The sequence below is a fragment of the Pelodiscus sinensis genome, chromosome 5 (genome assembly GCF_052426305.1).
Source record: "Pelodiscus sinensis isolate ZL-2025 chromosome 5, ASM5242630v1, whole genome shotgun sequence".
Lineage (NCBI taxonomy): Eukaryota > Metazoa > Chordata > Testudines > Trionychidae > Pelodiscus > Pelodiscus sinensis.
Window position 1 is genome coordinate 57,978,762 of NC_143056.1, and position 121,896 is coordinate 58,100,657.

The 121,896-nt window shown below is 41.6% G+C and overlaps 1 protein-coding gene across 3 annotated transcripts; it reads left to right on the top strand.

Moving 5' to 3' along the window:
- The first annotated feature begins 1,787 nt into the window (after positions 1-1,787).
- Positions 1,788-120,440, top strand: SPRED1 (sprouty related EVH1 domain containing 1). Of its 3 annotated transcripts, none has more exons than XM_075927035.2 (6): positions 1,788-1,922; positions 60,382-60,556; positions 75,068-75,236; positions 82,426-82,475; positions 103,460-103,615; positions 115,518-120,440. In XM_075927035.2, exons 1-6 carry the CDS (start codon positions 1,891-1,893, stop codon positions 116,175-116,177), a joined length of 1,242 nt encoding a protein of 413 aa, XP_075783150.1. In that variant the 5' UTR covers positions 1,788-1,890; the 3' UTR covers positions 116,178-120,440. The 3 variants fall into 3 exon arrangements, with proteins under 3 accessions (XP_075783150.1, XP_075783151.1, XP_006132759.1); XM_075927036.2 differs by lacking the exon at positions 1,788-1,922 and adding an exon at positions 33,627-33,674; XM_006132697.5 differs by lacking the exon at positions 1,788-1,922 and adding an exon at positions 47,610-47,720.
- The last annotated feature ends 1,456 nt before the right edge of the window (positions 120,441-121,896 follow it).

The following is a 121,896-nucleotide window of genomic DNA, read 5'->3' on the forward strand; positions in this document are numbered from 1 at the left end:
GTTTGAAGTGTGTCAGGCCACGCTTCAACCTTTGACGGCAAACACTATCCCTTCTCACATTCCTCCATGTCTGCAATCTTACACCTCATGCTTATTAGCAACCCCCCTCCAAGCATGTCAGAAACAAATCCGTGCATTCCAAAAAAAAAATGATTGGACAGAAAAGCATTGGATCAGGCTTACAGAAGGTATATTGATTCCTTGTATTGGCAAATAGATTAATGCATGCAATGAGCAAGTTCTGCAGTTACTGGCATGGAACCGGAGCAGCATCCTGTTCCCACTGAACTCAATGGCAAAAAATCCCATTGCCTGCCATGGAAGCAGGCTCCTTACAGATTAACCATTCCCTCCTTCGTGAACAGAAGCAAATCCAGTGTAGCCCGGCAGCACTAGATGTATACCATTCAATGTTTTGTGGTGCAGCAATGCAACCTCAGCACTAGCGCTGCGTGCATTAACCCGATCCGCCCCCTTGCAGTGTGGCAGCACTTTACATGAAGAGTAACAGATGAGTGTGTGCCATGCACACGCTTTGTGCGGCACCAGAGCAGCCTCCCTGCCTGCAAACGACTCCAGCCCTGACAGGAAGAGACCAGAACTGTCCGATCCAACTTTGCAAGACTGGAAGCTAGTTGCCAGCACTGTGTGCAAGGGCTGCGTTGCAACCCTGCAACCTCCCTGGGCCTCCACCCTCCCAGATCTCGCAGGCAGGAGCTCCAGCTCTCTCGCTTACTCGCCTCCGTTCTCCCTCACATACACACACGCGCACATACACACACAGGCTCGCGCTCTCTCTCACACATGCACAGGGACGAAACGAAGGGGGGTGTCGAGTGCAGTGCTTTATAGATCCCTCCGCGAGTGTGTGCCGCTGACAACTCCTTGGGAAACGAGTGGAGGGGAAGGAACTACTTTCACGCCACTAAGCTGGCCCCGGAGGCGCCGAGCGGGGCCGCGCGGCAGGCCTCTCCAGCGGCTGGCGTGGAGGGGGCCGAAGGGATTATTTTCTCTGCCGCCCCCCACCCGCCCGTGGTTATTTGGAATCAAGCTGTGGCGGCGGAAGGAGCCTGAAGTCAACGCTTCCGCCCAGTTTTCCTGCGAGGCGGTGGGAGGCGAGCGCGGGGCTGCGGCTAATGGAGTTGCTGCCGCCGGGGATGGAGCGCGGCTGCTGAACTTCTCGCCGGCTCCGGCTGGGGGCTTCTCCCTTCCGCCCCTCCGCGGGGCGCCCGCTGGCCCCTGCGTCCCCCCATTCCTCACACAAGCAGCCGTGACGCATCCCGCCGCCCCCTCCCCCCTCGCAGCGCCTCCCCGCGCCGCCCCCACCCCCGGGCTTGTCCCCTGCTCGCGGGGCTGTGGCTGGCTGAGGGTGGGGTGCGTGACTTGCCCCCTCCCCCCGCGCGCCCCCTTCCCTTCCCTTCCCCCTCGGCTGGCGGACGCGGCTGTTTGGAGGAATTTCTTCTGTGGCTGCTCCCCCTCCCTGCTGCCCCGGGGCTGGCTGCGAGGGGCGAGCCCGCTCGGCGAGGAGGAGGAGGAGGAGGGCGCTGAAGGCAGCTGCAGCGGGAGATGAGCTGCAGCGGGAGGACAGCGGCGCGGAGTTCACTGCAGCTGGGAGCCTGCCTTTTCCACCAGCGCCAGCCTGTGCCCGTTCCGGACCAGAGGAGCTGCGGCCACCACCGTCGCTGAGGCAGGGGGCTGCGCTCCAGTGCCGGACAGCAGGGTCCCTGCGGCTCTGGGATAAAAGACTTGCCGCTGCCCCTCACTGTTGTTCTCGTTGGAGAGGCAGCTTCGGGGGTTAACAATGGTGAGGTTTCTGGTGAGTTCCTGCTGCGCCCTGGCTGCGTCGGTGCTGCTGCTCCATCTCGCTGTCGGATCACGGTGAGGAAAAAAATGAGCGAAGAGACGGCGACTTCTAACAACGAGTAAGCAAATATTTGTTACTCTTCTTCTGACCCCTCTGCTTCCTGCCTCCTCTGCTTCTACCGTTGGGCAGTTCCGTGCAGGACTGCTCTGGCTTGTCGGATGGTCTGTGGCCCTACCTATGTGTGTATTGCGCGTAGGGATTGTCCGTGTTATGGAAACGCTGGGGTCTCTTTTTGTGTCTTAGGGGTTTGTTCATAAAGCTCGGGAGCCAGTCTCCGTGTTTGTGTAGTGCAATTACAACATGACAGAAAGGTGGCCAGGTACTGGCGGCGGCGTGTGTTGAACTTGGGGAAAGGTGGGGGTTTAATGTCCGAACAGTGCACCTCCCTCCTCTACATGCCGCCTAGGGTCAAATCCTATCTCACAGATGTTTCACATGGAAATTAGTGTGTGGGAGCTTCATCCTGCAGGAAACTGCTGTTGAATTTTAATGGGATGAGTCAGTCAATGTAAATAAAGTTTAAACTTTTCCCTGAAGTTATGAGCTCTTGGGTAAAGGGAGGGCGAGTCTCTTACAGTTTTAATATATCGAGATTGGACGAAGTCAGGCCGCCTCTTGCGATTTTTAGATATTTATCCTACTGCTTTTAGTCTATGATATTTACATTTTGAGTGGAAGGGAAGAAATAATATTCTGTTAGTAAATAGTCCCTTTGTGGCGTTTAAAAACAAGTGCAAAGTATTTAGAGGTATGTTGATCTCAGTCTTTATCAGAAACGTGTAAAGGTATAAAGTTCATGAGGGTTACTACCAGTGCCTCTGTCTGCAAGAGGCTATGTAATCTTTTCCAGAATAATGATTTGCAATTCAGTCATTTGCTGGAATTCGTTTTACGAATGATGTGGCTTGTCATAGTGCAGACTCAACTCTTGGTGATGGAAAATAATCATCCTGTGCTTTCTAAAATGTATTTTAAATAGCGAGTTCATTTGTCATTTATATGACAAAACTGTGTCATTGGTAGTGCAGGTAGATTGCCATTTACAGGCATTCCGCTAAATAAAGCATTCCTTAAGATATAAGGAAGGAAAGGAAAATCGTTAAGGAAAATATTTTTTTCTTTTTAACACATTGATTAAATTTTCAAACTTGAATAACTAGTGTTTTGAGAAATCCTAAGCTACAGTAGATAAAGCACGAAATGTTACATTGCAGTGGTTTAGAAGGTGAATTGCTCCAGTATCAGTGTAACGAGGCAGAAGCAGTCGCCATGTTTTTTTTTTGTGAATCGTTCTAATTTGCATACCACAATTTCCATTCATAAAAAAAAATTAAAACACCACCGTTGACATTCAACAAGACCTGCCGTGTGAATTGTATAGGCCTTTCCTGCACGTCAACAGTCTGAGTATTGTAGGAAGTTTGAACATTAGGATTTCCAGGACTACTTGATTTAAAAAAATTGGTTGTTGACAGAGTTATGTGGGAAATATCAGCTCGGGGAGGTGCTGCGAGCACGTGATCTGCTCCATTCATAAAATTACCTGGCTGTCCATTCACACTGCAGTACACTGTCTGTTCTGAACAGAGTTGCAGATTAGATCTGGATAGAGAGAGACGAGGTTTGTCAGAATTCAAGGGAAGGAGAGACTGCTTATTTCTGAGGATCATGGATAAACTTACCTTTTCTTGTTGTGTTTTCTTTGGTTTTTTTTTAAATAAAAATTGCATTCAAAGAGAAGATAATCCAGAAATCACTTCATTACATTTCAAAATGTACTGTGGGAAGGCATGTTTAGAGTAATTTCATCTTTAGAAACAGCGAATCAGAAATGAAATACTGAAAAACCAAATTCACCAGTGCATTTTTCTTGCATTGCTTTCAAGACAAACTAATTTGCCAGTTCCCATAGCAATAATTCAAATTACTTTGTACTATATTCTTTCTGCAACATGGAATAACAGATACTAGTGTTTTTAATAAGTCAAACCTTAATATGATGTTGAAAACCACATTTCAGAAAATGGTGTAACTTCTGTTAAGTAATGTCTCGTCGTAAAAATAAAAAATCAGTGAGAAGGAAAGATTTTTCTTTTTATGAATTTTACAGGACTTATGTACAGTCACTTTCATATTTAGACTTTTTTCCTCTTGCTGAAAAGTCTTTTTAAATATCAGAGGAGCAGTACTCTTTTAAAAAAAATTAGAACCAATGTGAAGGATGCTGTTTTAAATTTTTAAATTAGTCCATTGAAACATTTTTTGAGTATCTCAATTTAAAAAAATCAAATATTCAAGGAAACTTAGTTGTTGGATTCAAGTTAACCAGCAGAAAACAATTTGCATTTGGTTACCTGAATCTTTTGTTAAAAAATACTAGGTAGGTTGCTGTGTTAAAATCTTTGTGATGATGATGATACATATATTATTGGGCTAGTTTAATTCCTAGTTGGCAGAGAGACATTTTGAAGGGATTGGGGGAATTTTCTTAAAAAGCCAGGAGAATGGTGTTTGAGTGATTTCAATACTTATGATATCTACAGTTTGAGACCATTTTTGGTTTTCTGAGGTGTTTGAATGTAAACAGATGACTAATCTAAAAACTTGTAAGGCACTGTCAATTCAAAAAATTTTCTATGTGAACAGGCTTTTTATCTACTATGGTTGCAGATAGTACTCAGACATTATTGTAACAGAAACATTTGAAAAAACTTCCAATTTGCTTTATGGTTTGACATTGCTTGGTTTCACTACTTCCCTGTTTGTGTATGTCTTTCACAGAGCAACGGAGGAGTGAACAAAATTATTGCCTTAATGTATTAATCTACAAATTTCTCATCACCTAAAAGCAAATACGGGTACTTGGAAAGACATTTTGTTACAGTGTAACTGAGAATTATGCTGAAAGCTGGGTCATTTATTTTTTTGGCATGCAAAACTCTGTATTAAAAAAAATTTTACAGAACGAGTAAAGGATTGGGTTATATACTTGTTTAACGTTTGATCTCATCTAAGGATATTTTGTATCACTGTAAATGATATCAGTGAAATAAAAGGCTGTGAAAATTAAAAGCGGTATCAGATGTCACTCCTTGCTTTTTTAAACGAATATGTAGAAGGTTAGCATTACAAAATTATGCTTACGAGGGACAGGAATTTTGTAGTTGGGCAAATAGTTTCCTTAGGTATGTCTTTTTGTTGTTGTTTTAATTTTCATCTTGTTGTAAAGCATGAACAAATACTTTGTGCGTGTGTGTATGTGCTGTGCTAGGCTGACACATTTTCATGACAATTTGACATGGGTGATGGACAATAAAAAGAACATGATTGTTTTTTGTCATTTGGTATAGTGGAAGAGTGAAGATTTTTCTTGATGCTCATGGGCATAAGCTAATTATGCATATCTCATACTAGCATTATGTGAACAGGTACCTTACAAAGTTTGATTCTTGCCTGTGTGTACATCTCTTCTTGACTAGAAGCACCCCCAATAATTCCACAATCAGGCCTTCATTGAACAGAACAAATTCACTACTAAGAGAAAGAGAAGGTGGGTGAGGTAATATATTTTATTGGGCCAATTCAACCCTCCTTATTGTGTTTATAATATCTGGAAGTCAACACTGCCTATGACAACTAAAATAGAGTTGTATTTTTAATGTGGATAAATAACCACTAAGCTTGGATGGAATTATTATACTAATTTTGTAATACAATTACATTTTGGGACCCATTCGTCCAAAAGTAAGCAACACCCTACTGGCAGATTTTTCACATTATTTCCTATTGTTGCATATGTTAGTTCCAGGTTGCCCTTAGTAAGAGAAGTGGTCCATGGTTCTGCAAGTCCTCTTTACTGTTTCTCCTGAACTCAGTTTTGGAGACCATTTGTGCATACGGTAGGCTTGCACATTTAGGCTCTGATTTGTAAGTTCTGGATGAAAGATGATCTTAAATTCATATAGCATTCTCATTTATTTTAACTATAGAGTCATGTATTTTTGCCTGTTAAATATTTCAGTTGAATTTTTTATAACAGAGATACGTTGCTGCCTGTAATTTGACAAGGAACAGCGATATCAATCATGTCATGGCAGAGCTGGCCGATCTATTAAGTGTGGAGGGGAAAATGTTGAGTCAAGTGTATCTCCCAAAACTAGAGTGGATATTTAAAAATACAATGAGGTCCTGCAAAATATTTTCCTAGAACTTCAAAATAAAACTGCAGTACTGTATCATCAATACATTTTAAGTATCTCCTTTTATTTCCAGCCAAAATATAGAATGATTGAACTAATATAAGACTTTGACCCTGGAATCGAAACTAACTAGTTCTTTTTCAGTGTTAGTTGTTAGATTTTTTTTAAATGCATTTTTGCAGCTTGAACAAACACCCTATATAGAAAAAATGAATTTAGATTTTTGAAATCTGTCACTTTTATACAAAAAACCTTAAATTAAGAGAAGTAAGTGTGTGTGTGTGTGTGTATATAATCTCACACACATACAGTATATGTATATATGAGAGAAACTGTAAAAAATGTAAATTGATAGTGTCCCTTCTGAGTTTGCTAATTAGATTGTCACTGCCATTTTATAATTTATTTATTTCTGGGGCATTGTTTGAAGTTGTGGAGATTCCATTCCAATTTTAATGGCTGTGTCATGGGCTTTACTTTGGTGTTATGTCCTACCTATTACTCTGAGGGGAAAATGAATTTCAGGTTACATAATTTGAAAAGTTAAGAGAAAAATATTGATAGGTCTGCTTTAATAGCGTTTCTTGGTTATGATATCCTAGAAACATTTATTCTAGGATGCACCATAGAACTAGAGCCAATGGCATTATTTGGAGAAACTAAAGAAAGTAGTTGTTGTGTGTTTTTTAAGGCGATAGTGTTACATTAGCACTTGACCTGAATAGTAGAGACATTCAGTATGTGTTTTGGAAGTTAATGACACTTCTTAATTTTGGCCCTGATCGTGTACACAGGAACTGTTAATGAGTAAAGGTATATGGTACATGCTTTGTGTCTGAAGGACATTTTTGTAGGTCATCTTTAATTTATCATTTAGACATTTTGTGCATATCTATACAGATGTATATGCTAGGGATGTAAAATATCATTAAATTGGTTAAATGCTTAAATGTTAACTTTAATGAGTTAACTGATTTATCAGGGAGGCAGGTTGGCCCCCACACCACAGCTGCGGGCTGTTCCCACTAGGCTGGAGTGCCTCTCCTTGCGGCGTCCCATGTCTGCCATGAACAAGGGCTGCTCTAGTTGGGCTGAAGCACCCCTTCTCGTGGTGGGCCCCATGTGGCTAAAGCAGCCCTCTGCCCACAGCAGGCAGAGGGCTGCTTCAGCTCTACCGTTAAATAGTTAACATCCTTAGTATATGCAGGTAAATTCTTCATTATAAGTATTTATGTATATGCTGTTTGTCTAATTGATATGTAATTACTGTCTATATCTGTTCATCTCAGTTTTGCTATAGATATTTATAGAGTTAAGTGTGTGGCGATGCATCAATTTACTTAAAATGAACCCTAAACTTACAATTTAATTTTAACAAACCTTAAATCTTTAATCTGAAAGAATATCAAGTATAATTAGAAATCCTAATTTCACTACAGATCATCATATGATTTTGTTACAATGTTGCTGGTTATGAAGCCAGCATAGACTTCTCTGTTTATATAGAGAAGGCAACCATAATTTATTGTGATAATCTACAATTGGACATGTTAGAGAAAATTCTCTAGAGAGAGCCAATAACAGCATAAATGGATTAACAGAATTCAAAAAAGGAAGTGTGAAAAGTGAATGCTAGAAATCGGGGAAAATGTCACAATATTGAAGTGGAAGGCAAAAAGGGCAGAGAATTAAAAGTGGTTTAAAAATTAATAGTTTTAAATTAATGGGCTATTTTTTTAAAAAAGTATTTATTTAAAAATTTAACAATGAACACCTATATTAAGGCCTAATTTTATTAAACTGTAATCTGTTTTAAATTAAGTACCAAAAATGATACTACCAAGTAACTGTGTTCTGTTAATTTTCAAAACAAGTCAAATCATTGAACTGTGCAAAGTTCTTCATGCTTTGGCCACCGTGAAGCCATACGTCTGTGCTGATGACAAATTCTGCCTGATAATAGTCCAAAGCAGTGCAGACTGACGCATGTTCACTTTCATCATCCAAATCAGATGCCACCAACAAAAGGTTGATTTCTTTTTTGTTAGTTTGGGTTCTGTTGTTTCTGCATGTGAATCTTATTCTTTTAAAACTACTGAAAGCATTTTCCACACCTTGTCCTCTCAGATGTTGGAAGACACTTCAAATATTCATACATCTTGCGGTGAGTGCTATAGATATTTTTAATAATCTCACATTGGTGCCTTCTTTGCATTTTGTCAGACCTACAATGAAAGTGTCTTAAATCAAACAACATTTCTGTAATGTGAAATATATGGCAGAATGTGGGTGAAACAACAGAGTAGGAAACAGACAATTCTACCTTATGGAGTTCAGTCAAAATGTAACACATTTTTTCACGGGCATCATGAGTATGGAAACGTTCCCTGGAATAGTGGCTGAAGCATTAAGGGGCATATGAATGTTAGCATATCTAGTATGTAAATACCTTGCAATGTCAGCTACAAAAGTGCTGTTCTTGCTTTCAGGTGAGATTTGTAAATAAGAACCAGGCAACATTATCTCCCATAAATGTAAACAAACCTGCTTTAGTGATTGGCAGAAAAAGTAGTAGGATTGAGTTGACTTGTAAGTGTATATAAAGTAAGACTTTATATTATTTTGTTTTCAAGTGTAGTTATATAACAAAAAAATCACTTTTGTAAGTAGCATTTTCACAAGAAAGAGACTGCACTACAATACTTGTATGAGATGAACTGAAAAATACTATTTTTACAGTGCACATTTGTAATATAGACTAATCAATGTGCACTTTGTGTTCTGTGTTGTAATTAAAATCAATATATTTGAAAACATAGAAAAACATCCAAAATATTTTAAAACAAATTGGTATTATATTATTTAAAATTATGATTAATTACAATTATTTTTAATCAAGTTCATTTGTTTTGAGTTAATTGTTTAACTGCCATTTATTAACAGCCCTAACAAAAACTATTTATAATAGGATGCAGGCTACTAGTTCTAAAACCTTTAAGGGTATGGTGACCAGAAAAGGTTCAATACACTAATAACAAGCAATCCCTCCCTTTGTTTAATCAGCATTATATGCAAAATATTTTGATAAACATTTTTCTTGTGTTTCCAGCATACCAAACATAGTTTTGTTTAATATAAATATGCTGGTTTTGTGCATTTGTAATTGAAACTGAATTCCCATTAAAGTACAGCTTAACATAAAGCAGAAGTAAAATATGAATTATAAAAATTAAAAAATGCATCTTTCACCATTTTCTGCCATAAAATATAAAAAATTGAAAAGCTGGATACATTAAAATATTTAATCACTTACATTTCATTTACAGATTTTTGTCCCTGGTTAGCGCCAAAAAAAGGCACTACATTTAGCATAAAGGATATGTTTAATTACACATTTTAATGATTATCAGCCAATAAGAATCAACTATTCTTAGGAGAAATAACTAAAAGCACACTTTCAAAACAAGATTAAAATTACTTAAAGGTTTCCTGTGTCCTCATTTAATGAAGATGGTGGTAATTTTATTGCTCTAAATGAATTATCCTCCAGAGAGGTGAAAGGGGACAGTATTTTATATAAATTAAATGCATTCAGAAGGAAATTACTGTATGTAATAGTTTTAATGTAAGTGGCATAAACAACATCACATAAATAGTATGAAATTTTGGGCTGGCCCAAACATGCAAATACTCTGCAGGTTTCCTCTTGGTTAAATATGTCTCAGGGAATTTGCACAGACCACATGAATTGCCTTATTGTATCAGACCTAAGATCATAGAATCATAGGACTGGAAGGGACCTCGAGAGGTCATCGAGTCCAGCCCCCCGCCCTCAAGGCAGGACCAAGCTCTGTCTACTCCATCCCTGACAGATGTCTATCTAACCTGTTCTTAAATATCTCCAGAGAGGGAGATTCCTCCACCACCTCCCTTGGCCATTTTTTCCAATATTTGACCACCCTGACAGTTAGGAATTTTTTCCTAATGTCCAATCTAAACCTCCCTTGCTGCACTTTAAGCCCATTACTCCTTGTCCTGTCCTCAGAAACCAAGAGGAACAAATTTTCTCCTTCCTCCTTGTGACACCTTTTTAGATATTTGAAAATCGCTATCATGTCCCCCCTTAATCTTCTTTTTTCCAAACTAAACAAGCCCAGTTCATGAAGCCTGGCTTCATAGGTCATGTTCTCCAGACTTTTAATCATTCTTGTCGCTCTTTTCTGTACCTTTTCCAATTTCTCCACATCTTTCTTGAAATGTGGCGCCCAGAACTGGACACAGTACTCCAGCTGAGGCCTAACTAGTGCAGAGTAGAGCGGCAGAATGACTTCACGAGTTTTGCTTACAACGCACCTGTTGATACAACCTAGAATCATATTTGCTTTTTTTGCAACAGCATCACACTGTTGACTCATATTCAACTTGTGGTCCACTATGACCCCTAGATCCCTTTCCGCCATGCTCCTTCCTAGACAGTCGCTTCCCATCTTGTATGTATGGAACTGATTGTTCCTTCCTAAGTGGAGTACTTTGCATTTCTCTTTATTAAACTTCATCCTGTTTACCTCTGACCATTTCTCTAACTTGCTAAGGTCATTTTGAATTATGTCCCTATCCTCCAAAGAAGTTGAAACCCCACCCAGTTTGGTATCATCTGCAAACTTAATAAGCGTACTCTCTATCCCAATATCTACATCATTGATGAAGATATTGAACAGTACGGGTCCCAAAACAGACCCTTGCGGAACTCCACTTGTTATCCCTCTCCAGCAGGATTTAGCACCGTTAACAACAACTTTCTGACTATGGTTATCCAGCCAATTATGCACCCACCTTATCGTGGCCCTATCTAAGTTATATTTGCCTAGATCCATCTAGTCTAGTACTCTCTCTTTGATAGTAGCCAGTACCTGGTTGTTTAAAGGTAAGTGTAAGAATCCACAGTAGGCAACTGTGGAGTATTCTGCCCCTGTAGTAGATCTCATCATAATTTTACCAGTTGATTTAAACTTTGAAGCACAATACCCCTTCCACACAATTTTTATCTTCAATTATGATAAATTCTGTATATTATTGATATTCACATCTTTTCTTGGTATCAACTTTTTGGGTCTGTGAGTTCCACTGTATTTCGTTAAATTGCATTTGAATTTTCCAGCTATTGATTTCATTGGGTGACTTGTGTTAAGAGACAGGGAGAATGGAAATTCTTGATCCACTTTTTATGCCATTTTTTATTTTACATATGTGACGTAGTGGGGGTACCTGGCTGGTTTCTATGCTGCTGGCTCTGGGGGAACCCCCACTGGCTGCTGTGGGTACCACGACCCAGCAAAACAGGATGAGTCACTATGCAAACCAGTGGCCAGACACCCCCATGGAGAGGAACAAAGGAAGGTGGAATGCTGCTTGGCTGGGGGGCAGGGCTGGAAGTGAGTGAGTTGGTTGCTGGCTGTCGGAGGGCATGGAGGAGAGCCTAGGGAGAGGAGCTGGAGTTTAGGGGCCCAGTCTCCCCCATCTCAAGGGGGCCTGAGGCATCCTAGCCCAGTTCCTGTGACCAGATTACATCTGTGCTGCGCTGTGCTGGAGGAGCAGTAAACCACCCTCAATTCCACTGGCTGGTGCAGTCTGTTTGCGCCATTTCGGGGTGCAGGAGACGGGGGACCCCAACGCGCCGTCACAACATACATTGTCTTGTCCTCTCTTAATCATTTCCTTTTCTAATATGAATCCTACAATTGACAAGTACTACTTCTGCTTTGTGATAAATAGAATATAATCTTGGTTTCTGTTAATTCCACTCCAGTTCATTTGATTAAATGGGTTTTGCCCACAGAAGCTCATGATTCTATGTATTTTGGTTAGTCTCTAAAGTTCCACAGGACCACTCATTGTTTTTAAAGTTATAGATTAACAGGGTTACCCCTCTGAGATCCTTTTCTGGGGTAAAGAGTACCAACTTTTCATCCTTACTTCATATGAAGAGTTTCCATATCCTTGACTCATATCGCTCTTTACCAAAATCCACTCTAGTTCTTCGGTATCCTTTGTGAAATAGAATGATGAGTAATATACACAGTGTTGTAGATGATTCTCAACCATTGAGTTAGAGAAAGCATGTTAATTATCATTCACCATTCCCATGAATATGGTGAAGCTATTTGTTTGCCAGTGCTGTCATCCCTCCCGCACCTTCAAAGTCAGAATCTAATCCAAGATCCCCAATTCCCTTTATTCCTCTGTCAAACAAGTACTTGTAAGCCAAAAGCAAAAATCCCCTTCTGGCCTCCAGAGGATAACTACTTTCTGCTTACCAGGTAATCTTATAGGCCAAATGCTAGAGGCCTGTGCTGTGGAATTTAAAGGGCTTGGGCTCTGGCCACACTGATGGCCCATGTAGGCAATTACTATGAGTCCACGTGTCAGTTTTGTATTTTCAGTTTGCTCTTTAAAAACACCTTCAAATGCCATACAAAAATAGTTCCTAGGAACATTAACATTGCAGAGTTAAGAACGCTGAAGTCTAAAAATGTGCTCATTTGTTTTGTTTTTTAATCTTAATGCACATGCATGAGCAGATAGCAACCATGTCAAAAAGTCCAAGTCAGGAATGGAACCCTCCAGCACAATGCCTTAAACACAAGGAAACATCTTTTCTCTTCTTGCAGCCCTCTGGCTAGTTTACTGTTTGTCCTGTGGACAGAATGAGGCAAGAGTAGAGCAAATAGCATGTGACCATGTAATTAAACTATCATGCTTATGGTCAAAGGGCAGAAATAAGGTTTCTAGCCTTAATTCTGACACGTACTTTGAAACGTTGACCTTGGCCTAATGAGTTTTTTGTGTGTAATATAGATAGAATTTTATTCTGATTCTTTTCTTCATCTGTGAGTTAAAGAATCTCTTGTTTACTGTAGTTTTCAGATATTAGTGGTATTATTCCTGTGCAAGTCTGTACAATACTCTATAATATTTCTAGCTAGCATTATTGTGAATTGCTTCTTAATACTCTTCAGCTTGATGGTACTTTTTTGTGCATAAAATTATGTTTTAATGTTTACCTGTGATCTTATTTAATACATATCAGTTTGGATGCTCCCTTCTCCCTCCCCTCAATCCTGTATTTGCCCGTTCCTAGCTCTTTCATTGAGGGGGGAGAAGTACATTTTACTCTTAAATATGCTTTAGTCATATTCTTTTCTTTAGAAAACTAAGACATTAGCATGATGAAGAAAATCACATAAACTTCTGAGCTTTGTCTTTCTGCCTAATTGATATTGCATGCCTTATAGAAGTACGCTTTACAAGTAAGGAGTAGGGACAGTGTCTTTTACATTTCACTAATTTGATCCTTCATTTATTGAGTTCTCATGTACTTCAGCTAGTTTTATAGAGAAGTCTGGTGGTTTAGTTCTAAAACTGATGAATAGATCTTTTAAAGAAGATCTTGAAAACTAGTGGACAGATTTCAAAAATTCTTGGAGAACCCCCTCCCTACACACCTTTTCATGCAGCGTTACTTTGCAACGGAAAAGAATTCTGCATGTTAACAAGCTCATGTTAGGTATTGGATGCATTTCACAAATTAGTTAAGTGCTTGCCTGCGAAGCTGAAGACTGAGGCTACAAAAAAAATAAAAAGCTATTTCCTAATTAGGGGTGGCAGAAATATTTTCGAGATTGGGGAATCCTGCTCTAGCACTTGAAGTAGAACTTGAGTGTTCTATACCATGATACTTTTCTGTTTGCATACCATGTCCAAAAAAGCTGGAACAGTATCAATGTTACCACATCACATTGTGGAAATATTTTATTGCCCTATATTTTGTATTATAGGCAAGCTGCACCAAGCATTGATGTGAAGGGAGTTGTTGGTATAAGTATTTTATGGGTATGTTTGTCTTGAATACAAAAAATGCATCTCCCTTTGTTTTTAAAATATACCTTGCCCTTTACTAAATTTTGGAGTTTTAAATTGTACAGGTATCACACTCTAGTTGTTTATCTTAATAGGTCTGCCTTCTAATGCAATGAAGATTGAATGAACCCATATTAGTTGTTGTGAAGTAAGGTGAAAATAATTACATTTTTACTTGCTAATTTACATCTTGAACAGAGGCTTTTGTACTGTATATGGAGAAGTTATTCCAGAATAAGGAAGGAGTGCTACCTTATTTCTGGTGGTGTTGCTATTACAGATTAACTCTGTGTGAATGCTCCCTCTCCTCTCCTCTCCCCCCCCCCCCAAAAAAAAGAGTCCTGTGGCACCTTAGACACTAACAGATTTATTAGGGCCTAAGCCTCTAAGGTGCCACAGGACTCCTGGTTGGTTTTGCAGATACAGGCTAACTCAGCTATCCCTCTGAGACTCTTACTCCACAGACATTAATGTTGGTCACTTTCACCAACCAAAAAGTTATTTTCTACCCTGTATCCTCTTCCTTTTTTTTTTTGAAGATTTGTAGATTCCAAGGTCATCTTGTCTTACCTTGTATAGCATATACTACTAAACTTTCCAAAAATACTCTCTAGACCAGTGGTTCTTAACCTGGGGTGCACGCGCTCCCTGGAGGTGCGAGACGCCCTTTCTGGGGGTGTGAGACATGCCAGATTTTTATGATATATCTTAGGTTTAAAACTGACCTACTTCAATGATTTTTTAATAAGGGGTGCGAGAACATATTTGAGAACCATATTTGCAGTACGGTTAAGAATCACTACTCTAGACCTTATATTTTAGAAAAATATCCAGTATTGATTTTAAAGGTGTAAGCAATTCAGAATCTATTGCAGCCCTTGGTAAATTGTTCTAGTGGTTAATTAATTACTCTCTTTTTATTAAAAATGTGTGCTTTGAAAGATGTCCTTGCTGTAAATTGCCCTAGTGTTCCCCACTAAAGTAATTGACGCTTGTAGGAATGGATGCATTATAAGTGCTCCCATTCCCAGCTCTTAAGTCGCATGCAAAAAAAAAAAAAAAATTGTGCAAATGGAAATCAGCTGTGGGGGGGGGGGGAAATCCCCGCTTTAAGTTGTTTCGCTATCAGTCCAAGTTTTTTGTAACGTATCTTGGACTTTTACCAAGGGCGGCCTTTCCTTCTAGTCTCAATTTGACTATTTTCAGCTGCCTGCCACTGGATCATGTTATATTTTTCTCCGCTAGATTGAAGATCTCATTATTAAGTATTTGTTTTCTATGTAGACACTTAGACCGTAATTGTCACACCTTAAAATTGTCTTTCTCAAGCTAAATAGATTGAGATTTTTTTAAGTCTGACACTGAGGTATGTTTTCTAATCCTTCAGTTATTTTTGTGTTTCTTCTATGAACTCTCTCCAACTTATCTATCTTTTGATGATTTTGTTTTTCTTTTAGGTTGTTAAATAGCTCAAGTCCAAAACCCAATAATTTTTGCAGGCCCCAACTGGAGAATAACATCCATTTGATGATGATTCCCCATTTATAATTACATTTTGAAACTTCAATCAGCCAGATTTTAATCTCATTTCATGTGTGCCATATTAATTTTGTCTTCTAGTTTTTAAACAAAATTTAATGCAGTACCAAGTAAAATATCTTATGGAAGTCTCTGTATATTACATCAACATAGTTATCTTTATCAATCAAACTTGTAATCTCAGTTTTAAAAAATGTTAGTTTAACTGGATCTGTTTTCCACAAACCCATGTGAATTGGCATTTGCAGAAAACTACTCACTGAGGGGCTGACAGCATCCAAGGTCCCCCAGGCAAGATGTGGAGCCATGCAGCCAGCCCTCATTCTGTGCCCCCTCTTATCTGTCCTATGTCCCAAGGGTGCCAGGTGCATCCATCGCCAAGCTTGTGTTGGGTGATCCACCCACACAGGCAGCAGCCGGACAGCAAACACCCACCACCCCAGGGATGAAGCTGGCTCCCCAACTAAAAAGGCAGGATATGGGGTGACCTAAAGGTAGGGAGATGGGGGTGGGCTCTAGAGTGGACAAAGGGATAGGGTCCCCCCCCCTCCAGTGCCCGGGACCCCACAACCTCCTTTAATTTCCCTCCTTTAATTCTGAGTCGTGCATAAGCCTCTTGATTTTTTTCTGGCCCCGGATCGATGTCAGACCTGTAATTACCCAGGTCATCCTGTTCATCCTTTTAAAATATTGCTATAAGATTAGCTTTCTTCTGGAATTTCTCCTGTGTTCCAAGACTTCTTATTGAAAATCAACATTAATGGTCTAGCAAGTTTCTTAGCCAGCTCTTTTAAAACTCATAGGTGCAAGTTATCAGGATCTCCCAATTTAAACATTTTTTTTACTTAGTAGCTGCTGTTTTACATTATCCTAAGATACTGGTAGAATGGAAAGAATGGCATGTCTACAACTATCTGGTTAAAAATAGAACAGAAGTATTTATTGAACACTTCTGCCTTTTTGCATTATTAGTGGTAATTTTAAACCTTCCATCTAGTAATGGACAAGTACTATTGTTAGGATTCTTTTTGTTCCTAATTGTTTTTAAAAACTCATGATGTTGAATTCTGGCGATAGATTTCTTCTTGTTTCCCTCTGCTTTCCTATCGATTTTCTACAAGTTCTAGCTTCTGATGTTATATATAAATGAATTACAATCTCTCTCTCTGTGTGTGTGTGTGTGTGTGTGTGTGTGTGTGTGTGTGTGTGTGTGTGTGTGTGTATAATATATAATTGTATAAATAACTGATGCTGTCACATACCCCTCTAAGCCAGGTCTTTTTGCTCTCTGACCCCAACAAACACAATCTTCCTCACTGAAACAAAAACAGAACTATGTAGCACTTTAAAGACTAACAAGATGGTTTAATAGGTGATGAGCTTTTGTGGGCCAGCCCCACTTCCTCAGATCAAATAGTGGAAGAAAATTGTCACAACCAAAATTGTGTTGACAATTTTCTTCTACTATTTGATCTGAGGAAGTGGGGCTGGCCCATAAAAGCTCATCACCTATTAAACCATCTTGTTAGTCTTTAAAATGCTACATAGTCCTGTTTTTTGTTTCAGCTACATCAGACTAACACGGCTACATTTCTATCAGTCTTCCTCCCTGTGGGTTTTGGGGGCATCTAGTAAAGGGTTTGGGTTTTTTCACATTTTTTTCAGATTAAATTTTTCCTCCCAGTCTTTAATACTAGTCTTTGGGTGCTAGAAGCTTGTTGGCCACTCTTAAGAAAAAATATAGAATGTGCATCCCTACACTTAAAGCCATTTTGTTGCTGCAGACATCTTACTGTATAATGACTTCAGAAAAGCCTTTTCTAAGCTTCTTTCCTTCTTAAGTAGACTAAACTAAGAAATTAAGACCGTGGCCAGGTTGTCCACAAGACAGGCTGCTTTAATGAAAACCTTTAGGACTTCTCTTGTAAAACTGTTGTCCTTGTGTATTATTATAAGATAGGGAAAATCTCTACCATTTGTCAGCATAAGACAACAGAAAAACGGTCCAGAGAGTAAAATTTAATTTCTTTGTTACGCTAGGTCGACACTGCAATTGTGCACCATATCTACTGTAATTTTCAAATGATCAATTCTAGGAATGTCAATGTGTAAACAACTACCATGATTAACTGATAAGCCTGGTCTTATTGGTTAATCCTGTTGACTACATTCATTCTCCCCCCTCCCCCCCTTCTTGCTGCCTCTGTGTCAGAGGCAGTAGAGAGGAGAACAAAGGGAGAGGCAGAAGCCATGGAGGGTGAGGGGAGCAGGTAGGAGCCGATATGAGCAGGAAGCCAGGTTTTAAGTTGGCTTTCCACATATGTTGGCTATGTGGACCTGCCTCCCTCTCCCCCTACAGAGGCAGCGGGGGGCACAAGCAGGAATTTGTGCTGGGGAACGCGGCTTAAAAGCTGGCTCCCCCTGGCTCTATGAAGCCACTTCTCCTCTCCCCCACAGCCAGGGCTCTCCGCATACAGAGGCTGCTCCACGATAACAGCCCCTTCCTCTGGGGGTCTGGATTCCCTGCAGACCAGGACTGCTCCAGCATCCCACAGAGCAGTCCCCATCTGCAGAGAGCTCGGGGCCCCCTGCAGATAGGGGCAGTAGGCAGGAGCCTATCTGCTTTTTAAAAAAAAAAAATCAGCTCCCCTTACAGACCGGCTCTCACCTGCTACCCCACACTGCTGCCTGTGATAGAGTGGCAGCAGCATGGAATGGAAGGAGACTCCTTGAGAGTGAGGCCAGGAGCGCACTGGCTGCCAGTCCCCTTTTGGGTGACTATCAAATAGTCATGTAACTGCCAAAATTTGGTGCGGTTACACGACTAACGAATTACATTCTATCTAATATCCCTAATCAGTTCCATTAACTTTTTTATTATTACAAACTCCTCAGTTGATAAAATAAAGGTTCTGTTGTATGCATTAGTGTAGTATAAAGTGAATAGTGTGCCTTGTTGAGTTAGTTAATTGTAATAAAATATGTAATGATAAATGCAAGTATATGTGGGGAAGTGGTGTTTTTTAATCTTATTCTGAGTCATAAGGGTTTCTTTGTACTAAAAAGATTCTTCAGCTCTTGTTTCTGATTTACCTGTGAATTGTTTTAAATCATGCCGCTTCTTCCTCCCCTCCCCCCCCCCCAAAAAAAGAATTTATTTTTCCTTTTAAAAATGTATTTCTTTTGGAAATCTTTGACTCCTAAATGTGGGTTTGTACTGTGCTGTAGATTTTCATCATTCTGCAATAGAAAATGAGTTCCCACATTAGAGGATGGTTTATAGTGTTGATCTCGGCTATTAACTAGAGTTGCTTTTCTGTTCACCTCACAGCTGCTAAATGTTTTGTTTTTGCATCTATTACAGGTGATGGGTAAGTACCGTCATCGTATGAAACATATATACAACTTGATTGGTCAGCTCATGTCAGTTATAACAGAAATATCAGTATTTTCTGCTGATAGAGAAAAATCTGTTGTGTTCTATTAATTTGCCTTTAACTGAGTATGAAGGAATCTACATATTCTGAATCTGTAACTGCCTTGTCGCCTTACATTGATGTCAGCCTACTTTAAAATTTGTAATTTAGTCATAATAATTATAAAATCATGTTACATGTATGGAGTTAAATCTATTTGACATAGTCCATATGAGAAAAGCCCATAGCAAATAATGGCACTTGCCATAATAATTAAAGATTTAGTTCATGTTGGTATTATAAAACCTGATTTTAAGGAGGACTTGCAGCAAGATCATCAGCTATAAGACAGAAGGAGAAGCATTGCCTTTCCTGGGTCTTAGTGCTCAACTGATCCTCTCTTTCTCTCCCTTTTCTGAATCTTCCTGCAGGCTCACACAACAGGCTGTTGCAGACTGGTGAGTTGTCCTCTAGATTACATCTAGAAACTTAAATTAAAAACTTAAACCACAAATAGTCTAGTAGCACTTTAAAGACTAACAAAATATGTAGATGGTATCATGAGCTTTCATGAGCACAGCCCATGTACAGAACCAACATCCAACACTCTGGCCATCTGAAGAAGTGGGCTGTGCTCATGATACCATGTACATATTTTGTTAGTCTTTAAAGTGCTACCAGACTATTGGTTGTTTAAGTTTTTCCTGTTACAGACAAACTTGGCCTACCCTCTGAATCTTTTAAAAGTAAAAAGCCTTCCAGCTTGCTACACCTATTTGCATAACATTTAATCTTTAAAAGAGCCATTAAGTAATACTGAATCTACTTAACAAACAAGCATCTACCAGGTATATACTAGTATTTTCTGAATTTATTGACAGAAATAGTTGTCGTCATCATCAACCACCATGGGCTCAACACTTGTTGGTGTCCAATGCCCCCCTCATTTCCTTTCATCTTTCCCTGTCCAGTGCAAAGTGGCTTAGTTTCTGTAGACTAGCTCTGCTCCAATCTGCTATATCAGAGTTTCCCAACTGATGCTCTGGGAAACCCTAGGGGCACCGCTAGGAGCTGGCACTCCCCCCGCCCCCTGTGAAAGAGAGAGAGCCGGCTAGCCAGCAGAGGCATGGGCAGCGAGTTGTATGGGCTCGTGGTGCCCATGCTCCACCAATATTTGGAACTGGAGTGGGCCCAGAGCATCTCTCCCCTGTCCCCGTCCCTGCTGTGGGCAACCTTCAGTGAGCTTCCCTTTGCTGGCTGCTGCTGCCCTGCACAGCGTGCTCAAACTGGTAGGCGGGGAGATGCCCGGGCATGACGTAATGTCACGGCCCGAGATTTTAAAGCTGCTGGGCGCTGCGTTGCGCTGTATGGCTGAGTTGCGGGTTTGGAGTCCGGGGACGGAGTGCAGACTCCAGCCCCAGAAGGTGGAAGGCAGAAGGTAGGGGAAGGAGAAGGGCTGGGAGAGGAGGGGGGGTTGTGCGGCGGGGGAGGGGAGAGGAAGGCACCAAAGGGACAGGGTAGAGGAGAGACAAATGCCAGGGGGCCAAGTGCAGACAATGAGGAAAAAGGCAGGAGGGGAGGTATCAGTGGTAGGGGGACAGGGTGATGCTGGGAGGGGAGAGGGTAAAGGCATTGGGGGCTAGAGGGGGGACGGGGAGGTGCTGGGAGAAGGCTTGAAAGATGGGGTGGGCATGAGGGAGGCCGGGATGGAGCAAGTCATGTGTGAGGGCACAGGGGCATGAGGGGAACGGGGGCAGAGGTTGGTGAGGGGGTGGGCATCAGGGAAAAAGAGGGCAAGGGAGGCAGGGGCAGTGAGGGAAGGGGGAGGCAACAGGAGGGTGCAGGAGTAAGAGAAGGTGCAAGTGCCAGGGGATTCTGGTGGTGAAGCAGAAGGGCAGACACCTGCAGGGGAGGAACCACCACCAGAAGGGAGAGACAGGGCAGGTTTGTAGAGGGAGGTGTTAGAAGAGGGGATGAGGAGGGGTAGCTCACATGATCAGAGTGGGGCTCCTGGAGGAGTGGGCATAGGGAGGAGAGAAGGGCTGGTGGAGAAGGGGCAGGTTGCAGGAGGACTGAGGGCTGTGAGAAGGGCAGGAGTCAGGACAGCAGAGGAGGGTGAGAAGTTGGGACACAGCAGGCACCAGGGGAGCTGATGGAACAAGGGGAGGAGACATGGCAGCAGAGAGAAAAGGTAAAGGTTTAGAAATATTTATTAATAACCTGTGCGCCACAGTGGCACATCCAAACCAGCCACATGAACACAGTACTGGTGCACAACACAATTTATTTTGCTCATGCGAGGAAACTCTTAGGCTATGTCTACACTGGCGGTTTCTTGTACAAGAACATCTTGCGCAAGAGTTCTTGTGCAAGAACACGTCCACACTGCCATGTGCGAGCTGTGCTTTTGCACAAGAGCATCTATGGCAGTGTGGATGCTCTCTTGCCCGAGAAAGTGCCGATGGCCATTTTAGCCATAGGGCTTTCTTGCGCAAGAAATTCACATTGCCTGTCTACACTGGCCTCTTGCGCAAGAACAGTTGCACAAAAGAGCTTATTCCTGAGCGGGAGCATCATAGTTCTTGCGCAAGAAGTCCTGATTTCATACATGAGAACTCTGTCCCCTGCTCCCACCAGCACATTTGTGACCATATTAGTGAGGCTTGGGGGTCTTTGGAGGGTTGTTGGGTTTTTTTTGCATCTCACTTGTGTTGCCCCAACAGACTTTTCTGTAGGTCAGTGACTTTTGACTCAAAACAGGTTCGTCACCCCTCTCATAAATAAAGACAATGCTAAAACCTTTTGAGTTTGACATAATATTTTATTTAAAAATGAAGCCAGGCCAACAAGCCCCCAATTGGGGCCAAACCCCCATCTCACTGCAGAATTATAACACTCCTGCACCACCTGACCCCAAATCTAAGCCTATCATACACTGGAACCCCCTGTCCTGAGCTTCTTACATCCCCAAACTCCTGCATCCCCACATCCTCAGTTTTCTGCCACAACTCTCCTGCACCATCCACACATGGCAAATCTGTGTCCTGAGCCCGTCATACTCACAACCTTCTTGCCCTGAGTTCCTCACATATCCAGCCCAAACTCCAGCACCCTCACATCCACAAGCCCATGGCTTGCTCAGCACCCCAACCTTCCACCTGAGCCCAACACTCCTGAGCCTGGAGCCCTCTCCCCGAGCCAGCATCCCCTTCTCCTGCATCCAAATACCCTCCCAGAGCTTCTACTTCTCACCCCTTCCCACATCCAAATCCCTCATTCCCACCCCACACCTCCTATCTCAACCTAGTGAGAGTGTATAAGGGCTGGGGATAGCAAGTGATGGAGAGGAGGGGAACAGAGCAGATGAGGCCTCAAGGAGGGGGGGGTGTGGGGGTCTTGGGGAAGGAATGTGATTTTCATGCATTTGTGGGGATTTTCATGAATTGGTGGGTCCTCCCCTCCCTCCCCCCCCCTTTTTTTTTCTTGACAAACCTAGGGGTTCCTTGAAATTCTGAAAAGGGTTCCTCGGCCAAATAAAATTGGGAAACACTGTAATGTATCATCTACCCATTCTCTGTGGGGTCTGCCTCAAAGGGGCAGCTGAATGAGCCTGGGGTCAGCCGAGGACTCCAGCTGTTCCCGGGCTCCCGCAATGCTGCCCTTTTGAAACACCGCTGCAGCATTTCAAAGGGGCACCGCACGCGATTAATCACGCAATTAACTGCAATTAATTTTTTAATCTCTTGACAGCACTAGTACAAAACTTGCTTTCAAAGTCTTCCTGTCCTTTTTGTCCTTTCATCTCTCCCTCCCCCCAACCGAATGGAAGAGAGACCTTAAACTAAGGAACAGCATCCCTTTTCTTTCCTATATCTGGTTGTAAGAGTACCCTCCACCAAAATCAATGCTTTAGTTAGATATAATATCCTTTGTTATGTTTAAAATCTTTGGAAACCTTTTTAGCATAAACTTAGTGTGATATTTCATAAACATGTCTATTGTTGTGGACATCACACAATAAATTAGTGTTCCCTTTTTCTAAAAGCACTGTACATTATGAGCGCACTAAACCACTTTGATCAGTTTAAAATAATATTTTTGTTTTGGTGCATTAAATATGTGGTAATTTGGAATGATTACTTTATGAAGACTTAAGAATACATTTAAAATAATGAATCCACTTAGAAATATTAAGAAAATGTAAGAGTAGAGCTGCATCATGTATTCTATAATATTTCATGTTGTATTCAGCAGGACAGCTGGCTTGCCCTTACTACAAAGTTTTTGGAAATAAATGTCTGACAAACTTCAGAGTATATCAAAAAACCCATGACTGACATTATTTATTCCTAGAATTTAAAAAAAAAAAATCTGGCATACAGTGGAAAAAATGCTCCAGGATGCCACTTAGGAATTAGAAGTATTCAGTAACAGCAATTGTGTTTAAATAATTTGCTTAAACCTTACAAGAAGGGTGAGGGGGGAAACAGGGAATATTAGGGGTTTTACATATAGTCAATTACACAATTAACCAATAAGCTTGGGATTACTGGTTAATCGTATTGTCTATACACAACTCCCCCCGGCCCCTTCCCGATCCCCCTTTATCAAAGGCAGCAAGCGGGAGAGGTGGGAGTTGGTGCCCATCCCCGTGTGTGCTGGCTCCCGTAGAGCCACCTACCCCCCTCTACTTCCACCCTACCACTGCTTCCCACAGAGGCAGCAGCATGGGGACAGACAAGAGACAAATATTAAGCCAGCTCTCTGTGCATGATGGCTTCTGCAGAGCCACCTGTCCCCTTTGCTGCCTCCCACAGAGGCAGAAGTGCGGGGAGGTGGGCTCCCATCTGTCCCCACGTCCCAGTGCTGCTGCCTCTGGGGGGGGGGGGGGGGGAGGAGTAGTACCACAGAAGCCAGCACATGCAAAAATCTGTCTTAAAAGCTGCTTTCTGCTTGCCCCCTGTGCTGCTGAGGGAAGCAGCAAGGGAGGAGGGATGGCGAGTCTCTGAGAGAGAGGCAACAGTGCAGAAGGTGAGGGCGGCAGGCGGGAGGCAGTACATGTGGGAAGCGGCTTTCAAGCTTGCTCCCCGTGTGTATCTGCTCCCACGGAGCCACCTTCTCATCTCCCTCCCCCCCCCACCATGCTGATGTCTCTTTGTTAGAGGCAGCAGGGAGGGACAGGCAGGAGTTAGTACTTGCGGGGACCCATCTTGAAAGCCAGCTCCCCCCAAGCACAGGTTCCTGCTTCCTTCCCTCCCTCCATGAAAATGTGTAATGACTAACATTTCCAGGGGTTACATATTTACACAAATAAATGATGGTGAACATCCCTGGTGAATGCTGAGCAAAGAGAGAGTAATAATTTCACTGCTGCCAGCTTGCATGTTACATTGGTATGTTGTGAAATTTTTAAGACTTTGTTTGAAGGTCTCATCACTAGCAAAATGTTGAATTCATTTTTAATCACTTAGTAATCCGATTCTCTAGGAATTCACAAGTATCATTTAAAAATACCCAAGTTAAGCTTTTCCTTTTGTTTTCCATAGACAGAAGTTTTTCTCTGAGACAACAGTAGGAATTGTATTACTTTTCCAATTATAGGAAAGGAATAAGGATTTGGTCCATGATGAATCTGTGTTCAGAGCACAGAGTTCTAACCATAATCTTTCCTGTTATGAAATTGCTTTACATATTTAAAGCTCTGATATGTCTTTACTGTCAAAACAAAGTCTTTAGAAGCAGCTACAGCAATTTGTTTTTCTGAAGGAAAAAAAAAAGTTAAATTGGATGCCAAATGCACATGTACTGAAATTTTTGTGGATCTCTGAATACGGTTTATTGGAGTACTGAGACATGCTGAAGTGACAGGATAGTATTATATGTGGGTCTTAAATGGCAAGTCAGTTTACATAGCACACAGCTGGTAATAAGTAGTTAATGCATAATGATTTAATAGCAGATTTTTAGCTTCCACTCTGAATTATGTTGCATTTGTGGTTTATGCAGAGTTATATTCCGCATTTTTAATATAATGGACTCAGTAGATGTTTGTGTGCTTTCCGGAGGGAATGTGCTGATGTTGAAGCTAGTACCGTTCACAAGTTTGTCTTTCTTACCAGGCCCACTATAACCGTATTCATGAATCACAATTGAGAATACCAAATTCAGGACACACTGCTGAGAAACAGGGCAAATATACCTCAAAACTGGTCGTTATCTTTCCATAAGATATACCAGACCAGCAATAAAAATGAACTTCTGTCTGACTCTGCTGGCTAACAAGTTATAAAAATAATCTCCTTGGTCATTCTAGTCCTTATATCATGCCCAAAATCAGTGGACTTAAAGATAAATGGTTCTTTAAAACCAATTTAATCAAAGAACAGGTTCTTCTGATCCCAAAGAACCAGCCATAAACCCAAGTCAATATATATCTTGGATCTTATCACAAATCACACTGATGCCAACCCTTTAGTATCTAAAAATCTAATGATTTATTCATTAAAATAAAGATGAGAGTTATATTTGATTATTTGAACCAATTTTATACAATAAATGTAAAGTTCTTAGTTCAGGCTTGTAATAGGGATAGAATAAACTGTTGGCTTAAGTCAAGTCTCTGGTTGCTTCCAAATCATTTGAAAAGTCCTCAAATCTTTTTGCTAGAACACTGCCATTAGTATAAGTCCATAGTCCAGAGGCTGGAGCAGGAAAGAGGCAAAATGGAGGCGTTTCCAGGGCCTTTTACAGCTTCTGCCATGTGGAGGGAATCCCTTTGTAATTTTCCACGGTAAGCACAGGTAAAAATGGAGTATGGAGTCACATGGACAAGTCCATGCTGTAGTTTATAGGGCTAACCTGCTTTAGATTTTATATACTTCTAGATGTTATCAAAACTATAAGCAAATAATACATGTTTATCATAATAGCCAAACTACTTAATATTAAACTTATAACTCAAGAGATTTATAGGCTGCATCTTGTATGTTGAGCTAAGACAAAGGTAGCATGCATATGCTTGGGAACTTCCTCCCAGATAGCAACATAGGTGTGTGTATATTCAGGTCCTTTCACCTAAATAAATAAATAAATAAATAAAGCCTTCAATAGTATAGGGGCTTCCAAGAATACCTTCAAACTTAGTGGATACATCATTACTTTGAAAAACCTGAAATAACTAGTTAAGACCAAACTAAATAATCGGGTAGGACAGAAATAACAAATGTGATACATAACTAAAAAAGGCTCGTGGTAACGAATTAATGTATATGTTAGTAATTTAAAATCAATGAAACACTGACCTATAGGAAAAAGACACTTCACTATTAGTCAGATGAGGAAACATCACCTATTGAATCAAACACAACATCAGTGTAACATATTATAAAAGAGGTATAGTCCTTGGGAAGTGCCAAGTCATGGCCACTAGTGATAATGGGGGAAGGTGTTTGTGATAAGGAAAACGATGGATAACAATGCAGGTTGTTCAAGAAGGAATGGTGTGAGTAGAAGGAAATATAAATGTACGTTACCTACCTATCTTGTGAAGCTGGGGTGTTTGTAACTGCACTAAATGTATTAAATATATTTGTAAATATACAATAGTTCCTATAGTGTAAGTGTTGCAACGATGCACATCAGGGTTCCCAACCATAAAATAATTTAAATATTGAGCCTAATCCTGGGACAAAAGACCTGTCAATCCTAAAGATGGTAACTGAAAATTAATAAGTAATCTATATAATTATGTTCAATCTATAGATCAGGCCAAAATTCATAATCTTGTTTAAGGTAATTAATTCAGTTATTGTATTATCACGCAACAAAATGAGTTTCATTACTTGTACTTGCAAAAATGATACAGGGTAAGAAACTTCTTTTTTAAAAAAAAGATTAAATAATGTGGGATTATGAGCATAGTGCCTTGTTTTTTGTTTCAAGTAAATTCACTTAAATTCACATTCACTTAAACAGTTTTAATTAACATCAAAGCAATAAAGATTTTAACTCTGTTACAAATTTGTCCTGCTATTAAAAACCAAATAATGTCTCTGCACTGGAATTGTACAGCAGGGAGATATCATTTGAAAAAGACTTAAAATAGGGACTTCTCAACATTTCTAGTTAAACTGTCAAGAAAAGTAACTAGCATAATTCTATTTTAGTGCATTTGATCACATTATCCTAGAGCAAAATTCTGCTGCTTTGACCTTACAAGTCATGGGGCTATGCCCTTCTAAGAAACTTATCCCCACCATGAGCCTTGTTTGGGGATTCTTTCATATCAGCTATTAAGGGAGAAAAATCTGAGTTTTAGACACCTATCAGCTTTGGAATGGAGAATCTTCTCCTTTCCCCCTCTGAGTCTAGAAGTAATTTTATTGCTCATTAGAAGGATTGGGGTGCAGGACAGAGTGCAGGGTCTGGGAGGGAGCTGTGACCTGAGAAAGGGGAGGTGCAGAAGGTTTGGGTGGTCACATGGGGCAGAGGGGATGGGGGCCAGGTACAGGCTGGAGTTGGGAGGTGCTTACCTAGGCAGCTTCCAGCCAGAAGCCCAGCAAGACCCTCAAGCAGGCTTTCTGCCTGCTACAGCCCCAGGTTCAAAGTGGCTGGCTGCTCCATGTGGCTCTACGCAGGGTGGGAAGGGCAGGCCTCTAGCCAGTTTGAGCTGAGAGATTTTGCTGGGAGCTGGGGCAACATGGAAGACACCATGGTAAGTTCTTGACTTCAGCTACTCTATTCGTGTAGCTGAAATTGTATAGCTTAGATTGTCAGGCAACAAGGAGGGTGTAGCACAGACTAGGTCAAAGTTTCAGAAGGAGGAAGTGGGATGGAGTACAGATTTCTAGATAGAAGTTTGGGCAATGGGATTAATTTTTAATCATTTTCCACCAGAAGTTTATTCTAGTGGAGATTAGTTTTTAACCATTTGACTACTGCTGATGTAATGTAAAGCATGCAGAATCTTGAATACAGCTGGAACCTATTCATCTAAAGGTAAATGTGTAAATAGGTTTATTGTTCTAACTTGAAATGAACTATGGTACTATAAAATGCAGTGTTTCGTAATGAACAGAGACTAGTTATTAAATGTGAAGCTATTGAGCTATATTCATTACCCAGATTTAAAACTTTATATTAAATTATAAATATGAACATAAGCAGACACGGATGCATACATCAGTTATACAGAAACATATGCTTTGAATATTAATATTTTAATAATACTATTCTAACTAGTGATAGAATATAACTATCCATCTTGATATAAATAGTCAAGTATTACAGATAGCTCTACGGGGCACAGTTAATTTTGAAGTAAAGCTAAGTGGTAAGTTAGGGCTTGTTTCAGTAGAGGAGTATGATTTGTAAAGCACTCTAATGCTTTGTGCTATAAATGTTCTACATAGACCCATCTGGCATGCTCGAAGATTTGCCTAGTTCACATCAATGTAGTTAATGGAGGAACATTCTAGAGTGCACCTGCAGGGTCTAGATGGGGTAGTTTGAGCCAGCATGAAATCACACTTTTCTCGTGTGCTTCTATTTCAGCGTCATGTATTCCAGATTTGCACATACTGTAATGCTGTACTGAAATGTGTTAATTTTGAGTAGCCTTTTTGTTATTAGACTAAATAGACATGATAGTTTGAGTTTTTCCAGCTTACACTAATGAGCATTATCTGAAATACAAAATTTAAATTAGCAAAATATGAGCTGCAAATAATTACTTGGAATACTTAAGTTACGGGGCAATGTATTGAATATAGAAGCTATATGATGCATGTGTGGAAATCCATGTATAGTAGATTTCCGATAATCCGGCATCTTTGGGACCTAGGTGGTGCCAGATTATCGGATATGCCGATAATAAGGAGTTACTATAAGGAGGCGCATACTCCTAACCCAATCCTCCTCCTCCTTATGTTTGGGTCCCGGAGCCGCCGGTACAGCCGCACGTCTCCCTCCAGGCACTGGGGCACATGTGCTGAGCGGACGGCTTTTCAATGAATTGGCTGGGATGCTGTACGCAACCCAATCCTTCTCTCCTCTTCCCTTCCCCAGAGCCAAACACCTCCCCTCCCTGCTGTCACCCAATCCCCTGTCTGGGTCTCAAAGCAGCTGCCTGTGCTCGGCGGTCGGCTGCTAGTACGTGCAGGCTGGACGCTGTGCACGCTGGTGACTGTGAGTGGCACAGCGGGCCGTCAGCACGCCTGCGTCTCACAGCGGCCTGGCCATCAGAGCAGCTGACCTGAGCAGTTCCGGGTTCCAGTTGATGCTGGACTATCAGGAGTGCCGGATAACTGGATGCCAGACTAGGAGTTTTACTGTACTTAGCCAGATTTCATATGTGAATATGCAGGTACTTTGCTGTTTGCAGGAGTATGGTCACAATTGATATTCATTACACTAGGCAGAGGAATTTCTACCATATGATTTCTTAATAGTGTCACTCTTGATGTTTTGGTAAAATGTTTGGATTATTCACGTAGAAATGCCTGCCTTTCAGGAATATGGAACATGTTTCTGCTCAAAAGATAGCATGACAGAACCCAGCCTTAAAACTTACAATTTGAGATGCCTGAGAGAAACTAGGAAACTTTCAGATCCCTGCATTTTTCTGTGTTCCAGAAAAATAGGGGTGGCCAACCCACAGCTCGCGAGCTGCATGCCGCTCTTCTCTCCCCCCCCCCCAAAAGTGGGGCTCGTGAAGCTGCCCCCACACCTCTCCAAACGGCCCCCGGCTCCCTGTGCTCACCGGCGCACAAGAGCTGTCTGGCAGCGATTCAAAATGGTGTCCACAAGATGGCGGCATCCAAAAGAAGCCTGATGTGGCCAAAAAGTCTAAGCCAGTGTTTTTTCAAGGGGCAGCTTCTCTTGTTTAATAGGTTGGCCACCCCTGAGAGAAATCATCAAGGATCTTCACCTTAAACAATGGAATCCTTGTAAAGGTGGAATTCCAGGAGCTCTTGTAGCGTTTAGGGATGTCAACATGTAGACGACTACATGATTAACTGATAAGGCTGGGTTTATCAGTTAATCTTGCCCACTATACTCATTTCCCCCACTCCTTCCAAGCAACAAGTGGAGAGGTGGCGAGCAGTAGATCTGCCTGCCCTCTTCCACCCTTGTGCTTCTGCCTCTGATAAAGAGGCAGCAGTGTGGAAGATGAGGGGGACAGGTGGGAGCCCACACGTACGGGGAGACAGCTTTGCAGTGCCGCCTCTCCCCTGCCATGGGTGGAGGCTGCCATGAAGCAGCCTCTGTCTGCAGTGGACCTGTGGACAGAGCCTGCTGCCTCCCCACACTGCTGTCTCTAATACAGAGGCAGCAATGCATGGAGGCAGGCAGGAGCCGGTCTGCATGGGAAGCCATTTTTTAAACTGTCTCCCCTCATGGACTGGCTCCTGCCTGCCACCCCACACTGCTGCCTCTGATAGAGAGGCAGCAGCGCAGGGTGGCAGGGGGCTCCCTGGGAATGGGACTGGGAGCACATTGGCTGCCGGCCCCACTCCCAGGGACTATCGAATAGTTCTGTAACCACTAAAATTTGATACAGTTACACAGCTATTCAATTACACGCTATCTAACATCCCTAGTAGTATTCCTGTATATATACAATATACTAGATGATTTACCTGGCATTGATCAGGTCTTTAACTCTCTCACTGCAGCAGCTTGGTGCCATCTGAGAAGTTCCTGTCCAGGACAGTTGCAGCTAAGCAGGCACATTCTGGGGATACCCCTCCCTTTCCATTTTATGAGACTTAATCAAATTCCTTGCACATTCCATTGTCTTGGCACAACCAAACCCTACCCTTGCTTGAAGTTATGATAAGGGGAAGCTACATACCAAATGTGGTAATCCTAGCTCTTACCGTTTATGGGAATTCTTGAACAAATGGATTCACAGATGGACAGATGCACATTTCTAAAATATATAGTGAGAAGAAGATATGTCTCTTTCCTACATAAAACGTATTTTAAATATGAAGTACTCTAAAAGAGCAGATAAATACAGATGGTATAGCTGAAGCAAATAGTAAAATTTATAGAAGGCTAGATAGGGTTCTCAGGACCATAGTACATACTTTTAAAATTATATAAGCTTTCATATTATTGTACAAGATGAATTAACAGACTTAATATAAGTGAAAGTACATAGAGTAGAAATATGGTTATAGTTAATAAAGAGGGTTTAAAGAACAATTCATTTCAGTACTCTTCACAGTGGATACTTTTCTATGCTGAAGTTTTTATCCTCACTTTGAGGCTGTGGTTGAAAATAAAATACCAGGTTGGCATTTCATTTTGTTAGCCCTTGATTTTGGTGATACAAACTAAATAATTCTTTTAGTGTAAGTGACAGAAAAATGTTAACCTGCGGGTTTCTTCAGACAGCGTTCATGCACCTGGTATATATTAAGTAATTTGAAAATAGTGGCTGTGGAAGTTTTGAATATTAAAACGAGAAGAACCAGATTGAATATTTATCTCTGTTGCAGAAAGCCATGAGTGTAAAGTGATAGCTTTGAGTCTTACAGCTGGATAAAATTGTGTTTAGGCCTCAGTAGTGAGGCGAGAACTTTGCTACTGTTTTCACTCCCCTAAATCATTGCAGGACAGCAAACTGAAACTTCAATATTTTGACAATAAAAATATAGCTTATAATGTGACTTTAATAGTCTATATATAATTTTGGTAGCTGCTAACATGTTAACATGAATATTATGTGGTACAGGCAGTCCCCGGGTTACGTATAAGATAGGGACTGTAGGTTTGTTCTTAAGTTGAATCTGTATGTAAGTCGGAACTGGCGTCCAGATTCAGCCGCTGCTGAAACTGACTGCCAGTTCTGACTTACATACAGATTCAACTTAAGAACCCCAAGCTTCCCCAAGTCAGCTGCTGCTGAAACTGATGAGCGCTGATTCCAGGAAGCCTGGGGCAGAGCAACTCTGCCTCTGGCTTCCTGTAGTCAGCGCTGGTCAGTTTCAGCAGCGGCTGACTTGGGGACGCCTGGGGCAGAGCAGCTGGGGTGCTGCTGGGTTGCTCCAGTAGCACCCCTCGGCGCTACTGGACCAACCCAGCAGCACCCCATCTGCTCTGCCCCAGGCGTCCTGATTCAGCCACTGCTGAAACTGACCAGCAGCGGCTGAATCAGGACCTGGGGCAGAGCAGCTGGGGTGCTGCCGGGTTGGTCCAGTAGTGCCCAGAGCGGGTGCTGCAGGACCAATCCGCAGCACCCCAGCTGCTCTGCTCCAGGGTCCAAAACAAAAGCCTGGTCTGCTGGGGGGGGCACACTATCCGCGCCCCCCCCCCCCCAGCAGACCAGGGACACGGGGAGCAGAGCAGCAGCGGCAGCGGGGTGCCGCGCCTCTGAGGCTTTGCTCTGGCAAAGTCTCAGAGGCGCGGGACCCCTCCCCCCCGCGGCTGCGGCTTCAGTCCCGGTTCCTGTGGTCTGCTGGGGACGGTCCCCAGCAGACCACAGGCACCGGTTCTCAAGCGGCAGCAGCAGCGGTTCCTGCGCTTCTGAGGCTTTGCTCTGGCAAAGCCTCAGAAGCGCGGGAACCCGCCCAGTGCCCCTGGTCTGCTGGAGACGGTCTCCAGCAGACCAGGGGCACCGGAACAGCTTACGAACGGGGCTTTCTCGCCCCGGAGGTCGCAGGTAGCAATCCGCTACCTCGACCTCCGGGGCGAGAAAGGTCGGATCCGCACTTACGAACGGGGCTAAGTCGGATCCGCGTAAGTCGGGGACTGCCTGTATTGTATTTCCATATCTCCATATTGAATGAGAAATGAAACTTCAGAAGCGTAATAATGTTTATATGGTAGTAATTTGTTCGTTACTGAAATAACCCCAACTTCAGTCCTATTCCTGGTGAATTCATAAGGAGTTTTAGCATTAGCTTAGAATGGAACATAAGGAACACATCTGTTAGGGAGCTTCTGAAGTGCCACAGATATACCAGTTACAGGACTACTGTACAAAATGCATGCTTGTAAAATACCTTTGGTTATTTGTTTGTACAATTCCTCATACAGTGGGGCTTCACATCTAGTTGGACTTTCTAGAATATTAGCATAATATATACATTAAATAACTGGACTAAAGTTTTGACCTAGTGTGCTTGATTAATGCCAGTACGCTGTGTAGTGTTGCATAACTTCATTATTTAACTTTGAAAATATAAATATTTTCAGTGTTTTGCAAGCTGTCAAAGTAACGATGATCACAGAAGATGAAAGCTATACAGGTTAGGTTTTCTAAAATTTAAGTGTCTGGAGTACATTTTTCAATTGAGTTCTTACCAGACTGATGGATAAAGTCTTTTCACAAAGGCCAGAATGTCCATGTTTTTGTACTACCAAATTTTCTCCCCTTCTCCATCTGGAAGAAATTTTTGCTTTCCATAGGTGTATTTTAGTGTCACACAAAAGAACTTTAATTTTTGTTTGACAGGCACACACACTTCACCAACTGGACCCCAATTTATCCTATTAACTCTAGCAAAGAACATTAATAGGGATAGAATCCTTGTCTGTATGTACAGTTTATGATAGCACTTTATTCTGCAATTGATTTCACATCTAATAAGCCAGGCTTTTTTTGGGAAGACTTGAGACTCGTAATATTTCATATCCTTATCTCTCCCCGGCACAGGAAGAACTTCTTAACTCAAGGATTGTAGAAGATGATGGGATCATGGATTCCATTCTGCAGAAAATATCCAATAGGTCAGATTGTTGTGCATCTCTTCTTCTCTGTGACTATACATTTCTTAAACTTGTGGTTCTTATACTTTCCCATTCTGTAGTTCTAGACTATCAATATTTATTTTCTTCTGTGGGGTTTAAACCCAAAATCTATTTAAAGTAATCCGTGTAGCACATCTTCAAATGCAGCTAAAGATTTAACTATGAAGAAGACAACCCCATATTCATGTTAATATATGAAAAATAGCAGAACTACACTTAGATATTTGTGATCTGTTTTCTGTCACACACAAATAAGGCATATGCTTATCACCAGTTTGTGTGTGTATATTTAATTAAGCAAGAGCACCCAGGTTCTCCTTCGTGCCCCACTCTCAAATTGCCAATCCTGCAGATAAAGATACTGTAGTGTTTTGTTTTTTCTCTTTCTTCACCCTTCACATGGCTACCCCAGCTTCTTCAGGAGAGATCAGACTGGCTTAGGGGTTTGTCTATTCGTCACCCTTAACCTCTAGTTTGGAAGAGCATCTCTTTTATTCCAGTTCTGCTGCCAGTTGCTCCATTTGTAGGCAACCCCATCTCCTGTTCACTTTTTAAAAAATAATGGTAATTCCATTGTATTTTTTCTGTTTAGGGAGAGACATTAAGCAGCAGACCTATAAGGAAATCTAGGTACCAACAAGAAGGCTCTCAGATTAATGTAATCAGTGATGTTCCTGAGGACCTACATCAAACTAATCATTAATATCACTAGTGCTGCTAGCTTAGCCTGAAGGATTTTGCCTGTACTTCCTCAGGGGAGGGAAGAGAATGAGGCTATGTCTCTACATAACAAAGCTTACAGCCGCAACACAGCTGTATCACTGCTGCTGTGCTACTATAGGGTGTCCCAATAGGTGTTTATGCCAATGGGGGAGAACTCTCCCATGGCATAGTTAAACCACCTTCAGTAAGCAGTAACAGCTGAGTCATCAGGAGAGCATCTCCTAATGACATATTGTGGTCCACACTGGTGCTTTTGTTGGTGAAACTTATGTTGGTTGGGGGGGTTCAGACTACGGATGTGAATGGTTAACTAACAGAATTATACATCCCTAGTTCAGACCCGTGACTGACAAACTTTATCAAGAAAAATGCTAGTGTAGACATAGCTTTAGCATACTGTCAGTTAGTTGTGCTTTTGGTATTCTTTTGTTTCAGCATAGCAGAATTTTCCAGACACATCATGTCTCCGTATTTAGAGGACCTTGGAAATATACTAGAATCTGCCCTGAAAGGTGATCTGCAAAGGATTTTTTAAAAATAATGTTTGTGTTCTTTTCAGCTTTTCGTTGTTATATAAAGAAGTCCTGAAAAGTTAAATTTTATTTTCCTGCTTGTTTTAGCCTTAAAAATATTCAGAAGTAAAATTTGTTCTTCCCTGGGTGTGTTAACAGTTTACTGGTAATAGTCTGAAAAATGTGTATTGTGAGTGTTTGCAAGAGTGCCGTACGTATAGTGGCTGACTCTTGAGCCTTGTCATCACTGGTTTAAAAAGATATATATATATATATATATATTTTAACCTCGGGGCAGCTATTGTGCATGACCTATCCCAAGCAAGAAACACAGTGAAAATAAGGCACTTAAGTTTTACTGCAATGGTAAACTAGGTGAGGCCAGGATTTTCTTTCTGCTTGATGCTGACCTTACCTAGTTTACCTTATGTAAAACTATAAAGTGTCCTATCTTCACTGTTTCTTGAATGGGCTAGATAGTTCGTGCACATTAGCTGCCTCAAGATTTAAAAGAACCCAAAAAACTCCTCCTTCCCTCTTCCACTGTGAAGACGAGGCCACAGGTGGGGCTACAAGGTTAAACTAAGAGGATGAAAAATGAGTTCAAGAGCTGATTTTTTTTTATTTTGTTTTAAACATTATTTAAAACTATGAAAACATATACTAAATTTACTATAATCGGAGCTGGGAAAAGTCCTGGCTAACATGGCTAGGTCTGTTAAAACTCTGCATCCCAGGACTAAGCCTCAGGAATCAGGACTGTGCTGATCTATGGAGAAGGCAGCTTTGCTGGGCTTGGGAAATATGGGCAGTGCTTAGAGTGGGGCTGGGAAGAGGCCTGGCTGAGGCAGCCCTGAGGCAGCCCTCCCTCCAGTGCAAGCTGGGAATCAGCTGTCCTGGCTCATGCAGGGTCTCCCCTGCTATGTTTCAGCCTTTTAAGTGAATTAAAAGGCAGAGCCACAGCCTTTGACTAGTCGATGGACTAGTCAATTAGTCAAACTAAACTTCTGCAACTCCTGGGGAAGGGGGAAGATGCAGACTAAGGTCAGGAGGCTGAAGCTGGGGATGGGAGCAGGGCTGGAAACAGAGCTGCGAGTGGAGAAAAAATGGGTGGTATTTTCTCCCTGCCAACCATGGGGGCTTATCCAAAACCTGCTGTGCCCCTTGATTGCCCTTCCATGCCCCAGGAGGGGGGGCACGCCCCATAGTTTAACGACCTCTGCCCTAGACTATCCCTGGCAGGTGTTTATTCTAATCTGTTCATAAAAACCTTCAGTGATGTGGATTCCACAACCTCCTTGGAAGCCTGTTCCAGTGCTTAACCAACTGCCTCTTACGTTTGAAGTTTTTGTCTTAATATCTTACCTCAACTTCCCTAACTGCAATTGAAGCCTGTTAGTTCTTGTTCTACCTTCAGTGGACGTGAAGAACAAGTGATGGTTGTCCTCTTTTTAATGGCCTTAACATATTTAAAGACTTTAAGTTCCCTCCCGCTCTTCTTTTTTTCAAGACTAAGCATGACCCATTAATTAAACTTTTCTTCATAGAATAAGTTTTCTCTTCCTGGTTTGTTCATGTCTTTCCTTACATATTGCTCCCAGAATTGGACACAGTACAGGAGCAGTGTGAAGATATAGAGAGGTATTACGGTGAATGTAAGATCAGGTAGGTGTATAAGATTAAGAATATTAACAGCAAGTGTCAGCCGAAGCGGATGATGATCAAAGACGAGAATGATAAGATGCTCATGAAAAGGAGAAGGTTGTGCAGCAATGGATGAGATATTGTACTGATCTGTACAAAGCACTGTTGGACCCGAGTGTCTCAGAGAGACTGATCGAAGAATTGAAAGAGCTCACCGCCGAGCATTGAGAGCGAGACCAATATTTTGAAGGAGGAAGTAGAAAAAGTAGTGAAACGACTAAAGAATAACAAGAGCCCTGGAAATAAGATCATGGGAGCGATGATCAAATACGGCGGAGAAAGTCTGATTCAGGAAATACATCGACTATGTAATATAACGTGGAAAGAAGGGAAGGCAGCTAAGGAATAGATAAAATCTGTGCTAGTAACAATACACAAGAAAGTTGGAGTGCAAGAACTACAGAACGATTGCCTTAACGAGTCATCTTGGCAAGGTGCTGATGATAGAAGAACATCTAGTGGATGAGCAAGCAGGATTCAGGAAAGATAGAAGTACCATACAGCAGATATTGGCACTAAGATTGATAGTGGAGAAGGCTCGGCAAAAGAACAAGAACATCTACAATTGCTTCGTCAATTTTCAGAAGGCACTTGACAGTATAGATCAGAAAGTGACTTGAGCGGTATTGGACTCATACAGAGTGGATTGTAGACTGATACAGTTGTTGAAGGATATCAGCGATAATTCAGAGGCAGTGGTGAGAACATGCGGAGAGTTAGGAAGTTGGTTTAAAATGAGTAGAGGTACTAGACAAGGAGATCTGATATTGCCGAGTATTGTCATCACACACCTAGAGAGAGCGATGGGCAAGATCAAGGAAGAGGTACACTGTGCACCGGATGAGAATTAACAACTTGAGGTTCGTGGGTGATGTATTTGTCAAGGAAGATGAAGAGAAGTTAGCGAGAATGGTGCAGGTACTAAATGAGGAAGGTAAGCGGTGTGGATTGATCATGAATATCGATAAAACGAAGACTGGTATTTGGAGTTAAGGAACTAGGAAGGAAGATCAGTGTAGATGGGGTCAAATTAGAGAAAGTAGAGAAGTTCACATATTTGGGGAGCAATATGACATATGATCTAGACTGGAAGAAGGAAATAGCGACTAGAATAGCAAAAGCAAGAGCGAGTTTGAAAGCAATGGATAAGATCTGGAAAAGTAAAGTGATTAGTTTAGGAATGAAGCTGAGCGTCTTGAAAACGTGTGTATGTAGCAGCATTTTGTAAGACATGGGTGATAACGAAAGACTCGAAGAGAAGGATATTTGCGTTCAAGAGGAGGAGTTATAGAAAGATTGTGAGAGTAGGATGGATGCAGGTCACCAACGAGAAATTATATAGGCAGATATAGCCAAAAGAGAACCTACTGCAGAAGGTTATACAATGGAAGTTACATTTAATCGGGCTTATCTGCAGAATGAATGACAAGCGATAAGGTAAGACCTTGGTATTCGGCACAATGGATGGTCCGAATAGGAGAGGCAGACTCCACAGAGAATGGGTAGATGATATAGTAGATGAGTGCAGAGCTAGTCTACAGAAACTAGCTACTCTGCACTGGACAGGGAAAGATGGAAGGAAATAGTGAGGGAGGCATTGGACACCAATGAGTGTTGAGCCCATGGTTGATGATGATGATGACTCCACCTGAGGCCTCTCTAATGCAGAGTGAAGCAGGACAGATACCTCCCATGCCTTTCTTGTGATATTAAAAGAATGTTAGCCTTTTTTTTTTTTTTTTTTTTTTTTTTTTGCAACTGCAAGTCACATTGCTGACCTGTATTCAATTTATGATCTGTTGCAGTCCCCAGATATTTTTTCATTACTGTTGTCTAACCATGTATTCCCATTTTGTAGTTGCGCATCTGATTTTTTTCCTTCCTATGTGAAGTACTTTGCATTTGTCTTTATTGACTTTTATCTTGTTGACTTCAAAAATTCTCTAATTTGTCAAAGTTAATTTTTCATCTAGTCCTGTTCTTCAAAGTGTTTGCAATACTCTCCTTGCAGCTTTCTGTCATCAACAAAATTTAAGCATACTTGCCCCTCATTTATTCAAGTTACTAATGAAAATAATGAATAATTTCAAGACTCTCAGACCTCTTTCAGGAATTAGATACATCCTCCCAATTTGACAGCAAGCTGTTAATAACCACTCTTTGAGTATGGCCTTTCAACAAGTTGTACATCCACCTTGTTGTATTCATCAAAACCACATTTCCCTAATTTATTTATTATAATGTATGGGACTGTATCAAAAGCCTTAACTTAAAATCAAAATTCTATAACGTCTTCCATATTCACTAAGCCAGTAACTTTGACAAACGTGAAAATTAGGTTGGTTCAGGATGACTTATTCTTGACACATTCATGGTGGATGTTCCTGATTACTCTATTATCAGATGCTCACAAATTGATGGTTTTATAATTTGTTACAGTATCTTTGGAGATATTAAAGTTACTGATTGGTCTATGTCAAGGCTGTTCTCCACACTCCTACTTCGAGTGTAGAAGCTGGGGGCCCACACAAGACCTTCAAATACCCTGGCAGTAAAGGCTTTTGTTTAAAAAAAAAAAAAAAAAGAACTCATCTAGGTCACAAATTTCCTGATCTGGGTGATACACTACCACCACCTAAATACAAAAAACTCTTGAGAGCCCAGAAAGATGCACGTGGGAATTTCTTGTTGTGCGTTAACCCCAAGTTCTGTAATGCTTTCTCAGGAGAGACTCTGAAAACAAACTACAGTAAACTTCCGATAATCCGGCACCTTTAGGACCCAGGGGGTGCCGGATTATCAGATATGCTGGACTATCAGAAGGGGGGGGCTATGAGGGGATCTGGGGTGGGGTGGGAGGATGCTACCCCAGACCCCCTCATAGCCCCCCTTTCCAATAGTCCGGCTCTGCCCCAGGCATCCCTGATTCAGCCGCTGCTGGTCAGTTTCAGCAGCGGCTGAATCGGGGACACCTGCAGCAGAGCAGCTGGAGTGCTGCCGGGTTGGTCCGGTAGCGCCGACCCTTGGCGCCGCAAGACCAACCCAGCAGCACCCCAGCTGCTCTGTCCCAGGTGTACCCAAGTCAGCTGCTGCTGAAACTGACCAGCAGCGGCTGATTCCAGGAAGCTGGGGCAGAGCAGCTCTGTCTCGGGCTTCCTGAAGTCAGCCGCTGGTCAATTTCAGCAGCGGCTGAATCCAGGACAGCTGGAGTGCTGCTGGGTTGGTCCTGCAGCCCCGAGGGGCAGGGCTACTGGACCTACCCGGCAGCACTCCAGCTGTTCTGCCCCCTGCTTCCCGGATTCAGCGCTGGTCAGTTTTAGCAGTGGCTGAATCGGGGAAGCTGGGGGCAGAGCAGCTCCAATGGTCCGGCTACCCGGAGCAATTCCGGGTTCCTGATGGTGCCGGACCGTCAGGAGTGCTGGACCGTCAGATGCCGGACCATCGGAGTTTTACTGTATATGTTTTTAATAGCTGAGGGTATGTCTACACTACCCCGCTAGTTCGAACTAGCGGGGTAATGTAGGCATACCGCACTTGAAAATGAAGCCCGGGATTTGAATTTCCCGGGCTTCATTTGCATAAGCGGGGAGCCGCCATTTTTAAAACCCCGCTGGTTCGAACCCCATGCAGCGCGGCTACACTGGGCTCGAACTAGGTAGTTCGGACTAGGCTTCCTATTCCGAACTACCGGTACACCTCGTTCCGAACTACCTAGTTCGTGCCCTGTGTAGCCGCGCTGCATGGGGTTCGAACCAGCGGGGTTTTAAAAATGGCGGCTCCCCGCTTATGCAAATGAAGCCCGGGAAATTCAAATCCCGGGCTTCATTTGCAAGTGCGGTATGCCTACATTACCCTCCTAGTTCGAACTAGGAGGGTAGTGTAGACATACCCTGACCTTCAGTCTCAGGCACACAGAACCTCCTGCCTTCTAGGACAGTGGAATCAGATCACAGTCTTAAAAAGTGAATTTATTAATCAAACAAAGATATATTTGGTAAAGCATCATTGGTTACTAGCTGTTAGAGCAACTGGGGGAAAAAAGGCAGATCAAAAACACAGAACTGCTTCCCTGATTCAGTTTAAAAGTTACAGGGAGGACATAACTCAGCACAGAAGAGTTCAACCAAACCCAGAATTAAAGAGAAATGACCTGATTGCATCTGTCTAAACATTCCCTGTTCACTTATATATCTCCTCTTACAAGGTGTTCTAGATATGGATATTGCTGAAAATTCCATGCCTGGTTTACTTTAGGGTTAGGGATTGGGGGAGAGATGCTCTAAACTTAACAAAACATAAAAAACCCCACCCTGAAGCAGGCAGAACAGTTTGGGGTTCCCAGTACCATGTTTCCTCTCCCATGAACCTAGTCATGGGTTCATGCTGTGCAGGTCCTACCTGTATCAAAGGGAGATCCACACGACTCCTGTTTAAAGTGTTTCGGGAAGTACATCACACTGAGAAGTGCAAAAACTGTAGATCAGTGGTGGGCTCATCAGGATAATCTGGTTGTCAGCCATGTGACATTTTGCTGATACTAACTGGTCTGCTGGCACTGCCCTCCATAGCTCCCAGTGGCCATGGTTTGCAGTTCCCAGCCAATGGGAGTTGCTGGAAGTGGTGGCCACCACGTCTTTGCAGTCCCTTTGCCTGTAGGCACCACTTCCATAACGCCCATTAGCCGGGAATGGTGAACCATGGTGACTGGGAGTTGCGGAAGGTGGTGCTTGCATGTGCCAGCAAATGCAACTGTCAACATCAGCAAAATGTCTTGTAGCCCGCAATTAATTACCCTGATGGGCCACATATTGTTCATCACTGCTATAGTGGCTTCTGTCCAAGAAAGAAAAAGGAGAGGGACTTTAGACTGAAACTACTATTGGAGTCCTTCATCCCCAGCTGGCACAGGCAGCATCCAGTTCCCAAACCCAGCACTTGGTTGCAGAATGTGCTAGCTTCAGTAAGAGACCGTGGTGCTGAGAAAGGACTCGGTCTCCTGGGACCTTCAGTATTGCCCTTCCCTGGCCCTGAAGATCACCTCCAGTTTGAGTATTAGGTACTGCTCCCATTTGTCATTGCCACCCAAAAGAAAGAAGACAGAAGTTACTCTCCTATTAAAGCAGTGGAATGTGGAGGCACCAGCCATGCTGTGACACCTTGCTCCAGCTCCGATCCAGCTGGCATCTTCAATTCTGGCCTCAGTGAGGTCTGTTGAGTCTAATTCTAGTGGACTTCCTGGTGCCTCAGGAGGAGACGCTGTTAAGGTGTGTAGGGACCTCATAGTGGTGACAGCACAGTCCCCCACATGTGTATCAGTGCTGCAAAGATGCACCATGTCCTCTAGGAGCAAGCTGGCAATGATGCAGCATTGCTCCCTGGCACTGTTTCATTCTATACTACCTTGGTCATAAGTGTCAGTCTTCATAACATTCAGAGGCAGAGTTGTATGCCTCTAGGTGAAGATGTCACTGCTCTCAGCATACTTCAAACAAGAAGAGGAGCAGCCATTACTTGTGTTGTCATGGCAGGCATGGCTCAGTGCCCCTTCTGGCATGCATGGACCTACCACCAAGCACAAGAACTGGTGTCCATATACTTGTGAATGTTTTTGGAGACATGGGCCCCTTTATCAACATCTGTGGGCCAGAAACCTCGACAAGGACAAAAGATGGGCATGTACACTGATACCAAGCCTGCAGTGGAATGTGGCATTGCAGCTGGTACTGAGACCAGTCTGGGCCCAAAGATCACATCAGCTCCTGGTACCATACAGGGCTTTTCAGAATGGAGGGATCACCACAAACCAGAGCCGCAGGAAGACACAGGGCTCCTGTGGGCATCTTCCTTCTCCTCCTTCCCTGGTGAAGTAGCAGTAGTCACATCTAAGATGTGGATTAGAAGGGTGGCTCAAAATTTGGTCATAAAGGCAGAAGAGATGTCTGAGGAGACAAACCTTTCGGATCGACATTTTTGGTGCCCGAAGGTCCTTTGCCTTTCATTATGACCATTCGCAACACTACTGAAGGACTGTGGCAAAGACCCACTTCTCTTCCCTACCCCACTGCAAAAGGGGTGGAAAAGAAGTATTTTGTGCCTTCAAAATGATATGGTTACCTGTTCACTCTTGCCCTCAGGCAGGCACCTTCATGGTGGAAACTGTCAACCAAAAGGAAAGACAGGGACAACTGGGACTGACACTTACATTCCAGGAGGCAAAGAAACTGGACCTCTTCATTAGGCAGGTATATTCTATGAGGCTGGAGGACTCCAGCTTTGGATTGCCAACCAGTAGGTAATCCTTAGTTGCTATAATTTTAATTCTTGGAATACACCCAGTGGTGTTCCTGGCACAAGTTCCTATCCAAGACATCCGCAGAGTAGTGACAAGGTCATTCATCCGCAACTTTCCATCATGCTACACCATTATGCAGCAGGCCAGAAATGATGAAGTTTTTGGCAGCGCGGTTCTACAGTCAGCAATTCCACCCACTTCCTAGATAAGTCTTGGGAGTTATCTGCTTGGAATCAAAATGAGGAAGCTCTGAAAGAAGAAACAATGGTTACCTACCTCTCTAAATTGTTCTTTGAGATGTTATTCGTGTCCATGCCAAGCCCCATCCACCTCCGGTCTGTCTGAGTATCTAATAAGAAGGAACTGAAGAGATGGCAGGTCGGTGGGTATCTGTATGTATCTGTGCCACCATGAAGGCACAACTGCAGGGGCTCCATGGTCAACCTGACAGGTACCACTGAGGGACTGTGCAGATGGTGTGCATATGCTTACTTTGAATGGACATGAGCAATGTGTGTCAGACAGCAGTAAGCAACTATTTTTTTATTTGTTTTGTAGGTAACCAATAAAATATGTTGATTTGAAACTAAATATAGCCTTTCCACTAAATGTGCTGCTATTTCTTGTGAGCTAAGGGGAATGCACTATATGTATACATACTTATTTAAGCAATATATAGATTTATTTATAGATTAACATTAACATTTTTAATTTTTGCATTTGTTTTTTAGAAAATGGAGAATGGATGCATTTGTAAGTGAGAAAAATGAGAAATGATTTCTTTTTACTTGTGACTTTTGTCAAGTTATAGTTGGATGTAAATTCAAACTGAATTAATTCACCAAACCAGGATTTTTTACATAAATTAAACAGCCTTAAATGTGTGGCTACCTAAGAAATTATCAAAATATATTTTGCATCTAAAGCTATCTGATCTCCTAAACAAAGTATTCTCTGTAGTTAGTGAATTGAACTCATTTCTGATTACTTTGTTCTTCAGAGTTTTAAAGCTCATTCTGTCACCCCTAGATTTTGTTCTTATATTGGAAGATGAAGATGAGCTTTTCTGCTTTTTCAGTTCCCAGATGTGTGTGTTTGGTTTTGTTGTGTTTTGTTTTTAATTTTACATGAGCTGCTGAACTAGGACAAATTGAATAAACTAAAAAGAATAAAATATTCTCTTAGCACCTCAGGAGTTGTTGAGGTGCTAACCTCATTTTTAGGTGCTTACCTTTACACCCGCTCAGTGATTTGATTTTCTTCAAAAGTTGGCAGGAAGTAGTTACCATTTAGGAATTTTTAAATTTAATTATTGTATTATCTAACATATAAAGGAGACTGCTTGCTTGCTTGCTTGCTTGCTTGCTTGCTTGCTTGCTTGCTTGCTTGCTTGCTTGCTAATAACTCGGGCATTATAAAAGCTACCACAACCAAACTTTGCATGGGGTAACCTTTCCTCCAGAAAAAGGTTTTAAGGTACTTTTGGACCCTATTGGGCCCGAACTCAAGCTGTAAAAATCAAAAGGCAACCCACCGCACTGCGCTGCAAGGGCTACCCCGCCCACCCTAGATCCCATGCCCACCGCCTGTGGCCCCCAGCGCCATCCGGGACTCACCCCTCCCGCCCACAAGGTTACATAAGCGACCCTCTTTCTCTCTCCTGCGCCAGCACACAGTGCCCTGACCCCCATGCACATAACTGCTCGGGCACCCCCCCCTTGCCTCCTTGCCCTGGGTGTGAGCTGGGGCGCCCCTCCCGCGTGTAACCTCCCCCCCCCCGGCCGTGACGCGGACCTATATTTTAATCCCTATAGAAATCAGTGCAACTTTTCTACCATTCAGAAAAAGAGAATGGACTACTGTTTTTCTACGTTCTATTCCTCCGGTTTCCCGAGCAACACTGGGTAACTTCAGCTAGTATTTTAATAGTGGAGTTGCAGCAAGTAACTTCCTACTTCTTCTTACAATAAACAGATCTCTTAACTGTAGAGGAGGTTTCACCTCTTCATTGGATGGCCCTTGCTAATTTGGATACATCTACCTACTGAGCAAAGCAGCTACCTTATGTGGAGTTTGCATTCTCTCAGGCCGAGCCCACTTCCTGGAGCAGACTGCTTGATCCTGTTGTAGCCTCAACTTGTTTCCTTTTAAGTTCCTCTTAGAACTTCTTTCAGCTAATTTCACCCTATCTTTGTTTTAAAAAAACAAAGTCCATAGAGGGAGCAGCAAGATGAAAGCATAAGAAACCATCTAATGATTTCTGTAACCCTTCACTGTTCTCAAAATAAGGATATGTAAAAGTGTATACACAATACAGTGGGTCCCTATTACAGTTGGTATGCTTTTTTAAAACATGCTGGATAATTACACTCACTAATATTGTATGCATGCCATTCAGAACAATACATTGAAGCTTTGTGGATATTATCTTTGTTCTTAATTCAAATACATTAGTTTTAATGGAACATTATTTGTTGCTGGAACACACAGTCTAGCAGCAGTCAAACATCAACATAAAAAGTCGAGAACTTCCTCATTAGTTGTGCAAAAGTGCCCAATTAATTGTGCAGTACTTTCTTTGGGGAGCTATTTTCTCTCTCAGACATATTTTCTGCTTTGTTGTATGTTTTTTTTTCATGGATGCACACACCTTATTTCCAGAACTTGGTCCTTGTGAAATAACAGCTTGTCAGTAGTTAGGAAGAAAGTTGCCTAATCAAACAGGAGTTAAAATGAAGTGATGGCTGTCAAAGGCTCTCCTTATGATATCCTGCTACTGTTCCTCAATTCTCTGAATTAGAGGGAGTATTCATAGCATAGTTGTCACCATTTCCTTTCAATCACTGGCATTTGAGACTGCCAAGAACAGTGCTAATTAAAACTGGGATTGTTACACATAGGTTACTTTAAAAAAAAAATCACATTTCTGAGCACTTCTGACTTTATCTGGATTCTTACCAGTGACCAAATGGAAAATAATCCTGCATCCTACACTTCCTTCTTCTTTTAAGGACTACTAACCTAGAAGCCTGTGAAATTTCCTTTCATTAGTATGTATGCCTCATTATAGCCCCTCTACTGAAAGTTACGCAATTATGAAAATAGCTGAACAGCTAACGCGAATCTGTATAGGGAGCCTTGCAACCTTATTATTGTGTAGCTACTCTTTATCATCAAGTGGTGGAATTAAAATTGGTATTTATTTTCAAATATTGATTTTTAGTTACTGCATAGAATATTAAGTGGACAGTAGTCACGTTATTTTCTATTACAAATATTTTCATGGTAATAAAGGTAAACAGAATAGTATTTTTTAATTCACCTCATTCAGGTACAGATTGAACTTCTGAAAACCGGCACTTTCTAGTCTTACAACATCTGTGCTAAAGTCGGACCATGGATGCTCCTTGACCAGGGAGCCTGTGAGCCTAATGGTAGGAGGGCCAGGGCCATTGGGGCCAGACCCCTGCAAAAAAGTGCTGGGTCTGGGCCGAAGAACCCTAGCAGTTTGTGGCAGTGCCGGGCAGGGGAACTGTGGCTACCCGCAGCAGCACGGAGCTGGGCAGATGAAGAAGTTTGACTGCCTGCAGCAACGTGGAGTTGGGGAACTGTGGCAATGTGTAACTAGGGGGGTGGGGGCTGTGGTGGCAATAGGGTGGACAGGCAATTTGGGAAGGTGGATAGAGGGAGCCAGAGCCTGGGAGCCAGCGGCCTTGGTGCAGATGGTAGAGGAACCTCCTCGGTCCAGAAAATTCTCTTGTTTGGGACTGGTCAGTCCTGACGATGCCAGACCAGGGAGTGCCAACCTGTAGTGCAATCTCTTCACTGTGGAAAGTAGAACTTACATGTGTAAATTTGTTTTTGTTTCATAATTACACTCAAAAATAAGATATGTCAAACTTAGAGCTGATAAGTCCAGTGTCCTACTTCTTGTTCAGCCAATCGCTAAGACATACAAGTTTGGTTAAATTTATGGCATCCTATCTGTAGTTTTTCACCCTATAATCAGTGTTCCCTCTAAGCTGCACAGCACTACAGCCCTGCAGCTGCTTAATGAGCGTTGCCCAGCCAGCGGCTCGGTACTCACGCATGGAGTTACCTGGTATGGGGAGGAGCACTTCTCCCTCAGCGACAGCAGCAGTTCCCTGCTGAGGACAGAGCAGCAAATCTCTCCCAGCTGATGGGGGGGTATCCCGTGTAATAACTGAAAATGTAAAAAACACCCAAACATAGATAAATAATATGGCATTCTGTTTAACAGTGCAACTGAAACTGTGATTAATCAAGATTTTTTTATCTCTCAATTCATCATTAATTTTTAATAATTTGACAGCCCTAAAAGTTACTGGTATTCACTAAGAGAAATACGCAAAATGACAGTGATTCCTTTTTTGAAAAATAGTTTTAGCTAATTCTTAAATATGGAGTTTCATTTTAGGAGTAAATTTATATAACCAAGTTACATCTTTTTAGAAGTCAAACTTTATAATGCAAATGTTGACACAAACTTTGCTGTAATAGTACTATCAGTGCTACAATACCATATACATTTTTGTTCAGCATGCTTTTATAGTCTATTATATTACTTATATACTACGTTAATAGCCTATTTAAAGATTGACACTGACATTTCTAAAAAAATTAAAATTCTTCTCTGTTTTACTTAGCATTACTTATATATTTGCTCAGGACTACTTGATTTGATGTGATTCTGCCTGCATTTCTCACCCAACCCATGTGGGAAGAGAAACAAAGAATTATATGGATTTTGTAAACCGATATAGAAGTGGAAAGGTAGGTTTAAATTAAAGGTAGTATCTAACTACTTTAATTCCGACCCATTTGAGTTAAGAATAAGCTTAATGAATGTAGATGTAGTAAAAGGATTGAAGGCTGGACTGCCATTTTCCCTTAGGGAGAAAAGTGTGGTGGACTTTGTCAGTGGTTCTGCAGTTGGGCAGCCTCTAACTCGGGGGTGGGCAATAATTTTTGCCTGGGGGTCACTTCAAAAAATGTTGAAGTAGCCCCAGGTCACCCCAGAAGGGGCGGGCCTAAATGGGAAGGAGCAGGGCTAATCCACCCCCAGGCCATGATTGGTCTGGGGGTAGGGGAGCCCCTTTTCCCTCCCCTTCCCACTAGGCACCCATGTCCTGGAAGAGGCTTGGCACGCTCCTCGACCCCCAGGCCAATCCGGGCCTTGGGATGGGGGAGTGAGGGAAGCCTACTCCTGCCCTACGAGGAGCCCGTGGCACTTGGAAGTGCCACGGGCTCCTTGCAGGGCCGGGGCAGAACGAAGGAAGCTTCTCGCAGCTCCCCCAACCCCAGGCCCTGATTGGCATGGGGTCAGGGGAGCACGCAAAGCCTCCTCTGCCCTCTCACCTGCCTTGTGAGCAGCGCACGGCGTTTCAAAGCACCACGTGTTCCTGGCAGGGCAGGCTTCACGTGCTTCCCCACCCCCAGGCCAATTAAGGGAGCGGGGGAGCGCCCGAAGCCTTCTCCGCTCTGCCCCTGATCTGCGAGTAGCGCGCAGCGCCCTAATTGGCCTGGGGTTGGGGGAGCACCCACTAGCACCCTTCCCCAGTACCATGTCCCCTGCTCCCACCAGCACAGTTGGGGCCACATTACTGAGGCTTAGAGGGTAGGGGTTTGGAGGAGTTATTTTTTTGCATCTCACTTGTGTGGCTCCAACTACTTTTCTGTGGGTCAGTGACCCCTGACTCAAAACAGGTTCCCCACCCTTCTCATAAATAAAGACAATGGTGGAACTTTTTGTGTTTGACATATTTTATTTAAAAATTAAGCCTGGCCAACAAACCCCCAATTGGGGCCAAGCCCCCATCTGGTCACAGCATCATAACACTCCTGCACCCCCCACGTCCTGAGCCTCTCACATCCCCAAACTCCTGCACTCCCACATCCTCCATCATCTGCCACAACACTTCTGCACCATCCACACACTGCAAATCTGTGTGGATTCCAGAAGTATCCCGGAAAAACTCTTCTGCATCCAGGGATGTGTTCTTCTAACCCCTGTATTCCTTGTTCCACAAGGGATAAAGGGGCTTCCGAAAGAAGGGTTTTTTCTGACATTTGGTCCAGTCTAGACAGGCCAAATGTTGGAAAAACCTCTTCCTACAAAAGAATCAGGGAAAAAAGCAGCAGTGTAGCTGTACCCTGAGAGTGTAGAAGGGGTGGGGATAGCAAGTGATGGAGAGGAGGAGGACAGATAGGGTGGGGCTTCAAGGAAGGGGTGGGGTCTTGGGGGAAGAATGAGGCGGTAGATCTTGGCTTGTTCTGACATTTAAAAAGTGATCTTGGGCGTAGAAAGTTTGGAGACCACAGCCCTAGGTATTGCTGGCTTTAGAGCTTTACAACCCATGCTAAGGATGGATCTGGAATGTTGTTAGTAGTAGTGTTACCATAGTGCTGGAAACCCCCTTATACTAGCTGCTGTGCAAAGACCGAACAAAAGGAAGTGTAGTATCTAAGCAAAAGATGAGACAACATGTCTACAGACGGAGGAGTACAAAGAAACAGTAAAACAATACTGGTTGTCATGAAAGGGAGTGATCTCAGCAGATTGGACACTTCTAACCATTGCCGTGTGGGGACGGATTTTTTTTAAGGCATCACAGCAAAGGAGGCCTCTGAAGGATCATCATAAATTAGCTTTGTGGATGTTTACAGTGAGTTTTTCCTGAAGCGAAGGGGGCAACAAGGGAGAAGACATGAAAGTAATTTGTTTGAAAACTTCAGTGAGTGGCGTACGATCTGATTTCTTATCAACCATATTTCCACATAAAAAATGTACTGTAGTCTTCTTATTTTAGGTAATCAAATTTCATTTTTTTGATCAACAATTAATTAGCAATTAATTAGCAGTTCCAAATGTGTGCACATTGAGTGTTATTTTTCTGTCATCCATAACCATGAGTATAGTACCTTATTTTGTCTTAGAGGTCTTGCTGCTCTCACATAGTCTGATGGTATCCAGTTACTAAAGTGATAGGAGGGAGCGCACACTCGTGCGTGCACGCACGCACACACGATGGCAAAATCTGGCCTTGAGAAAAGAGAGAACTGCAAATTTGCAAAACTTAGCAAATACTAACTGAAAATTGTTTATTAAGCCAATATTTTATTATAACTATTAATAGCCAATGCTATTTCAGAGAAAACAAAAGCCACTGCCAAACTTTATTTTTACATTATTTTATAAAATGTTGCAGATGTGGGTTTTTTGGTTTGTTTTTGTTTGTTTTAGAGGCAGGGTATTGTCTGGCTATATTTTTTAAGTGTCTGGTCATCTAGAGTCACTTAAATCTGCCTTTGGATACATACATCTACATATCTTATGCCTGGTGAATTGGCTGTTGTTTTCAGACTTGATTTTGCTGCTAGACACAATATAAAATTATTCTAGTGCTGTTGTTATTTAAAAGGTCTTCTAAAAGGTCTTTTGAGTCTTCTTGTCTTTTTCCAAGCATTCTTATGGAAGATGCACCTCGTAAGTGGCAATACGGTTTCTGTTCCTAAAATATACAATTTTTACTTGATATGGCACACAAAGTAAGGATCAGACAAACAGGTAGATCATGTTAGAGGCAAAGATGGCACTAAGTTTTCTGAATTTTGTTCTTTTCTCCACCAGTAGAATTACAGACCATGTTCTCTTAGTTGCTTGAAATTTTGGCGGATTTAACTTGTTTGAGTTGAAGTTTTTCCATTCAGGGTGTCTGCCTCAGGTTTTTTATTTTAGTTTAGTTTTTTAAAGTTTAATTACAACAGCTCAGCTGGTTGTGAAAAAATATTTTGTATGCTCATGTTCCTCATTATAGAATTTTGTTTTTCAGTTTTTTGCTTTTTCTTCTTAAGTCTTATACCAAAACTTGTAACTAAGTAAATGGGAGTTCTGCATTGAATATGTAAAATATACAAACTATTCTGAAAAATCAGGCCCTGGATGTTCCAAGCTACACATCCAAATTTAGTGGAGAGTATTGAGAATTTTGGCCTTAATCTCTTTGTGCTTCAATTCTCCATATGTTAAATGGGGATAATACTACCTAATCTTACAGGGATGTTGTAAGGATAAGTTAACTGGTGGTGAGAGTACCATATAAACAGCTCTGAAAAATAAATAACTTTTTATTCAATGGTAGGTTTGAGTGGTGTTTTTAAATAAGGACTGGAGCAACATATTGACTGTGGAGTATAAATGTTCAGTAACTAAATGAGACAGGTTTTGTGGGGGGGGGGGAATGTGTGATTAAAAACTGAATTGAAACAGGGTAGCTGAATTAGGTTATGTGACTTACCTTAATTATGGCATTTCCTAATTTTGAGTGTTTAATTTTACAACCTTTTGGAGGTATGTCCTGTTCTTATCATCTGGCCTTCCTTTTAGGCTTTTTATCCTAACTAGGGATGTTAAATTTAGGTTAACTAATTGAATAGTCGGTGGGATTTCCATTGACTATTCAGTTAATTGATAAGGGCTCCTCTGCCTTTGAACTGTAGCAAGAGCTCTACCAGGTTCTTGCTACAGTTCAAAAACGGAAGCCCAACAGGGAGCGCAGGCCATGTGGTCCCTGTGGCACCTGACCCCAGTGGGCTCTTGTACATTTCAAAAAGAAGCCCTTCGGGGTTAGCAGGGGACTCGTGACTTGGGGGGGGGGGCGCGCCTGAGCTTAAAAGCTGGTCCCTCCCAGCACTGTGTCCACGGAAGGCAGGGGAGTAGAGGCACAAGTAAGGACTAAAGCAATCTCTTCTCCTGCCGGTTCTGCTGCAATTCTGCTTTTGAAATGTACAAGAGCCCCATTGGGGCTCTTGTACATTTCAGAAAACAAAAGCCTGCAGGGAGCAGGGGGCCAGCAGGGAGGTAGAGGCACATCAGAAGCACTCCCTGCTGGGCTTCTGCTTTTGAAATGTACAAGCACCCTGCCAAGGCTCTTTCAAAAGAAGATTTGCAGCAGAATCGGTGTGAGCGGAGACTGCTTCAGTCCCCGCTTGCACCATTTCTTGCTGTGCCTCTACCTCTCCTGCCCTCACCCCCTTTGCTGCCTGTCTCAGATAGAGGCAGCAAGGGCGGGGGAGGAGGAGGGAGCGGCAGATTGCATCACTAGTCGCTTACATCCCTAATTCTAACCAGACCTTAGGTTTCTTTTTGTATTTTCTTTTAACAATACTTGGATTTGGTTTGGCTCATGTACTCCATTTCCCACAGCTGGTTGCCATCCAAAGTACCCAATGTCCTCAGGATTGCCAAGACTCCTGACCTCTCCCTTACCTGAGAGTAGGTTCCCTCTTTTATAGCAGACATCTTGTTTTCATCCTGCAGTCACATGACTTTTTTCAGGCTACATTTACACTTAAAAATTACTGAGGATACCTTTGTCAATTAGGAATGTGTGTCTGTGCAGTGAGGGAGGAAATCACATAGGTAACCAACATAGCTAGGCCAAAAACAGGATTTTGGGAAAATGCAGCTATTCTGACACATTCTATTTGCTCATCTAAGCAACATCTCCTTTAGGACTTAAGTCATGTCTTTTATCTGAAGTCTGCCACTCCAAAACTTTATTTTAAAAGGTTTTCATACCCAAAGCAAACATCCCATTCCACACATGTGCCCAAAGGACCAACACACTATAACAAGTAGGGATACAAATGGTTAACTGGTTAACCAGAAAGGGTTGGAGCAGTTCCTCACCAGCCACAGACAGGGGACTGCTCTGGGTCCACTGGAACTGCCCCTGTCTGTGGCAGGCCCAACCCGGCCCCTCGCCATAAATTACATGCTGGCTCCCTGCAAGGTGGTTAACAAGCTTTATACCTCAAAGTCTGCAGCACATGTAACCGTGTAACTGCTATGATTTTTAGTGGTTACTGTTATTTTTTTAATTAATTTTTACAACCCTTGTTGCAAGTACAGCTCTTCACCTAACCTAAGCAGTAGATTTGCCCGATTAGATTTTGGTTTTAATATGATACTCTTTATATAAACAACAACTTTTTTATCTTGTCTTCTAATGTGTATGTAATTAGAAACATACCCAGCATCGCTCAGGTCCTTCAGAGCAGGGAGCTGGCAGTCTTGGGGGTGCAGGAGTCAGGACAGGACAGGAAGTACAGGAGAAGGGTAGGAGGCTGGAGGTGTGGGGGAGTGCGATATTGAGGGTTAGAGGATGAGGAGGGGTCCAGGGCAGGGAGATTCCATCTGGCAAACTTTCACTCACTCCCCTCTCTCCCCCCCTCCGATCCCAACTTACAGAGCCTTCTCTCCCTCCTTTCCCCCAACCTCCCGACTCTCCTTCCTAATTGGTATGGGCCTTTTCTCTCCCCTCCGCACACTTTAAATTCCCCGTCCAGTCCAGTCCAGGGTCCTTTCTCCCTTCCCTATCCAGCTTGGGGCCTTTGCTCTCTTCCTTTGGCCAGCACTGTGGCCAAGGGCAGGAGGGCTACTTACCCAGTCTGGTGGCAAGGAAGATGGTGAGTCCCAGTCCCACTTTGCCACTCTTGTCACCTTGCAGAATAGTGACACTCTGAAGTATGGGTGTGTCTAGACTACATGCCTCCGTCGATGGAGGCATGTAGATTAGACTGATAGGCAAAGGGAAATGAAGCCGTGATTTAAATAATCACGGTTTCATTTAAATTTACATGGCTGCGCGCTAGTCTGGATGTGCCGCGCCGACCTGAAAGCCTTTTATCGACATCCCCCTTATGCCTTGTAGGATGAGGCTTACAGGGGATGTCGATAAAAGGCTTTCATTTCGACAGGGGAGCATCCAGACTAGCGCGCGGAGCCGACAAACAGCTGATCAGCTGTTTGTCGGCTCAGCGTGGCAGCCATGTAAATTTAAATGAAGCCGCGATTGTTTTAATCGCGGCTTCATTTCCCTTTTTCGAATACACAAATCTACATGCCTCCGTCGACGGAGGCATGTAGTTTAGATGTACCCTATAGTTCTTACCTGTGCTCATTGCCCCAGTGGTGTCACTCAATACCACATCTGTCCAAACAGCAGACCCCTCACTTTCCATGCTATGGAAAATAGTCCCATTCCAGGGTCTTCCTGTTTTCCTGGCACAACCAAACCCTGACCTTGCTTTAAGTCAGAATAAGAGGAAGCTGCATACCAAATTTGGTAGTATTAGTTCTTACTGTTCAGGATAAGTTTTTGAACAAACAGACTCGTGGACAGCCAGATGCACTTTTCTAAAATACATAAAGGCTCCCCTGTCCTATCTGTTGGCAGTCAAAGTGCTATCCTGATTTGGATATCCGGTACTGTAAAGAGACAGAAGAATAGCTCTAACAGTCCCTCCCAAAGAGCAAACAAGAGTATTTTAAATTGCTCTCCCCCCAATAGAACACCAAAAAACTAATAGGATTATAAAACACCAACCTGAGGTGTAGAGAGTGTGGATCCAGGAAGAGCTCACTCTGAGCTTCCAATCTAGAGAATGTAGAATGTTTCTGTATGGCAGTCCTGTAGTTGGCACATACTTTTGTGTTATAAAAGCTTCTTTTCTCTCCTCTTCCACCATAGTGAAAAAGCATCATCGGTTCGACAATCCATTGCACGAATTGACTTTTCCCTGACAAATTGAACGCTTAGCCAATAACAACTTTCTTTGCCATAATATGCCAACCGTTGAGTTACAGAAATTCATCTTGTACTATGTTAACTATTAGGGATATTAGTGGCTTATTGGCTGTGTGTAACTGAGAAGTGATTTGCTTATCGTTAACTGTCCTGGTTAAACGCAACACCCACTCCTTCCCCCCTGCCCTCTCTTTCCCCTCGCCCCCAACAAGCTCTGCATTTAAAACTTGGTCTGGCAGGCTGGCTCAGTCCCAGCCCGCCAGTCTAAGTTTTAAATAAAGAGCACACAGGGGAGCCACTTGCCACCCCGTGCTGCTGCCTGTGCCACAGACGCAGTGGTGCAAGGCAACGGGTGGGAGCCAGTCCATGCGCCAGAGGCTGGTCTAGCATCCCACAGCTCTTGAGGGCAAGGATTCCTCTTTTCTATGTTTGAAGAGCACCCTTTACATTTGGACCATGACTCCACTTTGGGCTATTACCATAATAATATTTACATAATATCCAAAACAAACATTTTTTTAATTTGTTGTATTGTGGGTGAATTCTAGTTGTATATATTAAGGGAAATTAAAAGGTTTGATCAGATTTATATCTGCATGTTTTATTGCCCACTAATAGTTACATTTGACGTGCTAATTATTCCCTGCTATCTCTTGTTTCATATATAATTTCCGAGATCTATATTACTAATGAAGGAAGCTACTTTGTAATCACATCTCATAGATCTTTTATCAAGTGAGAACTCAAGACATTTTATGAGTTTCTGATATGGTGAACTAAAACTGATTTTTGTTTCCAGTTTAATGGGGATACCGCAGATAAGTTGCAGATTAGAGAGAGAAACCTGTTCTACTGTGTGTGAAACTAGTATCTTTTAAATTAGTACCAAGGGAGTGTAGTTGTACTCTCAAGATGAATCTTCCTGTTTAATTCACAAACAGTACTTCAGTGTTTATCTCGGATAACTGCATTCTTATCCTCTTACCTACGGCTTCCATGTCCTTGTAGTTGTAATTTGTATATTCATAATTTATGTAAACTGATCTTTGACTCTAGGGTCACATTAGGGAGTTTTAGAAAAGACTTGGTAATGCTGCTACTGCTGTTTAGCTGTTTGTGATGGCTCTTGTGAGACTGAGACTTGGTCTACACTGGCAAGTTTTGTTGATGAAAAAAGCCTTTTGTTCTCTCTCCTCTCTCTCCCCCCCCCTCCCCCCCCCCCCCCCAGACACCCTGCCATGTGCTGGCTCAGTATGCAGTGGTCTCATGGTGTCTTCCCAGGTACTCATGCCTAGCCATCCCTCCAAATGCTCCCCTGCTTGGAGCACCATGGAGCTGCTGGATCTGATCAGTGTATGAGGAGAAGAGTCAGTCCCAGCTGAGGGTGACCCATAGGAATGGGGACACCTATGCGTACACTTCTTGATTCTTGTATGAAAAGGGATATGAGTGGGACATGCTACATCTAAGAGTGAAGATTAAATTTTGAAGGATCTTGAAGTCTTGTCTATATAATCCTTGGTAGCACCCAGTAGAAATTTATACCCAAAATTCCCAAATGTAGATAAAGTTCTAGGCCACATGAACATATGAAGTGTTAGAGATTTTAGGGAACAATAACTCTAATGGCATGAGAATTCATGAGGCATCTCTGCTGTATTTTCAGAAGATACTGTAAGTTTAACCTTTTGGTTATTGCAGAGCACCTTACAAATATAGATTGGGGGGAGGTTCTTTTAACTGTTCTCAAAAATAAAACATTAGTGTCTACATGTCCCCTCAATCCTACTTCTTGTTCAGCCAGTCACTAAGACAGAAAAGTTTGTTTCCATTTACAGAGATGTTAAAATGCATTTATTTGTATAGATGTGTAACCGCTGAAATGTTCAGTTGTTACACGTTCACTTGCAGGGGAAAAGGTGGGGAGTCCGTGCTCGCAGGGAGTCAGCATGCACAGGGAATTGGCCTGAAAGCTGGCTCCCACCTCTCCCCCACCTCCCTACGCTGCTATCTCTGTGGGAAGTAGAAGCGTAGGCGGGGAGGCAGGCACCTCGGTGGGAGCTGGCTTAAAAGCTGGCTCCCAGTGTGCACCGGCTCCCACCTCTCCCCTTCTTCCCTCCCCGCACTTGTAACTGTGCGCTCGTCGGTTAACTGTGTACCCAGGTACACATTCACATCCCTACTAAACCCTCCTTCCCCCAATGCACTTTCACAGTACAGAGATTGCATTCAGTGCTTGTATGAAGGAAACTGGGGGAGAAAAAGTCTTTTGTTTCTCCTTATTACAGTGCAAATATTTGTAATAAAAAATAATATAAAGTGAATACTATAGACTTTGTATTTTATGTAGTAACTAGCTGGACTTACCCGGCATTGCCCAGGAAACCGAAGGAACAAAATTTAGAAAAACAGAAGCTGGGCCTGACAGCTTCCAGTCACACCGCAGCTGCCAGTGCCTGACATCTGGTCATTATGGCAGACCCCCATGCTTTTCTACTGCTTCATAAAGCAAAGTCTCTGACTCAAAAAAGAGGCATTGCAATGTTGGGAATCAGAGCTATTTGACTTGGCAAACTTAGATACAAAAGGCACAATAGAAACTATGTCTCTGTTTTCTTCCCATGTCATGAGTCATTAAAAGCACAGTGGAAGGGAGAGCCCCCAAATCACCATGGCTTATTTTCTCACCGTTGCTGGAAACATATGGAGGCCCCTCTTCAATAGTGCAATGTTTTGCTTCCTATCAGATGGTATTTTTGCTAATTATCCTTGTAGAAGCTAATGTTTTTTTGGTAGGGACAGGCATGCTGGGTCTGCAAATTCTCATCCAAGAGCTGAGTATAGGGATGCCTCAATCAGTAGGGCCAGCCCTACTGAATCGGAGAGATTTCAAGGTGACACCTCAAACGCTTCTCCCATCTTTTTTGATGAAACTATGAGTCAACTATTTGAGCCTGCTGGCACTTCTATAGTCCCTCCTCCAATACCACTCCCTTGACCAGCTGCCCTTCCCATGGATTGCATCTCTCTCACACACCCCTTCCCCCCAGGATCATCCAGTATCAAACCCAGGACCAGTGCCCAGATTTGAGGGATCCCCCTGGCCTTGGATTAATTTCTTACCCACCCAGCATCATCCAGTGCTGCCCCTTGGGTCAGTGCCCCTCCAAAGGAGATCCCCCCCCCCTCCCCCGCTATGGGCTTCATTTCTCACTCACTCCCTGCAGGATTGTCCAGCCCCACTTCCTTCATCCCCTTACAGTCCTGCCCTCCCCCCACTCACTCCCAACGGTCTAGCCCCTGCCCCCCGGACCATCCCGCCCCCCCCAATGGTCCAGCCCTCCCTCCCCCCCCCATCCTGCCCTTCTCCCACGCGCTCCCACCGGTCCAGCCCCTCCGGACTAGCCTGCCCACTAACGATCCAGTCTTCCCAATCCTGCCCTACCCCCCCACTCGCCCCCGGGACCAATGTCCCGTTCCCCCCGCTCTCACCTCAGGGTCCTTGATGCGCCTCCTTGCAGACATTTCTTCAAAGTGGCAGATGAGAGGTAACAACAGCCCCGCCCCCTTCATGTAGAGTGAGCCCTGGAAGCAACCAGCAGCGGAGGGGAGGAAACAAGTGGTCGCTTACATCCCTATTTTTTAAAAAACAAAACAAGTTGGCCGAGATGTTTGAATAATTAATATAGTATTCTTTTAAATTATTTGTAAACATTTCTCTGTATTACAGTTCTTAAAAAGCCTATGCAAAATGTAAAGTTAAAGTACATTTCATCATGTATCAAATAGAAAAGTTGAGAGCAAATGGTCCTAAAAAAAGTTTAGTACTCTTAAAAATGCAATTTTAGCAACGAGTAATTTTAGGTGTTCATGGAAATTGCATAGTTCAGCAAAAATATCTATTGTCAATTACGATTTTTTTCTTTATTTTTTAGGGCCCTATGCTGTTTGTTGCTTATAGAACATAACTTGTGGGATTCATGAAAACATATTGTTTGTAAAGCAAAGTGGGAGGAAAAACACCAGGTTTCCTAGGTTAGGACATGGTCCTGCTCATGCCTCATTCGAAGAAGGATCAAGCCCTTTCTCACTTGTTTACCTTTCTGTACAACTGATGGTGGAAACCAGATTCACTTCATAATAACCATATATATTCATTCATAAGCTGACTTTTTTTGGGGGGAAAAAATCTTGTGAAGCGTGTGTGTCGGCTTATGAACTGGGCAGTGTTACTTGCATTTTTCCATGAGGGGAGGGGTCAGCAAACTTCAATTTCCAGTGGGAGCAGGGCAAATTGCTGGCGTGCTGGGACATTTTATTCATGTGGCATGTCTTCAGGCACAGAACCTGTTAGCTCACAGTCACTGAAGTTTACTGTTCTGAGTTTTAGTGAGAAGGTACCCATTTTGTCGACACCCAATCATTGAGCTCTTTCTCCAGCTCAGGAAATGAAGCACACCTTGTTGGACATTTTTTCTTGCCTCTTGGCATGTCTTTTAGTGTTGCTTTATTTTTTCGCCATTCTATTACTTCTCATGGATGCAGAATTCACGAGTAGCAGCACAATTATTGTTTGCTTGTGCATATTCAACAGCTCTAAGCTTAAATGCTGCATATAAGGAGACGGTATTCTTATTTCAGTGTTGCTTGTTTTAAAATTCTAGTGCAAAAATCTTAGAAAATACTGTAATTTGTGGATTCCATAGAACTTTATAGAGGAATGCCACCTGTTAGATTATAATTGTTCGTTGTTTATTTCGAAGAAGCCCTGCAGATTGGCACATCTGGGATGATAACAGGGTATTTAAATTTTATTAATGATTTCAATTCTGCACATTATATTTGCAGACACTTAGGAGGTCCAGGGGGTCAACATGCATGATGAGCTCAAATTGCTCAGTAGCAGACTGACACCAGTGTCCTAGTACTATCGTTCATTGTATTTTTTATTGTCTTTTAAAGTCTAGCACTTTGTGAAGTGGAAGGGTCAAATCTCATGTAGATACAATTAAAATAAAAATAAACTTTTAGCACTTTTTTTCTTTTTTAAAGAAGCGAGTCCTGAACTACATCTACTATAGGGATCAGCATACTTTGGCTCTAACCTGTTAGGGTAAGCCGCTGGCGCGCTGGGAGATTTATTTGCTTGCAGAGTTGAAGGGACATTCAGGCATGGGGCCTTTCGGGTCCCATTGGCTGGGAACAGTGAACAGCAGCCAGTGGGAGCTGTAAAGCTCCATGCCTGTATACTGCATGTCCCTCAGCCCGTGCTGAAGCTGATGAGCTGAGACTGGAAGTCTGTACACTGGAGTTGGCTTACAAATGGGTCACTGGATTTTTTTTAAACCATTTTTTCTCTAAGTTCTCTATAAGGTTGGCTTATAAATGAACAAGTTTATGTTCAAGTATATACGATAGTTTTCTTCAGTCAGAATCTGATTCTTCTCAGATATAGTTGGACCATTAAATGTATAGTTTCTAAATCCTTTCATATCTTTACTGACCATTAATGTTGGTTGGTAAGATTTCATCCCTAATGCCTCTGATCACCAGATATTTACCATGACAATAAGTTATATTGAAAGTGCCCAAGAAAAAGAAGATGCATGCAAAACAAGATTTAAATAATTAGATTTAAAATAAAAGCATATAAAAAAGTTCAGTATTGGGCAGGTTTTCAGGATGTAGCTTCTGCTCTCTTTTTTGTTGACTGTTGTGAATGCAGCAAGCACTTTAGAGCCATTTATTTTTATTAATGGTCTTGGTTTTTCAAATAAGACTGGATGCTTAGCCATTTTGTGTTTATGGGAAAAACTAATTTGTTCGTGTTACATCTCTTTCAGTAATAGTTATGCACGAGTACGAGCTGTGGTGATGACCCGGGATGACTCAAGTGGTGGATGGTTACCACTTGGTGGAGGTGGACTAAGCTGTGTCACAGTCTTCAAAGATATTCAACAGGAAGAAAACAGCTGTTCTGATTTTCTTATCCACGGAGAACGACTCAGGGATAAAACGGTAACAACTTACATTATTAATACGTGTATAACTTGATAGTCTAAAAGTCTCACACGTGGCCTTGGCTGAAACTCTCCCCTCAAGACCTCCCTGATGAGCACAATCCCTTGATGTGCATGCCAAATAGTGCTGGTGTCCAGCTGCTTGTATGCTCTGGCCAGCTATTCAGTCTCTGTCCCCAACCCTGGCAAGAAAGTCTCCCCCTTGTCCTCACAAAGGTTGTGGAGCACATAGCAAGCCACCACCACAAAGGGGATGTTGATCTTGCTGAGGTCCAGCTGGGTGAGGAGACTCCTGAACCTCCCCTTTAAGCAGCTAAATGCACACTCCATGATGATGCAGCACCTGTTCAACCTGGCCTTGAAGTTCTCCTTGGAAGGGTCCAGGCTGCCTGTGTTAGAGTATCATGAGCCAGGGGACCAAGGGTTAGGCTGCATCCCCCAGAGTGCAGATGACAATGTCCACCTCCCCAACTTTGATGTCGGGGGGGGGGGGGGGGAGTGCCAGCGTGTTGGTGAAGCAACCCTTGTGATCCACAAGGGACTGCAGCATGGTGGAGAAATACCCCTTCCTGTTGCAGAGGCACAGTGGTTGGGAGCAAGAAAGGGGATGTGAGTGCTATCTGTGGCTCCCTCCCGCAGTTGGGGAAGCCTGTGGCAGCAAAACCATGTGTTGCTGTCCACGTTCCCCAGAGTGATGACCCTTTGTAACAGCACATGATTGATGGACTTGGCTACCTGCAGGAACACAGCCCCAAGTGTGGATTTCCCCACGCCAAGCTGATTCCCAACGGAACGGTAGTTGTCTGGCGTGACTAGCTTCCAAAGGGCAATGGCAATGTGTTTCTGCATGGGGATGACGAGTCCATCGGGTGTCCTTTCATCTGAGGGCAGAGGTGAGCCACTTGCAGAGCTGCAAGGAAGATGGCCTTCTGCATGCACAAGTTCTGCAGCCACTGCTGATCGTCCCATCGCTGCATGACGATGCAGCCCCACCAATCCAAACTGGTCTCCCTCCTCCAGAAGCAGCAGTCCATGGTGTCCAGGGGATTAAGAGGCATTTGCAGCAGCAAGAGCAACAACACGTAGGTGATGAGGGCCTCCAGGCTGGTCGTCATCCTCCTGGAGCAGCATGTGGGCAGTTTGAATGAACTGCGCCAGAACATGCAGCACAAGGCCTGTGAGCCTGGTACTGTTTTGCAACAACTCTGGCTCCATGTTGGAGTGGTGTGGCATCTGCAAGGGAAACGAGCACACTGAATCTGTTTTGTACTCAGCAAGTGGGGAGGCAGTGGAGGAGTGGCGCATGAGACACAACCGTAAAGTGGAGCTCCTGAGAGACACTTTGCAGTTTTCCTGACCAAGTAGTCACAAGAAGTGTCTGCCCTCCTGGTGCTGTCCCCAGAGTCCTTTCAGGAGCTCTTAAGTTCAGTCAATATAGATGTGCTATTTGGAAATAATTCTGACTAATTTTGATGCTCCTCTGTTGAGGGAACACACTACAGTAAAACTCCATTAGTCCGGCATCCAATGCTCCAGGACTCCTGATGGTCCGGCACCATCAGGAACCCGGAAGTGCTGGGGCAGCCGGACAGGCTTCCCCCATTCAGCTGCTGCTGAAACTGACCAGCAGCTGAATCGGGAAGCCGGGAGCAGAGCAGCTGGGGTGCTGCTGGGTTGGTCTTGTAGCGCTGCCCCTCGGGGCTGCGGGACCAACCTGGCAGCACCCCAGCTGCTCTTGGGGACGCCTGGGGCAGAGCAGCTGGAGTGCTGCCGGGTTGGTCCCGCAGCGCCAAAGGACGGCGCTGCGGCACCAACCCGGCAGGACCCCAGCTGCTCTGCCCCGGGCTTCCTGGAATCAGCCGCTGGTCTGTTTCAGAGCGGCTGACTTGAGGACCCCTGGGGCAGAGCAGCTGGGGTGCTGCCAGGTTGGTCCCGCAGTGCCGAGGGGCGGCACTACGGGACCAACCCGGCAGCACCCCAGCTGCTTTGCCCCAGGCGTCGGGATTCAGCCGCTGCTGAAACTGACCAGCAGCGTCAGTTTCACCAGCAGGCTGAATCCGGACGCCTGGGGCAGAGCAGCTGGAGTGCTGCGGGGTTGGTCTTGTAGCGCTGCCCCTCGGCGCTGCGGGACCAACCCGGCAGCACCCCAGCTGCTCTATTGCAGGCATCCCCGATTCAGCTGCTTCTGAAACTGACCAGCAGCGGCTGAATCAGGGACGCCTGGGGCAGAGCCGGACTATCGTAAGGGGGGGGCTATGAAGGGCCTGGGGTGGCATCCCCTCCCACCCTACACCAGACCCTTCATAGCCCCCCCTTCTGATAGTCCGGCATATCTGATAATCCGGCACCCCCTGGGTCCTAAAGGTGCCGGATTATCGGAAGCTTACTGTATTTTGATTGTTATTTTGAGAGTTATTTCATTTTGACTCATTTTGAAATTATTTTCTAGTGTAGATATGCCATAAGGTGCTGCAGGACTCCTTGTTTTGGGTAAAATTTATGTAATGCCATTTGAAGGGCCTTACATGCTTGAAAATAGAATCTATAGTAACAGAGAGGTATCCGTGTTAGTCTGAGCCTGCTAAAACAAAAGGAAAAACTATGTAGCACTTAGTCTGATCTTGGTCAAACAAAAAAAGCTGTCATGTAGCGCTTTAAAGACTAACAAGATGGTTTATTAGGTGATGAGCTTTCATGGGGCAGACCCACTTCTTCAGATCATATTCTGAAAGTGAAATGGCATTACCATTATATAACAGAGGAATACAATGAAGAAGTAAACAAATCAGCTACATAGAATAGAAGGTAGGGGTGAGGGGACAAGGAAGAGACAAGGAAGGAGGACATTGCTTATTGTAAAAGTCAAGTAAGTGGCTAATCTGGAATTACTATAAATATCAAAAGCTGGGGAGTCTGTCTGTCTATAGTATGTAAGGTAATTATCATCTAAATTAAGGCCCATTCGCAACATGTCAGATTTTAGCATAAATAAAAGTTCTGAAGTCTCCCTCTATAATCTGGTGTTAGTCTCTTTGAAGTAAGACGCATGTTGTCAGGTCTTTAAGGGAATGGCCAGTTTGGTTTAAATATCAGCTTACAGGTTTCTCTGTCTAGAGATGTCTGACTTGTGAGCATTAATTCTCTGGCAAAGTGAATGATCACTTTGTCCAATATACATTGCAGAGGGACATTGCTGGCACATTATGGCATATATCACATTGCTGGACATACAGGAATATGAGCCCTTGATCGTATAACTGACATGGTTAGGTCCAGTGATGGTGTCTCCAAAGCTGGCAATGGGGTTTGTTGCAAGGGAAAGTTCCAGGGTTAGTATTAATGTGGTTTACCCTGTGGTTGTTAGTAAGAATCTTCCTGAGGTTAGGTGGTTGTCTATAGAAGAGTATAGGTCTGTCACTCAGACTCCTGGGGTATGTCTAGACTACATGGCTCCGTCAACAGAGCCATATAGATGAGTTTACTAGACGTAGGAAAATGAAGCAGAGATTTAAATAATCGCCACTTCGTTTACATCAAAATGGGCGCCGTGCTGTACCGATCAGCTGTTTGGCGGCACAGAGAGGCAGTCTGGACGCGCCACGGTCGACAAGGGAAGCCTTTGTCGACCGCTCCGGTAAACCTCATTTCACGAGGCATACTGGAGTGGTTGACAAAGGCTTCCCTTGTTGACCGTGGCGCGTCCAGACTGCCCAGCTATGCCACCAAACAGCTGATCGGCACAGCTATGGAGCTATGTAGTCTAGACATACCCCTGGAGTGTAGCATCCTGTTCCAGTATAGGTTATAGGTTATTGATAATGTGCTAAAAGGGTTTGAGTTGGGGGCTATAGGTAATAAGTGGTATCCTATTGTTGATTTTCTTGGGCCTAACTAGAAGTAGCTGGTTTCTGGGTATTTGTCTGGCCCTTTCAATCTGTTTTTTTTTTTTTTTAAACTTCCCCCGGTGGGTAGTTGAGTTTTATGAATGCTTGGTAGAGATCTTGAAGTTTTTGGTCTCTTATCAGTGGTATTGGAGCAGATGCGGTTGTATCTAGGAATCTATAATAAGTCTTAGCCCATGCACCTCTTCTTTCTGCAAATGGACAAGAAGCGTTTGTTTAATCTGAACAAGTTGATTTGGTTGTTATAGCCCTATGAAATTATTTGCTAGTGCTCTGGAAAGAAACAGGACTCTGTCCTCAAGTCAATGAAGTTGGACGCTGCAGCTGGTGTTATAGTCAAAGGAATGGTCTTCCTCCACAGTAGGGTTGCCAGTTTTGGTTGGATGTATTCCTGGATATTTCATCACATGACATAATCCTTGGAGTCTTGGCAACCCTACTCACAATGGGGTCTGTAGAAACCATTGTGACACCGTGGCATAAGTGATATAGGGATTTTAGGATCTATCACAAAACCTCTTATTTTTTCAAATATAGATTAGAATAGCCTTATCGACTTCTGACTTTTTCAGAAATCATTACTTGTAACTATAATTATGATGATGTCTGCATGGGACACAAAATGGTAATTCTGATCATATAGTAAATTAGTTTTAAAATTCCAGAAGCATTGTTTAATAGTCTTCAAAAATGTACTTCATATTACCACTGAATGACATTAGTATCTTAAAGAAATATTCATTTTATGTTCTTGCAGATGAGGTCTTCTAACCTGAGTCACTCCTTTAATTTTATAGTGGGCCCCTTAATTAAATTTTTTTGTTTTGTTTTTTAAATAATCTTGGGACTAATGTTGGTTTGTGTGTGTATATGTGTATGTGTATACTTTATTCCAAAGATCTTTTTATGAACAAACAAAACTTGAATCTAATATGCTTAAGTCTCTGCAGAACCATAGCCTTAATAACTGAAAATTTACAAGATGCTTTCAGGATGTTCTTTGCAAAGCTAAACTTGTTAGCATTTCCCAGAAATTTCATACATATTTTATTTATAATCTTTCAGTTAAGACTATGATTCTGTAAAGACTTAAGCATATTGACTACAGTAGGACTATTTATGATTAAAGTTTATAGACATTTGGGATAAGGATAACTGCAGATATAATGCAGATATCCACAGCTCATTTTTATGGATACTGATATGGATACAAATCCATGCAGGGCTCTAGACATTTGTGTAATTCTTGGCAGGATTGGGGCACAGATGAATGTGGCTTACTTTCTAATACATGCCCATTCCACCTATATGAAATCTTGGTCTGTGGAAAGTAGAATCTTTTAGAAATGTTTTTTTTTTGTTGGTGGTGGTTTTTTTCCCCTTCATGAGTATATACAGTCTTCCTACATTACAATTATTTGTTTTATTCCCACAGAATTGACTTCAAATGTTCATTTTTTTAAATTTTCAGATTTAAAACAGGTTCCAAAATGTTTGCCTTTTCTGTAGGAAGTCTTGCTATTAACTTGAAAAGAAATTCACTTTTTAACAAAATAAATATTTCATCAGTTCGAATTGCAAGTATTTCTACCAGGCAATGACTGATTTTTTTTTAATCATTTACAGCATAAGGGTTTGCTAGAATTATTTGTGAGTGTGAATTGACCAAATAAATTGTAGACAGAGAAGCTTCTCTTAAAATGGTCTCTCTAAATTGAGAACATTTTACAAGCGATTACTGATTATTCTGACACTGAATTCTTTGAAAAAATCCTTTAGTCACTCAAAAATTAAAGATTAGTGGTAAACAAAGGTTAGCTGGGTTCTATGTAGAGCCTTCATAATTGCATATGCTAGGTGAATTTAAGAAACTCTGTGAAGTCTCTTTAAATAAAATGCTTCAAATCTCATATGGTATTGGCAAATGGCATGGTAGTAGTTTAGGAAGGAAGTCAAAGTGGTGGCACCAAGAAGGATATTGATTTAATTTAGGAGAGGAAAGGGAGGCTTACTGGACAAGCTTACCCAGATTGCTTAGATCTCTGCTGGAATGTAAAGTCTCGCAAAATATACTTGACATAATTACACACTTCCTTCTTTATTATAGTCACCTTCCTAGATCTGGCTCCAGCCAGTCTACTTGGAACAAAGTACACTCCATTTTAACATGGTCAGGTCTGCTTCTTTGATAGCTTGTATAAAGATAAGTATATTTCTAACTTGATATTAACATCTTTAAATGTATATTAGTGTAAAACTTCTAGGTTTTTTGAATTCTGTAAATCTTATTTGTTAAAGGAAAATGCTTAATTAATTAGGCTTTTTGCTTAATTATGGTGCTTTTCTGTTATGGCTTGCACATTTCTCCAGTTCATCCTTGTAATGGAACCCAATATAAAAATAAAAAGAGGAGACTGACTTAATGTGGTTCATCCATCAGAAGTGACTGATGGAATAGGTTACAAACTTTCTTCTGAGGAAAAAACTATATTTGATTGATTTGAGAGATACAGCGATGCATTTGTATAAAGGAGCTGCACTATACCTCATATAAATCCACCACTTTAGGAGACTCAATTCTGTTTTTCAGTCTCTTCTGACTAGGTGTTGGAAAGAGATTAACTGGCATGCTTGTGCCAGAATGTTATTAAATTCAAAAGCAGCTAAACCATAAGTTTGTGTGCTAAATCCATGTATTGAAGAGCTATTTCTTATTACTTATGCTACAATTACATTTTTAAGCAGAATACTTGCTTGTGTCTCCAAAGTTTGATTAATCTTCTGACTCTTACTAGAGAGAAACAAATTACATGATTTGTTGTTTCCTTTTCATAATAAATGTTCTTTAGAAAATAAATGCTACTATTTCTTCTAATAACAAGGAGCAAAGACAAAACAGTGGGAAAACAGTATTATGAATAGGAATTTTTTTTTCCTGTACATGGTTTTTGTAAAAAGCCTGTAAATATATCTGTGGGGAATAGAATTTTAAGGTAAAGAATTTGAGTGGTCTTCATCTTTCTGCTGGAGGGTGGAGCAATTTAAATGAGTTTGAGGCTTTTTTCAATCTAACTTGAAAATTAATTTTACTGTAACTTGAGATTAAAGTGTATAGTGTAAATTTTTAAAAACACCATTTATAATTTTATAAAATGCTACTATATATAAGATATCTTACTTGGCTGCTACAAAACCACCACAGACAAAAAACAAAATATTGAAAATTAAGTCTCTAATTTTCCAAACACTAAATCAGGTATCTAATGTTACTTATATAAATAGTTCAGTTGACTTTAATGAGACTAAGCACGTGCTTACAGCTAAGCCTGTGCTGAAGTGTTTTCAGCATCATGAGCTATAATTGTATTTTTATTAAAATCTTTTCAAAACAGAATTGTCTTGGTGTTAATATTATTCATTAAATACATTAGCAGTTAGTCTGAAGTTTTTCTTTCATAGCCCAAAGTTTTCAAAAATAGAAGGCTAATGTTAGGCTCCTATCCTGGATTTAGACACCTAAAGATAGGATTGATATATGCTTTTAAAAGTGCAACTCCCATTGATTGTATGTTGCAAACCCTAAAAGTATAGCCTGGCTAAAATATTTCAGCTTTACTGACTAGAAGAAGTTCAAGGTATTGGCATATGGCAATCAGTTGCAAACATAGCAGAAGCCATTTGCTTATCTGTATCTAGGATTTTAAAATGGCTAACCGATTAAACAAGAACGCTTAACCAGTTAACCGTTTTACTTTAGGTTCTACCACCCAACCCCGTTGCAGCCACAGCTGTGAGGTCTTGCTGTCTGTCCCACTGCAGGTATGAGGTCCTGGTGCCTGGCCTGCCAGGGCAGAATCAGGGCTTTTCTGGCCCAACATGGCTGGGTGCCATTGGAGTTCACTGACCAGGGCCAGTTAACTGGTAAGCATACTGGTAAGCTTCATGCTTACAGGTGAACCGGTTAACATACATACTATATTGTCTTTTGCGTTAATATTATCACAGTAATGATTTTAATGAGGCCATGGACTTGACTTTCTCAGCATACCTAAGCATTTTATTTGTGTGTGGGGGGGGGGGGACCTATATAAATTCTAAAATTCTGCTACCAATTAAGAAATTAAATAAGTTATAAAAAGTTTCCAATTTAAGAAAAGAAAATGGGAAGAAAATGAAGAACTAGAAACGTATAAATAGAAATTATCTGACTGGCTGGAAGGGAAGCAGGCCAACTCCTGAAGGCCCAGCCAGATTTTATTCTACTGCGGCAACTGTCAGAAGGCAGATTTGGTCCACCAGCTGCAGAGCCAAATCAGCTAAAGCAACAAAATGAATATCTAAACTAATGGTAGCTGTACTTCTGTAGTAGTCCTTCCCAAGGACAAGGTTGCTCCTATTCTGTCTCCATAAATTCAGCCCCTAGTATCCTCCACTCACTGTCACAAGGCAGATAAATTAATAAGATCAAATCACAAGTCTTTGGTAACTTCTCTTCCCCTCTGTGTCTGAATGGACTCAGATATTAGTGTCTTGTGTGGTAACAACTGGGTCCCTCTATAGGTTTCCCCCTGGAGTTTGTCTCAGTCCCCTCCCCATTGCAAAAAACACACATTGCCTTAGACCATGCGTGGGCAAAAGGGCCTCCACAGGCTGGATCTGGCCCACCAAGTGGGTGGTTCCAGCCTCCGGAGGCCCTGCGCACTCCTGGCAGGGCGGGGGGCGGGAGGGAGAGTGGAGGAGGCTTCACATGCTCCCCCGCCCCCAGGCCTATTGGGGCCTTCAAAGCATCACGCTCTGCTTGCAGGACGGGAGGAGGCTTCCTGCACGCCCCCACCCCCAGGCCCTGATTGGTCTGGGGGTGGGAGAACGTGCCAAGCCTCTTCCAAGGCATGGGTGCCTAGTGGGAAGGGGAGGGCAAAGGGTCTCTTCCACCCCCAGACCAATAATGGTGGCCTGGGACTACTTCAAAAATTTTTGAAGTGGCCCCCAGGCAAAAATTATTGCCCACTGCTGCCTTAGACAAAAGTTGCTTTCAGCAATTCCTTCTGCCTCTTGAGTGGTTGAGGCTAATTGGAAGAATCTGCTCTCTAAGAAGCATGTTTATGGCTTTACCACCAAACACAAAGTAGACTTTTGGCTTCCAAAATAGGAGCCAATACCGTATGATAAGGGATCTGATGGTCAAAACTTCCCATTTAAGTCACCGTGTGTTTGCCATACTTTAAACCCTTCCACAGTCTGCCTAAGTTATTAGGCTGTATTTTTCTTGGGTGGAATAGTAGAATTTTCCTTCTTGACCTCAGTCCTCAGTGGGCGCTTTTAATAAATACAAATCTGCAAACAAGGACCCAGCCCTTTCTAAACCCTATGTAGAGGGCTAATTTAGAGGGCAAGTTAAAACATAGTGGCACCATAAGGAGAATGTTTGTCTCCAGAGGACAAGAGAAGGCTGTCCTGAAAATGTGGAATTGAGAGAGTATCTTCTCTCAAGGGTTTAATTTTTTTTCTACCTACAAAATCTTCACACCTTAGGTCTCTTCCTGTGAACTCAGTGAAGGAGGCTTGCTTCAGGAATTGCTCTTTCCAGCCACTCCTCCACATAAACATCTCTCCTTTGCCCTCCCACCCCCCCTCCAAAAAAAAAAATATGAGAAGCATATGGAAATTCTTTCCTTCTATCTGGGCCTTCTTCAAGAATAACTTTTTGTATTTTCTGAAGTATTGAAGGAGAGTGAATCAAACTATGGATTCTAAAAGGGGTTGTCAGTGGCAGGGCTAGCCATATTATTTATGCAAAGATACTTATGAATATGCATAACTGGGAAATGCTTTATGCAAAATACTATGTGTAGGTATCATTTGAAAAGTTATAATCTGCTGAAGGTGTATATTCTATTTGTGTGCATATATCATTCCTGTATTTCACGGTAGAAATATGAAGTATAAACCTGTTTTACTAATATAGACATGTTAAGTGAGAGCCATTAAAGGTATTTCAGAAATGTCTCATAGATAAGGTCAATACATGGGTTTGTTGTTCCTATGGCCCAGTATGTAGGATGGGCTCAGAGTCCCCACAAAGACATGTGGTCATGTCACCAGATACTGGCACCTATCTTGGACATTGTACTTTTTTACTAAAAATGAGAAAAAGTTTAAACTGAACATTAAGGATTCCTGCTTTTGGCAAAAACTATATAAGGGTGAGAAGCCAAACAATAGGGACTGCTGCCAGGGACACCCCTGCTTACTACCCACCTATTCAGTCTTAGATGTTTCCTGCAGTAATCTTGGGAAGAATCAAGCCCAGATAGGGACGCTTTCCAGTCTGTTAAAGAAGATGATTAGAAATACAGTTAGGGTAAGGTATTAGAGGTAACAAGTTTCTTAGTGTATTGGGCTTAGCTGGCATGCTTTATTTTATTTGGCTTAATAACTTACTTTATTCTGTGTGCTGTTATAACTACTTAAATGCTGCTTTTTATACTTAATAAAATCACTTTTTATTAATAAAAGCAATGTAATTACTGAGGGGGAGCAATCAGATGTGCACATCTTTTTACATAAGAAAGAGGGTGGACTTGCTCCGTATAAAACTTAGTACTGAATAAGACGGATTTATTTGAGTTTAGGTCTCATTGGAGCAGTGTAACTGAGCCTTCCCAGAGCTGAGCTGAGCTGATCTGCATCTTTTGTTACTCTGCATATGGCTGTGAGCCTATCTCCGCGTCAGTGCAGGAAGAGGTCAGAGGTACATAGGTAACTTCAGTCTTCAAATCATAATCCTTTCTTAACATTGGGTAGCCTAAATACACTAGTATAGACCATTATATTCCACCCAAAGAAGTTCCTATGAATTGAGAACATCTTTAGATCAGGCTAGAGAGGTTAGAGTTTAACCAACTAATTGTTTAACTAATAAGCTGATGCTTCTCAGTTAATTGTATCAATTAAACTTTAATTCAGCCAGCTCCTGGGGAGGCATCTTCGCTGCGGGCTCTGCAGCATAAAGCTAAGCAACAATTTTTAACAGCTACACAGTTACCGTATTAAACGCTTTTTAACATCACTACATCAGGCTATTCATTGCTTAGCATGAATAAGGGCATCTGACTACCCCTTAGAAATTAACTGGTTATAGCAAGGTCTAATGCATGTTTTAAACTAGACTAGTTACGTGTTCATACCAAGTATGCCCTGCCAATTGTGTCAGTTACTAATGCAACACAGTGGAAGATTGTCTTGGCATTGATAATTGTCTTGGCATTGATAAGAGACATTTGGCCAAGATGACCTCACAACTGCAAACCTAAGTATTTTTTGCTTCGTGCAGTTATATCCAATGATTGTAGGTAGATTGTTCTAATAGCATAGTGAGTCACCATTTATTCTCTTACATGTGCCTACAGAGTTTCTAAAAAAGAAACATTTCTCTGCTTTTTCTTTTTCCCACATTTTAATGATTTTTGAAAATAGAAATCATTTGCTGATTTTTTTCCTGTATAGTGAAAAGGTATCTTAAGTTTTTATCTTTTGTAAAATAAATGAAATTGTTTGACAGAAGATGAATTCGTATTTCAGTCTAGACTTGCTTTCCCAGGTCAAACAAAAATTGCTTCAAACCCTTTTACCAATTTAAGCAAAGTTTCAAGAATGGCAGTTAACAAAAGAACATAAAATGAATGTTGATTTTTATAATGATAGAAAGGAAAACCACATCACTTTGTTTAATATACTTAGAAATTTATTCTTCTGGGGTCTAAACCTTGTTACTTTGAGCATATCTATCTATCTATCTATCTATCTATGGTTCTTTGTAATACTCTGTTTTTATTTTTTAAAAGTATAATAGCTTTAGTTCTGTAACCTTTTGGTGTTTCATCTATTCTATATTATGAATTCTATAGGTTCTCTACTATAACTGTTACGAGACTATGGCATTCAAACCAATGAAATGTTAATTTAGGTTGAAAAGCTAGGCTAGTTGGGATGAAGAAAAACCTAGCAAACAATAATATCTGTTCACGGCGCGCGCACACGCGCGCACACACACACACACGAGTGGTTGCATTCTGTCTCTTGAATTCTCTCTGTCTCTCTCAACTAGGGAAAAATAAGCATTATGTGATGCAGAATTAGATGCTGGTAATAATAGCTGATGATAGTTAAATGGCATTTTTCTGGCCAGATTCACGGAAGCAATTTATGTACAGTTTATCTGAAAGAATGAATATTTAGCTTCCGGGGTGGTAGATTACTAAATCATTCTTTTTAAAGGAAAAAAAATTACATGGGAAATTCAAATTAATAATTCTACTTTTTTTAAAAAAAAGTATTATACCAGATTAATTATGTGCATGGTATAGCAAACGGAACCTAACATCTGTGAGTGAGGTCCATGGATTATGGTTAGGGCCCAACCAAATTCACAGCAATGAAAAACACATCATGTAACATGAAATCTGGTCTCTCCATGTGATATCTGATCTTTTGTGTGCTTTTACCCTATACTGTACAGATTTCACAAGGGAGACCAGTTAGGAAGTTTTTCCTAATGTCCAACCTAAACCTCCCTTGCTGCAGTTTAAGCCCATTGCTTCTTGTCCTATCCTCAGAGGCCCAGGAGAACAATTTTTCTCCCTCCTCCTTGTGACACCTTTTTAGATACCTGAAAACTGCTATCTTTCTGTGCATGCATTAACAGATCTTCAAGTAGCTGTTTTGTTACAGACCAACTCCACAAGCCAAATACACAGGGAAGGACTAGAACTACAATTCATTCACAAGTTGGATTCTCACACCTATGGCTTGAATAAAGATACTGGATGGCTGAGTCATTATCAACCTACCAAACAATGAAGGCAACAATGGTTCTTTGTTTATGTAGAATCTCATGATACCATCTGCATGTTTTGTTAGACTATTTGTTGTTTTTTAAGTTTATCATTTTCCCTTTCAGTCTTTTCCTTTCCAAACTAAACAAGCCCAATTCTTTCAGTCTTCCCTCATAGCTCATGTTCTCTAGACCTTTAATCATTCTTGTTGCTCTTCTCTAGACCTTCTCCAATTTCTCCACATCTCTCTTGAAATGTGCCCAGAACTGGACACAATACCCAGTTGATGCCTAATTAGCACAGAGTAGAGTGGAAAAATGACTTCTCGTGTCTTGCTCACTCCACTCCTGTTAATGCATTCCAGAATTGTTTGCTTTTTTTTTGCAACAGCATCACACTGTTCACTCATATTTAGCTTGTGTTCGACTATGACCCCTAGATCCTTTTCTGCAGTACAGTAACTACTCGTTTAACACATGCCCACTTAATACGTTTTCGCAATAACACGATTTTTTTTATGGAACATTTTTTCGAATAACATGACCATTCCCAAAATAACACGAAAATAATCAAGTGGTGGACTACTTCATGCAGCAGTATAAGCTGGTGAAAACAGTGGTAATACACGTGGTCACAGCGCTCCTCCGCTCACTCACGTGTTTATCTTTGTGTTTTAACAAACTGCGGCGACTTGTGTTGCTAGTTAACTTATGTTGCTAGATATCTAATGTTAACGTTGACAACCCAGCACCAACAAAAAATTTACTTTGCCACCACCGCCACCACCACCACCACCTGAAATACGGCCCCCACCTTTTCCATTATTTTTAATAGGAAAATTGACCCTGCATAGCATGTTTTCACTTAGCACGAACATTTTCAGAAATGCATCTATAGTGTTAAATGAGGAATTACTGTATTCCTTTCTAGAGAGTCATTTCCCATTCTGTATGTGTGAAACTGACTGTTCCTTCCTAAGTGGAGTACTCTGCATTTTCCCTTATTAAATTTCATCTTGTTTACCTCAGACCGTTTCTCCAGTTTGTCCAGATCATTTTGAATCATGATCCTATCCTCCAAAGCAGTTGCAACCCCTCCCAGCTTTGTATCATCTGCAAACTTAATACTCTCTATGCCAATATCTAAATTGTTGATGAAGTTATTGAACAGAACCGGTCCCAAAACAAACCCCTGCGAAACCCCACTTGCTATGCCCTTCCAGCAGGATTGTGAACTGTTAGTAACTACTCTTTGAGAGTGGTTATCCAGCCAGTTATGCACCCACCTTACAGTAGCCCCATCTAAGTTGTATTTGCTTAGTTTATTGATAAGAAAATCATGCGAGACTGTATCAAATGCCTTACTAAAGTCTAGATATACCACATCCACCGCTTCTTCCTTATCCACAAGGCTTGTTATCCTATCAAAGAAAGCTATGAGATTGGTTGACAGTATAAGCATAGCTTATACCGATTTGGTAAGTAAAATAAGATACATTGCAAAGCTTTTCATGTTGGAAGGGGATGTCAAGAGTAGGGTTCTTGTTGGTATAGAAATGTCACTAAAGAATATTACTCCTTAATTATGTTGCTATATTGGCTAACATTTGTAATGTGGACCTGGTCTTAGTTGCTTGTACTGGGGGAAAATTAAACAAGGACTAAGAAGTCATTTTTCAAGTAAAATTCCAAAGATGTATACTGAATATCCATTCTTTACAAACGTCGTGATATTTTCAGATAATTAATTTTTTTTCCTCTTGGATTTTGGAAGGTGGTTTTGGAATGTACATTAAAGAAGGACCTCATTTACAACAAAGTTACCCCAACTTTTCATCACTGGAAGATTGATGACAAGAAGTTTGGCCTTACGTTCCAGAGTCCTGCTGATGCACGAGCTTTTGACAGAGGCATCCGTAGAGCTGTAGAAGATCTCTCTCAAGGTATGTGTCTTGCTTTGGGTTTTTTAAAAACTTACCCATATTAGCCATGTGAAATGACATAAAATGTGTTTTGATTTAATACTTTTAAGTTATTTAAAAATTTAAGTTGGTTCACTATATACTATGGGTATAACATTTAGATAGGTTGTTAATACTTGGAATTTCTCTACACGTTACATCCAAGAATCCTAATTCTCAAAACATCCTTGTATAATGAGGAAGTATTAGCTCCATTTTACATATGAGGAAACCGAGGCACAGAAAGGTTCACTGACTTACCCAGAGCATGCCAGAGACTTGTGGTGGAACTGGTTTGTCCATATCAGTAAATTCCCAGTCCCTTTTTCATTACAAATATATCATTCCCATTTGTTGATCATGTTGATGCATATAAGTGCTTCCATACTAGTGGCTCTTGCGGGTATATCAGTTTATTTGTTTTTAGCATGTGAACTGTGTATCTAAATGGTCAGACACCCTTAAGGTTACTTCCTTCGTTGAGCTGCTTACTTCATAGTATTTTTATAAATGATTCTATCAAAATAACTGAATGCACAAATTTTATATAGGATCTATTGAAAAATGTCTCATGAAAAATTTCAAGTAACGGTCTAATTAACAGAAAATCCCAGAGCTGTGCTCTGTCTGTCATAGGAACTAAGTGCACAAGAATGACAGTGAAATAAAGGTGGAAACACAATAGGGTGAGGGTAAAATTAATATTTGCCAATGGAAAAGGGAGGTAATGTTCCTTTCAGACCTCTAAAAGAGAAAGTCAAACAATGGAGAGTTTGGTATTCTATGTAAATCTCTCAGTATCTTTTTTTTTATGTGCATGAAGAAGCGCTAATAAAAGTGCATACAGTACTTGAAAGCAGGGATGTGAATGAGTAGTCGACTATCCAGTAAACAAATGCTTATCGGATAGTCAGCACACTAGTCAACTAACTACTTCTCCCTCTCCCCCCCTCACCTCCACCCCCAATGCTTCTATCAGATAGAAGCAGCAAGGAGAGGGGAAGAGAAGGGGGTGCTTCAAAGTGGCAGCGCCACATAGAGCCCAGGGACAGAGCCCAGGGACAAACCCCAGGTTACACACTGCACTACTGCTTTGAAACGCCACATGCAGCCTGGGGCCAGCTGATGATTCTGAGTCCCCAGCTGACCCTGGGCTCCATGTGGTGCTGCTGCTTTGAAATGCTGTGGGGAGCACGGGGCCAGTGGGGGATTGCTTGAGTTCCCCGCTGAGCCCATGCTCCCCGCAGCACTTTCACCTTTAAAGTGTAGCAACAGCCCTGGTGGAGGCGCGCTTATTGATTAATTGAATAGTCAATGCAAATTGCATCGACTATTCATTTAGCCAGTTAAACTAAATTTAACATCCCTACTTGAAAGGCATAGTGCTAATTGTTTTGCTCTGTTAAAATGAGCTGAGCTGTATGAAAGAAAATGATGGTACAGGATGAACCTCCCTGGTTGGCACCTTTGTACCTGACTAGTCCCAAACAAGGGGATTTGCCAGACCAGGAGAAGTCCCTCCTCTCCTGGCCCATGTTAAACATCTGCTTCCTCTTCCCACCCCAGCTAAGGCTCCAGCCCACTCCACTGATGCCTGGCCAGCTATCACTCCCTGAGCCTGAGCTCTCCAGCTCCCACTAGTCCTGCCAGGGCCAGAGCTACACAGCTGGCGCCAGCCCCCTGCTATTGCCCAGCTGCTGTGGCCAGAACACCCCGCTGCACCTGGCCCTCCCTTCTGCCCCCTCACCTCACAGGGCTCCCAGCTGAGTCACCAGTCCCCACTGCTGCATTCCTGCCCCATGGCCAGACCTCCCTGTACCTGGACTCTGTGATCCAGGAATGTCTGGGGTCCTACCGGACCACGGATGTTGCCAGATCAAAGAGTCACAGTTAAGGGAGGTACAACCTGTGTTCCAAAATTACTTCTCAAAGGAAATATTTTTGTCTTTAGATACATGCAACATATTGCCTTTTTACCATTTCATGCAGCTAAAGCATAACTTTGGGAGTTGCAAGATTATAGTATGAAGGAGTAGCACAAAATACATTTTAATACTTGAAACATCTATAAAACTTTTAATCCAAAAAAGGGTGCTCTCTTAATTCTGAATCACAGTAGAGGTTTCTGAAAATAAAGCTATTACATGTGAAGAAGAGGAAAGCAAATAAGTAGGCAACTAGAGAAATTACTTAGAACAAGTTAAAAATTGGGCTGAAAAGAAATGTTGAACCCCTTCAGAGTACCCTGATGCCTAGTTCTGTAGCATTGAACAAAATGCAGGGAAATAACTTTTATTGCTGATGCCGTTGAAATTTAGAAGCAACTGAAAAAGATCTTAAAAAGAGAGATATGTAACAATAGAGTTAAATTACAACCATTTAAAAAATGAATGGGACAAACACCATCTCCAGCTCGTTTTCTTGCAAATATTCTCGATACTTGGTATCAGGGTCAAACTTTAACTGCTGAAGAAGAGGAATTGGTTATGACATGGACATCCAGCAGTCATTCCCTCCATAATGCCAACAATAATAAACTTCAGAGCTAAGGGTGAATTATTCAGGAAATATATGTTTGATGATTATATCTTAAGGCAGTGGTCCCCAATGCGGTGCCCGCGAGCGCCATAGCGCCCACTGGGCCTTTTCTGTGCACCCGCCGAGTGATCAGGGCCAGCCCCACCCCCGGGCACGCGGTACATGGGCTATGCTGGCCCAGGGCGCGTGACATATGAGCGTCCCTATTCCCGGGCACGTGGCACAGGAGCGGCGCCAGCCCCAGGCGTGCATCGCATGGGCACTGCTGGCTCCTGGTTGTGCAGCACGGGAGCGGCGCCGGCCCCAGGAGTGCAGCGTGTGGGCGGCGCTGGCCACGGGCGCGCGGTAGCCCAGAAAGGTTGGGGACCACTGTCTTAAGGAAAGTCACATCACTGAACTGGTGGAAGCACTTGGATTCAGAGACTGTTGAAGTGATGATCTCACTTTTAACAGCACTAGCTTCTTCTGCCAGAGTAGAAAGAATATTTTCTTCCTTTGGACTAATTCATTCCAAATTGAGAAATCAATTGGGACCTGAAAAACCAGGAAAGCTTGTTTTTCTTTTCCTTATTATGAAAAAACAAGCAAATGAATGTGAAGACTACTAAGTTATCTGCAGAAGCCAGTATTTTAAGTTTCTTGTTTTGACCTGGGTGCCATAGTCTATTTTATTTTTTTGAATATTTCATTTAACTATTTTCGTTAAAAACAAACTTGATTTTAAAAACTTGAATGTTTAAATTAAAAAATGCATATGTTTGTTGTGTTAAAATATCATATGTTTGCTTTTGAAGAAAAAATCCACAATACATAATGTTAGTTAAATAAAACAATTTAAATGTCTGACTAGTGGTGTTTTCCTCTTAATACAGCATGGCAAGAAAATCCTTCAAATATTAATGATTAACCTGGTGAATTGGACATAGTTCACCTCCCAATGACTTCATAAATATCTTCTTCAGTTACCTTTGGTAAATGAAATAAACAGTTATTCATTTTCTGATACAACTATAAAACTAATCTGAAAAGTTTTCAAAATAACTGTTTTAAAATGTATAGCGTGTACTTTCTAAAAATGAAACCTACTTTTATCTGAGTTGGAAAGAGTATGTATTAAGGTTATAACAGCCAACAAGAATGCACTTTTATGTAGAAAACCATGATTACATTAAGTCTTCCTAACTTGTTATTTAAATCATGATTTAAATCAGTTATCCTGTACAAACCAGTCAGCTTTATTTCTGTATCTGGAAAGATAATGGAGCAAATAATTAAGCAATTTGCAAACATCTAGAAGATAATAAGGTGATAAATAACAGCTCGGGATGTAAATTGTTAACTGGTAGGGGCTGGAGCAGCTCCCAGCCTGCCACCACCGGCTCCCCAGGAAGCAAAGATGGCAAGCTGTGTACTTAAGAGGCCGCAACATGTGTAACCGCTAGAATTTTAGCAGTTACACAGTTACATTTTTAAACTACTTTTTACATCCCTAATAACAGCATGAATTTATCAAGAATAAATTAGAGATGTATTCTCCCCTCCTCTCTCTCTCCCCCCTGCTCCCCTCCGCTCCTTTGCTTCCTCTGTATCAGAAACAGCAGCACGGGGGTGGGCAAGGGAGGCTGCTCTGCATCCCGTGAAGCAGCCCTTGTCCTCGGAGGAGGTTACCAGTAGCTTCTGTTTGCGGCCAGCCCCAACCACCGTGCACCCGGCTCTTACTACATTTAAACTGCAGAACCGTAGCAGGGGTAGCTCCTAGACCTGGCACAAGCTGGGACTAAGTGACTTCCCTTATCAACTAATCGTGTAGTGGATACAAATTGTATTGACTATATGATTAGCCAGTTACCTGCCTCTTAAAATAAATTGTGTAAAGCCAGCCAAGTAGCTTTCTTTGACAGGGTACTTATTCATAAACGATCTAGAGAAAGGGGTAAGCAGTGAGGTGGCAAAGTTTGTGGACGATACTAAACTGTTCAAGATAGTCAAGACCAAAGCAGATTGTGAAGAACTTCAAAAAGATCTCACCAAACTGAGTGATTGGGCAACAAAATGGCAAATGAAATTTAATGTGAATAAGTGTAAAGTAATGCACATGGGGTTATTTTTTCCAAACTATACATACAACATAATGGAGACTAATTTAGCTACAACTAATCAGGAAAAGAGATATTGGAGTTCACATGGATAGTTCTCTGAAAATGTCCACACAGTGCAGCGGCAGTCAAAAAAGCAAATAGGATGCTAGGAATTATTAAAAAAGGGACAGAAAATAAGATAAAGAATATCTTACTGCCCCTATATAAAACTATAGTACACCCTCATCTTGAATACAGATGTGGTCTCCTCACCTCAAAAAAGATATTTTGGCATTAGAAAAGGTTCAGAAAAGAGCAACTAAAATGATTAGGGGTTTGGAACGGGTCCCATGTGAGGAGAGGCTAAAGAGATTGGGACTTCTCAGTTTAGAAAAGAGGAGTCCGAGGGGGAATATGATAGAGAAATAAAATAATGAAATGAAATAAAATCATGAGTGGTATGGAGACAGTGAATAAGGAAAAGTTATTTACTTGTTCCCATAATATAAGAACTAGAGGACACCAAATGAAATTAATGGGTAGCAGGTTTAAAACTAATAAAAGAAAGTTCTTCTTCACACAGCGCACAGTCAACCTGTGGAATTCCTTGCCGGACGAGGCTGTGAAGGCTAGGACTATAACAGAGTTTAAAAAAGAGCTAGATAAATTCATGGACGTTAGGTCCATAAAAGGCTATTAGGATGGCAGGAGACAAATTGCTTGATCATTGTCTTCAGTCCACCCCCTTTGGGGCATCTGGCACTGGCCACTGTCGGCAGACAGGATACTGGGCTAGATGGACCTTTGGTCTGACCCAGTATGGCTATTCTTATGTTCTTTTGGTAACAACCTTTATGGGAGGGGAGAAGTGGTGTAGATGTGGTATGTCTTGACTTTTATAAGGTTTTCGATATAGTCTCACACAATCTTCTCGTAAACAACTTGGGGAAATATAACCTAGATGGAGCTACTGTAAGGTTGTGCATAAATGGTTGGAAAGCCATTCCCAGAGAGTAGTCCTCAATAGTTCAATGATAGAAGGGCATACAGTTCTGGGTCTTGTTCTGTTCTGTTCAATATCTTCCTTGGTGTGTCTGTTTTTTGTTCTTTTTTGTTTTCTGCTAATGGCAGAGAGCATATGTTTATAAAGTTTGTGGATAGTAACAAGTTGAGAGAAGTTGCAAATATTTTGGAGAATAGGATTAAAATTAAAAATGACCTGAGTAAAATGGAGAAATGGTCAGAAGTAAACAGGATGGAATTAAATAAGAACAAACGCAAAAGTACTCTATTTAGGAAAAGACAGTCAGTTGCGCTCACAAAGAAAATGGGAAATGACTGTTTAAAAAGGAGTATTGTGGAAAGAGATCTGGAGCTGGAGGTCAACATTATAATATTGTTAAAAAATAATAATTCTGGGATGTATTAGGAAGAGTGTTATAAGTAAGAAATGAGAAGTAATTCTGCTCTTGTCCATGCTGATTAGGCATCAACAGGAGTATTGTGTCCAGTTCTAGGCACCACATTACAGGAAAGATGTGGACAAATTGGAGAAAGTCCAAAGAAGAGCAGCAGAAGTACAGGCAGTCCCCGGGTTACATGGATCCGACTTACATCGGATCCCTACTTACAAACGGGGTGAGGCAACCCCGCACTAGCTGCTTCCCCCCAGCAGACCAGGGAGACGCGGAGCGGCTTTTCTCAGCAGACACCTCAGCTTGAGAATAAAGGACTGAGGGAAGTGATGTGTGGGAGAATAAAACTGAGCTCTGGAGAAATGTTTGGCTAGAGTTTCCCCTACAATATGTACCAGTTCCGACTTACATACAAATTCAACTTAAGAACAAACCTACAGTCCCTATCTTGTACGTAACCCGGGGACTGCCTGTAATTAAAGAAAACATGGCCTATGAAGGAAGATTTGAAAAATAGGTTTGTTTAGTCTGGAAAAGAGAAGATTGAGAGGGGACATAAGTTTTCTGGTACATAAAAGTTGTTACAAGCAGTAGGGAAAAAAATTGTTGTTCTTAGTGTCTGAGAATAGGACAGTGGGTTTACATTGCAGCAAGGGAGGCATAGGTTGGCCATTAGGAAAAACCTTGTAAGGGTCAGAGTGGTTAACCGCTGGAATAAATTACCCTAGGGAGGTTGTGGAATCTATCTTTTTTTTTTTTTTTTAAAGAACAGGTTAACCAAAACCCTGTCAGAGATTATCTAAATAATATGTAGTCCTGCCATGAGTGCTGGGGACTGAACTAGATGACCTCAAGGTCCCTTTACTATTCTATGAGTCTATGATGCATAATTGTAAAAACACAGCAAAAGCAGAATTGCAAGCTAGTTAAAAGACCATGCTAACAGGAGCATCAGAAATACTAAGAACCTGTATTATAGGCTTGTCACCATAAATGATAAAGTAATTTTATCTACATATTTAAAGGACTTAGTATTTAGTTCAGTTTTTACGTCCTACGTGGTTACTCAAAGTTCAGATAGAATGACTTAAGCAATATAAAGAGAAGCAAGTAAAATAAATACTTTTCATTTTTCCACAGGTTGTCCACCATTGCACAGTGATGCTGAAGTGGTCGAAGATGGCTTTCATGTAAGTCTTTTATCATTATACCAATTGCATAATGTAGAGTAAATGACAGTTGATTGACTTGTAATTTTATTTTCCTGCGTCCTCTTAAAATATTAGCCCATTCTAGGTTTAATTAAAATGAGCTTCCTAGATTCAGAATTTTGGAAAGTAGTTAATCCAGCCCATCTCATATCTTTATAATACATATTAAACAAGGGGATGGTTTGCCATTTTAAAAAATCAGATTTTTACAGTTGTCTGTTCCAGGGGAATGTGTGTCATGTTGATACTAAGTTTATCCTCTGGTAACATTGCAAGAAAGCACAGGAGGTGTGAAGTTTCAAAAATAGTTTTATTTGCTGAGTTGGATGTGTTATGCTGCGGTGTGCTCTGCAGGCACTGTCCATGATTAGGTGGTGGGGTATTTTGTAGGATGTTGTGGAGGGGTATTTAATTTTTTATTTTTTGAGGGTATGCGACACAACCTAAGGGAGTCATCGAGGACAGAGTGGGAAGAATCGAGTCCCAACAGGTTAGTCATATTGGAAAACTTCAGATAATTTTAAGTCAAGAAGCTGGTTCCATAGTTAAAGTTGTTTCTAAGCATCTTCTAACATTTTTTATTCAACTTTACATTACAGGCTTAATTTTTATTTGAACTGCTCTTGAACAATGTCAGTAGATGAGATTAGAAGTTAACAAGCTTCCTTTAGATATGCCACAAAAAACTACAGCACTTAATTCAGAGACAACACTGAGCACTCTGAAATAGGGATGTGAGTAGTTGACTAGTCTATTCTTTTACATTTCCCACCCACTATCTCTATATCAGAGGCAGCAAGGGGGGAAGCAGAAGCTGGTGGGAGCTGGCTTAAAAGCTGGTTCTTCCCAGGACCCTCTCAGCTGTGTTGCTTCTCTCCCCCTTGCTGCTGCCTCTATCAGTGTGGGGTGGGGAGATAGGGGAGGCTGCTCTGGTAGTAGCCCCTGTCCATAGGGAGTCCCATCGGGGAGTTGGGACCACCCGCAGACAGGCACTGCTATGGCGAAGCAGCCCCTCTCTTTGGGGGTTCCAATTCTCAATTGGGACCCCTACGGACAGGGGCTTCTGGACCTGGCACAAGTTGGGATTGAACAGGAGCTAACCCCGCTGTAGTCCAGAGGAGCAGGAGCCGGTGCTGGGGGGGAGCCAGTTTAAAAGCTGGTTCCCTACAGCATCATCTCCGCAGGGGACAGGGGAGGCAGAGGTGCAGCAGGGGAAACAGCGCGAGTCAGGACAGCTGAGTCCTGGCTCACGCCAGGTCCCAGACACTGCAGCTCTGCCGCTTTTTAAATAAGAGACGAGCCGCTCTTTCTACATTTAAAAAGCAGAGCTGCAGCAAACCCCCATATTGACTAATCAAGTAGTCAGTGGAAATACTCTCAACTACTCGATTAACTTCCTAACCACTATTTCATGTCCCTAGTTGATACAAATTTATCACAAAATGAAATGGGGATTAAAAGTTGGAAATTCCTTATAAAGCAGTGGGGTCCAGACTTTTCCTGTCACATTCCTGAACTTCCCCCAGCATTAGACTCTGTATGTATGCACATGTGTGCATGCACACATACACAAACACACCCTCTACATTATACCTGTCCATTGCAGCGCAGTGGGTTCACTTGAGAAGCTGGGGGCAGAACAGGGACAGAGAGAGAATAGGGGTGATGTGCAGCTGGGGGCAGAGCAGAGCTGCAGTTTGGGGTGGAATGGGCTAGGTGGCACTCTCTCCCCACCTCCCATGTGGCCCATGCCATGACCCATGTCCTGCCTAACTGTGCTCCCCTTCTCCCACCCATTTGGGAGCACTGTTATAACCTATAGATACAAGGGAGAATAATCTTTATAATGTTATTAGACAAAATCACTTTAAGATTTTATATATCTTAAACTGACATAATTTAGACAAGTTTATAATGCTAGAATTACCTGTATCATAGAAGAGTCAGTTTCCTTCACAAAAGATGATTGTTCCTCTTACTTATAGCAGTCTGCGGTTAGTTTAGCAGATAAAATTAGTCTAATCACAGTATCCAAGACATCCGGAACACATAATATAAAGTGGCATTATAATTAGCAATCCCTATTGTAATCATATTTCATATCTTGGTGGCAAAACAAATAGCCAAAAAAAACCCTCCCATTCTAGCTGCATGGCATATTAAATAAGGGATATTTTAATAATGAAGAAGTTCACACAGCACAACAGATGAGAAAAAGACAAGTGTTTATTGAGTACCCCAGTAACATTTTCAGACAAGGTTTGTGCACTGCTAGTGAAACAAAAACTTCTACAACAATTTGAATATTAAAGTGGAAAATTAAGGTTTATTAATTATTTGGGGCATCTGCTGTAGCCGTCAGGGAAGGGACATGATCAGAGAACATTTATAGCCTTATATCAGGTAGAGCAGGTGTGGGTCTAAAAGTGGAGTTAGATACTACTGAGAAGGTTAAAGAATTATATGGCAAGTTGGTCATCATAAAAATAATACTGATTCTAGGTATTGCACTTGCAGTCCCTTTCAGAGCTACCAGGTTCCATGCAGTCTTGCAGTTGGCACCCTGTCTCTCATTACTGCAGGTCAGGCTGAATCTCACGTGTTAGACTATGCAATGGGAAGGTTGCAAGTATTTCTCAGTAGGTTCTGCTGTTTTAGCACCATTGGCTCTAAACATGCAGTGAGGCACCCCCTCTACTGCACTTCCCCTTGTTGCATCCCAGGAAGGAAAGCGTGCTTGAGAGAGAAGCATCACCACCACAAGGTGAGGGACCCAATATTAGTCCAAGGCACTGCATGCTCACCTTTTCCTCCCCACAGTCAACTGCAGCAAGATCATCTATGAGATCACTGCCCTCCAGTACTATTATCTGGAGGGATTCTGGCAGCACCCCATCCAGCTCTGTGCCTAGATACCCTGAAGAAACTGACTACCCAAGCCACCAGTGCCAAGTGTTGTTCGTTTCTGTGTTCTTCCATCAGCACTGCTTTGGTCACAAGTTTATGGTTATGTGAAAATTATATTAAACAGTTGGCACAATGTCACTCTTGGGGCAGAACACAATCTATCAACTGTGCTCTTTTGCTTCTTGACTGCTAACAGGTAGTTCTGCCCTTTAAAAATTTGAGGAATTCCTTGCTGAAACTGCAGAATAGGGCAAATTGTGATTGAATTTTGAATTTTCTGTTTATCCAAATGTGTTCTATAGAGTGGAAGAGTGGGTTTGCGCAGTCTGTCACATACTAACATATATTAGTCTGGTTATAACTAAATAATACATTTCAACCTGATTCAGTACAGCAATACTTCTGTAGGGCTTGGTGCTCCTTTGTTACTTCATTGCAGGTTTAGTGCAACAGCAGTACCACTAGATTTCATTTATTGTACCATGTAATTTTCTAACTCTTCAATCCTTACCCCCCTTGTTTGAGAGCCTAACTTCTCTTTATCAAGGCACATACTCCAGCCCTGTACCCTGGGGGGGGGGGGGGGTTCGCTAAATGAAGAGGTCTATAATCATTTCCTTGACAAAAGGTCCTGTCTTAAATATCTGGAGAGACAGGGCTAATCCCATTTTATTGCACTAAATCTTAAAAGGCTTCATCCCCATTCCACTATTTTAATCCAGACGATCCTTCCAGTTATAAGGTAGTATTTTCTTTGATATGTCCTTCAATTTGAATGACTCAGTATATGTGCACAATAAGCCTTTACTTTTTAAAAAAATTGAGGCGTGAGGGAAGAGAGGAGCAGGAGAGTGTCACTTTTTAGATGTATCTGCTAATATTTTAAGCCCCAAAATTGCTCTACTCTGAACTGTTACTTTCTCAGAGATGGAAATGCTAAAATATGTATTTTAATCTTTTTGATGCATAATCCACATTCTTTAAATCCAGAATTTTCTGGTAACAATTCAGTATAGAGTTCATCCTCACAAGCTATAGTTATTGTGCTTAAAGTAACACAAATAGTATGCCTACATATAATTGTTGTTTCAGAAAAGGAAGAGAGACTGAGGGAGGCTTGTGTTCCAGCTGTTAAAAAAAAAAAAAAAATTCCCAAAAAGTAGTGACCTGAAATTCACATCAGCACAGTTGCATCCTGCTTGCAACTATTTTTACCATACACCAGAATTCTTCAATTCAGATTATTTTTTGTCGTTGGGATGTTAGACAACTTTACTTGAGATTTCAAAAATGTTTTGCTGATGTGTTTTGTAATCTTCTTAACTGTTATCCATCTTCTTAACAATATTTACAGTACAGGCAGTCCCCGACTTACGCGGATCCGACTTATGTCGGATCCGCACTTACGAACGGAGCTTTCTCGCCCCGGAAGTCGGGGCGAGAAAGCCCCGTTCGTAAGCTGCTCCGGTGCCCCATGTCTGCTGGAGACCGTCTCCAGCAGACCAGGGGCACCGGGCGGGTTCCCACGCTTCTGAGGCTTTGCCAGAGCAAAGCCTCAGAAGCGCGGGAACCGCTGCTGCTGCCCCTTGAGACCCGGTGCCTGTGGTCTGCTGGGGACGGTCCCCAGCAGACCACAGGCCCCCGGACTGAAGCCGCAGCCGCGGGGGGGTCCCGCGCCTCTGAGGCTTTGCCAGAGCAAAGCCTCAGAGGCGCGGGGAACCGCCGCTGCTGCCGCTTCAGCCGGACTGAAGCCGCAGCCGCGGGGGGGTCCCGCGCCTCTGAGGCTTTGCCAGAGCAAAGCCTCAGAGGCGCGGGGAACCGCCGCTGCTGCCGCTTTGACTGAAGCGGCAGCAGCGGCGGTCTCCCCGCGCCTCTGAGGCTTTGCTCTGGCAAAGCCTCAGAGGCGCGGCACCCCGCTGCCGCTGCGGCTCTGCTCCCCGTGTCCCTGGTCTGCTGGGGGGGGGCGCAGCTAGTGTGCCCCCCCCCCCCCCAGCAGACCAGGCTTTTGTTTTGGACTCTGGGGCAGAGCAGCTGGGGCGCTGCCGATTGGTCCTGCAGCGCCCGTGGGCACTACTGGACCAACCCAGCAGCACCCCAGCTGCTCTGCCCCAGGTCCTGATTCAGCCGCTGCTGGTCAGTTTCAGCAGCGGCTGAATCAGGACGTCTGGGGCAGAGCAGATGGGGTGCTGCTGGGTTGGTCCAGTAGCACCCCAGCTGCTCTGCCCCAGGCGTCCCCAAGTCAGCTTCTGCTGAAACTGACCAGCGCTGACTACAGGAAGCCCCAGGCAGAGTTGCTCTGCCCCGGGCTTCCTGGAATCAGCTGCTGATCAGTTTCAGCAGCAGCTGACTTGGGGACGCCTGGGGTTCTTAAGTTGATTCTGTATGTAAGTCAGAACTGGCGGTCAGTTTCAGCAGTGTCTGAATCTGGACGCCAGTTCCGATTTACATACAGATTCAACTTAAGAACAAACCTACAGTCCCTATCTTGTACGTAACCCGGGGACTGCCTGTATTTGCAAGCCATCGCATAGTACACAGATCCCACAAAAAGATTGTGATTACGTACAATAAGAAAACTAATATTCAACATGTATAAATTCATTTTATTATAAAATAATTAGTTGTTTTAACCAGTCAAACCTTAGAAATTCAGAGTAAAAATGTACATAATGTCTCTGGACTTACTTTGTACTACTACTAGCGTAGCTCCATTAAAATGCATGTATATAACAACATTACACGCTTGCAAAATCCTTTGAATGTATGGAAGTTAAGTTTGGCATCAACTGAACTTCTTGCTCTGTAACCTATTTTTTTTAAGGGTCCATAACTTTATATTCAAATGGCTTTTTTGGTGTAAGAAATTTGTTAGAGCATAAGCTCTATTGATACTAACATTCCTATGGATTTCAGTATAAAGACTGTAAATTTGGCCACAAAAATAATAAAAGGCAAGGCAGCTTCCAGAACATGAAAAATTAAATATTTTAAAAAATGAAAATGCGTTTGTACCATTCAATACAAATACTGAACATATACCTAAGGATACCCAAGTAGAATTAATATGATTGTTTAATAAATGGTAGTTTTAATCTCACTGTAATCAATAAATATAGCTGTACCAATCTTTCACTTAAAAGCAGTTTGGTAAAAACTGAAGTGCTGGTTTTTTTTAAAGATGTTCAGGATTTCAATAATGTTTTTTGCAGTTGCAAATTATCTCCATTGAGAGAGTACCTGTTTGATCTGGCTGTCAGTGGGGAAATTTCTTAAGTTTCTTCTGGGTTCCTTAAGCAAAATAATGGGAATACTGTACTAAGGATGTTTTAAAAGAAAAAAATTAGCACTTCATTTTTTTCCCCCAAACTTCTGTTCAGTGAAAGATTGGTACAGCTATATTTTTTGGTTACAGTATAATAAAACTACCATTTACTGAATAACTTTTGTTATATCTGAAGACTTTCACTGCTAGCACTCAGTGTTACATATTTTTGTTGTTTAGCACTACGAAATACCAATTCACCACAATAAGTGGTTAGCTGATGATATTCATTTTTCAAGAATCTACTGTAAAAAAAAATTGTCACTTAAAATGTTAAGTGCAATTTATTAACTTGTTTACGACAGTAATTGCAACTGTAAATTTATATGCAGTAGTTACTGTATTTGTAAATAACTATTCTGTGTATGTGTATATATATATATATATATATATAATCCCCATATACATGCAAAAGCCCATGCACATGTATAAAAGTTGTAAAGGACAAACATTTAGCTGAGAGTACAGTGGGTGCACACAGACCCATTTATTGCTCATATGTGGGAAGCTAAGCAATGAGGCATGCATTTATCAGATTTTTCTTGTTTTAAATATAGGACATGTGGGCTTAGCTGAAGAGCATGTTTTTGCATTCAACGTACCTGCATTTTAAGTGGATAGCCCTTGTTGTTTTCCTCTATCAAATATAAATTTATAGATAGTGGTAACATCTTCATTTAAAAATAAAAATTAAGAATAATAAACCAAAAGTAAAGAATGAATCAAGATCTTTTGATCTGTTTTTATCTTATAGTGAAGACTAAGCCTGCAGTATTTTTAGAATACTTGCATATTTCTTTTAAATTAATACTTATTTTAAATTTTTATTTTGAGATCTATGTCATGATGTCTGACAGACTTTGTTTAGGTATATTGGTGTGATTGATAGGCTGTATTCCGTGACTCCAAGAAAAAGCTTGACAGTTGTCAGGATTAAGTGCTTCAGGTTTTTAGCCAAAGTGGTAAAAAGGCCTATGTTTTACACACCATTGTCTAAAATGGTATTTGGCTACTGCAGACAGGAATTGAGTGGGCCATGTTCCATTTTGTAAAGATGTTTGAGTGTCCATTTTTTGTGTGCGCAAGTTTAGGCATCATGTTACTAAACTTATTGATAGCTTTATGACCTCTTGCAGCAACTGTAACTAATTCAGCAGTGATACTATATTTGTAATTTCATTTATTTCGTGTACTATGGTGTTAAGAAATTCCTATACAAATTATGTGCATGTGGTGCAAAAAGCATGGTAACTAGTTTTAACCCCAAGTTGTAAATGTGTGAGTCATCTGTGTTCCTTATTTAAAATAGCAATTTTGAAGGGGTGGCATAGTGCATACTATCCTAGGAAGAGGAAGTACTATTTTTTTTCTGTTTAATACCAATTATCAGATGATTTAATCTCTCCCTATTTACTTTTTCAGAGATATGCTTCCTGTTATATTTTATGATTTTGTATATCAAATTTGATATTAAAAAAACTTAATGGCCTTAATCTTGACTACATTTCAACACTTTCAGAATCTAGGCCAGAAAATAAATGTGATTGTTTATAGTGAAGGCTTTATTAGCAAATATGAAAATTGCTCCATCAGTCTGAGAACTAGCTAAAGTAGAAGGTGGTTACTTTAAATTTATTGAGATCTGTTTCTCTTATTCACATGAAAAAAATTACTTAACTTTCACCTGTTGGTTAAAATCAAGCAGCAAAATTTCAGGCCTCAGAAGCAAAATACAAGTAATGGAAATGTGGTCGTTTAATCCTTCCTTCTGTATAATCATTCAAAATACTGAAAGCAGAACAATTTTTTAACAATGTTTGCAAAAACAATGCTGAATTCTCGCCCAGGCTTAGCTCTGGCAAACTGGGAGGAGGGTGGAGAGAAGCTTTGAAGAAGAGAGAAGCTTTTTTTGGTTTTCATTTTCTCTACAGCTGTCATTTGGCTTTGAATTCCACTGGAGAGCTACAGCTGGACTCATTTTATTGCTTTTCCCAGCATCCTTTTGCCTGTGAGCACAGAAATGTTTTAGTAGTCTTGGGAAAAAAAGTTAGTATCTCTTAGCAACCATAGGACAGTAATTATTATACCAGCAGCTGGGAGCAAACCAGATTTCCGTTGTGCATTAAAAACTGGCGTAGATTACTTTACAGATGATACTGACTAACCTATGCTAGCGTTGAACTTTTCAGGCTATGGTAAAAAGATATTCAATGTAGGCGGTGTGTAATTGCTGTGAACAGTAGAAGAGGGAAACGTGTGCTTGTGTTTTTATTTTTATATATATATATATATATATAATATATTTATTTAATGTGGCAGGTTTTGTTCTGAAGGCAGATTTTATATGCTTGATTCTTGTTTAAAGAATGCTTATCAGTTTGTTTCTATGACTCTTTCAAGTTGTGCCAGTATTTCCATTATAAATGCTGTTTTTCAGGTGTCTATAACCATGCCATAAAAATTCACATTGGACTAAAACTTTTCTGTTAAAAGCATTTCTGGAAAATCATGCCAATCTAGACTCAGCCTTGGTGTTCTTTGATCATCCCAAGCTTCTGAGATCCTGGTCTCCAAAATCCTTGCTACCTTTTGGATTTGAAAATCAAGGCCTGTCACTAAGTTCAGAGTACATTTGGTCACTATTGCAGACTTCCATTCACACCTCAATGGCTTTTCAGTCTTTATCCTCCCTGCTACAGCTAGATTCCTCAAGGGTTTTAACTGTATTGTTTCCCCTTTACAGAATCCAATTCACCAGTTGAGAAATCTATCTTTTGAACAGCAGTGCAAGGAGGCTGGTGTGGTCCAGTACACTATACCAGCAAGACATTTCTAGCTAGTATGGTGTACCAGAAAGACACTGTACCGGCCTCTCCGCAGCTGCCTCTTCTCAGGATCCCTTCCGAACACGTCTGGGAGCAGTACAGCAGCTGGAAGAGCTACCTGCATTCTGCCCCTGTCCCCACTGCTATCCCAGCAGGGAAAGAAATAGACCCCCAGCCCTGCACCATCAATCCCATCCTTCGGCAGGGCTGCTGCTATATAGAGCCAGAGGAGTTGCAGCTCTGTGGAAGGGAAAGGGTTGGGGCTGAATCTTCTGCTCCTTTCCTCACTGGCAGGGGCAGAGCAGGGAAAGCAGCTGAACTACCAGCAGCTCCTCTGGCTGTGGTACTTGCTCCCAACCCCCACCAACATAATGTGGGATGGGGAAGGGAAAGGAAGTGCATTCAGGCTCCAGGCTGAGGTTGGGGTGGAGTCACATGTAGGGCCATGAGGCCCCTTTTTTACTATTGTTCTCCCATTCGCCCCCACCAACCCTGTACTGGTTAGAAATCTAATTTACTTGCACCACTGCCTTTGAACCAGTAGCTTTCTATTCTCTCTCCCAGGTGACCTTCAAGGGGGGAGGGATAGCTCAGTGGTTTGAGCATTGGCCTGCTAAACCCAGGGTTGTGAGTTCAATCCTTGAGGAGACCATTTAGGGATTTGGGGCAAAAATTTGTCAGGGATGGTACTTGGTCCTGCAGTGAAGGCAGGGGACTGGACTTGATGACCTTTCAAGGTCCCTTCCAGTTCTAGGAGGTAGGCAATCTCCATTAATTGAATTTAAAGACTTCATTCCTCATTGCCATTGCTTCAGCTAGAAGAGAATTAGGAGAGCTTTGTGCCCTTAAGGTTGGCCTGCCATATAGCATCTTTTATAAAGAAATGGCCATATTGTGTCCCAAGACTCATCTCCTTCCAAAGGTCTCTTCAGAATACCACATTAATCAGAAGATTCAATTACCTATATTCTACCCAAATCCTTATACCACCACAGAGGTTATCAGCCTAAATGCACTTCATGTCAGAAGAATACTTACCTTCTACCTTGACATGACTAAGACCTTCTAGGTCTCTTTTATTTGTATCATTTTCAGAGAGGATAAAGGGACAACCTGTTTCCACACACAGACTAGCAAAGTGGGTTTAGGGGCCACATCTCTTTACCTTCTATGAATCTGCTGGGATGTAGTCCTATCACAGAGTGATAATACATTCCACTAGATCTCAGTCCACATATATAGCTTGTGGCCAGGTCAGTTCCACTCCTGGGCTACATCTAGGGTACATCTAGACTACATGCCTCTGTCGCCAGAGGCATGTAGATTAGGCTACCAGACATAGTAAAATGAAGCGGCGATTTAAATAATCACGGCTTCATTTAAATTTACATGGCTGCCACGCTGAGCTGACAAACACCTGATCAGCTGTTTGTCGGCTCAGTGCGATAGTCTGGACGCTCCCCTGCCGACATCAAAGGTATTTGTCGACCACCCAGGTATGCCTCCTGGGATGAGGTTTACCTGGGTGGTCGACAAATACCTTTGATGTCGCCACCCGCGCGTCCAGACTATCGCACTGAGCCGACAAACAGCTGATCAGGTGTTTGTCGGCTCAGCGCGGCAGCCATGTAAATTTAAATGAAGCGGCGATTATTTAAATCGCCGTTTCATTTTACTATGTCTGGTAGCCTAATCTACATGCCTCTGGCGACAGAGGCATGTAGTCTAGACGTACCCCTAGACTATGTGGCTTCGTCGACAGAGCCATGTAAAATAGTTTATTCGGCATAGTCAAAGAAAGAAGCGGGGATTTAAATAATTCCCACTTCTTTAAAATAAAAATGGCCGCCGTGCTGTGCCGACTATCAGCTGATCCAGCACAGCGCGGCAGTCTAGACGCGGCACGGTCAATAAAGGAAGCCTTTGTCGACCGCTCCGGTATGCCTCATGAAACGAGACGGAGCCATGTAGTCTGGACGTAGCCCTGGGTCCCTGACCCCTGTTCAGCCCACTGGGCCCCGGGCTCTCGTTAAGTCTGTCAGGGGACATGCCCTGGAAGCAAAGTGGGGGATAAACCTCCAGTAATACCCCACTAGTCCCAAGAATGCCCGGACCTGTTTCTTTCATACAGGCCAGGGCCAGTTCTGCAATGCAGCCACTTTATTCAATTGGGACCTCACTAAGCCCCTCTCTGCTATATACCCCAGGCATTTGGCCTCTGCTAGTCCTGTTTCACATTTGCCGGGTTTGCGGTTAGGCCAGCTTCCCTTAAGGTGTCCAATCAACCTCCACTTTCTCCAAATGTGTCCCCCAGTCTGGGGTGTGGATGATATCGTTGATATAAGCAGCTGCATATGCACGGTGAGGGCACAGTAGCTTGTCGATAAGTTGCTGGAAAGTTGCAGGGGCCCCGTGGAGTCCGAACAGGAGGACGATGTACTGATATAGGCCCTGGGGGGTGGCAAAGGCTGTCTTCTCTGGTTTTCCTGGCCAAGTGAATTTGCCAGTACCCCTTGGTCAGGTCGAGGGTGGACCAAAAACCAAGCCTTTCCCAGATGATCAATGAGCTCATCTATTCGCGGCATGGGGTATGCATCAAACTTTGACACGTCATTCAGTTTCCGGAAATCATTGCAAAAACGGAGGCTGACGTCCGGCTTAGGCACTAAAACAATGGGGCTGGACCATTGGCTGTGGGACTCCTCAATGACTCCCAGTTCCAGCATTTTTATTACTACTTTTCGTACCTCCTTTCGCTTTGCTTCTGGGATTCGATAGGGCCTAATATTCACTCTTACACCTGGGTCTGTGATTATGTGATGCTCAACCTCAGTGGTCTGACCAGGCTCTGTTGAGAACACATCTGAGTGTCTCTCCAGCATCGTAAGAACCTCTGCCCTCTGGCCCAGGGTTAATTCTGGGGAGATCCCCACCTGTCCCTGTTGGCTTTCATCTGGTTTCACTGCCGCCAGGGGAGCCAGCTCTACCTTCCTGTCTTGCCATGGCTTCAGCAAGTTAACATGGTAGATTTGTTCAAGTTTCCGGTGACCAGGTTGCCGCACCTTATAATCTACCTCCTCTAGGACCTCAGCCATTTCATAGGGTCCCTGCCACCTGGCAAGGAGCTTATTCTCTGCTGTCGGGACCAATACCATCACCCGATTGCCCACCTGGAATTTACAGACCATCGCCCGACGGTTGTAGTAGGTTTGCTGGGCCTGCTGGGCTTTTTCTAGGTGCTCTCTTACAATGGGTGTAACCTGAGCGATCCTGTCCTTCATCTGGAGGATGTGCTCTACAATATTGCGTCCATGGTTTGACTGTTCCTCCCAGGTCTCTTTGTCGAGGTCTAGGATGCCTTGGGGGTTTTGCCCATATAGCAGTTCAAATGGGGAAAAACCTGTGGAAGCCTGTGGCACTTCCCGGAAGGCCAACATGAGGTATGGGAATAGGGCATCCCAGTCTTTCCCGTCCTGACTCACTACCTTCCGGATTGTGTACTTGAGGGTGCGGTTGAACCGCACGCCGAGGCCATCTGTCTGCGGGTGGTATACTGATGTCCTCGGGGCCCGTATGTGAAGCAGTGCACACGGGTCCTTCATTAACTTAGAAACAAAGGGAGTACCCTGATAGGTTAGGATCTCCTTGGGTATCCCCACCCTTTAGAAGATTTGAATTAACTCCCTTGCTATTGTCTTAGAATGGGTATTTCTCAGGGGTACTGCCTCAGGGTATCAGGTGGCATAGTCCAGGACCACTAATATGCTCCGGTGTCCTCAGGCTGACTTTTCTAATGGGCCCACTAGATCCATCGCGATGCGCTCAAAAGGGACCTCAGTAATAGGAGGGGTACCAGTGGGGCTCTTAAGTGCAGCCAGGGCCCATGAAGCTGGCATTCGGGGAAAGAGGCACAATACCGCCGAACCTCCATATATACCCTGGGCCAATAAAACCTTCGTAAAATCCGATCTAGGGTCTTCTCAACACCTAGGTGATCTCTGAATAAATGACCGTGGGCTAGGTCCAGCACGGCTTGCTGGTGATTCTGGGGCACCAAGAGCTGTTCCACCTCCTGTCGCTGGCCTGGCAACACTCAGTAAAGTAGGTTCCCCTTGATAATGTAATAGAGTCGAGGGCCCTTGAGCCTTCCTTCTACGGGGACCCCGTTTACTTCAACTACCTGTTTTGATACAAGGGGTCGTTGGCCTGATGCTGTCCAAAATTTTCAAGCGAGGGCCCTACCTGTCTGGGCTCTGGGGAACCTTCGGCCCCTCCCATACCAGGGGGCCCTGCTGAGCTAGGCCTAGCCTCAGGCTCATCTACCTCTCGCAGTGCTCCATTATCAGTCGGCTCAGTTTCCCCACCAACCAGGGCCTGCCTTAAGTTCTGGGTCAGGAATCGAGTGCCCAGTCTCTTGACTGCCCTCCTTTTCCGCCTTGATTTCTGGGGTTTCCCAGGCTCAGAAAATAGGTCCTGGAAAAATTCGTGAAAGCTTGGGAGTGGGCTTTCTTCCTTCTCCTCAGTTGTAGGGAGCAGGGCACTAAATCCAGGGAAGTCCCGCCCAATCACAACTGGTTATGGGAGCCTCGGAATCACCCCCACTGCAATCCTTGTGACGTTCCCCTGGATCTCTATTTGTACAGGGACAACAGGGTAATAATTGACATCTCCATGGACACAGGAGATCCCTGTGCGCTGGGTATGGGTCAGCTGATTCTGGTTCCATCAGCTGCCCTGAGACCAATGTGACAGCGCTCCCTGAGTCCACCAGGGCCGTGGGCCCTACCCCATTCATCTTAATGGGTTGGGTGTACAGATGGGGGGGGCCTGCCAAATTTGAGACTGCAGGGGCCTCGTATGTCACACTGCATGGGTTCTGTCATGTTTGGACAGTGTGCTGTTACATGCCCTATCTCTCCGCATGCGTAGCATCTATATCACGCACGGGGCATCTCCCTATTTCTTGGGCTACTGGGTCTTACCCCCCGACCTTCTTGCCACCAGTTCCCAAGTCCCTTCACGGCCTCCAGCAGCTCTTCTGTCTCCCTCTTCCCCACCCAAGTCTTACTTGAGGGTTCAGAGCCACGGACCTTTGGGGCTAGTCCAACTCTCTTATCCTTCTGGGATTCTTTGCTGAGGGGTTGCAAAAGTCCTTTAGCCATTAATTTCCTTTCCACAAGGGCTACCATCTCATCATATGAAGAGGGGTCATTCTGGCTGACCCAGACTAGCAGATCTGGTGATAGGCCCCTCATAAACTGGTCCAGGACAACAATTTCCATGATCTTCTCCGGGCTGTAGGTCTCCGGCCGCAACCATTTCCGGGCCAAGTGGATCAGGTTAAATAGTTGAAACAAAAGACAGGACTATCTAGATAGAGCTACATCTCTATTACTAGGTTAAATAGTTGTGACCTTGGTGCTCCGCCCTCCCCATAACGCCATCCATTGAACCTTTGATCTCTGACCACGGTGGTTACTCCCGACCTGGCAAGGATCTCAGCCTGCACCTGGGAATATTCAGTGGCGGCCTCCTCGGGCATGTCGAAATAGGACTTCTGGGCCTCACTGCATAGAAATGGAGCCAGGATGCTGGCCCACAGGGCTGTCCTCTCAAAGGCCAGGAGATACGCCTACACATCATCCTCCACTGTCATTTTCTGGAGGAAACTGCTAGCCCGCAGGGACCGTGCTCCATATGAGCCATGCCCTTGAGTGGTTAGAGCCTTTAGCTGCATTATTACCTCCTGTAAGGTGGCTCAATCCTGGACAGCCTGGCTCGTCAGCAGCTTGTTTGTTTCCTGCTGTTGTCGCACTGACTCCTGCTGGATAGCCACTTGAGTCCGGGTAGCTTCTTGCTGTGCTGCAATGGCTTGTATTAGGGCCATTACTACATCCTCCATCTTGGTTTTTTTTTCCCGTCTTAGTAGGGTGGCCTACCCTGCCCTGGGTGGGTCTGCTGCAAGGTCTCAGTGCAGTGAAATAATCCCACACCTGGCACCACGTGTGGCAGGGTCAGTCCCACTCCTAAGCCCCGAACCCTGTTCAGCCCACTGTCCCACAGTTTAGGAGTCACAGTATCAGACTCACTCACCTTGTTTTGGTATTTGTCCCTCTGTCACCCCCCCTGCAGCCTTTAGCAGCGCCGATGCTATTCTGCTTAGCTCCTCCGGTCTCCTTATCAGTTGTCTTTCTCTATCTCCACACTCCAAACTCTTCCTTCACTCTCTAAACTCCTTCTCAACGCTCTTCTCTCTGCTCCCCACCCTCCCGCCTCCCCCAGGGTTTTCAAAGAGGCCTCCTGGCAGCCTGAATCAGCTTCACCTCTCCCTTAATTAATTTGCAGCTTCCTTGTCTCAGCTGCTCCTAATTAGCCAGGATTGCTGCTGTTCCCTCTGCAACAGCTGCCTCTTTCCCCTTCCATCAAGCTCTTCAACCTGCTCTGTCACAAGCTTTATTGAAGAATGCATCCATATTAGAAATTTGTAGGTCTTGGTCTTCTATCCATATTTCTGTGAAGCATTACACCAGGGATGGGTAACCTAAGGCCTAGGCACTGGATGCAGCCTCTGGTTTGCCTGGATCCAGCTCCTGGGGTTCAGGGCTCCCCAGCAGTCCCCCTCCCCGCCATCTCCCTGCATTGCTGGAGCACAAAAAACCTACTAGCCTGGGCCCTTTTAGCTCTGGTGTATGATGGGAATGTGGGGAGTGTGTGTCTCCTTCTTTGTTGGGAGCCATGTCAGAGAGAGCTTGGTTGGGTGTTTTTGCTTCTCACTTGTGTGCAGCCCCCAAATGGTTTTTTAATCAGCGGCTCCCAACCCAAGAAAGGTTTCCCAATCCCTGCATTACACCATCATTCCTGTGTTCAGGGATGCCACTAGCTTTGGTGATGTAATCTTCTGAACTCTCTTGGATTTGCCTCCTCAGCACCCACCTTCTTGTTAAGTTGCTGCTTGAGTTTCTCCTACTGTGGAACACCTATAGGGATGTGAAATCAAAAGAGAAGTTACTTACTGAACAATAATTTGAGTTCTTTTTAAATGTTTTGTCTCTCTGTATGCTTAGTGATGTGAGGTGAGCATATTCTCTGGAGAATATTCTCCGAGAACATGAATATTCTGAGAATATTCTGCAAAAGATTATTTCCCGAGAATTTTTGAGAGTTTTCTAATTTTTCATTTCCTCTTGAAATAATATATTCAACTTTTAGAAGACCCTGAATGTTAAAGAGCTTTCTTGATGATTCAAGATAGTTTGAGAATGTTATAGAAAGAACATTCCAGAATGTTATGGAACTTTCTAGAACATTCATAAGTCAGAAATTCTGACTGCTATGGAACTTTCTGGAAGCATCACAAAAAGTATATAAAGAGGCAATAACACATTTATTCTCTTTTGTGAAAGGTGTAATTGTGTTTTCATCAGTATGAAAAGAAGAACTAAGCCTAAAAGTGATGTGTGGGATTATTTCCTTCATAAAACAGTTAAAGACAAAGTGTTATATGAATGTAAGTACTGCAAGGCTGAATACATCAGAAATGCAACAAGGATGAGAGAGCATATTTCCAATTGTTTGAAGACTCCTACTTAAATCAAGGAAAAGGCAACAAAATTTTCAGAGTCCAGAAGCAGATCATCTCACCCATCAACTGCATCAGCATCTATAGAATACTGTGATAGTGCTAGTGAATTTACATCACCACCTTCCACATCTAGTTCAGCCAAGGTGTCTCACTCTATAAGTCGCTACTTTGATTCTATGAATGAAACTGAAAACAAAGCTTTGGATGAATTTTTTGCATGAGGTATACTCATCGGGATCGCCTCTTTCACTGGTTGAAAACGAAGATTGGATTACTTTTCATGCAAAAATTAAGACCATCTTACAAGATGCCATCCAGGTACACACTTTCTAACAAACTTTTGGAAGCCGAATATCAATGTGTTGATGCTCTTATAAAAACAAAAATTGCTGAAGCTTCTTCTCTTGCACTGCAGTGTGGTGCTTGGAGCAACCGAAAAAATGAATGTGTTATAAATTTTATTATATCAACACCCCAACCAGTGTTTTACAAGACAGTGGCAACCGATGTTGAACGTCATACTGCTGAGTATATGGCATTCCATATGGAAGAAATAATGACAAATAGGCACTGAAAAATTTGGTGCCATTGTCACTGATAAGGCTGCAGCAATGGTGAAATCCTTATCAATGTTTAACGAAAAATACGATCACATTGCTGTATACACTTGTGCTGCTCATACACTAAATTTGTTAGTTGGTGACATCAGTAACTTAAAATCTGTTCAAGAAACTGAAGCTACCTGTAAAACTATTGTGAAGGAAATTAACAAATCGCACATTTTACGAGCTCATTTTACTGCATTTCAAAAAGAGAAAAATCAAACTTGTGTACTTATATTGCCAGTTAAAACTAGATGGGGTTCCATTTTATATTGTTTGAAAAGCTTATTGAAATAAAAAAAGTCTTAAAATTCCTTGCTGTCCATGAAGATTTACAGACTAAACTGAGCAAATGTATGAGGAATTCAATCCTGGATGAAGATGTATTTTGGGTATGGGTCCAAAAACTGCATGCACGGATAGGTCCTGTTGTTAAATGGATTATGCTGCTTGAATCTGACCAGCCAAAAATGAGAGAAGTTCCTGAATGTTTCAGGGAATTAAGCAATCATTTTGATAGGCTACTTCCCAAAAGTCCACTTACCAAACAAGAAAAACAGGATGTGATGAAAAGTTTTGAAAAAAGAAAAGATATGGCTCTAAAAGACATTCACTATGCTGCAAATATTCTAGATCCAAAATTCAGTGGTGAGTGCCTTACTAGAAATGAACAAATACAAGGAACTGAATTAATCGATAAATTAGTCACAAGAATGTATGGCACTGATCACTCCGCAAAAGTCATTGCAGAGCTTGCAGAGTATTGTTCTAAAGAAGGTGGGTGTGTGTGTGTGTGTGTGTGTGTGTGTGTGTTTGTGTGTGTGTGTGTGTGTGGTTTTTTTTTTTTAATCATATGTAACAATCAGCTGGCTCAGTAAATGCAGTAACATGGCGGAAAGGTATTTGCAGTGGATCAAAATTAGGGAAAGCAGCGATCAACATTGAATATGCCACCAACAACGGCAGCAACTGAAAGAAGTTTCAGCACTTACAGTATCATTCATAATGCAAAAAGAAACAAATTAACACAAGAAAGGGCAGGCAAGCTGACATTCATAGCCCATAATATAAAGCTTCTTAAAAACCCAAATGATGCTCCATTGAAATCCCCAAGAGAAAAAAGGAAACAGAACCAGAGAAATGAGGAAGAAGAAATTGATGATGCTGAAGAGAAAGAAGAAGTTGAAGAAGATATGTATGAGGAAGAAGAAGAAAGAGAAATATATGGGTCAGATCCGGAAACTGCAGATTCTGATTAGACTTGTATTCAATCCAGAAAGTTAAAAATATTTGTTTCCTACAACAGAAGATTTGTAATAAAAGTTCTAGTAATTTAAACCTCTGTCTTTTTTTCTTTACTTTCCCGAATTTTCATTTTAACAATTGGAAACTTTCATGATTCTTGAAGTTCTATTAAAGAAGTAAAATTCTTTTTAAAAAAACAACTATTTAACAACTATTTAAGAGAAAATTCTTGCATTGGAGAATATTCTCAAGAACATTTTCAGGAATATTCTCTGAAAGTTTATTCCCAAGAATTTAACATCACTATGTATGCTCAACCTCCTGCCCTTCTTACCTAACTTTGGAGGCTTTCAGCAGCTGAGAAGGAACTAAATGGTGGTTGGTCCACTCCTCCTTATACACCCTGGTTTGGAGGCACAAGATTCTACTTTACAGAAGTATTGGACCTGTGATGGGGTGACTTACTCACGCTGCAGGGTTTTAAGGCTGGCCAGCTGGTTCAATTAACACGTTAGGTAACTGATTAAGGAAGCTCAGCAGGGCGGGAATAGGTGGGGCTAATAAAGCCCAGGAGCTGAAAAGTGAAGAGGCAGCTGGGAAAAGGCAGCCTCTCCATTGGAAGGGGAAGGAGGCTTTGGGAAACTGGTATGCCCAGGAAGAGAAAAGGAAACCAATAATAAGCAGCCTGGAGATAGAGCAGTGAGCCAAGAGAGAGAAGGACAAGACAACTGAGCTGATTGTCCCTGGGCTAGAAACAGGAGAAGAGGGCAACCTCTGGTTCCCCTACTAGCCAGTGGGTGAGTGGCACTGAAGTGATAAGCAAGGGAATTGTCTAAGATTACTGAGGAGTTAATCTTTCCCAGAAGGGGTCGGGGATTGTGATTCCTGAAGCTGTGTGAGGGACAGCAAATGAACAGCAATAATGGACAGTAACAGTGAGCAAACCAAGTAGAGGGGCATCAGCTTTGAGCTAATCCCCCAAAGTACTGTGAGGAAGTGCCTGTCCAACAATGATATGCCGTGACAGGGCCCATTGATACTGCTTTGCATTGTCCAATCAAGAGGGCCCAAGCCTGCACACATTATATGGTGGAATGCCCATAGGGACAAAACATCTCAAACTCAGGTTATTGTAAGGAAAGTAACCTCTTCTTACATCTCATCCAAATCTTTAAAGATCCAGAACTTGAAGTTTTTGTGTGCTTCAGATGCAGAGCTAATTCAAAGAAAAAATATGTATCAAAAGGGGAGTTAGAGGTTCAGAGTTTTACACTTTCTGTACCTAGCTGGGCATCTGGGTTTGCATTGAAAGTTGAAAATACTTTCGTATTTTGAAGTCTAAACATGACTGGCAACCTTTTCTGTTTTGTTCATTTTGTATTCAAACTTTTTTGGTGCTCTATAAATCCTTAGCTTGTACTATTTTATTACAATGATGATTATTAACCTAGTCAGTTTGACCTTGTTAAGTAACATCAGATTTTACCACCCAGCCAATTCTAATTTTTAATTATATTTGTCAGTGCTAATAGAACTTTATATGGCCTCTGGGGTGGTTGGTTTTTTTGGGTAGCTAACTGGGATGTTTGCATCCCTTGACTCATTACCTTCTGTTCTCATTATACTCCAATTCATTAAATACTTCAGAGTCTTTAATATTATCTCTATTCTGTTCAATAAATGGATTAGTTACATATAAAGGCACTCTTAAATCAAAGCACACATCCTGTTCCACTATCTCAAGCGATGAGTGGGATTTATTCTGCAGATATCTTAATATGCATTTACTACATGATCTTATTTTCTGCCCAATAGTTTCATATCATTTTCATTTCAATATTGGCTAGTCATCAGTAGTTTTGTGTATGCTTACTGTGACTATGTGACACTCAGCTCCCGGTATCTATCTTGAAGTTCACTTTTTGTTCATTTATTTCTTATATAGCAAGCCAGACTGTTAAACTTGTCTTCTTAAACTTGACACCCAACCATTAATTCTGTTTTGTGTATCATTACTTTCAGAATTTTTTCCAGCAGTATGTTGGAGTGTTTTTGTTTGTTCATAGATTGTAGTGACAGCAATACCATTTTGCAAATGCACATCACAAGCTACTCTTAAAATCAACAATAATTCATATGTTTCTGGGCAGTTCTAGAACATACAGTATTGGAGACCGGTCTAAACTCCTATAAGAGGTTCCCTTATGTCAGATTTTAAGTTGGTAGGATAGAGAGGCTTGTATTGCTGCTGCCTATGCTGTTTCTGTTTTGTTAATAGGGTATTTCATTCTCTTGGACATTACTTAAGAAAATGTTGTTTGAGACTTTGTGAATATTACATGTTTCTGACATGTATTTTTGTGTAATATACATGCATATATTGAAGAGTTTTAAAATGTTATGATTTTGTATTAATAAATATTTTATACAACTGTTAAATCATACCAAGAATAGAATAAAGTTGAATTCTTCTGTTTTAGGCAATTCAAGAAAATACTTCTACTTCATTAAAAGATCACCTTTTCCAACATGAAACCATAGTAACCAACGAACCATATAAAAGTCCAAATATAAGGCCTTCAACATTTGAGGAGTTGAACTCCAGAAGACCCTACTTTCCCTGCCAACCCAATCAGGTAAGAAATTGCCAGCCAGGGATAGCATGGTGTTCGCCAGATGTGTTTTTTATCACATGAAATTGTATAGGTTGAACCTCTCTCATCCGGTGTTTCTGGTCTAGCAATATGTGTGGTCCTGGCATGATTTTAGTTAGACAGGTGGCCACTTTTCATGGGTTTCACACAGTCCCATATAGTTGGTTTACAGCAACCAGTCCAGTGTTCTGTCCTGTTATTTAGCTCTGATGTACTCTCAAATGCCCAGTAAACAGCGGAAGTGTTTGGTAATGCTACTAGACAATACTGACCTCTAGCGGTTTGGCAAATTCTCTGGTTCGGCAACAGTCACATCCGGAGAGTGCCAGACTAGAGAGTTTCAACCTGTAGTTGTTAATATCCCAGAAAGATTAGCTAGTTCCAATGTAAGGCATTTTCTATTTGAAAAACTGTTTTGGTAATGCACATCACATTACTCTGTCTTGGGTACATATTCAAATTGTGGTTTTGTAAGGCAGCAGTTTATTTTTAGTTTTTTACAGTTGATTTAAAATTGTACAAAAAAAGTAAAGCTGAAGTAGGTGTAAACTAATATGTAATATACTCACTATTAGACTGTGTCTTTTATTTTAGTATTTTCTCAAGAAAGTTATGTGCTATGGAGTATTTAAATTTTATTATATATCCTGCAAAATTATTATTTAAATTTTTAGGTATTTTCCAGTAATTTTCATTAGTACATTCCAATAGTAATTCATATGTATTCCAGTTTAAACTGATATTTTCCAGTGCCCTGTTGTAACGTAGTTTTTTTTTCCCAGAAATTGTCAACCCTGCATCCAACCACAGAAACATTTTTTGTTTCACTTATCATGTAATTCTGTATTAGTCACTAATCCAATGCTACACAGGTATGGTTGGGATGACACTTCCATTATAAGCACCATATACAGTAATTCCTCATTTAACACTATAGATATGTTTAGAAAATGATCGTGTTAAGTGAAAACGTGTTATGCGGGGTCAATTTTCCCATTGAAAATAATGGAAGAGGTGGGGGTTGCGTTTCAAGCGTTAGTGTCTTTTGGGACCAGGACATAAAGTTGGGGGAGAAAGGGGACTGGGTTACAGCAGGGAGGGGAGGTGTTTGGCTCTGGGGAAGGAAAGGGGAGGACAAGGGAGGGGGCTTGCAGCCGGCGGGTGGATTTCCCCAGCTGGCCGGTCGCAAACCTCCGCTGGCCAGCTGCAAACCTCCGCTGTTTTGCAAGGAGGCAGGGGAAGCCCCACGCAGATGCCAGCGACTGGCCAGCCAGTCAGGGAAATCGTGTTATTGCGGGGACGGTCGTCATGTTCGAAAAACGTTCCCTAAAAAAAATTGTGCTATCGTGAAAACGTGTTAAGAGAGGAATTACTGTATGTAGAAATTGCAATCCTTACTTTCTGAAATGTAGTAGTTATATCCTCTTTAGATGAAATCTTACAGGATTTTTCCCTCAAAGGATGTTTGAAAGTAAAGTTTTCTAAAATTGTTTAGCCATCTGTGAGTTAATCAGATTAAGTGAAAAACCATTTCCATATTCTGATTTTTTTTTTCAAGTCTTTATTAGTTTATTACACATTTTTGTGTTTTGATGAGCCATTTATTTTTTAAACTATTAATTAGCCATGGTCTTAGTCCTCAATGAAAGGACTCCAAATTTGTCATTTGAAGAAGTGGGTTGTACCCACGAAAGCTCATGATACTATTTATATATCTTTGTTAGCCTCTAAGGTGCTACAGGACCATTGCTGGTTTTTTAGTTTTGTTTTTGTTTGTTGTTTTTTACTTGTTCAGATACACTTTCTAAAATATAGTGGTACATACATACACACAAAAAACCCTGACCTTTATCTTCTAATATGATGAATTCATTTTCCTGTTTAAGTGACAAAGCGTCAACGTTTTTGATAGCCAGCATAGAAATGGTAAGCATTTTTATAGACTTGGGTAACTTATTTATTATACAGGACATTATTCCCCAGAAGTGTTGGGGAACTTTTTACTAGAAAGTATGTCCATAACATGTACTAAAAATGTGGAAGTTCAAATAATAGTTCAGTACATTTTATTAGTATACTTCTACTCCCAGAAAAGATATAAAGAGGGAGTTCTCTAATGCATTATCTATTCTTTCAAAGAAGTCGTTCCCCTTTCACAAATTAGGACAGGAAACCCTCACCATTTGCAGTGGATGTATTCCTGCATCCACTGTAAATGGCGAAATTTGCAAATACGGGGAGCCAAAACTCCTGAACCCACTGCAGGGGCCAGGATCTGCTGCTCCCCTTCACCACCACTACCACCCCCCACAAACACACACGGTGCTTGGCCAGGACAGGAAACCTGTGAATACATAGAACTGCAAACAGTAATTCTGAGAATCGCAAGGGTCTCCTGTATCAGCTAGTGCGTGAATTGATTAGTTACCCAAAACTACAGTAAACTTCCGATAATCCGGCACCTTTAGGACCCAGGGGGTGCCGATTATCAGATATGCCGGACTATCAGAAGGGGGGGCTATGAGGCATCTGGAGTGGGGTGAGAGGGGATGCCCCCCCAGACCCTTCATAGCCCCCCCCTTACGATAGTCAGGCTCTGCCCCAGGAGTCCCTGATTCAGCCGCTGCTGAAACAGATCAGCAGCTGATTCCAGGAAGCCCAGGGCAGAGCAGCTCTGCCCCGGGCTTCCTGGAATCAGCCGCTGATCTGTTTCAGCAGCGGCTGACTTGGGGACCCCTGGGGCAGAACCTGGGTCAAAGGGATATTGTAAAGATTTCTTAGGTGATGTCTCTACTGTGCTTTGAACACATGTCTCTGTAAAAATGCTTTATTATAGATTTTTTTTATGAAGTACTAACATTCAAATCCAGTTTACCTAGACTGTTGAGTATCCATGGAGAATGAGGTAAATTTTAGATTCCTAAAGCATTCCTTTCGAACCTAAGGACCAATTGTAGTCTGCACAGGCCTCTTTAGCATAAACCCTCCAGAGTCCCATTTAGAGCATGGGATATTGTTGATTTGTTCTGGGTTTTTTTTAATTTGCAGAATTATAGAAAGATTAATGTATATTTCTCATGGCTTTAATGTGCAGAGCTTCAGTTGTATATACACTAATATATGTGTGGAGTTGTGCTTAATGAGATAAATTCCTCAACATATACCACAACATACAAAACGGTTTAATGTAGTATTATGGTTAAGCATTTTAATAGATGAGTAAAGAAATTCAACCATAATCCAACCCTTCCAATCTACTTGTGTATCCAGCCTACAGTCATAGCTTGACTGTACAATCTAAGCAAAGTTGGATCTTCTCACTTTGTTGGGTGGGATACCCTCTTTGAAAATGTGGGAAATATACAGTACAAACCAATGTCCAAGCCTAGTTTGGATGTGCTGTGTTTGAAACAAAATGTAACATTAAGGCCCTGATCAGTGATGTTGTTAATCTCTTGGTACTTCCAGCAAGACTAAGCACATTAGCACCGGTGTTCCAACTAATTTCCAGCTAGGTAATTATATTAATGAAATTCTCACTGGAGTTCCCTCTGGAGTTCCAATTTTATATAATATTCTTTATCACTCTCTTTTCAGACTGCTGTGTAGTGTTACTAAGTGGTGTTAGGAGAGATCACATTTCACTATTGGGTGGTGTGAATCCTAAAATATATAAATCTAGATGCAGGTATACTCTGAAGTTGAGTTAAAGAATGGGATTGTTTTCAATGAAAGGCAAAACATAATTTGTTTTGCCAGCAATGTTTTGTAAATAGATGAACCCGGGTCATCCACTATGATAGTCACCTTTACTTCCTGCTTTTGAATTGTTTTAAAGGTATCCACTATTAAGGTGTATCACCTAGTACTTAAAATTACTTCATATTCTTCATGTGTATATATAGGACCTTTGGAAGTTTGGTACTGAAATTTGTTTCCTTGTAGATTTTTCCCCTGTTCCTTAACTGATTATTTGTTTTCAGGTTGCTAGTCTGGTGGATTGCTGCCAAGTTTTTAATATATAAGCATTGACATATTTGAGCAAGTGTTAGATTGGAGGATGATTTAGGGAAGAAGTGGGTACAGTATGTGTATATATGAATGAGTAAATAAAAATAGCAACCTTTACAAAGAACAAGACGGAAAAAGGTCCAATTTATTATGGTTAGACTATTAACCCAAATTATGTTCTTCATACTTTATTAATTAACCAAGTTTATTTTTAAAGAAGGACTTAGTTTTGTTTTTATTGGAATGTATTTTCAACATTTTGTGTTGATGAAGGTTCCCTTAGAGGAGAAGTGATTGGAAGTGTAATACATTTCTAAGGAAAGAGTTAACAGGTTTATGGCAAACATGCAGTAAACATTTTTGATTATCTATATTAGGTTCTGGTGCTAAAACCGAAAGTTCTTCTGTTCAGAAGACTTTTCTTATTGCTTTTCTTACTTAAGCTCCCTCCTGCTCACGGAATCAGATCACATTAATTCAGGTTCAGAGCCCTAAATTAGGGGACTCAACACTCTCAGCTTTTTCAGTGAGAGGATTTACAAATCGTGTACCTGACAATAGAATGAGGAAACAACTGATTTGAAACTTGAAGAGTTTCCATTCTCTTGATCTGGGTTCTTGTATGACCCCAATATAGTTCCAGATTCCTCACTAATCTAAGTTAATTCATCTTTGCAGCAGCCATGTGAGGTAGTTAAGAATTAATATCCCATTTTATGGATGAACTGAATCTGAGGCTTTCTCTCACCTGCCTCTTATTTTGTGCAAGGGTTCTGCAATATGTTTGTTGAAAACCTCTGTGCTATCTTCTTTCATATCTCTCCTTAAAACTCACCTGTGTTTTGATATCAATAAAGCACTCAATAAAGGCTGTGCAATTGATGTGCTGTGACTGCTACTAATTTATATTGAACATAATCGCCTCACTATTAGCTGTCTGCATCCAGCTATTGTCTCCTCTTGTACTTTGATTGTAAGCTCCTTAGTATTTCCTTTCAATGGATTTTCATTTAATACTGCCTACTCCTTGTATTAGGAGATAGGACAAATAGAAGTTCTTTATCTGCTTATTCATTATTTTATATGCTTTTATTGTCTGTCTTGTCTTTTCTTAATGGTAAAAAGTCCCAGTCTTTATCAATATCCTTTGACACAAGGTGAGGCCTGGAATACCGTGTTGGATATTGGTCACCCCAATTTCAGAAAGGTTTTTGCAGAATTAGACAGAGTTCAGAAACTAACAACAAGATGACTAAGGGCATTGAAAGTCTCATATAGACTGTAAACATTGGAATTGTTTACTTTAGAGACCAGACAAATAAGAAGGGACATGATAAAACTATACAACAGTAATAAATGTTTGTGATCAGGTATGGTCACAGAAGACCCTTTGGGGGTGCTTCCCGGAGTGTTGACACTTGCCTCCTTGCTCTCTGTGGCTTCTCACCATGCTATCCTGCTGGGCCAGAACCTCTGGTCTCCTCCAACCAAGGCACAGAGCTGAGATCACATACACATATGCATGCCCTGAGGAGCAATACACACACTGAAATTTTCAGGTCCAAAGAAAATGCAGTCCCTAAATAAAATCAGAACCCCAAATAAATCATTCAGGTAATCCCCCTTTAACAATGAAAGGAGGATATACACACTGACTGCTCCCCCAGGTAACATTTATTTACACTGGGCTTGATAGTGAGTAAAAGGGAAAACAGGCAAAGTCGATTATAAATCTAAAATTACAGAAAACGCATCACTAGTTCTAACACTTACCACAAACTTACCCTGAAACTGTTCTTATTCTAGCCAAGCCTCCAAACCAGGGAAGTTCCTTTTTCTTCTTTGGGTAGTGTCCCCGTGGGTGCTCCACTGTTGTGACGGGACATCCCAGAGCCACAGAGCAGAGCTTTTTTGAGCAGTTGTCAGCGGGCTGCACATGCGCGAAGAGCACCTTGCGCTGCTCACGCTTTGGCATCCTATGTGCACAGCCCATTTCCCCCCCAGCCCCTTCAATTTCTCTTCTACTGCCCTTGTTCGCAAATGGAGCTCCTCATTCTCAACATTTCATTAATCTCACAGAGAAAATTAGTTAGCCTCGTTCCTCTTTTCTTCAGATTATTATTATTTGTGTTTTGCCTCTCCGTTCCTGAAAAAAAATAAAATTCTTGTCAGGTCCTAACAGAGCCGCTAGCTTCCTCAAGCAACCGAATACCACTTTCCCTCCCTCTCCTCATTTAAAAAAAGAGAGAGAGAGAGACAAACAAAGAGAAAATGAAACAACAAGAGCAAACAGGGACACAAAAGGAGAGAGAAACTGCAGGGTGTCAGTTAACACGTCTGAGGTGCTCACTGACTACACGATGCCAGATTCACCTGCCTTTAAGAAATGTGACACATGCCAGGAGCTGAAGCTGGTCTCAGACAAACATTCTGCCTATATTCACTGTTTAGGGGAAACTCATGTGCCCCAAAAATGTGATCATTGCCACAGTCTTAAGGCCGGAGCCAGAAAAGATAGGGAGCTCCAGCTCCGAATGATTTTGTTCAAGAGAGCTATCAAATGGCTAAGGACTTGCAATCCTCTTTGCCTCCAGGAAAGGCAAAAAGAGTTGCCTCCTCACTGCCCCAGAAATGCCTAGGAAAGAGACTGTCCCCCTCGAAATCATTGCCTCCCACCCTGTCTCCTAGGGTGGCCAAAGGGCCCAAACCAGGTTCCTCTGACACCATAGAGCCTAGGTCTCAATCTGGCACTGCTACTGCCGAACCAGAAACAGCCCCTGGTATATCCTCCCTCGCTGGTCACCACTGAACCACTACGATCCCTATAGAAGACAATCCATAGCCCCATCTACTCCAGCGAAGAAACCTCCTCCACCCTCACCATCCTGTACCATGCCAACCACCGTTGACTCTGACAAGGATAAGGGTCAAATCCTGGATGAACACATGTAAATCCAAAATCATGGAGATTTTCCGGCCTATAATTCTTCTTCATCCCCTGATGAGGCTGTAATACCAAAAGATACTCACCCAATGGATGATTTGAAGTAATTCCAAGAGATTTTCAAAAGAGAAGCTGAGAGCCAAGATGTCAAGCTGCAGGAAGTCAAGGGAACATCCATCCCATCCATTAGGCCATCATGAAAGTCTCAGATGAAATTTGGCAAATACCCACTTCCATCCAACCAACATGTAAGAAGGCCAACAGGAAATTGGCCTTCATCTCTCCAAAGGAGTGTGTGGTGTGTTTTTTTTTTTTTTTTTTTTTTTTTAAACCCACAACCCAATTCTCTGGTTATGGATGCTGCCAATCATCATGCAACTCCCTCAGTCCTGACCATTATCTAATGATAAGGGACACAAAAAGTTAGATCTATTTGGAAGAAAGGTACATTCCTCAGCCACACTACAGCTAAGAATTGCTAACTACTCCACGCTCTTTTAGCGAACCATAATTTCAATAATTACTCCAAACTTGCTGAGCTTATGGAACATCTCTCAGATTCCAAATTGATTATTTCTGAAGGGCATACCATCACACATACAGACTTTCTTTCCTCAGTAGACGTAGCTGATACAGCAGCCAGGGCAACAGCCATGACGGTGGTAATGAGAAGGGCTTCATGGCTTCTATCAGCCGGAGTGCCTAAGGAACTCCAGTCAAAGGTGGAGGACCTTCCGTTCGATAAACATAAGCTCTTTGCAGCCAGTACAGATGAGGGCCTGCATAGCAGCAAGGACTTGTGCACTATGCTTTTAACACTCAGCATGTACACACCTCCATACCACCAGAAGCATTATATGCCATACCACAGATATAGAGACAGCTATTACAACCGCACACGACAAAAGCCATACAACTATAACCGTCCCAGACGACAAACCCAAAGAGTGCCCACCTCAGTCCCGCTCCTCCAGTTCCTAGGCAACTAAACAACAAATTTGAACATTTGGTTAAGGGTTTGCCTGACCCTTCCCCCCCCCCCTTCCATCCTCTGCCAACAAGCCACTACCACCTGTTCACCAACAGACTTCATCCCTTTTACCACCAATGGGACTCTGTAACGTCAGATCAGTGGGTGCTAAAAATTATCTGCACAGGATACTTCCCCTTCATGTCCCTTCCCCCTACCCATCCTCCTTCTCTGACCCTCTTCAGAGACCCCTCTCACAAGGTTCTCCTCAAACAAGAAATTGATTACCTTCATTTAGGAGCAATAGAGAGGGTCCTAGATGCTTTCTGGGGAAGAGGATTCTACTCCAAATATTTCCTGATTTAGAAGCTCACAGGTGGCTGGAGACCTATATTAGATTTCTGCAAGCTAAACAAATTCCTGCGGAAACAACGATTCAAGTTGGTAACACTGGCTTCAATTATATTGGCACTGGACGAAGGGGAATGGTTGGCAGCCTTCCACCTACAGGACACATATTTTCACATCGCCATACACCCGTCACACATGGTACCTCTGATTCACTGTGGGCAATGATCACTTCCAGTACCTTTCAAATTGTCCTCCGCCTCCTGTGTCTTTTTTCAGAGGTCTTTGCTCTAGTTACAGCTTACCTCTGGCAGCACAGAGTCATGATCTTTCCATACGTATAAAAGGCCAGTCCCATGTGGAAACTACCATCACGGTATCAAAAACCAGATATTTGTGCAATCGTTTGGGCCTCCTGCTAAACGAACAGAAATCAACTCTGGAACCCGCACAGGACATAGAGTTAATTAGGTCTGTCTTGACTGCCAGGGCATATCTCACACATCACCGCTTCACAGCGCTACGCGATTTTGTGACTATATTAATCACAAGTCCTTCCAGTACGGTACTTACCTGCCTCCAATTGATGGAACATATGGTTGCTACCACTTATGTTGTCCAATATGCATGCCTCCATTTCTGAGCCCTGCAGCACTGGCTAGCATCAGTCTACAAGCCTTCTTGTCATCCTCTTCTCAAGCAGGTCATTGTTCTCAAGAAGGTGCTGGTCTCGCTCAGGTGGTGGACACTACCCAGCAACATCCCAGCAGGAGTACCCTTCCACCAACCTGAACCATTGATGCAGATTACTACAGATGCTTCTTATACGGGCTGGAGCACACACCTGCACAGACATGTCATTCAGGGCAGATGGTTGCCACATGAATCTGCACTGCACATCAATTTCCTCAAACTTAGGGCCGTGATGACGGCATGCAACCACTTTGTCACCATCATCGCCAAATGTACTGTACATATACTTACCGACAACATGACCACAGTGTTTTATATAAACAGACAGGGGCCCCCTCCCTATCACTCTGTGCAGAAGCAATCTACCTCTGGAACTGGTGCATCTGTTACGGGATCACCCTCAAAGCGTCATACTTATCTGGGGTGAACAATGTCTGGGTGGATGCTCTGAGCCACAACTTTTCTATCGAACACGAGAGAGAAACTACACTCAACAATGCTTACCTCCATCTTTTGCTATTGGGGATATCCTTCCATAGATCTCTTTGTGACCCCCAGCAATACCAAATGCTCCCACTTTTGTTCATAAATGGGACTAGGCAAGAGATCCCAGGATGATGTGTTCCTCATGATGCTGGTCATCTGAAGTGGGCTGTGCCCACAAACGCTCATGATACCATCTACATGTTTGGTTAGTCTTTAAAGTGCTACCAGACTGTTTGTTGGTTTTTTTTAAGTTTATCCTGTACAGACTAACTTGGCTACCCCCTGAAGCTTTTTTTCAGAATTAAGAAACCAATTAGAACTTGAAGAAGGAAGGAACCCTGTTTTCCTCTTCCAATATATTGAAAAAACTAGATGTGAAAGGATGATATCTATTCTAAAATCTTGAAGGTCCAGATGGTATTTAGTGACCAGAAGCAATCAGTTCAGTTCACTAACTATAGATATTAAATAAAAGGCTATATGTAAATCAGTTGTTTATAAATGCAAAATGTTTGATTTAAAAAAAACTGTCTCTAGCACATTTATTTCATTGGATTGAACTAAAGAAAAGACTTGTGTTCCCATTGAATTCTAATTTCCATCCAAATATAGCTGAACACAAATCACAAATAAAAAATTAATCTAGTACATAAGAACTACATCATAGCATTTTATAAAAATGCATCCATTTGATAAAATATTGTAAAAGTAAACATCTGAATAAGTACATTAAGCTTCATAATTGTTTAAAGAAATGTGTATAGATATATTGCATCTTTCTGATTAGCAAAAAGGACCAAATTTGATGTAAAAACTCCATTTAGTTACAGATCAGCATGGTTACAAAACAAAATTAGATTCAGATTTTTCTTTATGAAAATGCTTAACGTGCAAATGCAGAGCAAGATTAAAATCAAATATTTAAATGAAGGTTTCCTACTTCCTGATTTAATGATTATCATCAGTGATTTAAATTGCTTTCATTTAAATTAATCCACCCTGCGCAGGATGTTGTAGAAGTCAAGAACTTAGCAAGATTCAAAGAAAGATTGGATATTTTGTATGCATAACAAGAATAGTACTATTATAGTAGAAATTAAAAGGCTTCAAAAGGAATATAAAACATGCTCTCTGGGGAGTAGTTATCACATACATCTATTGAGGGATTGCTTGTACCTGCCTCTGAAGTCTGTGTTGATGCAGAAGAATCCCCAGTTTGAAACACCTGATCAGGCAGGCGCTGACGTCAAGTCTACACTTACTGTATTGTCCCAGAAACAAAAAACAGGACTGTGTAGCACTTTATTGTCTCAGGCCTTTTTGGTCGTTTGCATCACTCTTCCATGGGGGTCCTTTTATGAGATACCTCTTCTGATTTTGCACAACATAAATCTCCGCAAAGTTCCTTTGCCTTTTCTGCCTGCCTCTGTGCCTCTTAACAGGTCCTTTCCACAACCTACCTGACTGCTGCTCTAGTGCTCTTAATGGAGAGCCCCACTCCAGGTTTTTCCTTATGTCTGGTTTTCTTAGGGCCATTGTGGGGAGAATAAAGCACAAATTGCTCCCATGAAGCTCTATGGACAGAACAATAAAGTTTTAGAGAGTTCTGCCTTTCTCAGCATTCATTGCTGTCTCAACCCCTATTCTGGGCTGAATCAGGTATTTGCCTGATTAAAGACCCTTGCCATTAAAGACCCAGAACTTCTATAGTACCTTAGATGTCTGTTGCCATATTTTGACTGAGGACTGTGTCCTGCAGCTTTTCAATGATTGTCCTCTCTGTCTTGCTCTAGGGTATTAGAATGATTACCTTTGGTAAGGTTGGCTGGTTCTGAACTTTATTCAGTGGAGCCAACAAACTCTTCATAAATCTCAAATATTTCAGCAGAGGTTAATCTCCCCTATAATTGAAGGACTTGTTTGCTGTTGGGAGGGATGGGAAATGATTGTTTGCTTTTAATTGTTGCTCATAAACTAAAACTATATAGCAAATTTACTTTCATTAATAGAGAGAGATGGCTCTTTTTATAGAACTATGAAAAAGTTACATTGATTTTGGTTTAGCAGACTTTCCATTAGATACCAGCAGTATTCTACTCCCTTTTTGTGGTAATTGGCTGTGAGCTCCCACCATAAGCATTAATGCATTTCTTGGGATATACTGCTTAATAAGCAAAGACAATTCCATTAGAAAGTATTTTGAAATTATTCTGGAATGGATGTTTGGTGGCTTTTATGTTCCCACCTATAATTGATCATCTGCTTCATAAGATAAGTTGAGCTCACACCTTGCAAGGTAATATATAAACTGAGAGCACTCTCTCCTGGCAGTGGGGAAAAGTTCTGTGCGCTGATTCATATGGTAACTGAAGTACTAACCAAACTGTGTCCCTGTACATTATTTAACAAGATGCTTCCATTTGCCGTTTCAGGTCCCACTGAAATCAACCAGACATGTCAGTTTTCAAGATGAAGATGAAATTGTTAGAATAAATCCTCGTGATATTTTAATACGTCGTTATGCAGACTACAGACATCCTGACATGTGGAAAAATGACTTGGAGAGGGATGAGATGGACTCCAATATACAGTTTTCTAAGTCTGACAATAAAAAATTGGACTATCTTTATCCATGTGGGGATGGAACTAAGCTGAATTCACTAAAGGACACAAAGAATTCTGTGGTATTTAAAACACAGCCTTCCTCATTAAAATTTAAAAAGTCAAAAAGAAGGAAAGAAGACGGTGAGCGTTCTCGCTGCATATACTGCCAGGAGAGATTTAATCATGAAGAGAATGGCAGGGGGAAATGTCAAGATGCTCCAGATCCTATAAAAAGATGCATATACCAAGTTAGTTGCATGCTTTGTGCAGAGAGCATGCTATATCACTGCATGTCAGACTCTGAAGGCGATTTCTCTGACCCCTGTTCATGTGACACTAGTGATGACAAGTTCTGCTTACGATGGTTAGCCCTAATAGCTTTGTCATTCATTGCCCCATGTATGTGCTGCTACCTCCCCTTGAGAGCATGCCATCACTGTGGTGAGGTATGTGGGTGCTGTGGAGGAAAGCATAAAGCTGCTGGATGAACAGTTTAGTGCCAGATAGAGCTGAAAATCTTTGTTTCCAGGAAGCATCTATCTTGGATTTGTGGAAGCTTTTGGCAAGCAAAAGGAAATCTTATCTCGTGTAAGAGAAGCCTGATGTGGAAGAAGCAGCAAGACTTGTCAGACCGTAGCATTTTACAAATGCTAGCCATGCCTAACTATTTCCTTTCAGTGCATGGTGTTTCGTTGCGAGTTATGAAGGCATTTGGAAAAGGAAGCCTTTTCTTATTATTGGCTATAAAATGAGTATATAAACTACAATATACTAAAAGGGATTAACTTTTGCCATTTTGTACATTCATGGTTTAGGTGATGGGGCTCTTAAAAGAATTACAAATTATTTGAGAGGAAATTAAAAGTGCACTAATGACAGTTGATTTAAAACTAAGAAAAGTTAATACGTGGCAAATGAGAAATGAAACTGATTTAAGTGCAACTAAATCACTTATTAATAGATTTTGGAAGCAGCTTTATATATAAATAACAAATGTTTATATTTAACTAAATGTGTAAGGTACGAATTATTACATATTCAACTTTTCTTTCCCCTTCCAGATATAGAGTAGGTATGTATCATATCTACAGTCACATTCCATGATAGTATTTTAAGTATTTAATTAGTTTATTTAGTAGCATTTCTGTTCCAGATGGACAAATTGGTATTTTCAGTCCTATTTCCAATCAGCCACAGTTTATATTGAGTTGTAACCATGCATTCTGGTAATCTGTAAAATCTTTAAAATATTAATTATAGTCTTGAGTGACCAATATTATTTGTTAAGCACAGATGTAATTGTTTAAAATGTTCTAACAGGAACATAACATTTATTTTTATATGTAAATGACTTTGGTTTCAACAATATAGCAAAAAGGAAGTTGTTTTCTGTTACTCAACCAGCAAGTTGTTTTCTTTTAGGGTGTCTTCCAAAAATATTTTATTGAATTTACAAATGTTCAACAAAATAAAAGGTGCAATGAGACAGTTGTAATGATTTGTCATCAGTGTTCTCAGTTTATCCTTCTGTTAAACTAGGATTATGTTCAACTGTTTATCAAGTACTATGATTAAACTGAAAGATTAATCATTAACAAAAATTGAAATTGTTTTCATTATTTTGAATTCTAGCATCTTGCATCTTTATATTTAAACTAGCAAGAATAAAATTATTGTTTAAAAAATTAACTTACAGCCCATGAAAAATTGGAGTGAATTTTTTTGAATGAGAGATGGCGTGCATGTGTATGTGTGCGTGCATACACTAAATGTGTATACAATTGGCCACAACATTATATTACTAAATGTTTAATTTACACAGGAACTGGTCAAATATTCAATTGATTAACTGTTAGAGAAATTTTAAACAAGTTGTTATGACTTATTATATGTTACAACAAACTGCATTCACTCAATTTTCAGTTAATGTCGTGTTAAATGTCTAACAAGTAAAGGCATTCATTATTTTAGGAAGATATCTCTATAGGGATGGAATAGGAAAGAATGTCCTTAGTATATTCTTCCTATAAGAAGTTGCATAGTTGATTATTTTTCTTAGTTTTCTATGCTTTTTTCCCAGTGTGGGGGTTTGTATCTTTTCTTTATTACATATATTAAAGCTTTTGTTAGCTCTCTTCTGTAGCCCAGGAATCAAATTCTGAACAAATGTATATAACACTATCTGTAAAATACTTTTTTAAATAAATCATTTATATTTATATGACAGCTTGAATTGACACCATTGTGTACATAGAGCATCTTGAAGTATTATTTCACATTGAAAAGAAGACAGATATATTGATAACTATAGAAGTTATGAAAGAGCTTCTAGTTTTATACTAAAAATTGATTGGATGAACTAAGTCCAAGAATATGACACTGTAGCAGCAGTCTTAAGTCACATTTTTACTGTTTATATATTTGAAAGCTGCTACTCTGAATGATTTTCATGCTTCACATGTTTTCAGATAAACTTGGTTGCCTAGAATAGACTGTTACTTAAACTACTTTTCATTAGTGAACTGGGAAAGTTTTTCTTGTGAATAAAAAAATTTGTAAGTGCTAGGTTTTTAATCCGATTGAGTGAGGTATGAACAACCTAAGAAAAGAACTTGCTGGCTGTATAGGAAAATGTATAGGAAAATACTGTAGACTTGTATTGTGTGTGTATATACTTCAGGAAAAAAATGAGTTTAACAATTTCCTCTGAGCACTATTCAGCATAGTGCAACTCCTAGTCCTGTACTGTATTTTATATGCAACATATATGCTTTAATATTTTTACTGAATGTGTGCAGTAGTATTCTCAATTTGCATTTAACCACTTTGCTGCTAAAATTTTGTCCCAGTCCCTTTTCCTTTCCTTTCTTAAAATTTGGTCCATTAAAAAAATTAATGCCATTATTACCTAAGTTAAGAGTAATGAAAAGAATTACCATAATATACATGGATGCATGTGTTGGATGTAGTAAAGCAGAAAGACGTATGCCCTCTCTTCTGTTTGGGGTCTTATTCGCTTTTGGAGGCACTTTCTGATTATCTGAAAATTGACACTTTGCAAAGCAATTCATGAACTGCCCCTTGCATCCCGGCCTTTGTCTATGGTAGTATTAAGTGAAGTTTACCTTTACTTCTGAAAGCTTTTCTTAAGTTTTTGAAGGGGAAGAGGGAAACATCATACAACATTTTTTTTCCTAAAAAAATCAGAACTCAAATTTTTAGTCAGGTAGCTTTGTAATAGAGTATTGTGCTATCACATGGCAGACCTATGTTTTAGGAAACAGCCAGTTTACAGACATGAAAAGAAAGCATTTAGTCTCCTGAGGAAAGAGGTCAAGTATAGCACTTGGGCACCACCTAATGGAAAAATTAAAGTCGCATATGATTATATTGCCCAGTCATTTCATGTAGCTATATTCCTATAGAAATGGCCAGCTAAATACAGCAGTAGACTGTTTGAGGTATGAATTAAGTAGAAACTATTTGGAAATGGGAATAAAAACCCTTATTCTGATTCCTGAGATTTTACACCTTTAAAATGTTTTTGTTACATCTGACTTTAAAAATAAAATGTTTGCCAGAGTACAAATTTGCAAGATGTACCATGGTCTAAAATATAAAAAGTATATATCACTGAAATGAAGGTAATGGCTAAAATCATGCCTGAAAAAAGATGGAGTTACTTTGTTTGGAGTTTTTGCTAGTTCCAAGGTGATGATAGAAATGCTCATGTAGATAGAGTATTTTAATTCTTTGTGTAGCTTTTTTTAACAACCGTGAACAAGCAGGCCCAACAGTTGTAAAGGAGGAATATCTAAAGTGTTCAGGCAAAATTCTTAAAATACTGAGAAATCTGTGGTAAATAATTGTTGCTTGAACAGCACAGTAAATGGTTGGAAATAATTCACAAGTGTCTATAGCAAAGTTGAGGGATGTTTAACACATGCACTGTGCTCTGGATAAGCTATTTTAAAGAATGCATAGATTTTTGCATGTTGAAATGTGGCACTTCCATTTCTGACTTGTTCTCTTTTGGATGATCTTTTCATGTGTATTTAAAGGATAAATTTGAAAAATCCCTTGTAAATAATGCACAATTTTAAAATAGGATTTTAAATCTTCACAGAATTAACACCAAGGTATGTGAACAGTACACTAATGCATACATATTCATTAAAGGAATCTCAAAATAATAATGATGTTAGGTGCAGGGTGAGAAGCCTTTTGGTACTGTTAATCAGCAGCCAGGTGGTTAAAACTTCCATATGCTATTTAGTGCACTGATAAATGTACGCATTTTTTTCTGAAAGCTTCTTAAATTGCAAAAGTTGTTCTTAGTTTTTTGAGAATTCTAAAGCATTACCCTAGTGGAGGAACAGTTGTATTTGAAGCTACAGTATAATCTGTACATAGATTTTCATTTGTGAACATTGCCTCTTATTTTGCTTAATGCCATTTGCTTTCTCCCCTAACAATCTCAAAAAGTGCCTCACTTGTATATTATTTCCATTAAAATCTTAACAGCTATTTCTACTAAATGATGTATGATTTAGTTTTAACTCATGTCATAGATGTATTTCTTCTATGTATAAGAATATAGCTTGTTACTTTTGAGTATATAATGTAAATATGCATATATAAGTTTGTAACTGTTTTGCAACATCATACACTTGTAAGTTGGCATCAGATATCATAAAACAGTTTCAATGTTTTTCCTGCAATTACCTGATTAAAACTATCATGAAATTAAACAGCTGACATATTTTTCCATTCTTTTTTGGGGCAGCTCAAGATAGTACATACACATTTAAGAATTGTTGCTGGAGAGTAGAATACATATAGCATTAATATTTTACTAATTAAGAAAAACAATCAAATTTCTAATACATTTGGAAAAAATACGAGCCATTCTGTTACTGTGAAACTCTTGCATTCTTTACTTTATCAGTTCTAAAGGTATTACTATTGTTTCTTAATCAAATACTTGTCTGTTTCAGATTACTGTGTGTACATAAATAATACAACATTAATTCTACCTACAGACCTACTGTGGAGCTGAATGTTTTTAGGTTTGCTGTTTATGCTGGATTGGTTTGTTGAACTTCTGTTAAATCATGCAAAATACTTAAAACTTGTTTATAACCCTATGTTTGAATTTTAATTTTTAGATTTTTCACAAATGTATTAGAAAAATGAACACTTACTACACGTGGAAAGAGAGTAGAATTTGAAAAAAAAAATTAGCAAGTACATCAAGGGCAAAAATCTGTTCACCGAAGAAAGTATTCAGTGGAAGTTGGACCTATAGAAAGCAGAAACGTTGGTTATGATTTGAAAATTAAGTTGTCAGAATTTAGTACAGACCGTTCTAAATTGAATTCCATGTGCCTCTATTTCTTGCGAATGCTTTCACATTTCTTACACATGATAAAGTAATATCTAGAGGGGCTTTGCTGCAGGCTTCCTTCAGCCATTCCCATTTTTAATACAGCCACTTGCCTAACAAATATCTGAGGATGGTTGGTCTAGTTACGTTAAAAAAGACTGAACATGTTACTGACATAGCTTTCCCAGGAAGTCAGCTAAGAGACTGAAAAGGTAGATATTGCCATAAAAAGGAAGTAGACATAAGAATATAAGAATGGCCATACTGGGTCAGACCAAAGGTGATTAACAGAATAGGTAATCAGGTGATCCCTCCCCTGTCACCAATTCCTAACTTCTGACAAACTGGCTACAGGCAACATTCCTACCCATCTTGGCTAATAACCATTGATGGACCTACCTGCCCCTGGACGATTGAAATACGAAAGGAGCACTTAAAGACAATAAAGTCATTGTGGAGAAACTAAATGAATTCTTTGCTTCAGTCTTCACAGCTGTGGTTGTTAGGGAGATTCCCAAACCTGACCTGTCCTTTGCAGGTGACAAATCTGAGGACTTGTCACAGATTGAAGTGTCATTAGAGAAGGTTTTGGAATTAATTGATAAACTTAACAGTAACAAGTCACCAGGACCAGATGTCATTCACCCAAGAGTTCTGAAAGAACTCAAATGTAAAATTGAAGAACTATTAACTATGGTTTGTTAACCTATACTTTAAATCAGCTTCTGTGCCCAGTGAATAGAAGATAGCTAATATAATGCCAATATTTTAAAAAGGGCTCTAGAAGCGATCCCGGCAATTACAAACCGGTAAGTCTAACG

Coding starts and splice junctions, on each gene's coding strand:
- SPRED1 (XM_075927035.2), top strand. CDS start 1,891: ATGAGCGAAGAGACGGCGACTTCTAACAACGA. Junction 60,557..75,067: donor AACGACTCAGGGATAAAACG/GTAACAACTTAC, acceptor GGATTTTGGAAG/GTGGTTTTGGAATGTACATT. Junction 82,476..103,459: donor TGGTCGAAGATGGCTTTCAT/GTAAGTCTTTTA, acceptor CTTCTGTTTTAG/GCAATTCAAGAAAATACTTC.